Here is a 144,179-nt window from a genome sequence, read left to right as displayed (position 1 = left end):
GTGACGAACCCAGCAACTCTCCCTGCAATTATAATCACACAAAATAAGCACATAACCGTTATTCCTATGGTAAATTAATCACAAACAAAAAGGTGCTTTTCAATCTATACATCAGTTTATGCTTGAGCCATTAAACCAATATAGCACAATACAATTATACCACAGTAACTTTTGATTAGCCAGCCTGAATATTAGAAACAGTTTAGCCTTACGTACGGGCACCTCAGAACCGGCCCACGCATCTCTTCTTTGCAGACAGCTTTGCTTAGCTCCATTGTCCACTGGAGTGGACTGGTTTTGTTCCCAATCTGCCTGGTTTTCAAGGCAGGCAGTTGAGCTGACATTACACTGCAGCTAATGCTGGAGTCATTATGTGGACACATCCACTGCAAGACTCCTTTCCTTCTGAAACTCAGAGTTCAGGTCCCTACTCCACTTCAAAAGCAGTAATTCATATGAATGAGAAGAAAACCTGTTCACTCTCGTTTGAAAAATGGGGGTCTCATTTGCAGAACTCCAGCCAGTAGTGAACGTCACATCTTATTAGTAAACAAATTTTCATGCTTCAGCAAGGAGACACTTGTTTTCAGCACTATTTAGAAATGAAGAATAGCAAGTGCTACTCGTTGATCAAGTCCTATCCCATTTATATTCAAAGCAATATCACTGAAAGTCCAAGAAATGCCATAGCAACTTTTGTACAAGATTACTGAGCTTCACTGTTCCAAGATTTCTATAGCCCCTCCAGCTTCCTTCAAGAAAAACAAAGCTGAATGTAAATTAATCTAACAACCAAGGGAAAATGGGCTTGATCAGTTCCTTGATATCGTCAGGTAAGCAGAGCCACAGTTAACAAAACTAAAGGACCCTAAACAATGTCCATGGAGGAAAAATCCCACGTTCTTATTGTTATAAAATAGATGTTTTCCTTCCTGGAATATTGTGACTGTGTAGAAAACCTCAATTGTGTCAAGTTTACAAATTGGCTGGTGACACTGCATCCTCAAACACCACCTCCCCAGTCACAAATGAACTCTGACACTTGTCTCTTATTTCCAGCTCAGCATCGTTCTTTACCTCCCAGCTGAAATGCCGTAACAGCTGGCTGTGAACTTCCCACACAGAAACAGGTATTTGCTTGTAGAGAACAAAAAATACAACTAAATAGCATGCTGAAAGGTGAAATTGTACAAAAGCACAAGATAGCTCAGCAGCTCAAAGAATTTAATTGCATTAAACATTCTGAGTGTGGACAGGTATCTCGCTACAAGGGCATTATACTTAATTCAGTAATTCAGCAGTGACTCTTCCTTAAGAAAGACAAACAAAAAACACACTTCCCCCCCAAAAAAAAAATCAGCCTAATTTATATTAGAGTATTGCTTTGAAGCAGAATGGGTCTGAATGCTAAATTCTGTAAAAGCACTAAGTCCTTCCAAACCTGAGTAACATAACATGGTTTTTGAGGAAAATAAGTATTTCATAAGGGCAGTTCTCAAAAAAAAAGCATTCTACATGTATTTTGGTGTCTCTAGAATGGTAATTTTTTTTTTTTTTTAATCAGTAGAAAGCATCTTCAGTGCATGCAAGCATTACATTTTCAGCATAGCAGCAAGGACATTACACAGTCATTATTCTATTCAAAGTATCACATGCTGCAGTTTTGCTAGACACATCTCTAATGAAGGGAACTACAACAGCCAACACACAGAACAAGCTACAGTGAACAAAACTGCTGCAGAAGCCTGTTCCCTCACTTAACATTTAACAGTTTCCAACCACTAAATACTTTTCAGTGAGCAGGTAACATTTCTGCTTGGAAAAACTTAAAAGCTCTTCTGCCAGCAAACCAAATCTCTTTCAGGGAGCTGAAGGGACTGCTGCTAGGAAACAGCTTTTTTGCTCACATGATCTACGTGCCTTCTTTCAGTTTGTATGGGGATAAAAGACTGCTTCAACTGAGGATTAATGTCCCCCTAAAAAGTAAAAAGACAAAACAGGTCCATGCTAGTTGTCACCAGTTTTCTTGTCTTATTTAGCAGGTGGGAAAATTTTCCTTAATCTTCTCACCAACACACTTTTAGAAGCCCTTATTATGATTATTCACACCCCTTGCCAAATTTTGCTCCAACTGTGCCTTAGCTTCCCTGACTGCATCCCTACACATCTGGGCGGCATCCCTATATTTTTCCGAGGATACACGTCCCCAGTTCCACTGCCTGTGCATTTCATTCTTTCACTTTGATTTGACCAGGAGGTCCTTACTCAGCCATGCTGGTCTCCTGCCTTCCTTGCTTGCTTATTTACACACAGGAATCAAGAGCTCTTGCACTTTTAAGAAAAACATCCTTAAAAAACTGCCAGCTCTGTTCTGCTCCTTTATCCCCGAGGGCAGTTTCCAAGGGGGTCCCATCCACTAATTCCTTAAAAAACTGAAAGTTTGCTCTCCTAAAATTCATGGTCATGACTCTAGACTTCACCTGGCCCATATCCCTCAAGATCACGATTTCCACCAGGCCATGATCACTGCAGCCCAGGCTGCCACCAATCTCGACATCTCACAGGAACATTTCCCAGTCTGTTTCCAAAGGCCTTGTGAGCAGTGGTACAATCAGAGCAGCTCTGGAGATGGCAGCAGGGGCAACACTCTTGGTTAAGCAAAAAAACAAGGGATGCAATTCTCTTTTCAGAGAAAACAGTAAATCAAGGGCTGCTTCAGAAAGGCACTCAGCCTACTGGCTGTTTCCAGCAGTCTCCTAAGTACTCACACCTCCTTGAAGGCTGAGGAGGTGCATCCACTTTAGATTCTTTTTCTTCTAAAGCTGATCCTCAAGACAATACTGTCATGCAAGCAACATAAAAATATCAGAATCTTTACAGAACCACATAGGTTTGGGTTCCAAAGAGATGTTTTAATATGGCTGTTTATCTTCCCCTTTCTAGTTTGCTTTCCAAGACGCATGAAATGCTGAGCAGTTACATCAGCGTGCCTAGTCCCTTAATCCTGAACTCTGAACATCTGCCATTTGGACAGAGCTTTCAAACAACTCTGTCAAGAGTGTTTCCAGCACTCATCAAACACCGTGTCCGCTGCTCCCTGGTGTCTCTCTGTTGTCTGGTGCAAGCTTGGCAACACCTTCCATGTAACGCAGGACTTCTAAAGGTATGCTGGGGGCCTGGCCCACGTCTATCAAGCCACTGTCCAGTGCCCTCAAAGGGACAAGAAGGTCTCCTGCTCTGAGGCCACACAAACAGGTCCTGAGACTAAACCAGAGAGCTAACCCTCAACCGCAGTACTTGCTCCTGTAGTCAAGTGCAAACAGTGGAAGCAGAGGTCAACTCAGTAACAAGAGAAGTAGCTCTTCTTGAGAGGGGGAGAGAGGAAGAATCAGAAGAGACAGCCTATTCTGCAGCAGGACAGGACAGGAAAGACAGAAATCGTAAAAAAGGCAAAAAAAACCATTTGGTCCCTATCCACGACCAAGCTTCAAGACAGGCAAAACAATTTCACCCATCAGCCAGATGAGTAAATTTCTACCTGGATGCTCTAATGTTGGGAACATGAGTGAACTATTTACAGTTCACTGGTCCCATATAACATCAAGACATCCAGGGAGAGAGATGCAACACATATTTGGGCTGGAGATCAAAGGGTGGACCTCACCACTGAAGCCATTGCACAGGTTATTCACAAATTTGAAATATACACCATAACCAAGCAAGCCACATGAGTAAAGCCTCTCTGGTATAAAGGACGGCGGTTGCAGTATCAGTAAGGGGAGACCTCGCAGATGGTTATATCACAGCACCACAAACCTACCAAGGCAAACACCATCTGCTTACCATGGTAGAAGTAACCACCGGACAGTTGGAAACACACCCTGTAACCCAAACCACTTCCTGAAACCCCATCCTGGGCCTTGAAAAGCGAATTCTGTGGCAATAGGGCACCCAAAGAGAATTGAGTCAGACAAGGGGACTCATTTCCAAAACAACCTCATCAGCACCTGGGCCAAGTAACATGGTGCTGGTGTACCACACTCCCTGGCACACAGCAGCTGCGAGAAAGATTGAAAGATATAATGGACTGTAAAGCACCATACTGAAAGGGATGGGATCTGGGGCATATAAGCAGCAGGATGCAAATTTAGCAGTAGCCACTTGGCTAGTGAATACCAGAGGATTACACTATCATATTCAGAATACCACTGACCTGGCCCTGCCCAAACAAAACCCCTGCATATTGTAAAAGGAGATAAGGCATGTGGGAACCTGGCTAGGAAAGACAGCGTGGCTTGCTTCTCCCTTGGGAAAAGGCAAATCTATTCATGAGATTGTTTTTGCTCAAGGACCCAGTACACTTGGTGGGTAATGCAGGAGGATGGGGAAATCTGATGTGTACCTCAAAAAGATTTAACCTCGGGGGAAAATATACCATGATTTGAATTGAATGTTTCAGGAAGAACCACAGCAGGCGGTTCTAAAGCACCTAAAGCAACAGAGAAAGAGCCTTGCAAGAGCTGAAAGAGTGCAGCAGTGACCTAATCTGAGCAGATTTTGATGTCCAGTAGCACAACACAACATGCCCCTCCTGTTCAGAGTGACCACCGTAACAGTGATAACTCAAGTCATGGACTAAATGAACGCAGTGGACACGTTATAGACATCTTGCAGGGAGGATCCACAGATTAAAGGAATGAAATCTGTGTTTAAATCAAAGGACAGGAAAGGGTCTGGTGGTTAATGAGGATATATTGGATATCGCAGCTCTCGAGCAGGACATAAATGGTTTAGAATAAGGGGTGGGGATTGTACTGAGCCTGGCTGGGATAGAGTTAATTTTCTTCATAGCAGCTCATACAGTGCTGTTTTAGAATTTTGACCAAAACAGTACTGAGAGCACACTAATGCCCTAGCTTTTGCTGACCAGCATTTGCACAACATCAAGGCCACCTTCTCTGTTCCTCACTCTGCCTCTAAGTGAACAGACTGGTGGGTGTGCAATAGGCTGGGCGGGGACACAGCTGGGTAGCCGATTTAAACTAACCATACCATAAAACATCATGTCCAGCAATAAAAGGGAAAAGAAGGAGTTTTAGGGGGGTTAGCCATCTTTTTGCTTGGCAACTTGTCACAGCACTATCAAAACTATCAAGCTGCAACAAGGCTTTTACCACCCCATTCCAGGTTAACTTCAACAAGTAGTTCCCACGCCTTGCCCCAGCACAGCCACCAACACCCCACAAAGTTTCACAAGTTCATCTACTGTTCCTGCTGTTTCTTCATCCTCTTCAGGCCAGTCCACCCTGCCTCTTACCTCTGCTGCATCCTTCTCCTTGTCCCTCCTACCTCCAGGGCACTCTCCTCCCTCCACTTCTTGCAGGTCTCTCTTCATCCAGGGACCCTCTTCCATACCCCTTAGAGCTATTTAACCACTTAGCAAGAACCAGCCACAGCTGCACCTTATCCACATCAGCCAGCCCACCGACCCTGAAGCCAGCCCACAGCTGTATATTGTTAATTAACCCAGCTGCATTCCTCTACAGGAACTAGCTGGGCATTAGTCTACCCAGGGGAAGTGGTAGGTGATTGCCTCTGCATCACTTGGTGTGGTTTGATCTCTTTCTTTCTGCTCACCATTCACTTTTTAAAGAATATGATTTTTTTTATTTGTTTTATCTTGACTCCCAAGTTTTCTTGCTTTTATTCTTCTTTTCCCCTTTTCCTGATGCACTGGGGTGCAAGGGAGAAGTGAGTGAACAGCTATGCGGTGCTTAGCTGCCTACCAGGGCTAACCCACAACACATCATGATAGCTTTAACATAAATTTTCCTTTCTGGTTCAAAGCAGTATCTGAATTCAGATTAGAATTTTTTTTAGAAATGGTTTCTAACTTTTCAAAAATACATATATATCTACAAGACACCTTATATTTTAAGTAAAACAACTGAAAAATGGAAGAAAAGAAAAAAACCAAAACAAAACAAACAAGTACGAGTCTGAAGTTAAGAGGATTAATGTGTGACAATTCCTGCCAGCTGCACAATTATCACCTAGGTGAGAACACAATTGGCCAGACAACATACTAGGGAACACCATGGCCTACAGATGTGTACCTTCCACCAGACCACGCGCAAACCTGTCAAGTGACATCAGTTGACTACCGGTACCATGAATCATTACATATCTACCCCTTACAGTCAAACAAATCAAGCTTATGTCTCTGTAAGTGAAACTTTAAAACTTCTTACTTATGGCTCAAGTTTCAAACTTTTTGTCAAGTTGGTCAGCTAGTGAAAGCCCTTCAGACAGCGTGTTCCTGAGGCACATATTCAAACACATCATATGCTTTTGTTCACTATACTTACCAGTATTTAAAATTTTACATCTAAAATTGTATAGAACGTGTGAAGGGAAGCAGGAAGTACTCCAAAATTCAGACCCAAACGATCAGACTATCTTTTGATTTCTAGTAAATACTTCTCAATACTGAAAACCACAGACACACGATCTCCTCTGCTGCCTCAGCCGCTTCTTCTCTATTAAAATGAGGTATTTCTCTACCCCATTCAGATTATTTCACAGTATGTCAAGGCAAAGGCAAAACCAGAGTAAGATTGCATTTTTTTTTCTTTCCCATCAACTTTGCTTCTCCCTTCAGCCTCATTAAGAAAACGACTCACATTTTCTACCGCGTACCCTCCTTCAAAACCCAAGCATTATGGTGATGAGAGCCCTGAGAAGGTGGTGACACCATCTGAAGGTGCATTCCCACTACTTCTTGTCAGGTTAGATTTCAAAGAAAACTTCTACATGCTTAGAAAGTAGGCTGCCTTTATAGTCAGTACAGGCACTGGAATAATGGTGGGGCACGATGTATGTGATATCTTTTAAGACACCTTTCTCACGTTTCCACTGACTAGGAAGGGAGTGCAGGACAACTAGTACATTGGACAGATGAATCCCACATTTCTTCTGTGTAACAAAACAAAAAGCATCACAAAAACAGCAAGCTACTCAAGAATTACAGTCAAACATGCCACTGTTAGTGATGGAGAAACATACAACCAGTATGCTATCCTTGTACCTGCCGAAGAGCAACTCCTTCCCAAAAGCATTACCATCAGAGTCACCATTGGTTTCAACAATGTTCACTCCAGTCAGCCCGAGGGCAAATGGTCTCGGTGGACGCAGGTAGTCACTAGCATCAGTTACCTGTCGAGGCAATTCTGCTTTCTCCTAAACACATCAATCGCTTTGTTTATTCACCTTGTAGTTTGCAATGAATACTGGCTCACTTGTCATCACTTTTCTCAGAATGTTCCAACTCCACGCTAAAACCATTATTCCACCACTGCTCCCAAAAGCTCAGCTGACTTCAATCCAGTCCTCCACCACCTGGGGAGGAGCCAGGCCCTAGCCCTGCGCTGCTCTTAGAGCTAGCCACTCACAGCTCCCTCCTTGTATCATCTCAGCACCTCACAGCTTTTCTTTTCATCTAGATGAAGCAAGGTGACTCACCAGAGGAGATAAACGTGACTCTAATTCAGATCAGTACTACACAGCTGTGCCTCCAGACCGCTATTCAAACCAGGCACCTGTGAACACAGTTATTTTTCTGACCATCAGACAAAATTTCACAGGGAGAGAAGTAACAGAAGAGCCCTCCTGATTCATTCCAGCTTACATCTACAAACTGCTTTGGATTCCATTTTTAAGAGGATGTTAAAGGATATTAAAGTGTCATCTGCTGAGTGGAAGCTGTTATTAGATTCCATTTAGTCCAAAGTAGCACAAGCCTTTTATAACACCACAGCATCATCTCTTAAAGTGGAAACTGGGGAGAGAAATATCTGATGATATCCAGCTGTGAAACAGAAATCACGGGTCAGCCAGGCTTACACTTTGAGAAACACCCACTGCAACATGTGTGCAGAGTGAGAAATAAATAAAATACAAAAAAAATCATGTGCTTCTAAACTGAACTTTCCATCATAATTTCCATACCCCTACTTACTTAATTTTTATAAGCACACCAGAATGTAGATTTTTTTCTGATTATTTATGGAAAATGGGTTTTATATAAACGGGTAAAATTCCTGTAATTACAAAATCCATTTCCTTTGGGAAGAGAGTGGCAGTTGTTTTCTGTTCTAAGCAGAACACAAATAATGGGAGTCAAAAATTAGGCAACAAATTACAGATCTCAAAATACAGATCAAGTCAACTACTGGACTAGTTAACAAACAAGTGATTTATGCAGTTTTGAATAATATTTTTTACTATTTCAATCTGTACAGGGACAGTTCACAAACGAGACCAACGCTGATGAAAAATTAACCACAGAATCAGAGGAACAGTAATAACATTAGAAAATAATTTAAGGTATGGTATAAAGATAGGGGAAGAACCTCACATAGAAAAGTCCTGCTTAACTACTATTCAAGTCCATGATTATGTACTTTATTGTGTTTTAACACGACTTTGACATTATAGCCTGTACACGATTAAATGTGAATTTTTTCCTTTCTTTACATCTTCGCCTCTTACTCATGGATGTAAAGACACCTACCCTCTCCTTAAGTAACTTCTTGTGCTTTGTGGCTTCCCAAGTCTGTTCTGACATCCCACACAGACAACAGAAGTAAAAGGTGGACCCAAAGGGCTCTACTCTTCCTCCACAACTGTTTATGAAAGGCTTGGGTGTTGTAACACTCCCTGGCGATGCTTAAGGAGAAGCCAGCAGGCTCATAAGCAGGTGCAAAAAAGACTCTGCCATGAGCCTTAGGGCAATGTTCAGTAAGACTGGCTGCAGATCAGAACCAGGGGACCCAGCATCTTGAGAGTGTCACCTGAGAGACACAGCCGGTTCTCAGTTCCTGGCTCTGCTGAGTTTACTCAACTTCTTCTTGGGTCCTGCTAAGCTGTGCTTTAATTTCAGAAAGAATAGTGTAATATGGCACATCACCTGTGAAAGATTACAAACCCTTGCCGTAAGGAAGTTATTATGAGGTCTGTTAATGTTTTAAGTACTGTGACTAGCCAAGTAGTGGGTTTACTTTCTGAGCTTTTATCTAATTCCTCTTTGGATGATGAAAACTGTGACTTATTTTCATACCGATGTTAAAAAAGAAGTATTTTTTCCCTTGCATGGCAATAGTCAGAAGCAGAAACAACCTTACATCTTTATAGCTATTTTTTTGTAAGTAGTAACACTAATACCTTACACCCTGTATACTACATGTAAGCCTAGATATGTATTAGGTATATATACACTCCCCAGTAACATGATGCAAAAATCCACGACAGATTACAGCGCATCGTGATAAATTATACATAATATAGACCATCTTAAAATCATCCTGCTTTTTAAGCTACCTTCCTGCAGATAAAAATCAGACTCAGGGCCTCAGTGATAACTCCCAGTTCCACAGGCTTCATCATGGAGGCAGACACACAACCAGGTTCCAGATGCCAGAATGCTCATTTAAACATTTCTATGTCTATGATATAATCTAATACTCACCTTAAGATGAAATTGTACATTTTAGCAGTCAGTGAAATGTATGAAGAGCATTTGTATACCCAAGAGAAATGTCAAACATCAGTTTCTTGAAAGCTGAAAAGAAAGATACCCTTAATTGTTCACCTATGCACTATACCTTGGCAACCTTTGTTCTTTCCATGCCTTATACACTCAGCTCTGGTCACAGAGAAAATCTTCAACTTTAGAAAGCTGCTGTACCTCTACTGTTTTTCTTAACTGCTACAGTCACTTCATACATTGCCATCAAGTTTGTCAATGCAGCCAGCAACATATATGTCTGCCCTTTGCAAATTACACAAAAGGCTGAGGAAGGTGACTAACCTCCTTAAGAGTGCAGAACACTGCATGTCTTGTCTTGGAACTGCTTGGAAATGACTTTCCAACATTGAATTATATATTGTTTTGCAAAGATAAATAGAAGTGCCAGAGCCTTGTCAATTAGCCATGTAAAATACTGTTTTTCAAAGTTCATTATATAATAAATTTCTGTAATTGGAAGAAAACCCTGAATACAGAACAAATGGGTAGTATTAATTGATACCTTGTTGTGCTGTCAACAGTTAACGACATGACTTATACCACATGTAGCTTAAAGTAAGAAAATCTATTATTTTGTCTCTGTTGAGTTAATCTGGGTTAATAAATGTTTGTGGTTGATCTGTTTAGAAAACAAGAGTGTAGAAACTGTCTTGTAAACCAGAAGAACCACAAAAGTTTGTACTAAGTATTCATTTTCATAACACATTGATCTTCTTTTTCACTGCCTCTAAAAATATACTGGCTGTGATACGTGCATTGCATAATTGACATCAGTCTATCAGTTATGCCATGTTATTTTGCCACCAGGTAACTTTAGATAGAAATCTTATACATCGCTTATTTTGAAATACAACCTTTAATAATAAGCTCTATGAAAATTGTTTCCTGTTACTGATCCTGGCACAGTAAAATTCAAAGAGGGCATAAAAGGTGTTGAAAAGGCCTATCAGCAGTCATGAGATCTAACAGCAGAGTGCTTTCTAACATCACCTCTAAATTGCCTACATTATTTTTTGCCAGTGACTTTACTCAGTAGGAATATTGTCTATTTATATCTTGAACTATTTTTTCATTGACTTGGTAAAGTAAGCACTGACACACCAACCACACCTTGTGAGTGCACGCTACCAGTCATTAGTCCAATGCATCTACTGCAGTACACATCGATTTGACTCACACCACACTTGCTAAAATGTTGTAACTGGTGTCTTCTGGTGACCTGAACTTCACCAGTGTTGAAAACTCTTCCAGAAGAAATTATCAATATTTACATTGGTGACCTTTTGGCAAATGCCAGATTTCACTCTCTTTTTGAAAACAATGATTCATGACAAGTAAATGTAACAGATGTCAAAACTCGTTGAAAAAAGCACTTGTAAAACTGAAATCCAATATTGAAGAGTTTTCAGCTATTAGCAACAAAAAGGTCGTTCTTTTTCCCTACTTCGCAGCAGGCTCAGAAGATCCTTCACTTTTCTCACACTGACAACTTTAACAAAGATTTGCAAAATTCTTTGTAAATTGAAGAACAAGATTTGTTCTTAAGAGTCTTGTAGAGATGGAGAATGGGCTGCAAAAGCACACTATTTTGGCATGATAAATAACTCTCATTTTCAAAAAGGAAGACTCAGGGAACTACAGGCAAGTCAGTTTCACCCCCATGCCTGGCGAGATCATGGAGTAGACCCTCCCGGAAACTATGTTAAGGCACATGGAAAACAAGAGGTGACTGGTGACAGCCAATATGGCTTCGCAGAGGGCAAATGGTGCCTGACAAATGTGTTGGGCTTTTACAACAGGGTTACAGCACTGGTGGGTAAGTGAAGAGCAACTGATGTCATGTATCTAGATCACGCAAAGCATTTGTCTGTCCCACAAGACATCCTTGTCTTTAAGATGGAGAGGCATGGATCTGATGCGTGGACCCCTCAGTCCTCGGATAAGGAACTGGCAGGATGGTTGCACTCAAAGAGTTACAGCCAACAGCTCCACATCCAAGGAGAGACCAGTGACAAGTGACATTCCTCAGGGATCAGTATTGGGACTGCCACTGTTTAACATCTTTATTGGAGAAATGGACACTGTGATTGAGCACACCCTCAGCAAGTCTGCTGACGACACCAAGCTGTGTGGTGCAGTCAACATGCTGGAGGGCAGGGATGCCATCCAGAGGGACCCTGGCAGGCTTGAGAGGTGGGCCTGTATGAACCCCATTAAGTTCAACAAGGCCAAGTGCAAGGTCCTGCACATGGTTCCAGTCAATCCCAAGCACAAGTACAGGCTGGACAGCGAATGGACTGAGAGCAGCCTGAGGAGAAAGGCTCGGGGTTGTTGGTGGACAAGAAGCTCAACGTGACCTGGCAATGTGCGTTTGCAGCCAGAAAGCCAACCGTATCTTGGGCTGCATCAAAAGAAGATGGCCAGCAGGTCAAAGGAGGTGATTCTCTCCCTCTGCTCTCCTGAGACTCCACTTGCAGTGCTGCATTCCGGTCTGGGGCTCCAACATAAGAAGGACATGGACCTGTCGGAGCAAGTCCAGAGGAGGCCACAAAGATGATCAGAGGGCTGGAGCACCTCTGTTATGAAGACAGGCTGAGACTTGGGGTAGTTCAGCCTGGAGAAGAGAAGGCTCTGGGAAGACATAGCAGCCTGCCAGTACCTAAAGGGGGCCTACAAGAAAGCTGGAGACTTTTTATAAGGGCAGGTAGCAATAGGACAAGGGGGACTGGATTTAAACTGAAAGAGAGGAGATTTAGATTAGATATAAGGAAGAAATTCTTTCCTTTGAGGGTGGCGAGGCACTGGCACAGGCTGCCCAGAGCAGCTGTGGGTGCCCCATCCCTGGCAGTGCCCAAGGCCAGGCTGGACGGGGCTGGGAGCAGCCTGGGCTGGTGGGAGGTGTCCCTGCCCCGGGCAGGGGGGGGCAGGAACTAGATGATCTTCAAGGTCCCTTCCAACCCAAACCACTTTATGCTTCTATGTTGATATGATATAGTCATCATATTTTTCTCAATGGCAGACCCAGAGTCTCCAGTGGTTTAATAGGAATGAAACATTTATCCTTGATGAAGAACGAACTCCAATCATTTTCTCCACATTCCTCAGCCCTGGTACCCCTGAGTGCACACTTTTGTAGACTGTGATTACAAAATGGATAAATAACAAATAAGATTGTTTTAGTCCACCAAATCTGAGCTCTTGAAAATTTGTGCATTTAATTCAGCGGCCTCCCAAAGGATTGGCAAATTTCTTCTTATCCTGTTCATTGAATCCATTTACTGGTTTCAAGGAAGCTCTTCAAAACAAGGTTTTCTTTGCAAAACCCAAGGTTTTTCAATGTCTAAAACAAAGCCCCAAGAAATCTCATCAGATGTAAAGCTGATAAGGCTTTGCTAGTTTGTAGGGTAGCTATTTCTATACCATGCTGCAGAACAGTGATGGGTTTGCATTTAGAAGCAAAACGGTCTGCAGGTCTTCATAGAATTCATAAATGCCAGTGTCCTTAATACATCATTAACATTCAGAAGTCATACTTAAGAATAACTCATTACAAAATTTATGTTCATGAATGTTTTTCACCGCCTTTCTGCATCATGTCAGGTGGCCACAGGACACACCGATTTAGCATTGCATCGCTGAAACTTTGCACAAAAGACAGAAAAATTATTAGAAACTAGTGTCCAAAGGCTTATAGCCTCATTTGGAACTATCAAATATAGATTTCATTTTCACAGGCATGAATTGCATAAAATGTCTTTCCCTCACCTATGTAGTAAAGAAGATAAATTAGAACTGTGTGAAGTAACCGTATTTCAGCCTCTGCATCTATCAGGATGAAAGCAATTATGCAGTAATGGAGTATTCTTGCTTCGTATGAAATCCTGGTCTCTGAATTCAAGCTAACCACTTAATTCACACCCATCAGGACATACTCTTATCTACAAAATATAAAACAAAGCCAATATATTTCATATGAAAGTAATGGAGATTCACCCGAAATGCAGCTCCTCTTGAAGATATTCTAATACAGCCTCATTCAGGAACAAGCTGTGTCTTTGCATTAACTTCCCAGCAACTTTGTGGCTCAGACGGTTGATCCCAAACAGCAGGTGAATGTACACATTTTCAGCACAGCCCTCCCTGTGGCAATCTGGTGAGACTTTATAAACCGTAGGGTTCTTTTCTTTCCAATTTTTTAAATAATAAATGGCAAACATTATTATTTCTGCAAGAAAAAGCTGTGATTGTCAGCTACCAGCATGATGGCAACAAAACTGCTCAAATATGACATTCTTTTCCATTGTTGTACTTGCCTGCACCTAACCGATTTGTAAGCTGCTTTGCTTTGCTTTTCAAAAGGCAGGCATGAGTCACAGAAGGAAAATAATATGTTCTTGGGGGTAATTATCACCAGCCTGGTTTTGCCACTGCTGCCATGACCTCCAGAAGTTTTTAGAAGGACTTTTTAATATAAAATTACTGTAATTTTTTATATGAAAAGAGGTGAAAGCAATACATGGGTAGAAAGGACTGCATTTCACTGCAAGTTTAAAAAAAAGCAGCAACTGTATCTGTATGGGAAGTCCAAAGGAAGACCATCCTATCGAAGAAGAAAATGCTACCACCAACCACAGCCATCCTTGTTCTTCTATACCCCACCAAACACTTCATGGTAAATAACGTTTCTTCAACATTCCTTCACAGAGACACTAAACTGACAAGGAATATTTTCTTCTACAAAATCTGGACTGACAAAACTGGGAGGAGTTACAGCTGGGTAAATAAGGAATTTTGGTTCCCTTCCCCAGTAAATCTTTGAGGAAAAAAAAAGGAATTACTCTTCAGAGGCACAAAGAATGTTAGGCGAAAGTACTGCAGAAAATAAGCTGGAGAAGACCAGGCAACAATACAGTGAGCTTTTGTTGTGCAAGCACATTTGTGATTTGCAGCATTTTACCATGACTTTGACTAAGGTACAGCATAACCAATGTCCCAGTCTATCTACTGGGATATAAATCCTAACACAAATACAGACACACACACTCCAATGTGGCACAACTGAGGAAGAGTGGAATTGCCTTTCATCACTACTATTCTGGATCTAAAATCCCACATGTGCTGGCCACTCAAAGGTCCAGCTCCAGGCAGCCCCAGTTACTGTTTCGTGTGAGAAAACCCCATGCAAAAATCCAGAATTTAAGCTTTTCTGATAAAGTTTAAAAGAATGAACCAAAGGTATCTGCTTTCTAATTGTGAGGTGCATTACTGTGGGAACAAATTAGCTCACGCAAATCAGCACCTCACCTCAGGTACAAAACAAACCCAGTGGTCTGTCTGAGGTTTTCACAGTACATTCCTCATCTACAGATGTTTTGACATTAGCAGCTGGATGCAATCAGCATCTAGATCAGACTTCCTGCAGCAGTCAATGGGGAAGATGAAAAAAACTTATACAACTGACCAAGAAAATGACTCAATTTGGAGGGCTCTTACATACACGCTCCGCCAGCAGAGGTTATTAGCTCCAGGCTTGAAGAACTGGATTATTTGAATAATTTCATCTTGGATTGCACACATTTCTTCCAGTTTGCTCTCCCATTGATCTTAATGTCATCTGGCTTTCTTTTATATTTTACTATGTTTCTTTGAAAACTAGGCGTTTTTATTATTAGTTTAGTTTAGCTGGGCCAAGCTGTAACAGGCAAAACCTCCATTGAATTTAAAATTGAGCAACAGCTTTAGGATTACTTTTCCAGAAGATTAGATCAATTTTGGCTCTAGTCATACACATCTTTTTTTCCTTAATTCCTTTTTCAAATCTTCAACATCTGTGCAGAACATGGGTGGACTCCTGAGTCATCTTCAATGGGACTGAAGGCTATTGCTTCTGTTTATAGAATTTGTTTTTGATATAAAGAGTTCTAGGAAATCTACACTGAGGCTGTACAGAAATCGAAATGGTTGTTCAGCATGGGGACAGATCTTGGACCACACTCACAGCAGTCGAGGGAATTCCACCAGCTACACACCTACTTGCAGTGGAACAGCTTCAGACATAAAGTTAAAATAAAAATTTTGTCCTGTCCTATTCTGCTAAGGTCTGAAATTTACAACTTTGAAAAAAAAACCAGAATTTTAACAACCTCCAGGTGCCACAGAGCAGTGCCACACAGCTGCTGCCTCACAGCACATTAGGGGCTCTCTGAACCATGAAGACAGGCTTGATGAGGTAGAAAGAAATGTAGGGACTGCAGGAAGAAGCCTGTTGCAATCAATTCTTTTTAAAAGCCAGATCTTAACGCGCGTTACATGCTACTTAGCTAGAGCTCTCTTCCAAAACACAAATTGCTATTTCACCCTCAACCTCTCGATTCACAGCTATTCCTTGGCTGGCAAGCTCTGAATGATCATCTGGGAGCTCCCAGGGTAGCAGGGATGCGAATGGTGAGATGGCAGCTACAACTGCAGTATTGGCTTGAAATAACAGAATGCCTTGCACTGAAATGGATGACGCTTGAGTAGGTCAAAGATAGCAATCAAATCCTACATTCCAGTCCAATAGCAAACAAATGTCACTGAGGCTGGTCTGTCCCCCCAGGAAACGTTTAGAGGACTGGAAACACTGGAAAATAGATATCAAAGCACTACCTTTCAGATATTAAGTTATCAACTGTTACTTCATGTATTGATTCAGCTAAAGAAAAGCACTCTGTAGTTTGCTTTGGATCAGTGAGAAATTAGCTTGGGGATGCACTTTAGACAACTCCAAGCTGGCATGCCTGGAAGAGACTCAGGTTGAGAGAGGACTGTCGGAGTGACAAGATGCCTAGGGATACAACTGAATACGTGTGCAGCAAAAGTCATGTACAAAACACATAAGCATCCATTTCCCTTTGGTTAAATGAAGATATCTGAAGGAAGATCACCTTCTGGGCTCATTTGCGATGACTGTCCCTAACGACTTCAGAGGGGCTGATCAGCTCTACTCAGAGACAGAAGGATGCTCTCTTCACTGTATCTTTCCCTGTCCCTGTTCATGCAGCATCCCACCCTTGTTTTGATTTCCTGATACACTTGCCTGAGTGATGGCAGTAGTGTCAGGTTCTTTAGCAGCATCTCCTGCTCAGTGCCCCAGACACAGTGTGCATCTTCTACCTGAAACAGGTTCCTTTCTGACAGCTGAGAAAATTAAACATCAACCCGTAACATCTGTATCAAAAAGGAGGTAGTCTATGACTAAGTATCTATGTAATAGTCATCTTCCCTCTTCCATTACAGACTCCTTCATTATTACTCTGCATTCTTACTGCCCAAGAGTTTTTATTGCAGAAAAATTGCAAGCCCAAATCAGTGATAAGAGGCCCACATACTCCTAAACAGAGGGGGTGCTTGGTGGTATGTTCAACAAAGAGTATCAGAGAGCAGTGCCACTAGCCCCATTGCTACCACTGAAAAGACATCAATGTTAGACATAATGATGTAATAAAATCAGGAAAGGTAATCGACTTGTGCTACAGTACGGTTTAAAAAAAAAAGTCCAAATTAAGTGCTGGCTTTGAATGGAATTACTGGATGCCCTTGTGAAAAAAAGTATTATAAACGTCTATAAGGAATGCAACACAGGATTAACCGATAGCAAAGACTGAAGCTAATCTCACAAGACTTGATATCATATGCCAAGTAAAACTTTCGAATTAATCAAAGCTCTTTACATATGTCTCTTTTTTTGGTATACTGGGTACTAAAGCTTGTTGCATCAACATGCCATATAAATATGTATTTCTTACTTCGACAGCGTTTGCTCTCACAGCAGCTAATCAACCAGAAATGCATATATGGAGTCCAAAACACATTCTTATGGATTTTTCAAATTAGTCTTTTGGGGCTTCTGTGTCCCTATGCTTCCTTATAATCACTGTATTTCATTCATTCTTGTTTGAAGACTGAATGTTCTATCAAACTTTGTTTAAAACATTTTTGATGGAAAAAAAACCACATTAAAAATGAATGGTAGCCCTTGAATTGAAAATAAATGGAACTTGAAAAGTAACGATAAAGTATTTGCCATAAATGGAGGGCAGTTGCTAAAGTTTTGGCCCAATATCTCCATCAACCAAGTGAAGCAAACAAATAATTTTTGCTTAAATATGCAAATAGCATAGTAAATGGTGAAGAAGGAGTAGAAGATGTAGATGTAGTTACACAGACTGACTTGGATGACTTACAAATATGGACTTCTCTACATCATATGCATTTTAACAGTGGTGAATGCAAGAAGATAGGTCCATAAAAAAAATAATGTACATCACACTTAAAAGTCCTTCTCAGTATGACTTGAAGTCCTGTACAACTTGTAGAGCATGTCCTCCTGGAATGACTAGATGGCTAGGAAGGTTAATGCAATAAACAAATATTTTGGCAGAAGAAAAATGTTGAATACCCAGCAGGATTAGAGGAAAAAATAGGGCGTCTATACATAATACTGTGCCAACTTGCCAACTACTGCTGTGTGAAATATCCAATTCTAGACTGGAATCCACTCTCCAAAACAAAAGCTGCCACAGCTTGCAAAGGGTTCAAAAAATGTGAAATACACACGTTGGCGTGATAGGCCGTAAAACTTTGATCTTAATGAATAAAAAAAAAAGTGATTGAGAGGTGACCTGTTTGTATTTAATTGGGAAAAAAGGATTTCTGACAACAGAAAGAATTTTACTTTATCAGGGAAATATGTAAGAAGGTATAAGCACCAGGAAGTGGAGTCAGGCAAACTGATAAGAAATAAGACACATTTTCCTCTGACTGTGAACAGTGAGCCCTTTGGAATAATCTGTCTATAAATGTGATGGATCAATACTAATTTCATATCTTTTAAATGAAGAGTTGATGCCTTCCCATGAGATACTCGCTCACTCTTACAGGGTCTAAAATAGCGACTGCTGGGCAGATTGCGTGGCCTTTATCATTCAGCAGTGCAGCCCAGATGGCCATAGCCATCCCTTTACTTCCTAGCCTTTCAGTAATTCTGAGGCCACTCTCAGAAATGTTTGGGAAATGGGGACACAGAAGAGAGAGGATACCAGTGCTTGAGAGCAGGCCAAAAGCTTAATGAGCTGCTGAGAACTGGCATTCGCTTATTTCAGTCCCCTATTTCCATAGGGGTTAGGGCTGGGAGAGACATGAAGATTTGTTTAGAGACTGTTTGTTCTAGCTAAATTGTTTCTAGGATCTAGTTAGAAGTATTTAGAAAACCCTTTCATTAGCCAAGAATAGAAAGTAAGCTACGCAACTACAATAAGCAGCATTTTTTCAGGTTCATGTAAGACAGCTCTGGGTACTCCCATCTTCATCTGGCTGCTGGCTTCAGGAATTAGTCATACCTGGCCTCTCAACTATGGTCCCATTGTAACCAGACCAGGATTTATCGCCTAGAGCACAGTGAAAAAAATCTAGCCGTTAATAATGGGCTTAAGTTTGTGGACAGTAGCAGATTTTACATATTTAGCCGCAGTTGCTAAATACTAATAATATACAGAAATAATAATTATTAATAATACCAAAATATAATACAGATGCTGTTATATATTATAGACAATACAGAAACATATATCATATACACTATTATAAGTATATATAAAATCACAGAAATCTTACACAATAAAAATAAAAAGCTTTCTGTAATTTCCAGTCTTCTGGCAAACAAAAGGTCTATTTGCTTTTGTTAACTCCCCATCGCTTCCACCCACACTTCAGCCTCTGCTTGTTCACATGCCAGGTACCGTAATTTCCTGCCATTTAAACCACCAAGTTGCATTTCCATCTTCAGGGCTCCCTCTGAATAGCCTAAAAGCATCAGCAAAACTGTGACCAGCAGATCCCCTCCTCTTCTGTCAGTTAATGTCTCCAGTTGTTTTTTGAAAGTTTTACCTTTCTTGTAAGGTGTTTCTGGTTGTCCTTTATATTCCAGTGTCCAAGCCAGAATCACTGAAACCCATCACATCTCAATGACTTAAAATATTTTTAAATCCCACTTCGATCCTTCATCATATTTAAGCTTTCAACTACCTTTGGACAGTATGAGCCATGGTGTCTGTATCCTAATTTCTGCATGAATTCTCACACAAAAATGCAAAAACTAATAGGGAAACTTTCTCCTGACAGTGCTTCTGTAAAACTTCACCTGAATTTTTACAGTTTATATCTGATTACATTTCCAGAAAGATCACTATCAGTCACGGAGGCTAAAGCTCTTACATTGGTTTCCAGTACCAGGTCCCAGGCGAGAGCCTCTTCTGTTTAAGATGTTTTTTAAAGAATATGAGTTTTTTAAGAATAAAGTTAAGAAGTAATGGAGCCATCAGAAAATCTTACAGTAGAATTAAGTTACAGTAAATTGAAGTCACTGAGACCTCTCCCGTGACTGTTCTGCCAAACAGTGAAGCAATGCAGGTAATTGCTATTTACAGTCCCATAACCAAGGACAGCCATTTATCCTGAAGAGCTAGAGCTCCTCCATAAAACAGAATTTACAAAAGAAGCAGATTTCCATAACCATTACATTTTGATATAAGATACACAGCCAAATTTTGCAAGGTCATTGTAAGTGAAAAGCACCATGCAGAAATCACTCTGAAGAAACGGCTTCCTTTAACTCCACGTTAACTCCCTCTCCGATCCTGCCTCACAGGAGGTGACACAAAAAAGGAGACAAGACCAATGATCGTATGAGACAAGAACATGTCTGGGGCTAAACGAGACAGTACCAGGCATGACGACAGCTAGCTTGTGGCTACCCTGCCTCAGGAGCACCCCCAAAATCGCACCACTTTCAAACCCAGGAAGATGCTGTGCTCCAGACAGGCTGGTACCACACCAGCCAGCACTAATTCACTTGAGCCTTGTTTTCTGAAGAGCTGAACACCTGCAGTTTGCTCTGATATCAGCTGGTGTAGAGGGTACTCAGCACTTCCAAAAACTAAGCATTGTACGTGAGCAGGCATGATCTGAAGAAGCAGATGCTCCACAAAGCCAAAAATGGCACCAATTACACAGGTCTATGAGTTTCCTCCAAAGCAGACTTCGAAGTGTGCAGCTTTATAGAGAGGTGTTTAAATACCTCCAGCAACTGCAGAACAGGAGTAAAGATAAGGAAAAAAATAATGCCGCCCTCACTATGGTCATTCTTGCCATGTTTTAGCCATCCAAACAAAATAAGGGGTGCTCACGCTCTCCACGCTATTTGGCAGGCAAGGAAACAAACTGCAGCAGGTCCAACAGAACAAGTCATTTTACATTTGGACCAAACTATTTCATACGCAAGGTGCATCTTTGAAACAGCATGTGCAGAAATGTTCCTGTTGTCTTACTGAAAAAAGGAAATCAGAGGAGGGAACTGCATTGCTGCCAACACAGAGAACAAAATACTGTGACTCTAAAAGCATAGTGGTTTCACAGGAAAAAAAAAATTGCCTTAAGTAACAGTTGCCTAAGATGCACAGAAATACAGATTAGATATAAACACAACTGCCTGAGGTAAAAGCAATAGCAGCTAGTATTGATTAGCCCACTGGTTAGTTTTCATTAGTGGTCTATTTTGTGCACTCTTCAAATTAAGAGCTGGTGTCTCTGTGCACATGTGGCTGCATTGCAGGGACCAAAGAGCTACAACTTAGCCCTTTGCAACAGGGAATCAAATACAGGAGGATTTCAATTTAGCTGGAACGCAAACATTTCACATGCACGAGATATATATTAGGGATGTAGGTATTACAGTTTTCTTGGTATTTGAGGTGATCCTTTTTTTAAAAGGACAAACAGCTTTAGAGGTGAGAACTATCAAAACCAAAACTAACTCTTACATGATAAATTCTGTCAGGTTGCACCATTTTTTAGAGTCCACTTTCTTCATCATCTCTTCAAATGATTTTCCACAGGCAGGTAACTTTTCTAACATGAGCGATTCATTGCAGAGATGAGTCTGTTGACGTGCACCTAGGTAAAATCAGAAAGCACCTTAAATTTCCAACATTGAAATAGAAGAAGCATGAACACATCACTCACAAACTCCTTCACATAACTCTGCTTGCCGCTTAGATTGTTGTAAACCTAACACACAACTTTCTCAACAATTTTAGAAAACAAGTAAAATATACCTTTACATAATTTTTTTAAAAATATAACAGTATAAAATATTGCAGGTTACCATACACAGTATTATCTTTTAGACCTAGCACAGAGGAATCTACCTAGTCACTTTTCTAACGTTACTTAGGTTCTACTCACACTAACTTACTGACCGTATACCTCTGTCTAGAAAGTACCTCTCAAGCTCACACAGACACATCCTGTTCATCCCTCCACGCAACTATACCACTATAAATCCTCCTCAGCATCAAAAACATTTCTATATCTTAGCAGCTACAGGGCTTGAATTCCCACAGTCACAATTAAGCTTTTTCCTTAGCATATCCACTAAAGGAATTATTTACCGTTATCAGATGTTGGTGTTGCAGCATACAGCTACTTGCAAAGCAAGAGTTAACCTTGACTTGAGCAAGTCTGTATCTTTTGCAACTTGTAATGGCAACTCAAAAATCTTTAGTCAAAGGTTTTTTTCATGCAGCTCAAGCGTGCATTGGAATACAAAGATAGTATTTTGCTATTTCTATAATTATTTCAGAATTTTAATTTTATTATTCAGACTAAAGTATTTGATTTTAATAAGGCTGAAACATTTTGTTTTGATTAAGTAGTTAAATGTCTTGCTTTACTTTTATAAATGCTGCTATTTTGATTGTTCTTCCGTATAACAAATGCATACATTTTGTAGAACATTAAAAATTACCTGTAAGTATATGTATGTCAACATACTTAACAGAAATGCCAAAATTAGTCAAAAAAAAAAAACCCCACCAGTGCGATTTCTTCTCTTTACAGCAGCACAAATCTGAGAAAAGGATTTACCTGAAAAAACTGCAACTCTAACAAACCCATGTGTCAGGCAACCCTCCTGAGAATTCTGGAGGAACAACTTCTATTAAGCACAAAGCCATGAAGAACATACCACTTTGTCGTTCTTTAACCATAAAAAAAAATAAATCTAAGTACAACCAGGTTTTGCACCTTTTTCATCCAAATTACGTTTTCACTGAGACCCTATTTATATCAGGGAGATTAGGTATTTCTTTCTCTTCTATTAATTACTTTGAAAGCAGGATCCCATCATCACTGAAAAAAGTTCTAATTTTCTGTGGGGACAACCAGACACGCTGCCAGGCAGAGCGAGGTCAAAGGTGTGCGAGCTTTGCTCTGTGAGAAGTCAGGCACAGCCCTCACTCCCAGCAGGGCACTGTTCTTCACTATCTAGTCCAAAAAAAAACTAAGGCAAGATGAGCGTTTTCAGGCTTCACATCACGACACAGCCATCAGTCAGAAACCTCTCTCCAAATGGAGTGTGTGACAGGAGGACAGGCCACAGCGCACGTGAAGTGCCTTGCTCGGAAGGTGGCTCCCCCAGAGCCTGGGCAGCCGGGCCTTACGATTTAGGTCCAGCCATCGCAGCTAACTGCTTAGGGGGAGGTCACCCACTCAGTGATGCCACCTGCCAAACAAGAGATGGTCATCACAGCTGATGGAAGAAATACTTTGCTTTCACCTGCTTCCCAAGAGCAGCAGGCCTACAACTGGACAGCCTACAAGGCCCTAACATTACCATTTCACACAGACCCTGAACATCTCCAGGCTCACTGGGACCGGACTCTTCCTCCTCCATCATGTCTGACTGACAGAGCTCTTCAAGCTGATGCTAAGCCTTCACTCATGTCAGAAAAAAAAAAAAAAAAATCAGAACTACAATTAATCACCAGTGATATAAATGGTGAAAGTTATGAAGTGGGAGCAGCGTAATTTTGCCCTTGGGAAGTTAATACGACCGTGTGGACCCTGCCTATTTAAGAGCTCCCACCAATTCATCTGGCAGCCATAGCAGCTGTAAGTTACACTTTCCACAGCCAGATCTGCAGATGAATGCTAAAACTCCACAGAATTAAAAACCAGATATGAAAACTGCATAGCTGGCAACTTAAATCCTGCGCGGATGCTTTCACAAAAGTTAAGCAAAGCTGCCTTCCCTGGCAGGGTAGTCTAAACAGCCAGCTATCACTTGATTTACTACCCTATAAATCCAACAGAATACAAGTTTCTCCTCCATTACGTCATGTGTACTGACAATTTACTCCAGCCCCTTCCCAGCAGTGTGTTTAAATGGATTTTCCATGGCCTTGGTGGTTTTGGTTGCCTCTCTTTAGAACTTTAGTATTTTGCAGTTATAGAAAGAGCTCTGATAGAGTCATACGACAGGAACAATCTGATGACACAAGAGTTTCTGTCTAAATCCCTGGCCAAAGGGGTTCAAAATTATAAATAATTTTACAATTTTACCACCACTATTGAGACTGACCTTTACAAAACACTACAACACTCTCCGTTCATGCATGCCAATGGACAAGACCAGTTGTAAAAAATATGTGACAGTTGACTAATTGCAATGAGATAGGGTGGAAGCCCTTCTCAAATGACTGCCATTAACAAAACAGAAAAAGAAGTCTGAATTGTAGAAGTAAAGCTCACCTGTGAATCCAAGCGTCATTAGACCATTAACTAGCAGGAGGGGAAAAAAAGAGAGAGATGAGTTAGATAACTCCATACTATTATATAAAAGAATTAGCGCAGATACAAGCAAACTTGAACATAATTTAGGTTTCAACAGAATACTCAAAATGTTCAATTGAACATTAGTTTCAGTTTTAAAAGAGTGTGTCTGAACGGAAAAACCAACATTTAGAGAACATTATGTTTTCAAATCCTTTTTTATCTATCCTTTAAATGGCTGAGTCATACAGAGTTGTTATGGGTCTGTCCACACCACTCTTTCCTGTAGCTCACAACATTAAGGATTAGGGACAGGGAAATTTTTACTTTATGCTTCCTGAGAGTTAAAAAGTTGGAGAAAATAACCCATTTGCTCAAAATGTAGGTGAACTGAACATTCTAAAGTGCAGAGGGGAAAAAAAAAAATAATCCTTTTGCTATTAAAATGAAGTGAGCACAAAATTATAAGTGTGTACTCCATTAATTTAGAAATGTAATGCTGTATTTAGTGGTCTTCGCCTTTTACACAGTGAAGTCATGCATTTTGAAAAACATCACGTTCAAAACCTTCTCATGTGGATGTTACGCTGACACAGGTGTGCCACAAGAGCATCCAAACGGAAACAGAGACTATGCCAACAAAAGGACTCTTCTGATCAGCTATCTGCAGTACATCCAGATGGCTTCAATTAACAGAAGACCACTGTGTTCACACAGCTCCAGCCACACTTAGGATTTTGCAAATACAGCTAAGATGGATGTGGCTTCAATTATTTCTGGTGTCCCACTGAAAAAAAATTTAAAAATGCTGACAAATCTTTATAGTGTTACGCTTGCATCAGAAATGAAATGAGTAATTTCACACAGATGGGTGCCCCCTACCCCTTGTTTATACCCTACACATCAATCCAGTAAAATGAATCGTGATACACGTAGCAGAATGTCAGTCTCAATCATATTGATCTAGACTGTGCCGTCATTGAGATACACCAAGCTCTCAACTGAGTTAAGTGCAAATTGTTGCATACACACAACTAAGAATTCAGACCCTCCTAAGGCACGTATTTTTCATCCAGACAAGTATTAATGTCTGTCTCAGTTACTAACGAGCCAGAGCGTACTGAAACATGTATCAGAAAATTGTGTGGCATCCAAACACACAGAGCTGAAATTCCATTATACACTCCGATTGCTGCAATCTCTTTCACAAATAGAACGCTTTTCTTTCCAGGCTATTAGCTGTTATACTAGTAAATACACTTGAATCACTGGGTAGGTTTTTCTTTAACCCTCACTTGAAAATGTGTCTTATCAACTGCAGAAAACTGAAGATCAAATTAAAAGCACATCCTATATGAGGAAGCCAAATCCACCCATTCTGAGGAAACAGTCTAGACGCACAGATGCTCGCCCTGAGGACCACAGACTGCACCTCCAGTTCTTATTCTATCAATTCCTATTGCCGATCTCTAGAGCCTTCATAGTTATTGCTGCAGTAATCCTCATGAGACCACGGTGAGGCAAATAAAACAGGATTTACAACCAGACAGAAGCAGTAAGAGAAAATGATGCATCCATGTTTTATAGACAAGAGGTTTTGTGACCCCAGCGCCAAGCAGGGCAGCTGTGATAAACCAGGTACCAAATGAAGGCTCACAGGTGCATGCTCACAAATTCCCCTGCTCACAGGAAAATGTACTTTTTGCATTTTCTGATCTGCTCATAACAAAATAACACGGGATATTTTGTACCTTTCCTCAACGAAAAGACTCCCAATACCTTTAGAGAAGGGTAAAACAACAGAGACCACTACGTGCTATCATACCCACCTTCTCCTTGTTTTCTTTACTCCTAGATATTCAACTCATAACAAAGATTTAATTAGGAGACTAGAGCCTGTTGGCTGTGCTAGTTTACACAAAAAGTATGTCCCTTCCAGCAGCAATTTTAAGAAGGGGTAACCTCATCTTATTTCTTGAAAGGCTGATGCCATCACATCTCATTAGAAGAGACACAGGGGAAGCAAAGCGGGTCACAGTGTTGGAACATGTTGTCATGATCCCTAAATAAACACTTGCCATACACTCCTACCTGCACCAAAATTTAAGGGAGGGAAAATGAGGTTCAGTTTAACTGTACCAGTTGCCTGCAGGTTAAATCATGTTAATACTGGACCACAGCAATGGCCTTTAACTTTTATTTTCTCCATAAACTGTAGCAGCATGTATGATTGCCCCTAGCATTACTGCAATCAGATGCGAAGGGCCCAACCAGCTTGCAGCCAGAGCAAGAGGTGAAGGAAAGCACCATCAAATGAAAGATGGAGAAAAATAGCTTTGAAAAGCCTTTGGAAAGAAGAAGAAAATATGAACACAATAGAATAAAGTAATAGAAATAAGAAAACCAAGAAAAAAACATTTTTTTATTAACAACCTACTTCAAAATCATGTCTATGAAAAAAAAAAAAATCTGATCCTGAACCTTCACTGCAGTCTTTTATTATCTACTTTCTATTCTCCTTTTGTAAACAAGACATTCTTCTGACATTAAAAAGGGAATTCATAATGGGATTTACAGCAATAAGTGTCCTATAATTTGTATACACTTCTGTTTTTCTGTGAAATGGATAAATATTTCTCAGTGTTTATTCTTCTGCTATATTATTCACTGGTAGTTTTTTCCAGAAGCTAAAAAGTAGCACTGCAAGTCTTTGCATCACAACTACTTCATAAACCTGAAGCAGCATATGAATTGCTGTGTGTTCTTCCTACTGCACGTTCCTCCAAAGGAGGAATAAGAATAATTCTGAAAACCTTGTGTGGGTATATAAGAGGGAAATGCTAGATTATTATTTTCCCTTGCCTGAACATTTCTTCAGGATACTGCAGTTCCTGACAGGATAGCAAGACTTTTAAGCAGCTCCAATACTTTCTCAGAATACAGGCATCAAATAATTCTTGTTTTACCTGACCACTGCATGCAGTTTTTCACCAGCCATTACAGCACTGTAATCCTATGTATATTCTTCAAAATTTCTGAAGCCTGATTCAAAACCATATTTTTATCAATCATAATTTTCATAAGAAAAAAAAACATATAATGACCTCAGATTTAACCTGCTCAGATTAAACCTCAAGACCCTGCTTCTACACATCTTTTTCAAGAAAATCCTGCCAATTACCATCATGTAATCTTTAACTATATGTCAGGACATCAGATCTATATTGGAAATTATGCACTAAACACCTGTGTCTCTGCAGAATCTTAAGCTTTATTGACAGTGGCACGTAACTGTGCAAGAACTGCTCTGCCATACAGTTCATGAAAGCAATTAAAACCAAAGTTTGACATGGCAACTGCTGCTCCAGAGTCACCAATGATTTATTGGAAACACAGGAGAGAGATTAATACTCCATTAACGTCATTTTGCCATACCGACCAAATCTCCTTACCCACATTTCTTTTATAAATCTGATCTTAAATACTGAACAAATCGATCTTACTGAAGTGTACACCAACATTTCTCCAGGTATTTAAATGTTACATCAAGGTACCCGTTGCGTAGGTGGTATTAAAGATCGTTATATTCACCAATCTTATGTAAAACCCAAGTTATACCATTACAGGTTTTCTGGCAGGAATGCACAGACACTTCAGGGTATCTAATGCATAAGCAGCTCCCATGGAAATCCCCCATGCTCTGACACAATGCCAAGAGGCATCCTACTGCAACAGCACAACACTGGTTACAACTGGGGAAGGGTTTCTTTACGTGTCTTCCTGGCCATTTACGAGCACAAGAGCCTCATTTTACTAAGGCCTGTATGAATACAAAAGGAAAAGATGAACCGACACAAGCATCACGTGGCTGCCTTCCAAAGACTCCTCTACAAGCCCTCTATGGGGGGCAGGTCAAACGTATGTGTCTATGACACCTCAGACTCTGAAAAGGCTGAGCAATCCTGCAACTTGATGGAAAAGCCCACAAAGGTCCCCACGAAGGTTTGGGCTTTCCTGTTCTGAATAATAGGACTGTAAGACAAAAAAGTTTCTTCAAATCTATTTCATCAAACCCCCTTTTTTCCCTGCACAATCTCTATACTCAGCTTCAGCCAAATACTGCTCGTAAGCATTTCTCAAAGGCACACAAAGCACTTCTCTCTGTTCCAGTTTTGCATCCCATTGGGGCACACAGTTTGGTATCACCCACTTGACCACTCTACTGGCAGAAGGGCCACGGGCGGATCCAGTAAGGATATGGCCAGGGAGCTGGGAGTGCAGAAACTGCCCCCAAACGTAAGAGAAACAGATCAAAGAACTTGCCATTTCTGGCCGTGCAGCTAAAAGCCAAGGTTTGCTACACCAGCCGTTTGGAGCAAAGGGGCTGATCCCTTAGCTAGCACAGAAGGGCACCCATTGGGTTTTGAGCATCTCAGCCCGCTGAGGAGCTGACAGACATATGTTGACTTACCAGACATGATAACTGAGTTACTAGAACAGATTTACCACCTGCAGTGCCACGGCCTCACATGTGGACAGGTAGTTAACTCAGGAGACAAGTCTTAACACAGATCACTTCTTACAGGGCTCTAGAAGCTTGAAGCAACGTATTTCTCAACAGCACACAAGACACCTTCATCAAGTGCCATAGGGAGCTGGCTGGTCCTTCCTCTGCTGCATCCTCTGCTTAAGGATCCAAGCCTTTATGCTTACTGTCCTTGCAGGCCAAACTCGTAGCCCTACAACTGCAGCTCCAGGTTATTCCTTAAATGAGAAATTACTTCTCTGAGCCCAATTCTTATTCCAGCTAATTACACCAGGTAGTTAAACCCTCAAGAGAGATAATAAAGTGATAATATAACATGAAAATGCTCTATAGATAGCAGAAGTTTATATTTTGCCTATGAAAATGTCTGAAACGCACTCGGGGGGGAAAAGTAAATTTGGTGATGAGCTGGGGCGACCCCAGCACTGTAACCCAAGGCAGGCAGGGCCATGGGTGGGAAACAGGCTTTACCGCTGGCTCCAGCGTGGCAGGGGATGAATCGGGGAGGGCAGGCAGCAGCAGCAGGAGATGGGACCAGAGATGGGATGGGAGACGTGTTGGCCCAGTTGGTAGGTCCAGAGCACATACAGGGAAACAGCCAGCAAGCCAGGACAGCTTACGGTGTGGCTCGGGGCACAATGGGAACCCAGGCAGGGGGGCACTCAGTGGGGCTGGGCTGTTCAGGGTGCTCTTAATGCACTGAGGGTCCTGACAGTAGGTCAGCAAGCGGCAGCCAAAGCACAGCCCTCCACCTGTGCTTAACAAAACAGATTCAAAAACTAGTCCAGATGGAGACCCCTACCTGCTACACCACGAAATGTATATTTACAGGGAAAATTAAACACTTTTCTGAGATGGCCCACCATCACAGAGCAAGCTAACAGGAATGATTGTATCGCTTCAAGTCTGCAGGCTGTTATAAAAGCACAGAAAGGAAAAATCATGCTTTTGGTACAAAAACTAAAGTCCCACCTGCCAGTCCTTAAATATCCCTTTCTACAATACATAAGGCTCAGAAGGTCATCTTTTGTTCTCAGCTACTAACACAGTCCCTTTGACACTTTTCTTTTTAAGAGGAGTGGGATGGGGAGGGGGGACAGGGGCAGGACGCAAGAACATCACCACATAGTGTGAAAGCAGCTGAGGAAATGAAGTAACTGAAGTTCACGGAGCCGGGCAATGACAGGAACTCAACACAAAGGAAGGATGCCAGGAATAAACAGAAGCTTGCAATAAATATAGTACTTGAAAGAAGTGTTACACTTGCATCCAAAATTGACCCAGAAAAAACATACCTCAGCATGTGAATGGGCAGGAGCAAGGTAAACCTGTTGGCAGGGTGGATTGATCTGTCCCTGTGTTCAAGAAGTTATGTAGAGAGCTAGCGTAATGTGGAAGTCAGCATCCCATTATCCCCTGCTTCGATGCTGAATCCTTTTTAACACCTTTGTTTTTTTCCCCCCATTGTGTCCACGGTATGGAAAACATCTATTAGCCATGGAAATGTAATATTCAAAACTAAAAGTGCAGTTCAGTGCTGTACTTTATCACAGTTTGAAACATTACATTATTGCTCTGGAATTGGTAAGGTAATTTCAGACAGTTAACAATTTTGGGCATTAGAGTCTTCTTCCTGCAGAACAAGAAAAGCATGAAAAGAAGCAATTTAAGCTTTTTCATTTTGTCAGTGCAAATCAACAGGGAGCATTACTGAGGGCATCAACTGTTCAGTCTCATGTTGGTTCAGAGTTCCCCAGCTTTCTAGTGACTGCAAAGAAATGTGACAATTATTCTGAACTCATACTTCAACTGGGAATTTTTCAGAGCAGGAATACAAATTATTGTCCTTTACATTCCTTTGTGAAGGATTCTTAAATCCCTGCTGGCAGCACATAAATAATGCTTCACAACTTCTGAACAACCTATGTCTACTTCCAGAGGTGTTGAATGGATTTTCTGCTACTTTGAAACCAGTATGTTTTATTTAAATAAATATATGACCAGTATTTGTAATTGTTTTTTAATTATTTATTAATTAAATATTTAAATAAACCATACCAGTTAAATGACAGACTTAAGGAGGGGATTACTTGGCAATCAACCAAATGTTAAGATCTGTATTGGAATGGAAGTTTTGTAATTCAACCTGTAATGTTATGTAATGTTCTCTTCATCTCTTTTCTGTCCCATTATGTTTTTCATGAAGCATAGTGTAACTGAAATAAAAAAAAAATTTTTTTACAGACACTGACTTTCAGATAGACAACAAACCAAATATTCCAGCAACAGAATCAATTGTTTGAAGCAAACTCTCTTCAAACCCTTCTAAGAGGGTGGCATAGACAAACGCGATCCTTGACAGAAATCCCAACTCAAGATCCATGCTTCCAGAGAGTGAAACTGAAGAATAAGAGGAGTCCATTTGCTTCTAGAGTAGAACGAGATTTGTGGCATTAGGAACTGATTCAAGATGACATTCAGCAACAATACAGGGACCACGATCTGATTGACAGTGGCTGGAGGAACATTCCAGAGGACTACACTGCCCAGGTGGTGCTAAAGCCTACAGCCAGAAGAAATGAGCAGAACAACTTTCCTAACAAACAAAAATTCACTGAATTCACTTCTGTACATGTTCTCCAGGACATTAGGAAAAAGATTGTTATTCAGGATGTATCTACAGGCCTTCCAAAGTCTTCGTGATCCTCATTTCCACCTGTGAGACCTGGCCTTCTGGGTCTTGGGATACAGCAGTTGTCACACAGACGTATAACCTCTAAACCAACCAGATCATAGCTCTTAATAATTTAGGATTACAGATAAATACGCTTCTAGCAAGGGGAAGTAAAAATCTTTTTTCATCCCCTAAACAACCTACACTTCTTCAGGTTCATTACAGCCTGGTGAGGTACTGCTGCTGTGGTCTCCATTTCACATCATCTGCAGAAATAATGACAGAACCAGCAAGGAATTTGTCTAAGGTCACCAGCAGGACCCAGCATCATGCTGACTGCACGGTGACCCAGCAGTCTGACGCCAGGACCGCTGTCTCACTGCTACCACCTTCTCTCAGAAAATGTTCACCAAACCAACTGAAAAACATGATGAACCCTCTGCCTAAAAGATAATGATGAAATGCATCCACTGTGCAGTTTATGGGAAAGGTGCAGCAATAAATGAGGCAGCACAGTTCAGATTTATTCCTCCCAAAAGGCCAGACAGCTGGCAGTTACTGTGACACACACACACACCCCCCCCAATCCACAGAAGAACTGTGACAGCCCCCGAAGATGTCACCCACATCCAGGACCTCAGTGTGACACCACCACCTGATCACCTGGAAGCACATATCTGAGCTAATGGGCGCTTATTATCGTAACCCAGCTGCCTGTCACTAGTCAAAAAGGCAGGAAAGCAGAAGAGAAAATGTGATGTGACATAAGGTTTCCCTATAATCAGGAAACGTCAGGTCAGCACAATACTGACTTTACTCTATACCTATCTACCTGTGAATGACTGTCAAACACCAGTCCCCTGAGGCAAATAAGGACTATAATCTGCTCCTGTGGAGAAGCCTGAAAGAGACGTGATTTTTTTTTTTTTTAATAAACTTGGCAAAGGGAAATGACCCATGAAGGTTTCACAGACGAGGGTCACAGCACACTCCCTCCTGAGGAAGTGTTTAAACCCATGGGATACTTGAAGACATTAAAAGTTTCTTCTTCCTTTTGACAGGCAGAGCATTTAAATCAAGATACTGCCATCACAGACGGCCTGGGAAAATGGTATTTTCCTTTTCTGACCAGACAACAGTCCCCACCCTGCACATCCACCTTCTCTCGATGCTGCCTGTACTCCTCTCACAGACTCCTAATGCTGTTACATACTATGTTGAGGCATTGCATCAGCGTAATTTCAGTGTAGTCATGTTTTCAGTGATTTCTATGCCTACCATGAAACAGTAAGTTGCCCTGACCCTTCACATATGGGTTGTTTTTCTTCTGTAGCCCAGCTTGCCTACCAGTGCTCCGTAGCTCTGGATATTCAACTACATGATCACATAATATTTCAAATGACACACTGCCATGACAAACTCACAAGAGCAATCAAAAGCTAACAAAACCTCAGAGCCTCACTTGCTTACTTACACTACTATATAAGTACCTGCTCGTCATAAGTGTGCATTGCTCTTCACAACAGCATCCTTGGTCCAAGGAATAAACACAGAAAACAGAACCTTGCCAGCTGTTGCATGGCAGCATGATCCCTGCACACCGTGACTTTCCCTGGATGGATATCCACATAGGAAACTGCACAGCATCAGACTCTGGTATAGGAAATTACTTAGGCTGATCCTAGAGTAAATCCTGACTCTCAGTGGATCTGAGGAACAGAACTGAACCTCAGAGGAGCGCAAACGTCTTGTTACTTTAAGTTTTCTTTACCACCGTTAATAATCTCTACCCTGTTTTTCTTTCATGTCAGTATTTGATTAAGGAAATTTAAGAAGAGGGTAGTATGTCTGACCTTGCTTTTTCAACCAGCCCAAGACCAAAAGACATTTCAGTAACCGCACATCAGCAGCGCTCACATTTACATAGGAAAACAAAGACTATGCTTGAACTATGCCAGTTCACAAGTATGGAAAACCAAAAAAAGTAAACATTGTACAGAAAAACTCTATTTCTTCCCAGATTATGAGAATTGCTAGGGTGTGAAGAAGAAATCATTCATGCCTATTTGTGGAGCTAGGTTGAAACAGTGAACATGACCAGCCCTGAAGAAAAGGCTCCTGAGATCTTCGGATTTGCACATTTCTGAGCTCTGGGATGGCTGATCCATACCCTGGGGTCCCCAGCTGCACAGCCACCCTATTGTGGTCATTATCCAAACCTTCATCACAGAGGCTTTTTCTCAATATTTCACCCTATAAATAATAAAGAAAGCCTTCAATAATTTGAGAATAAAGCTAAAGCTCCTTCTGGGTGTTACACAAATTAACACCTGCATAAAGCCAGTTGCAAAAAAAATTTATGTCCCACAATTAAAAAAAGCATCAGCACTAACTGTATTATTGTGTGACTGACTCCTCAGCCACCACTTCTCTTTCGTAAATGGAGGTGGAGGGTTGACCTTGGCTGGACAACAGGTGCCCACCCAGCTGCTCTATTATTCCCCCTCCTCCGCTGGGCAGGGCAGAGAAAATCTAATGGAGGCTCACAGGTCAAGATAAGAACAGGGAGATCACTCACCAACTACTATCATGGGCAAAACAGACGTGACTTGGGGAAATTAATCTAATTTATGGCCAATTAAAATAAGATTAGGATAATGAGAAATAAAACCAAATCTTAGAACACCTTTCCCCCACCCCTCCCTTCTTCCCAGGCTTAGCTTCACTCCTGATTTCTCCACCTCCTCCCCACAGAGTGGGTAGGGGGATGGGGAACGGGGGTTACGGCCAGTCCATCACACATCGTTGTCCCTCCCATGGGAGACAGTTCTCCATGAATTCCTCCAACATAAGTCCTTCCCGTGGGCTGCAGCTGTTCACACACTGCCCCAGCCCAGGCTCTTCTCTTCAGGGGGTCAACAAGCCCTGCCAGAAAACCTGCCCCAGCAGGCTACCCGCTGGTCACAGCCCCCCTGGGGCACCCTCTGCCCTGGGCTGCGGGGAGGACCTGCTCCCCCCGGCCTCCTCCTGCCCCTGGGGCTGCCGGGCTGCGCCTCTCGCACCTCCTCACTCCTCTCTCCAGCTGCAGTTGTGCAGGTTTGGGGGGATTTTCCCCCCTTAAATCCGCTGCCCCCGCGGCTGGTGGGCTCAGCCCTGGGTCCCCCCCGGGGCCGGCGGGCACGGGCTCCATCGGGCACGGGGGCAGCTTCCAGCAGCTTCTCACAGCAGCCACCCCAGTAGCCCACCACCACCACCACCTTCCCAGGCAAACCCAATACACCGGGACTCGAGTTAGTGCCATTAGAGCTGGCTGTTTGGTTTTGCATAAAATCACGCCCCCTGCATTGCTACGGGAGCTTTTCAGCAACCCTGCCCTGCGGAGCAGGCGAACTGCTTCAACTCACCCTTGCCGAGAGAAGACAGCACTCCACACACCGCCAGCCACGCCACTGCATACCCAGACCTTTCAGCCCAAAAACCAGGAACTAAAATACAACTGTAGACATAATCTGAACACTGGTTATTCAGCATCGATCTATAGAACATATGGTTTTGTTCAGTTCAAACACCATCAGTGAAGCCGCAAAAAAGTTTCCCAAAATCTGCCTGCTTTCACCATCTCGGAGACATTCTTCTGGGGCTTAAGTTTTCCATGATTTTGTGCCATATGAACCGTTTTTCCCCCTAAAGACTGAGGAAAAGCCGCCTTGGGATTTTGGAGTCACACAAGAAATCGGCAGAAAGAGGAGTAGGGAAGAATGAGGACTTCCCTCCCTCCCACTTTGCCAATGTGTCAACAGTTCCTTTCTTCACAAACTTACACAGCTTTATTTTAAAACCCTGTGGAGTAATACACTCTAAGGCCAGAAGGAATCTCTCGGATCATTCTGCTCTACCCCTTTTGTAATACAAGGTAAAGAAAGTCTTCCAATAATTTCTGTATCAAGCCAGTAACATCTACTCAAATGACAGAATATTCTCGATAAATATTTCCAGGGTAGATACTAAGATCGCAAGTGATGGAGAATCTCCCACTCCCTACAGAAGGCATTTATTTTTGACTGTTTCTGCCAACAATTTCTACTTCTTTGACAAGATTTTTTGTAATTCACTGCATGATAAAGTATGAAGTAGCTGGGAGGAAAAGAAAACCCAAATACGTCTAAGGCATACTCAGCATACAACAGCAGCCAAAATCCTCACCAGACCAGTACAGGATCAAACATCCTCGTGGTGTTGCAATGCATATTCTACCTGTTCTCTACTGCCCCACCAGAAAAAACACTTCAATTAAAACTCACTGAAAATACTGGGCTTAAAATGTTATGTTACCCCACAGAGGGTGATTCCCACCCCATTATCAATAATATTTAATCAAATGCAAGAAAAAAGTATTAACATTTCTTTCCAACACCTTAAAATGCAGAAAGACAGGAAAACACAAATATTTTGAGGAGCTTAATTTTCCTTTGACCTTTCCTCACATTGCTCTGACCTTGCTGGTGTTTCTGGTTTACGCTAGAGCTAGTTAAATAGAAACCGAACCAATGGTTATTCCAGCAGCACTGCCTCTACTTCATTGTGCATCACCAAGTACCTTACAGTAGAACACTTCCTACACCAAACGTACCCCTGGAAGCATATTCAGCAACAACGTTAGCTAACAGTGAAGTGCCACTTCCCTGAATGCAAATCCAGTCTAGGTCCACTGGTTGAAAATAAGTAAGGAGATTCCCATGATTTTTTAATATGATACATTGGGGGAAGGGGGGCAGGGAGGGGGGGGATAGGGTTATAGGGGGGGTGGTGTGATATGTTAAGACTTTGAGTTATCCTGAAGTATGCATTTTGCTTATTAAAAAACTACATACTGACCTGCTTTTCTAAAAATTGAATAGGAATAGAAGAGATTTCACACATACTGTATGACAATCAATGACTTCATGGAAATACTGGCTTTGAGCATCTCCTCATTGAAAGCCCAAACAAATTCGTTTTTCCTATTTCACTTGAACATGTAGGCTTAATGCTGTATCATAGGAAGTGTACATCACACATTGCTAAATACATTTAAAGAAACCTAATATTAAATTGGACAAGTTACGTTCTTGATACCTGGAGATCCTTGAGGAGTAAAGCTGGAACAGCTCATGAACTCCAGAGAAGTGGTAAGGCAGCATAATGCTTTCAGCCACTTGCCAAAAACAAACATGAAGAGAAAAACCGTTCCCCAGCCCCACGTGGCTACCAAGAGGCAAAGCCCTGATGCCAAAGCTGAGATATCCTTTGAGAAAAGGCCCCACTCCACTCCAAAGCTGCAGAACATCTCTGGGTACCTCAGAGACAGCAGAGTCCCTTCAGATGTTGACACTAACTGCAAGCACCTGTGGCCTTTACACCACCCTACCAGGAGGACGCTTTCCTCACAGCCCTGCAGGTGTGCTCCAGTGCACAAGAGAGAGAGCAAGCGAGGGGACTACAGGCCAAAGCTAAAGTCCAAGAGCTTTAAAGTCCGAGTCTTGGAAGAAACCTGGAATTTGTGTCTTATTGATGAGCACTTGAATGACCTCAACAAGATGCTATTTCTGTCCCAGTATCTCCCTCATCTCTTCGCAATACCCTAAGGCAATACCTTCTTTTCGTTTCTGCAGAAGGCAGGAGGGCACAGAGACCAAGAGCTGCACACCCTATCAAATCTCAAACTGTGTATTTTGTGACAACAACAATGCAAGAATATTTTTTTAAAGATCAGAGTCTCTAGCATCAATCTCTGAGCAGAAAGGAATGCAAAAGAAATCTGTCACTTCCAACACTTGGAAACAACACTCTGAATTCCCCTAAGAAGTGACAGTCATTACTGGCCAACGGGAATTAGAATATTTCTTCTCAGACAGCCCACAGAGTTTTTCCCCAGATCGCACTGTCCAAAATAAGGGAAAATTAGTCACATTTATTAGGGTGTGAAAAGAATAAGACAGATGCTTTATTGCAGGGTGCGGTGCTTCTGCATAGTCCTTTGCTGAGTATCAGCTTAATCTGCTTCGAGGCAAGCAAGATGTGCTTTCGTCATTCCGGTGCTGTGCTAGGGCCCCAGCAGTGCCCATTACATCATCCTCTTCCGATCGAGTCTCCTGGTCTCAGAGCAGAGGCACAGCGAGTGGCATCCCATCTGCAGAAGGCCATCAGGCTGGCTTCACAGGCCATCAGGCTGGCTTCATGCAGACAAAATCCCGTATGCCAGGGGGCAATGTGAGGCCACCAGCTGGTATGCAGGCATGCCCCTTGTTCAAGCCAATACCGTAGGTCACACCAAGCTGCTCTCAAGGTGAAGGCTGGCACCCTCTGTAGCCTTCGGACCATTTCTAACAGTGCCATCGCATTTTCTTTTAAAACCTTTAGAGAGGAACAAAGCTGCCTCCTTTTTTCAGACTGGTTTCAGGGAAGCAAGCATATGAACAGAGATCAAACCTAAAAACTTCTGGAAAAGAAGGCTTCCTCCTGTTCAGCTTTCCTACTCCTTTCTTTCCTCACTCACACACATCTTCCTCCCAAATGACCCTTCTCCAGGCAGCTCTTAGGCTGGTGTACATATACACTTACATTAAAATAATGTCATTTTTTTCATTTATAATTTTCCAGCTTATCTCAATGCAAGCCTGGCTGTGAAGAGACTCTTATTTTAGAAAAAAAGCACAGGCTGTTTTCATAAAAAACAAAATACTACACTTCTATTCTAAAATGAGATGGTTCATGTGACAGCTTCCACTAAAATCAAGAGGTGTGAATTAAAACAGGCTTCATTATGTTTGTGAAAATTAATCTCCTTACGAGCCCTAAATGAGAACAGTTTGCTTTCTTCATACCTCTCTGTCAAGCACTAATTTCAATAGTAAAGACGCAGGTGGTAGCAAATGGTGCTTTGTTAAGGACCCCCTCACCACATTTCTGTCCTTGGTAAGAAAAAAAGGAATTTGTTTCATTTGCCTCCAATTGAAGCCACTAATCATCTCTGTTGCCAGCAAAGAGGTGGGAGAAACTGAAACAACAAATGGTGCAAAAACCGCTGGTGCAGCAACGTTCACACAAACTGAATTGGCAAAACCTCCCCCAGTTCCCCTTGAGCCAGCCCAGCGGTGCCCAAGACCCTTTTCTTCAAATCTCGTGGTCTATGCATATATGCACCTATAGCTACAGGTGCACATAAAGCACCTATAGAACTTGCCGGGCTCAATATAGACATCCAGCTTCACTTCACCGCCTCCGACAGTTTGCCTCACAGGTCTGAGTAAAACAAATGAAAAAGCTGAGCCCTCAGACCTCCAAGGTGTTTAAAACTCTACTGTTCAGGTGGGGACATCTTAGTAACTGAAGAGCAAGAGTTTACTACCTGAATGGTTTCCAGTGATGCCAAAACGGCACGGAGTAACTGCCCAGAGACTAATTTTGTCTTTAAGCAGCAAAGGTATTTATTTCATGCAACACTGGGGAGCTAGCCGATTCCCACCAGACAAACTAGCTCCAAAGTTTTCAGTGATGTCAGGTATACAGTTTTCCTGAGAGGTTACAACATCTTTACATACATATTCATTTGATTTTGACACCCAATCATTCTATTCATAATAGGTGGGATCTAGGTGGAGTAAACCTTTCAACTCTTTGTTCAACGATTTCCTGACTCAAGGTCTCCTTATCTCCTTCAGGTGCCCACCCTATCTTTTCTAATTATTCACAGTACATTCCTTACTTTAACATCGTCAGTGGAACCTTTTCTTATTCAGAGTACTTCTCTAACTATTCAGAGCACATTCCTTTAACGTCTCAGTGGAACCTTTTCTAATTATTCAGAGTACATTCCTTTCTCAGCACAAACAGAGCATCACCCAGAGCATTGTACCAAACTCGTCCTGACTAATCTTTTTAAGACCTTGCTTTGTTCCACCAGGATTGGACCTCATCGGTGTAAATCAGGTTCAGAAAGGCCATTTTCCTCCTTCCCACCTCCAGTCCGGAGTCACCTCGGGCCAGCGCGTGCCATCCCCGCGGGTCGCGGGGACCGGGGACGCTGCGGTGGCATCTGCTGCTCGGTGCTGCCCCCTGCAGTCCGCTGGCTGCCACCACAGGCGGTCGGGCTGGGACAGCAACGCCGTCACCGCCCTGCCAAGGGCACTTACCACCGACCCCTCCCGTGGTACCTGCACACCTCGGGAAAAGGGCAACACCTTCCCGAACAAGGACTCGGGAGACACAGACCAGGTGAGGGATGGTAGGGAGGATGCCTGGGTCCGACAGCAGGTTGAACCAGAGGTTGCATTTACACTGACACTTTGCTTTCAGGATAGGTATCCATGGGGTCTGCTGCCTGCCTTTCCGTTCACCTAGCGTTGGAAATCATGTCTTTAGAAAGCAAAACACTGTTTTAATAGAGCAGGGTTTTTTGTCAAAACTCTTCGGTCCGTCTCAGAAGTCTGATGTTCTGCTTTTCGCAAAGCTTTATTTGTTTTGCACGCACACCCGCCTGGGTCTATTAAATTCAGAACTCCTACAACCGTTTTCCTTTTCTTCCTTCCACCCTTTGCAGCTGCAGAACAGCATGATATATTCATAAGCAAATAACGGGAAAAAACTTGATTTGGTCTGCAAACTTTAACCCAATAAAATTGTTTCCTTTTGGGGCTTTTTTTCCCCCCTCATTAGAAACCAAACTCTCCAGGAGTTAGAGATGCCATGTTCCACGCAAGGGGGGCACAGGACCTGGCAGAATTCAGGCTTTAATACACAGCTTTTTCATTATTTGCAGGGTGAGGTATGGTCTTTAAAATAGAAAGTAAGAACGCAAGCCTGGAGCCAGGCTCTGTTCCCAGCTTTCCAAGTGTCCAGTCGTTCACCTCTGGCCAAAATGCTAAGCTTCCCTAACGCTGTTTCGCAGCCGTTATGAAATGCAACCAGCTCTAGACAGTCTTTGAAACCTACATAGGAAAACTGCTCCACATATGAATCACATCATCTCTCTGTATGTGCATACATACATATACTGAGAAAGATTCCTCCAGAATTCAAAAAAATACCCAGCTTGTCTCTGGTAGCATCTTCCAACTCATATACAAATAGCATCATTGAAATGCAGGCGTTATACAAAGAATAAAGGAGCAAACGTTTGGACAGGGATGCCAAAACCACAACTTGTATAGAAAACCTACTTAGTCTGTTAAAAGTCTTGATTTATGCCTTAAGTTTCTCCTTGCCTCAGTTTCCATACATAGAAGTGAAATAAAAGCATGCGGTATTACAGTAAATATATCATTATCTCTGAGGCACTTAGATCCTGCAGTAAGTGGGCATCTTCTAAGTACCTACAGCTCTGCTAAGCAAAGAACTGAGGATTTCACCTGACAGCTGGCATTTCCAGCTCTCCATCTCACCCCATTCTGGATGTTATCAGCACTTCATAAGGTAAACAGTACGGGTGACATGCCCCTGTACCAGGTACCTCAGTTCACACATTCTTTCACTTCCAATGCACACACACACCCCCCTACAGCACATCGAACTTCTCCTATAACCACTGAGCTTCCAGAGAGCAAACACGCTGCCTTTTTTGCCATCCTGGCTAAAAAGGGAGAACACACAGCAGATGGTTCTACATAGTGAGAACGTGTCAAGAGCCCTCAGCAGAAAGATACACAGCAAGCAGCAGCCTGAGGTTACAGAAGTACTGTCCCGCTCCCCACCCAGGCAGGCTTCCCACTGGATTCAGTGGGAACTAACACTGAGGGATCCTGGCCAGAGTTTTAATTTAATGAGAGAGGTCACAGGTCTCTGGTTAATCAAAAGACGCCATTAGGGAAAAGGGAAGAAAGTACACTCAAGTCAAGTAAAAATCCTTCCAAAATAACTGACATGAAAAGCATGCTTGTATTACTTCAAGAACTTTGGTTTTCCACCACTTAAGGCTTTCCCTAATAAAAACCTCGATTTCGTTTTCAGGGCTTTTCTACTAGGAAATTAGTCTAATTTCATTAGTTCTTGATTATATCTTTCCTTTCCAATTCCAAGCAAAAGTAACCCATTATCAATTAACAGATATCCTTAACGTCTTTTTTTTTTTTTTTTTTTGGGGGGGGGGGGGGGGGTGGGGTGTCTCCAGGAAGCAATTTTGCTTCGTAAAAGTCCCAGTAACATCAGGCCACCTCACCACCCAAAAGGATCTCTGCCTGCTTCTCTACGTTCAAGAACGCACAAATCCTTTATGTGGCAAGACAGGTGTTGGCCATTTATTTTAATCCTTTGCAGCTGGAAAATAACAAAAAATCTGAGCAATTAAGGTAAGATTTCAGCAGTCCTCAAGCCACAGAGAATCAGAAAATTGATGCCTTTGGCATGTCACTCTTGACAGACCAGGTAAAGGTGATGCTACTAAGCACCATCGCCAAAACTATCCCTTTATTTTTGGGTCTTTTCATAGAAAGATGTCCAGTGTTTACCAGTTTTGCACAAAGATAGCAAACAAAGTTATAAAGTCCTCAGATAAACCTTCTAAACCTACGAGGTCTGATCTTCTTCTCCACTATCTGGGACCATGGAGGATTAACTACACCGCTGCATTCCCTGGGGAATGAAGGAGATGCGAGCTGACCTCTCCCAGCAACTTCTGCCTAGACTGCAGCACGTAAACTCCAGCCGCCCTAAGGCAAGCTACCTGACGGGGTGGGGGTGTGGGGGGAAGGGGTAAAAAAAGGGGAGTTCTAGCAGCAGAGTTACTCTTATATTAAAAGCTGAGGGATACCTGCACTTCTACAACTCGCCGGATTCTAACCCAACCGCTCCACCGGGAAGCGGCCGCTGCCCTGCAGCCGAAACCCTTCCCGGGAGCCGAAGCTTGCCGCCCGGGGCGGGTTTGGGGGGCCTCGCTGGCGTCGGCACTCGGTGCGAGCGTTGTTGCCGGGGGGCTGCGCGCCCTGTGCCGTGCCTCGGGGTCCCCCCCGGCGGGGGGAGGCTGGCGGTGGGGATGCTGCGCCGAACGGAGAGCCCGGGGGGGGGAAGGGGGGGGGGGGGGGAAGAGGCACACAGAGACACAGCAATCCCCCCGCAGCCCCCGAGCCCTGCCCTGCCCGCCCGCTCCCCAGAAGGACCCCCGAAGCAAACCTCCCTCCGCAAGGGATGCTCTTGCCAAGTGGGGGGATGCGGAGGGCCAGCTGCCGCCTCGCCCCGAGTTCGCCCCCACGCCCCGGCAGAAGCCGCTGCCCGCTGGGGCCACGCACACGCCGCGGGGATGCTCGGCCGGTCCCGCCGCCTCGGACGAGGCAGCCGCCAGGACCCCCCGCCACTTACCCCACAGCAGCAGGACGGGGAGCTGCCGCCGGCGGCAGCCCGGCGCCTCCATCCCGGCGCGGAGGGGCCGCGGGGGTCGCAGCCCGCATGGGGCGGCCGCTCCGCAGCCGCGCAAGGCCCGAGCCCGCCTCAGCCCCCGCCCCCGCGGAGGCTCCTCTTCATGCCGCGGCGGCCGGGCCGGCCCCGGGCGGTGGCGGGGGCGGTGGCGGGGGCGGGCGCGGGGGGAGCGGCGCTCCCGCCCCCGGGTGCTCCCGGCGCTGGGGCGGGCTGCGCCGGGCGGGGGCGGGGGGGCTGCGCCCGGCGGGGGGGCTGTGCCCCGAGCGAGGGTCTGCCGCGGGGGAGGGGGGGGCTGCGACGGGCGGGGGCGGGAGGGGGCTGTGCCCCGGGCGGGGGGCGCTGCCGCGGGGGGTGAGCCCCGGGCGGGGAGCTGCCGCGGCGTGAGGGGGGATGCTGCGCCGGGCGGGGGCGATGCCGCGGGTGAGCCCTGGGCGGGGGGCTGCCGCGGAGCGGGGGGGGGGGGCTGCGGCGGGGGGAGGCCCGGGCGCGGGCTGCCGCGAAGTCGGGGGGCTGCGCCGGGCAGGGGGGATGCCCCGGGCGAGGGGGCTGGGGGGTGCGTGGGTTACGCGTGGGAAGCGGATGCACGTTTGCGTGTGAGTGAGTGTGCGCGTGCACGTGTGTCCCTGCCAGGGCAGCCATGGCTCCCGGCCCTCCGCAAGCCACATCGAGGGGGATGTCTGTCCAACCCACGGGCCGTGGGGGCCTTGGGCTGTCCCCCACCCACGGGGAAGGTTCCGGTCCCAGGGAGGCTCGGGGACTTGGGAGACAGCGCAGCCTTTGTCACTTCTGCCACAGCCTGTCGGGGTGGGGGGCACCTGTGTAGCCCACCCACAGCCGTGGGGCACCCCAGTTCTGCAGACACAATGTGTTTTTATGTTGCCTTTCCACCTCCGCGTGGCTCTGTGCAGAGGATGGTACGGCTCCTGATTTTCATCGGTATTTAGAAGCTGTGTTCCTGGAGCAATTGCTCTAGGAAATCAGCGTCTCCAGCATGATACACCAGACTGAGAAGCTGCTAAAGAAGCCTTTCCTTCGCTAAAAATAATTGTACTGCTCAGTAGTAAAGAGCCAGAAAGTTTCTAGGCACATGGACACTCAACCTAAGTAACTGCCTTTCGGTAGCACATTAAATCACCACCATCGTTAAAGGTCAAAGGCACCACAAAACTTGAAACTCCAAAAAGATTCTCATGCCCCACACAAGAACAACAGGTACTTTCATTGATCTGTCAGGTTGTTCTCACTGACTTCACACACTTGCATGGCATGGTGCTTTGCTGAGTGTGAGACCACAGCACCACACGTGGCGCGTGCCTCTGAAGGCGAACCCTCAGCACACAAACTCCATCGGATTTCTGCTGTTATCTGGGCTGAAGGAAAACTTGGGAAATGACAGAACGGGCTGGGAATCTGCAGTGTTGAAATAGCTCTGCAGATGTTTAAGCGTGTCAGTTAGAATGAACCTCCTGACATTGGTGTGCCGCTTTTTCCTCTTAGCTGAAAGCAAATCCTGTAAAATACCATAAATCATAAATAAACCATTGCTCAAGGAGATCACCCTTCAGCGAAGGGGCTGCCGCTTCTGCTTTGCAAGGAGCATTTGCAAGCTGCCCCTGCCAGGAGGAACCACAGGGAAGTGACAAGTGTGAAGGCGCATACGCCGCAGACTTGCTGCAGCATCCTTCCCAACAGCAAGATCTTGACTTCCCTCATAAAATCTATTCCTGGCAATATCTGAGGCTACAATTAGTATTTCTGACAATTTGGACTAACCTTCAGGAGGGTTAGGACATATTGTGCTTTATATGCAATATTATACATTAAACAATATACAGTATATTATACAATATGCAGTATACAGGCCACATTTTTTTGTCACATAGTATGTGGAGATAATTGTGACAGTTTTCCTGTACATCTTTCTTACTTGTTTTCTTCACCTCTTTCAGATGAGAAACATCTTAAAATGTTGTAAGATTTTAAAAATTAGTGTGACTGCTTCCAACTATCAAGATTCAGCAAGCGCTTCCCAGCTCATGCTTGCAGCAGGCGGTGTAAGAGTGCAAACAGGATCTCAGAGGTAGAACAATAGCTACAATGTATAGGTAAATGCAGTCATTTAGAGTGTTGTGTGGAATCACAAGCCAGCTATGCGAGGTCATATCTTCAGCAATGACCTAAAATGATTCACAGGTGTAGCAGAACAAAACTGTCACAGCGTTAGAACCATCAGCAAGAGGCAACTTTGGCTGTTTGAAGGTTTTCATCAAGGCTGCCTCTCCCCGTGTTGCAATAATGCCAATAAATTTACCTCAGAAAGGCTGTGAACATTTTTATTCTGCAAATCTGCCTTAGTAGCATCATGTCTCTGTACCAGCAGTAGAAATATGATTCACCTTCAAATAAGAAATGCTGTTAAGTGGCCTTTGCTGTGCCACTGAATCCCAGCCCCAACAACGTGCAGTAACAATAACCTCAAAACCACAGTCTGGTGTAATTTCCAAACATACAGCCTCCAGAGACCGCGCAAACAACCACACAAACCCCTTTCCAGGTACCCTGCGGACAGTGCTGCAATCACAGTACTTCAGGCAGTGTTTTAGAATCCTTAAATCTGCTGATAAGCCACTGACTAAAAATAAATAAATAAATAAATAAATTATAGCAATAGACAGGTAGGTAGTTGTTTCAGTATGGGAAGCTCCCAAGGAGTCTGAGATGGGAAGGGATGGAAGGAGTCAAGCCAACCAGGACAGGTATTGTCATGAGCACTAGATTGTTGAGAGCGGTGCAAGATAAGATAATAAACTCTCCTGCTCCAGCAGTTAAACAGATCCAACAGAAACTAAAATTAATAAAATCAATTAATAAAAAGCTGAAGACTTTACACTCTGAGAAGCAACATTGCCTTTCCTTGTCATCTCAAGTATCGGCCTGGATAGAGCAGCCACTTGCCTGCACAGAGAGGCCTTGCCCAGTGTTGGCTGATGAGTTTTCTTCTCCTTTTCCTAGCACGGCAATTTTGGATAAGATTTTAAAACCATGTTTCAATGGGATTGCTTGCTGGAGTGAAGTTTGGAAAAGTAGTTTCAGTTCATCTGTGGTTTTAAACTGAACTAGGTCATCTTTCCCATTCAGTGCTCCTAGAAGCATGCCTTTCCTGCTCCAGAAATTTAAAAATCTAAAAGGCATCTGCAGGTCATTAAAATAATTTCCTCTTTTATATTCTGCTTGCATAATTGCACACAAATCTTTTCTCCTGTCTTTTTACCGTCAATATAGGAAATGTATAAACCTGCTAAAAAAATCATAGTTAAAAAAAGGGCTACTTCCTGTGATTCAGAGGTCACACTGTGATACATTGACTGCACTTAAAAGCCAAATTGGTTTTAAGTCAGTCAAATTTGATGAGCTGAAACTCTTTATGCCTATATTACCTGAACCAAAGGGTGAAGGAAAAAGGACACTTTTATATGTAAAGATCTTTTTTTGTTTTTACGTAAGAGATACATACATGGATTAGTGAAGCGCACGAGTATTTTGCCAGTCTTTTAAAACTTTGGTTATTAAGCTGTGTCTGGATGTGCTCTGTGATTTAAGCAGGGTTCTTGTGTCCAGAGCAAATATCTAAGTTTCAAACTGCACGGTTTCAGAGGTGCTGAGCTGTGAGTGTGCAGCACCTCTAAGACCATTTCATTTTGCATACCTAGCTGTGACCCAACAGCCTTCCCATGGGCACAGCATGCAGGCTATGTCTGAAGCAGCCAGAACACTCACTTTGTTTCCATACTAGCTTCTAGTCCAGTAAATGGTCCTGATGCAAAAGAAATTCAAGCTACTTCTGTATCCTGCACCACCAACACCAATACCTACAACTAATAGAAAAGGTTCCGCAAGTGGTGCGATGGAGGCCAAAAGGAAAGCAGACAGGGCTCACGGGAGAATGGCAAACGCCATCTCCCCTCTCTGCTGGAGGGATGCTCCCCAGGCAGGGGCCCTCCACCAAGACACCCACCCCTTATTTTTACAGCTGGCAGTACAAAAGGCTCTCATCAAAGGACCCAAGGACCAATCTGTAAGAGCTGGGATGTCTTGCTGATTCCCAGCTGGTTTTCTTGGGATTCCCAAGGCTGCTGGTGACAGGATGTCATACACGTCGTGGTCTTCTCTTCCTGTTGTGTGTGGCTGTTCTTCTTTTTCCACACCAGGCAGAAGCTTTAGGGCAGCAGAAAGCCTTTGTCATTTGACTCAGGCATGGGAAAAAAATCATGCCCTCATTTTTAATGTAAATATTAACAAAATGCACACAACGCTTTATTCCTTCTAGACTAAATAAAGTCATAAATCATGTATGGGTTTTTAAACACTTCACTGTCAGTTATGTTCTAAAGACCCTGAATTTTTGCTCAGAAAATGCATTTATTTTGTTTATGATAGGCTGTCTGAGTAGTCTGGGAAATGCCAGCAAGGGAATATGTAGATGTCTCCATACATAGCTGTGTCTCTGAGAAATAGCTCAGCTTGGAAAATCGAGGAGAAAGGTGCAAGAAGAGAGATGAAAACACACGCCTGTATTTTTTCTTCCTAGAAATAGTAACACTGTCCAAATTTCTCTTCATACAAAATCTTACAGAGCTGAAGGCTGAAATCTTACAGCACCGAGTTGCCGATACTCTTGCAGCCCTCTGAAGGGATATTCAACAATCATTTCATAACCTTTGAAGTTCAGCTGACCCCACAAGCCTGGGGAGGGAGCACATGGTGCCGACACACACCTACCTGCGGCAGATCAGCAGAGCCTGATAGTGTTTGGGCTGAGCCCGGGATTTCTGATTCCACGTGTGGGCTCCGATCAGTGCGATTATGAACCACCCAGCACCTCCTTAGCATGAAATTGCCATTCTTAGGTGCATGAAAGACTGGCTTTAGGGCTGAGCAAGACAGATGCTAGGACACTTCTTGGAAGGGAAATTCCATAAGTTTCCATTCCATGGAAAAATGTGGCACTACATAAAATGGAAAATATTGCCACAATAAATAAAAGGTTATTTGGAGGCACAAAATGAGTGCAGTGCATTACAGTTTCCCCAATTCCCACAATAGTTCTCCTTCTAAAGTAAAATAGGAAATTGTAAAAAATATGTTTTAATTAAGATTGAGATCAACCTGCTATTAGATTCAGTTAGATTTCTACCATAATAAATCATCCTCTTTTAATCTTGTCATCCTCACAGCCCCAAGGCAACCCCAGTTCATGCACAGATCACTTACACCTCTTCCCATGGACACATCTCACAGCGTTTGCTACAAATTGTAAAAAATGTGAACCCAGGCACAAAAATTGCCTGGGGGTGTTGTACTTGGCCAATTTCCTTTGCAGCGTGATGGGGCAGGGCTCCAGCTCCCATTACTTGAGGAGAAGACCCGGAGAGCTTCCCCAGCATCACACATTCGCTTTATTAGTGCCAGTGCCCTCCCCCTGACCGACAAGTGATGCACAGTGAATACTTTTACTCCTTCATGGGAAATTTGGAGAAAATTCGTTGGCAGTGTGCCTAAAGCACATCACTGAGCATCACTGCTACTGGAAAAGGGGAAGGGAGGAAAGAAAGGTGATGTGTCAGAGACACATCATTGCTTGTGTTTTCCGTCACTGCCGTAGATCTTTCCAGGGATCTCAATGAATCGATTCAGGAGGTTTTTTTCACCCTTTCAGCACTTACTTCATAATCCTTGCAATACCCTCCAAATGACTTAGTAAAGGAGACCAATCATTTCCCCTACATAGCAATGAAACTACTGTTTGCATTTACAATTAAAGGTTTAACTGAATTGATTGCACTTACAGAAAAGATGGCATCTGCTCACATTCTGCTGACCCCAACTGACAGAGAGTAGCTCCGTGTGCCAAGTGACTGTAGCTCTCATTTGAGAAAATGACGCATCTCAAACATCTGGAGCGGCATAAAAATAAGAACAGGACATGGGTGGGAACAGGGAGTTAAAGATTTATCTTGGTAGCACTTGCCATCTTCGCCCTACATCAAATAGCAGCATATGCTGCTGAGACGGGTGTGCCTCTGATTCACTGAGAATTAACCTACATTTTAAGGAAATTCCAGATATTATTAAGAAAAGTGTGTGTTTATAGATTAGTTACATGAAATCATATCCATCCTCAAATAAAAGTATAAAGAATACAAGATTCTCTTCATATGTTCACTGTTTAAGAAAAGTTTTATTCTCCATAAAGTTACCTTTAACAAAATACCTGGCCCTTCATATTAAATTGATTTGCTGTAAAAATCTCCCACTGTTTTTAATGCTAGTAGCACAATGTTCTGCATCTCGTGGAAGTCTCAATGAAATTTTACACAGGGTCTCTTCTTACTATTGCTCCTTTTTGTTTTCGGCTTGGAAGAAACAACAAAATGAGATAGCAATAGTCCCTATAACAAGTGAAATTTACCAGACACTAAATTGTTCCATGGAAAGGAGAACAACTAATACAGATGAGCACAAATACTTTAAATAACTTAGGTTAACTGAGATAGGCAGCTATTTTGTTGGTAGGTACAAATGTAAAATATTCCAAAGGCAAGCTATCTTTACCATTGTCTCCTGAGATTTCTAAATCAGGGGAAGGATGTGAGTAAGTGGATGACAGCACAGCAGGTGGTGTACCACCGGCACGCATGCACATTCACCATCTCCATCTACTATATCAGCTGGTTGATTAATTAGTTGCAGCTCAATGATTTCAGGTGAAATTTACTGCTTGATGTTCGTGAGGATAACAGGAATATTTGATGCAAAGCCCAGTGTAAAAAGTACAGTGCTGCACTAGGGGAAGCAAGAGGTATCAGAAAATATGAAATCTCTCAAGATTTAAAGTTCACAGTAAAGCGAAACAGTGTTAAACAAGTGCAAGGTGTTTTTTGCACTGCTGTTGCATGTCATTTGCCTCAATCATCCATCAGAGCTTTAAATAAATGGGAGTTTCCAAACAGAATAACCTGAAACAAAAATATAATTATATACCCTTAAAAGTGTTCAAAGCGTGTATTGGGGTGTGTATGTAGAAAAAGGCATAAATATTTAACCAAAAACATATACCTGTGCACAACATCAATTAGACATCTACTTTTAAAAGACAGTATTACCTTCAAATATTTTCAGCTTGCTCTGTCTTATGCATGTCCCCTAACTGTTCCTCTATTGGAATAAAATTCATTTTTTGCCTAGTCTTCAGAATATTGCTATTCTAATTCTGAACAAAATAAATGCCTACAATTGAGTTTATGAGGAAAGCTGTGTTCATGGGCTGAGACAGGAATTTCATTTCTTAAAGGAATTCATTTTCTTTAACAGATACAACATTTCTTCCTTTTCTGGAAGAAATTAAAAAAAAAAAAAAAAGAGAGATAAAAAAGATCATACTTTGCTGAACAACTTTTCTTTCATTTATCTGTTTCACTGAGTAGGAAATCAGCATTTTGGGTAGCTTTGTGACGTGGGCTCAGAAAGTCTGAGCATGACTGTTCCTTAGGTGAACATTTCCATGGATTTACATTAAATTGGTCTGCGTAAGGGGTGGGCACAGAGGTTTCCAGCAGTAATAACATACAGATTTACTTCTCTCAATTAATTTGTTCTGGAACCTCGCAAATACTGATTGATAGAAGGGCTTCCATTAAAGTAAACTTCAAAAGATGCTGATCTTCCTTAATGAACTATAGAAAAAAGTGCTGTCATAAAATCATGGAATGGTTCAGCTTAGAAGGGACCTGAAAGACCATCAAGCTCCCACCCCCCTGCCCGGGGCAGGGACACCTCCCACCAGCCCAGGCTGCTCCCAGCCCCGTCCAGCCTGGCCTTGGGCACTGCCAGGGATGGGGCATCCACAGCTGCTCTGGGCAGCCTGTGCCCGCGCCTCACTGCCCTCACAGGAAAGAATTTCTTCCTTATATCTAATCTAAATCTCCTCTCTTTCAGTTTAAAGCCATTCCCCCTTGTCCTGTCACTACATGCCCTTGTAAAAAAAGTCCCTCTCCAGCTTTCTTGTAGGTCCCCTTTAAGTACTGGCAGGTGCTCTAAGGTCTCCCCGCAGCCTACTTTCCAAATAGTAACTGAGAAGACTCAATCAAAGAAGCATTAGTATTATATAGAGATCATATTAATGGATTTATTTAATCAAAGAAATTCTTTGAAGGTAATTATCTTGACGAAATAACAGAAAGTCGTTATGGACCCAGAGATGATAATGGGTGGTAATGGATAGGATGCCGAACTCTACCAGTGAGAGACACCCTGTGGTAACAGTCTGAAGTGTCACCCTTACAGTCAGCAAAGAAACAGCAGAGTGAATGAATGATTTATGATGATCAGATAACAGGTAATAAAGCTATATCTTTTAATCATACGTGTAAAACCAGCACATATTTGATGCAGGAGTAGAAATTTCTGTTTCCAAAAAGCTGCTCACAAGTTTAAGCTCATCTTCAAGCTCACAAATCAAAGTGTGGATCTTTTTCGTGCCTTCTTCTCCCTCTGCCTGAGGTGTGACTGTCCAGGAACCTAGAGCTCTTGTGCTATCACGTCCCCTATTAATACAGTGCACAGTAACCACTTTTGACATCAGTTCATGCGCTCCCACCAGCTCATCACGTTGAGAAAATTGTACTGCTTAAACATGGTTTTTTCAAACTTCTTATCTACATTTAGAAGATCCTTCAAAGCCCTCCCCTCTGCCTTTTGTCGACACCTTTGTACACTTACATTCCCTCTTAGAGCTCTCTAATGCCCAAACAAATAAAGGATATGAAAGACAATGAGGCTCCCCGTCAGTAAAAGCCACAAGGACTCACACCCACAGAGGTCACCGTGGCTTCAGCCAGATGTGGTATCATGTTGTGCCCAAGCCGCGTAATGAGGTCTCCTCACCTCCTCTGCTCTCTGCTCTGCTCTGCTGCTCCCACCCCAGCCCCAACTAAGAAAGCAGATGAGCCCCAGCCGAATTTCTGGAAAGAAGTTCTGAGCTCAGCAGAGCAGAGCCACCGAGACTCCATGCTCCTCTGCACCTGTTCAGAGATGGCTCCAAACCAGCAGGATCAGGTAGGGCTGCTGCCAGGTAGGTCATTTTTCTAACACTGTCAAAGAACAGTGAAGAAAATGGGGCATTTTGGTCTTTGGAGGGTTTCCTGATCATTCATGTTTGTCTTGGAAACACAGACCGATGCAGGGACTTGTCGTTAGAGCAGGCATGGTGCTTGTATAATAATATTACACGGGTTATATATTATAATCTGTATAATAGATAACAGAGGTTTATATTTTCTTCCAGATCAGCTAAACATGCAGCCTCTCCCTTGCCCAGTTTTATCAAAATGGGCTTAGCATACATAGTTTAAAGTTGCAGTTTGAGTTAAGAGGGACAACAAATACTGCAATAACCCATATCAATTAGCTGTCAACAGCTCACCTCTCACAGTGTCTGTTACGGGTTGCAGGTTCTCCCGCTTGTCTCAGCTATGTTGGGCACCAGTTGTTGTAGTCAGAGTCCAACTCAGTCAGCCTCACACGGGGCAGCAATTGTTGCAGCCTACTAGCTTGTTTGTGCTGCAGCAGTTTAATCTTACGAAGGTGGAAGAACGAGATGTTAACCTGGATCATTTTCACAGAAACAGGCTCAGGGGCAAGCACATGGGCTTTTCACTGGCCGCTCTGAGGGACTGAATCTGGCTGGACTGAAACCAGTTTGACAACAACTAAAATACACAAAGAAAAAAAACCGCCATGCTGGAAGGATTATTTAATTCTTAATGCATAAAAAAGTAACTGAAAAATTTCTCATATACATATGTAACTCATTTAAATTATTTCATTAAATGAGTACTTCTGAACATAAACAGCATGAAGGTAAGCTGCAGTTTAATAAAATGAACTGCAAAACATATGGTTGAGCAGCGTGTTGCCTTTACTCTGCTGTCTTATGTTTCGCACAGTAATGCTCCCAGGTAAGACTATTAACACCAGTGACTTAAAGTGCTCTGACTCATTTCACTTAATAGCTTGGAAAAAATGTCTGTCATCTTCCTGAACTGCAATGCTAAAACCTCATGCATTATTCCACCTACAATTCTCATCTTTACAGGCAAAACCACACTGAATGTATTTTTTAAACTTTCAGCTCCCTCTACTGTGCAAACATTAAAAAAAAAAAAAAAAAAAAAAAAGATTTAGACCAAAAAAATGTAAGTAAATACTCAAAAGTTATTTTCCCTGTGCTGAGCAGCTAAGTTCTGAGCTTGTCCTGAGCTGATATCCAGGAATCAGGCATCATGAACTTAATCTTGAATTACCCTAAAGCATGACATCTCAATAGAGGAGGTGGCCAAGCTGCATTACAACCTTTGTAAAAAACTTCAAATTCCGTCAGATGCACTGGACATGAATACCTTAACTTCATGCCAAAGTCACACTACGATGGGGCCACATCAAGGTGCTTCAATATACGTGTTGCATCTGTGAAAAGCTGCCTCTATATGCATCATCACAAAATCCCAAACCCCTGCAGGAAACACCTCTCAAAACACTATTAAGGACACAAATCATGAAAGTTACAAGTGGAAACAGGATTTCATTTTATTTTAAGTTATTTTATGTTATTTTTCAGAGCCGATGCTCACAAGCAACATGTGTAGCCAGGAGCAGGCTGGTGCATCCCTCAGTTCAGCTGGAAAACCCATCCCTTGCAGCCTGGCATGGGAAAGGCGCAGAGCCACAGAGAGGAGCAGCAGGGACACAGGCCAAGCAGTGCCTGCTTGCTGAAGAGTGAGAGCTTCATGAATGAGCCCCAGGACCGACCATGCACAAAAGAATAATAATAATAGCTGAGGTGCCATGGGGTATTTCCCAAAGTATGGCCTGTACTGATGACAAGCACACTTTTTTCCTTTGGAAACATGCTCCACCACTGTTCTTCTTGGCCAGGGATGCATGGAAAGCGCTCTCATGCCTGCCCTGCACTTGCCTTGCACATGGGGAGAGCTGGAAAGTGGCAGCTCCTGATGGGGCAGCGAGCCTGGAGCCCGGCCAAGCGGAGGCTGTTTGACACCAGGCAGAAGCCCAGGGGAAAGAGAGCCGAGGGCAGAGCAGAGCTGGCTCCTGCCAAGGCTTGCGATGGGCAAGAGAGCCAGAGCGCCAGGGCACGGGGGTGCCTCGGGGGTGCGAGGGCAGCGGGCAAGAACCTGGCCGAAAGGGCCCCGAGGAGCCCTGGCCAGGGGCTGTGCTCAGCGCTACCGAGGAAAAGCAGCAACCCGCGGGGGCCACGCTGGGGGCCCCCTGGGAGCCTCGAAAGCTTCCTCCCCCCGCATGCGGGGCACGAGGCCACCTTCGTGGGGCACCAGCAGCAGGCACCTGGCCAGAATGGCCCAAAGGAGCCCTGGCCAGGGGCCCTGCGCGGTGCTGCAGAGGCAGGCAAAAAACCCCGGGCAGGGACACTTGCTCGCCCACCGCGGGGGAAAAAAAGCCTTCCTCCCCCCAGCTGCGGGGCACGAGAGGCCACCTTCGTGGGGCACCAGCAGCAGGCGGTGACCTGGCCCGAGGGACCGCAGGAGCCCTGACAAGTGGTCGCGCTCAGTGCTGCAGAGGAAGGCAAAAAACCCCCGGGGGCCAGTGCCAATGTGCCCCGGGGGAAAATTCCTTCCTGACCCCAGGCAGCGCTGGCGATCGGCTGTTCCCTGAGCACGTGAGCGGGACCGGCCTCCTCGTCCCACGGGCCGGGCACGCCTCCCGGGAGATGCCCCAGCCCTCTTCTCCCTCAGCCCGGAGCCACCTCAGGGGCTTCCAAGAGTGACCAAACACCCCTGGCCTGATCGACCTGGGGGGACAAGAATCCTTCCTGTGCCTGGCAGGGCACCAGTGGGTGCTCCAAAGCTCTGGGACCCCTGGCAATATCTCTGCATCCCATAACTCACGGCCACCGCCCCTGGCTCCACAGGGATGAAGTCGGTGAGCTCTGCAGCGCTCCTCAAGAAGGCATTCCCTTGGTGGTGCCATGGCTGTCCAGCTGAAAAAGCCCAATAGCCTTGAGCACCTCCAGGTGCTGGTGGTTCTTCTCATCCCCTGAGGGGCTTGTGTCTGCTCCCTGAAGGCTCAAGCGAGATTTCCATCCATCAGATGAACTTGGAACATAGCCTTGTCACAGCTGCCCTTGAAGCGGAGAAGCTCCAGCAACTTCATATCCAGTGTCCCCCAGCCTTCCTCCCTCAGCCCCCGGGGAATCCCACCGGCCCCTCCAGGCCTTCCTCTCGGGTGTCTTCAGGCCGGTGCCAGGCCAGCTCTGGACAGGGGACACAGGACGAGGCCCCTTTTGTACTCCCCCGGGGCACTGTGACTGCTGCGTTGCCAGGTGATGGCACTGTGACACGGGGGTGACCAGGGGGGACGCAGCCCCCCAGGCGCAGGATTTTCTCACCACTCCTACCGATGCACCAAGGGACATTTGTTCCTGCCCTGCTTGTGGGGAGGTCATTCTCTTGGGAAAACGTACAAAACTTGTTTTGTTCCTTGATCACACTTCAAATGGTCAATCCCTGGGACAGGCTTCCTGGCGAGCACTGCTCCCTCAGAGCAGACGTCCGTGGCCTAGCGGTCTTGTCTCCAAAGTGGCCAACCATAAACATTATGACAAGGAGAGCCTTCTGTTCCCGGCATTCACCACCGGTTGAAAAACGACAATGAGATGGTTTTGCAGAGCTGGCTCCTGCCAAGGCTTGCGATGGGCAAGAGAGCCAGAGCGCCAGGGCACGGGGGTGCCTCGGGGGTGCGAGGGCAGCGGGCAAGAACCTGGCCGAAAGGGCCCCGAGGAGCCCTGGCCAGGGGCTGTGCTCAGCGCTACCGAGGAAAAGCAGCAACCCGCGGGGGCCACGCTGGGGGCCCCCTGGGAGCCTCGAAAGCTTCCTCCCCCCGCATGCGGGGCACGAGGCCACCTTCGTGGGGCACCAGCAGCAGGCACCTGGCCAGAATGGCCCAAAGGAGCCCTGGCCAGGGGCCCTGCGCGGTGCTGCAGAGGCAGGCAAAAAACCCCGGGCAGGGACACTTGCTCGCCCACCGCGGGGGAAAAAAAGCCTTCCTCCCCCCAGCTGCGGGGCACGAGGCCACCTTCGTGGGGCACCAGCAGCAGGCACCTGGCCAGAATGGCCCAAAGGAGCCCTGGCCAGGGGCCCTGCTGGGTGCTGCAGAGGCAGGCAAAAAACCCCGGGCAGGGACACTTGCTCGCCCACCGCGGGGGAAAAAAAGCCTTCCTCCCCCCAGCTGCGGGGCACGAGAGGCCACCTTCGTGGGGCACCAGCAGCAGGCGGTGACCTGGCCCGAGGGAACGCAGGAGCCCTGACAAGCGGTCGCGCTCAGTGCTGCAGAGGAAGGCAAAAAACCCCCGGGGGCCAGTGCCAATGTGCCCCGGGGGAAAATTCCTTCCTGACCCCAGGCAGCGCTGGCGATCGGCTGTTCCCTGAGCACGTGAGCGGGACCGGCCTCCTCGTCCCACGGGCCGGGCACGCCTCCCGGGAGATGCCCCAGCCCTCTTCTCCCTCAGCCCGGAGCCACCTCAGGGGCTTCCAAGAGTGACCAAACACCCCTGGCCTGATCGACCTGGGGGACAAGAATCCTTCCTGTGCCTGGCAGGGCACCAGTGGGTGCTCCAAAGCTCTGGGACCCCTGGCAATATCTCTGCATCCCATAACTCACGGCCACCGCCCCTGGCTCCACAGGGATGAAGTCGGTGAGCTCTGCAGCGCTCCTCAAGAAGGCATTCCCTTGGTGGTGCCATGGCTGTCCAGCTGAAAAAGCCCAATAGCCTTGAGCACCTCCAGGTGCTGGTGGTTCTTCTCATCCCCTGAGGGGCTTGTGTCTGCTCCCTGAAGGCTCAAGCGAGATTTCCATCCATCAGATGAACTTGGAACATAGCCTTGTCACAGCTGCCCTTGAAGCGGAGAAGCTCCAGCAACTTCATATCCAGTGTCCCCCAGCCTTCCTCCCTCAGCCCCCGGGGAATCCCACCGGCCCCTCCAGGCCTTCCTCTCGGGTGTCTTCAGGCCGGTGCCAGGCCAGCTCTGGACAGGGGACACAGGACGAGGCCCCTTTTGTACTCCCCCGGGGCACTGTGACTGCTGCGTTGCCAGGTGATGGCACTGTGACACGGGGGTGACCAGGGGGGACGCAGCCCCCCAGGCGCAGGATTTTCTCACCACTCCTTACCGATGCACCAAGGGACATTTGTTCCTGCCCTGCTTGTGGGGAGGTCATTCTCTTGGGAAAACGTACAAAACTTGTTTTGTTCCTTGATCACACTTCAAATGGTCAATCCCTGGGACAGGCTTCCTGGCAAGCACTGCTCCCTCAGAGCAGACGTCCGTGGCCTAGCGGTCTTGTCTCCAAAGTGGCCAACCATAAACATTATGACAAGGAGAGCCTTCTGTTCCCGGCATTCACCACCGGTTGAAAAACGACAATGAGATGGTTTTGCAGAGCTGGCTCCTGCCAAGGCTTGCGATGGGCAAGAGAGCCAGAGCGCCAGGGCACGGGGGTGCCTCGGGGGTGCGAGGGCAGCGGGCAAGAACCTGGCCGAAAGGGCCCCGAGGAGCCCTGGCGAGGGGCTGTGCTCAGTGCTACCGAGGAAAAGCAGCAACCCGCGGGGGCCACGCTGGGGGCCCCCTGGGAGCCTCGAAAGCTTCCTCCCCCCGCATGCGGGGCACGAGGCCACCTTCGTGGGGCACCAGCAGCAGGCACCTGGCCAGAATGGCCCAAAGGAGCCCTGGCCAGGGGCCCTGCGCGGTGCTGCAGAGGCAGGCAAAAAACCCCGGGCAGGGACACTTGCTCGCCCACCGCGGGGGAAAAAAAGCCTTCCTCCCCCCAGCTGCGGGGCACGAGAGGCCACCTTCGTGGGGCACCAGCAGCAGGCGGTGACCTGGCCCGAGGGAACGCAGGAGCCCTGACAAGCGGTCGCGCTCAGTGCTGCAGAGGAAGGCAAAAAACCCCCGGGGGCCAGTGCCAATGTGCCCCGGGGGAAAATTCCTTCCTGACCCCAGGCAGCGCTGGCGATCGGCTGTTCCCTGAGCACGTGAGCGGGACCGGCCTCCTCGTCCCACGGGCCGGGCACACCTCCCGGGAGATGCCCCAGCCCTCTTCTCCCTCAGCCCGGAGCCACCTCAGGGGCTTCCAAGAGTGACCAAACACCCCTGGCCTGATCGACCTGGGGGGACAAGAATCCTTCCTGTGCCTGGCAGGGCACCAGTGGGTGCTCCAAAGCTCTGGGACCCCTGGCAATATCTCTGCATCCCATAACTCAAGGCCACCGCCCCTGGCTCCACAGGGATGAAGTCGGTGAGCTCTGCAGCGCTCCTCAAGAAGGCATTCCCTTGGTGGTGCCATGGCTGTCCAGCTGAAAAAGCCCAATAGCCTTGAGCACCTCCAGGTGCTGGTGGTTCTTCTCATCCCCTGAGGGGCTTGTGTCTGCTCCCTGAAGGCTCAAGCGAGATTTCCATCCATCAGATGAACTTGGAACATAGCCTTGTCACAGCTGCCCTTGAAGCGGAGAAGCTCCAGCAACTTCATATCCAGTGTCCCCCAGCCTTCCTCCCTCAGCCCCCGGGGAATCCCACCGGCCCCTCCAGGCCTTCCTCTCGGGTGTCTTCAGGCCGGTGCCAGGCCAGCTCTGGACAGGGGACACAGGACGAGGCCCCTTTTGTACTCCCCCGGGGCACTGTGACTGCTGCGTTGCCAGGTGATGGCACTGTGACACGGGGGTGACACAGCCCCCCAGGTGCCACCTCATCCCCCGCCCAGCACCCCTGGGAGGAAGGGCTTTGGGGCACCGGCCCCGGGGCAGCCTCTGTGCCCAGGAGGCCCTGGGCGCTGTCCCTGCCCTTGGTGGCCATGCACGGGGCACAGCTGCTGGGAGTCCCTCTCCATCCATCTGGACAGCCAGACTGTGCAAAGGGCATTTATGCCAGTCACGTTCCTTTGGATGGGGGATGTGAGAGGGGATAGACGGGCTTGTGGTTCCCTCTGCATGGACTCTGCAGAGATGCAGAGAGCACACGCAGGATTTCCTCACCCTTACCAATGCACCAGGGGACATTTGCTCCTGCCCTACATGTGGTGGGGTTGTCCTCTTTGGAAGAAGTCCTGGGGTTGTTTTTTTGTGTTCTTGACCATCTTTTTCCTTGCACTTCAGTAGCTCTTCTCCTTTGGACTTCACTCTTGATACCTTTCTTGAAAGTGATGGCAGCCCTCTCAGCCCCTGTCTTGCCCCTTCTAGTTTTCTTCTGTAGTCCCTCCATGTCCCTAATCAAGTCTTCAGTCTTTCCTTGCCTTGATCACAGATGGAATTAATCCTTCTTGACCCTGAGGAGTGAGAAGGGTCCCTAGTGGTGCAGGCGAGTTCTCACCAGGACTTTGCACAGTGCTTGCCTTCCCCATGGCCAGGCCTGTAGCACTTCAGAAACCTCTTCTGCGTTTGTTACAGAGGGTGTTCAGAAATTTGCTGGTGTCTATTAATGTTAGTAAGTATCTAGTCTGGGGGTTTACCTGTTGTATTACTACTTTTGATCTTGAATGCAACACTTCACAGATTGCGGCCTAAGTTCACCTTGTTGACAGATCAATCAAGCGCTTGGATTTCAATTTGCTTTAAGGCATGTGGACTGAGCAGGTTTTCCCTGCAACACTCAGGAAAAACTGACTCAGTTGCATAGACCAGCTTAAAAAACCTCAGCTAAGTATCACCAAAGGAAAGGGTACTTTATAGAGGGTAGAGATTGGGAGACTGACAACAAATCACCCCAGCAATCTTGTACAAATCCTTGAAATGTAGGAGGACTGTTGGTCTCTCTCCCATAAGGCTTATTTCTTGAGTTGTCCATCAAGGGAAAAGGGAAAGCCACCAAGCTGTTATTGGGGATGTTGCTGTAGGCTGCACAAGACGGCCCCAGCTGGGTTCCTATCTGAAACGAGGAAATGTTTGTGTCTGTCTGAACAAACCGCTCTTTCAGGCAAAACACCATTATTCACATCGAAAACAATATTAGCAAATACTTCTGCCTCTGCCCACTCCTGGCACAGAATGAGCAGAATTGCCTTTTAGAAGCAACCGGGAAAAAATAACACACAGGCACGCACAAAGGCACACAAGTATCTGTGTCTGTGTCCATATTTATACCTACCTCCTGGGTAGTGCAAACCAACCCAGCAGTGCTGGTGAGGCTCACAGAGGGCACATGCTGACAACACCAGCTGGAAACAGCAGAGCTGCAGCCAGAGCAAAGGGAGACGAGCTTGAGGGCATTGCAGCAGCAACACTCTTGCAAGACTTGTTCATCGGCAAAGGCAGGGAACAGGAGAAGCAATGGAGGGGCAGCTAGTTGCCAATTCCCATGATGTCCTGAGCTGGTACCAAAAGGAAAGGGTGGGCTCTAGAAGTAAAGCAACAAGAAACAGTGACCTCCCTAGCCAGGAGAAGGACCTTTGGCACTGGCTGGCATGTCCATTCATGGGCCTCGATGTCGGCCCCCTACCAACGGTCTCTTTACAGAAAGAGCAGTCGACACAGCCTGTAACACCCCAGCAGCTGCTAGAGCTCCGGTCACTGTCCTGGTCACCCATGCACTCACACCACAGACATCAAAAGCAGGGACTTGCACAAGTTTCTGTGGCATAGGCTACATTTCAGAGAGCTTTTCAGGTATCATCTGCTTTCCCGACCATGCAAACCACCCCTCTTTTCACCATTCCTGCCAGCCTCTGTGTTACACTGATGCCATGCACTGGTATATGAAGATAATACGTTAAAATTACTACAAATCATCCCCTTTGTCATTTTTGTAACGCTCTTTTTTTAACCTGTCAAGCTGGTGAGAAGTTGGTATAGAAATATTTCCTCTACCTATATTCTTCCACCAAAAAACTCCACAGCAAGACTTAAACCATAAACTTTAAGTGTTATAAACTCTGAAGTACCACAGCACCGAAGGAAAGTCACAAGCTTGTCAGCACCCAAGTATCTTATGAGCAATCTCCTACGATGCTCCCCGCTAGAAACCTTCCTGCTTGGAGGAATTCTGTGAACAGTGGCTAAACCCAGTACTGGTCAGGGAGAAACTAACTCTCCTACAAGAGCATGTGTGCTGTGAAGCATCTAAAAGGGATCAAATCAAGGAAAGTGAGCCTTGGGAGGTCTGAAGTTTCAGCCTCAGCAAGCATGCAGGAAGGACAAACTCATGTGAAATCTGCTGAGAGTGAGACGCTGAGCTGTGACTTGCAGGAGCAGCGTGCCTCTCTGAGATTTCTCTTCCTTGTTCTCCTCCCCTCAGGTAGGAATATTGTGAGAAACAATTTCACAAGTTAAGCCCAAAAAGCAGTGTTCCAGTATGAAAAATGTTCATGCAAACGATCACTTTGCTTCAATATACATTGTGTCTGTGAACAGCTGCCTTTACATACATCACAAAATATCAAACCACTGCAGAAAACAAACTAAAGGAATAAATCTTTTACTAAGCCTCAATGTAACATCACTGTAACATAAAAAGCAGGTTAGCTGATACTCAAAAAAAAAAAATAGAGAGAGAGAGAAGCACAACCAAGGTTGTGTTTCAGTCTGTAAAAATTCCTACAAAGAAAATGTTCTAACAAGTTACACCAATTCAGAGTCTGGGATCTCAGGCCCAAGAGAAACCTTCAGCCCAGTGAAGACGATGATGGAAAATGAACAGGCAGTGGCTCAGTGAGTGATTTGCCACAGTACACAGCAGAGGCATTAGCAGAAAGAGACCATTTATGATCAATCTAGAATCTAGATTTTAATCTAGAAATTATTGAGAAGAAAAAAACAACCAACCAAAAAAACCCCAACAACCACCATCTTCTTTTCATTATGAATTCATTCCCAAAGCAGATATGTGCCTTTAGATGTGTGAACATTTATTCTCACTTCTGCAATTTGAAATACCTTAAAGTTGGGAAGAAGGGGGAGATTTGCCCACCTTCCATCCAAAGAGACCTAATTTGTCTTTCCTCTGGATGGGCAATGGTGCTCCACTTACAGTCTTGTGATGCATGGAGTCTCCACATCCTACCTTGAGATTAGAACTATTTTTAGGATTATTTTGTAAACATTCTTCAGATAAAGTTAAGCAGTATCAACACAGTTGTACCTTAACAAACTATCTTTAACCTCAGGACCTGGAAGAATGATGGAGAAGATCATGCTGGTGTTATTGAAAGACTTTTAAAGAACAATGTGATCATCAGGCACAGTCAACACGGGTTCACAAAGGGAAATTCCTGTCTTAACTGATTTTATATCCTTGTACAATAAGGTCAGCCCCTGGTGTGTGAAGGAATGGTTGTGGGCAGAGTTTTTTCTGGGTTTTAGTAAGGCTTTCAGCACTGTCCCTCACAGCATCCTTCAGGACAAGTTATCCAACTGTGAGATAGTGTGCTGGGTGAAGATCTGGCTGAAGGACAGGGCGCCAAGCCTTGCAGTGAATGGGGCTACATCTGGCTGGTGACCAGTCCCCAGGAACAGGGATCCTGTTCCTCAGGGTTCAATTCTAGGGCCAGCTCCATGCAATCTTTCTGTCAGCGATCTGGATGCATGAGTTGAATGCATGGTTGGCAAGTTTGCTGATGATGCTAAACTGGGAAGTGCTGCTGACTCTCTCGAGGGACAAGAGGCCTTGCAGAGGTCTCTGGATAGATTGGAGCATCGGGCAGTCATCAACGGCATGGAAATGAACAAGACCAAATGCTGGATTCTGCACCAGGGACGGAGTAATGCTGGGCACCAGTCTAAACTGGGAGAGGAGTGGCTGGAGAGCAGCCCTGCAGGAAGGGGTCTGGGGGTGCTGGCTGACAGTAGTCCTCCTGCAACAAATTACATTACCAAATAGAGACCCTCCCACAGAGAAACAATGTTTGCTAATGAACATTAATTACATCATTGCTTTAGAAGTGAAAAACCAAAACATCTGTGTTCGAGTGGTCAATTCATTAAAATGCAATGACTGTGCAGAGAGCATTTAAAGGCTGGGAAAGCTAACCAATTTCCTAGTAAAGAAATCAAGAGTTTCATGAAAATCCCTCTCTTCAGTTTCTTAAAGTTAAATGTGTCCAACCTATGATGAAATCACAGAGAGAAATATGGCAACATGGAGATACCAAAACAGACAGCAGTTGAAAATTCCCATCTGTAACCCGCACAAAAATGGAAGAAACAGGCAGAGTTACAGAAACAGGCAGACTTACAGATCTAAGACATGGTAAGTCATTAGCAATTACAGGAACAACACTAATGATGAAACATTTTTGAATAGCCAAACACATATCCCAGAGCCTCCAATTATTTTTTCTCCTTATCCCTGGTCCAGCTGTGGTAGAGTCCATGAGGCACTCTTTAAAAAAAAAAAAAATAAAAATAAAAAAAAATGAGCTAAGTAGAGAGGGTTAGTGAAGAAAAATCCAGAACTGTAAGCTGACCTAACATAAACTTCCTCCCGGTCCCTTCAACATGTCTATTTCCCTAGTCCTGCAGCACTCCCACATCTCCCAGCAAATAACCTGCTCCCTCCTGCCCTGCCCCTTGTTTGTTATTGCCCCTCAAACTCCAGAGAGGTTCACCAGGCTCTCCAGGCTGTCGGGTCCATCCATCCAAAGACATTTATCACACCCAGCTCAGCCCCCTAACACTGTCCCAACTTCTACCTTTCTAATTCACTTCCAGGGTTAGACAGGAGCATTCCTGGTGTTTCAGGAACATCAAAGCACACTGCCTGATTTAAGCTTCCCTGTTTCGTATGCTTTCCTAATAGAGACATAGGTTTCAAAGCCGCCTGCTCTTCGAAGCAACAACTACCACAAAGTTCAGAGTCTTCATCCACTGCAGCAGAACTTGGCAATGGAAGGGGGCTCGTGGCTTATGTGTCCCACCTGTCCTGAAGTTCTCTGAAGTTTCTGAAAGAAAAATCCCCAAATCTCTCTCTTTTTTCAGCTGTGTCATCCCTTAGATTGGATGCAGATATCTCCACTTGTACAAAGTGGGGACTTATCCAAGAGAAGGGTGCACAAATCCCTGGAGAGAATCACCTCTTAGGCTGCTCCACAGGCACATCCCAAAACAGCTGCTGGCAAGGTGTCTTTCAAGGTGAGTACCGCCAGGTTCATAAATTCTGGAGATAAAGAAGAGAGAGGAAACTGCATGTGAGGTGGGAACCTGCTGGAGCTTGTTCTCCCTCCTGGGGTCTTGGTCCTCCACAGAAATGGATCAGTATCTTACTCTGCACTTCCATGTTTCCTTGCAGATTGTGAAAGATCTCAAAAGGCAGGGCAGGCACTATTTTTTTGTTCCCATTGTCGGAACTGTTAATTTAATTTGATGATCAGTTACTATGACCTTGCAATCCAGTCTTCTCCACAGAGACTGGCAGGACCACTAAGTAAAATGTGTTCATCTTCAGCACCATGCAAATAAAGGCATTGGAACAATTCAGTTGCAGTGGAAGAGAACTGTTCAAATCCATCATAATTAACAAAGACAAAGCTTTAAACAAGAGGCCAGAGAAAAGACTAATACTAGTAACAAAAACAGACCACAGAGATTAAAAAAAAATTGAGTAGTAAGAGGCAGACATGAAATGATGGCTATAGGGTAAAGGTCAAGAAAGAATATTTTTAAACTCATTGGAAAAGAAGGGGATTCTTGCAGGTCTTACAAATTTAGAAGTACAATATGCAAATAGCATTAATGAGAAAAAATGGTTGAACGTGAAGATAGGTTAGGGAGCTATCAAGCTACTATATAATTTTCTAATAAAGATAACTATCACTTTTGTGTCCTTTGATATTTAAAAATAGACAAAGTATTAAAAAATACCAAGTACGGAACAATGCCAGAATAATCTGGGGAAACTGGACTGGGAGACCTCCATTTTTCTTTTATGATATGCACTTTAACAAAAGCCATAATGACTCTCAGAACAAAGGAAGAATATAAAAGATGATGAAGGTAAAAGCCAAGACGTTCAGAGTGTGAATAAAGGCTCTGCTTAGATTAATGCGGGGAGGAGGAAATCATGCAACCTGTAGAAGAAAGAACAGGTACAAGAAGAGGAGCAAGGTGAAAGTTATTACATGTGGTTTATAAATCAATACAACAGAAACAAGAGATTCCCTATAAAATGTTTTCAAAACTGACTAAACCAAGGCTAGTCCAATGAGAATAAACTAAACGAAAAATTATGAAAACTAAAGAAATCAAGAAAACCAAAATAATTTTGGAATAAACATCTCTGGAAGTTGTGGGGTTTTAGTCCCTGACTCAAATCGATCTGTCAGTACCTTTTGTTTTTTAATGGAGGTTTGATTTCAGTGGAAACAGTTCTTCCAACAGGGAGTGCTGCACACAGAGAAAAAATAAGGATAATTAACTGATGACATGAATTCGGAGCAACAAAATCATGTAGCTCACAAAGTGCAAAGAGGCAAAAGTGCTTCTGTTCATGTACGGGTCACTCCATGTGTGGTCTGCTTCCTTCATCTGCCAAACAGTAAGGCTCATTCAGCACATAGTTCTGTTTAAGTGGTGTTCACAGGATTGGTGCCTAGGCAGTGGCGCAGGTGGCTGAGAAAAGGATGCAGGTAAGAGAACTGAAAAGATGACAGTGAAAGTAGGACTTAGGGCAGGGAGGGAAAGAGAGCAAAACAACTATCACACAAAAACAAAGTGACAGCAAAAAGTTTGAAATAATTCAGAAAGCTGAAAAGTAAGCATAACCTATTAACACATCTAACAGAAACAAACAAACGAACCAGAGTTGCAAAGAGATTTAAGCAGCAGGAAACTCATTTAGACTGCATGACAGAAAAAGAAATAATTGTATCACGGAAAAGAAATATCACTGCTCCCGGTGACCAGCCTGGAGCTCCAGCTGATCCTTCATTACGCTAACCAAAGAATAGCTGTCAAGGTGACGAACGCCAGAACCGTTCAGTACCACTCAGTGACTAAACCAGAAAGGTACTCAATTTCTTTCAGATCTGTTTCAGACCCTTAAAGAATGCTAGAAAGCAATGAAGTAATCAGTCTGTAAAGCATCAGAGAACAAAACATCAAGGATTCAGTCTCTGAACCCTGTACCCTGGGGTACAGGGGTCCCCATACCCTGAAATAGTACGTTCATCTATGACCAGAAAGCTTAAGATCTAAAAATCTGATGGAACTCCAGGTCTGAAAAGAATATGTTCAGAGGAGAATAAAAAGCAAATTAAATTGAGGCATGGATACAATATATTTAAGTTTTCCATTCTAAAAATTCCTGTTACAGTCAGGGATATAAATCCTTGAAAAAAAGGCAGAAAAAAAAGAAGAAGAAATAAAGGAAAAAGAAAACAGTTCTATAATCTAAAGATACAGAAGAAATCTTGCAAGTGTTTTATGATGGATCATTTATATGTAGATTCCAGTGCTTCAAAAGACTTTAAATATAACAACTGAACTTCAAATTAATATTATAGTCATACAATTTAGTATTACATTCACTTTGCTGGCAGATAAACTAACCAGAAAGTCACACAACTAGCCTTGAGTCATGCAGCAAACATTTACAAGTGAAGAGACAAAAAGCCTTCCTTCTAAGCCTCTTCAGAATCTCAGAGAAGGGTTCCCAGAGTAATCTCTACTCTTAGTGCAAAACCATCATCAGCGCAAGGCCAATGGCAACTGAGTTTTTGACTCAATGTGGCCATCTTAGGGCCTGCCTCAGTACACTCTTCCCTGTCTCCTGTGGTTAAAAATAAAACAATGCATTTTCTTTTTGTTTCACTTGGGAACCAAGAGATTTTATGTCCCTGTGGGATACTGATGTTCTGAAAAATTCACTTGTCTGGTATTTGAATTACCACAAAGTTGTCTAAGTTATGGCTTCCTGTTGGCCCAGCATCAGTCTTACTCAACTTTTGCCATCTTATCCAACTGCTGTGGATAAGCCCTCTCCAGACCCAAGCGTCACTTTTGCATTGGTGATGATAGTGATGATGGGAGAAGTGGATAATGAAACGCATGGCTCAATGGAACTAGGAATATTTTCTGATAAACACGAGGGAAAGACTTAAAGTCGAGACTATTAGCAGTATAAACCTAATATACACACCCAATAAACATTTGTGACACCCAAGCTTGGTACGGAAAAGGTGCTGTAGGGCAACATCCCAGGACCCCTTTTCCTATTAATGGAAAATCCTTGCTGCTATAGTTCTGAAGACATGGGTTAAAACAGAGTCTGGCTGAAGAGCTGCTTCGCTGTTACAAAGCTGGGCTTCAGTCTATGCCATGAACTTTATTAAGAACCAAATAAGCAAGCCCAGGAGGAACAAAGCATAATGCTTAACAGAGGGATTTCTAGGCTTTCCCTACAGGAAGGACAGGGCAGCAGCACTTCAGTAACTCACTGAAGGTTTGCAGTAGAAACATGAGTGCAGTTTTACCTGTTCATTCTAAATGAGCAAGATTGGTTCACTTATTACAAACAAACAGATAAAAAAGTGCCCTGAGATCTTTCCATGATTCCAAACAGAAAACGATGTGCTTACTGACATGAGTAAGTAATTATGAGATTCACTCGTAGGGTCTGATTCAAACAGCTTTACCATCACAGTTTACAAAGAGGGAACTCACCCTCCCCTTCTTCCTCTGCTTTACCCTCACCATAGATATCAAATACATTTAAAAACATATCGTGTAAAGTAAACCTTGGTGTAAGAGAAATCAAAGAAAGTAGTCATTATTTTGCCCTTCACAACGATCAGTTCCCCCTTGTGGTGGCAGAAAAGCAGGTGGAGTGTATCCATTCTGGGGAGAATTCCGACCTCCCCCTTGAGGCAAGAACAGCTGCAGAATTTTGTTATGACACAGGTAGGTCCAGGGAAAAACCCAGAGGAAGAACCCAGCTCTGATCAGCTGAAAAAGGCTGCTGCATCCCAAAGAAGTCGTCACACTGACCTTTTCAAACATTGTTTTAAAATGCTCACGTGGACCGGTATGACAGTCTCACCTCCTACACCTTTCTAACCCATTCCTTGAAAATTACTTGCTTGACCAGAGTCTGGCCGACAGGGTGGACAGGACAGGTTACCAGGCTCATATGCACCACTCGTAGTATCAACCCATTTCTCATGAACTCTTGTCTTGTCTCCTCCCTTCTTCCCTCTGCAAACTACTGTAACTGCTTAATAAGAAAGGGGGACAAAAAAAACAAACAAACAAACAAACAAAAAAACCCACAACCAACCCACAAGACAGACATTTTCTTACTAAAATACAGTAAAATCACAGTGCTGGAATCCAGAGGTGGTCCAGTTCTCTCTGGTACCCAAAGGCAGGAACCACAACATTTATAGCACATTTGTAAAAGACTCCCAACAATGAAGACTTCAAAACTTTCTCCATCTCTTTCAATACTTCAGCGTCTTTATCACAAAAGCTATTTTCTTGCAAATCTAACCTGAGTTTCCTTTTGTTGCAATCTATGTTCATCACTTCCTATGCTGTCCATTGCTGATAAGGGGAGCAGGCTGGAAAACAGAAGCTGTAGCTACATCTACATCTAGTGCTAATAGTCTGTTAAAAGAGCTCACCGGTGTTTTACAGAAAGCTAAATGCTAGTAAGTCAATATGTCAGTTCTGAAAGCTATTATCTGCTATTGAGGTGATATATATTGGACATAATAGCAGTGTCAGATGTTTTGGGGTACTGATCATGAACAACTTTTCAAGAGATGGAGGAGATAATACCTTAAAGTATGGGAAGAAGCTGATAAATAAGACAACAGCAGCAGAAGAAAGCCTTAGCTATAATACATGGGTTTATACAGTACTTTTTTTTGTAGAAATGGAGCTGCATGCTTAAGTCAGGGTTGGAAGCTAAAACTTATAAAAACTCAGAAGAAATTGGTTCCAGGTCCTGTTTTTGTGGGAAGTTTGATCCAATATGTAGATCTCCACACAGGGAAAGCCTATGCAGTCTCTTGCAGCCAGACATGAGTTTGCTCTGCCCATGTTCCCAGGCAATCAAGAAGCTGCTTGGCTACAGTAAGGGTGGCACTTAGCCCGTATCTGCATAAAACCACAATGTATATAAACACAAAATCAAGGGCAGCAAACTGGCTTAGGGAATCTGCAGCCCCTTGGCTTCCTTTTCTAAAAACAGCCTCAGAACACAAAACATATGGGGTCAAGCATGACAGAAGAGTTGGCTGAGAAAGTACTGTAGTAACTGGGAAAAATTGTGATGAGAATGCAGAAATTACATAGCCTGGAAATTTTGCAGTAAAGAATAAGCTTGCCTTGAGACATAAAAATACATGTAAACACAAAAAGAACCTAGGAAAGTATAATAGAAAACTGAGATGCAATTGCTAGCTACTAGCATAATCATTGTTTTCTCTATTATTTATGGGTTTAATAGCAAAGCAGCATGATGACATCCATCTGCACGCCATTAGCTGTGGTAAAGGATGGGTTTATTACAACAAGATAAGTAATAAAATACTTTAAACAAGAAAAAAAAAATGTTTGGCTTGGAATTGTTACAGTGCAGCACAAGTTATTAGGTGTGAGTCAGGCAACCTTACCAACAGATGGCACTGATCTGTGAATTGAGTGGCTAAACATAGTATATTATTATTATACCTATGAAAAATCATAAGGAATTATTTTCAAAACAAGTGCACACCAGATTCTGTATATGAACAGTATATCCAAGGTGTAGACTCATAGGCATGTGCATATCTATGAATATATATGTAGAGTTTATATAAACCAGATTTTTACCAGAATAGTAGGCTGGAAAGGGGCGTTAAAAGGAAGTTAAAGAGGGGAGTTAAAAGGGAAAAAAAAAAACAAACCAAAAAACACAAACAAAAAAAAAAAACCCCAAACCAACAAGGCAACACATATCTCTGACAGAGCAATCATTTTGGATGGAAAAATGTATTAAACACTGCAGTCCCTTCAGGCACCTGCCCCATATGGAAGCCCACTAAATGTTCTGCCCCGTTGGCTGGAAGGCGCTCTGCTTTCGCAGTCTCCTCAATATGCCTGTAGACCTCGTGCTTCTCCCTCCTGCCACAGTTTCGCATCTCTGCTGGCATCTCCTCAGCCCTGACCACATATTATTTTACCCTTGTGGTTTTCTCCTTCCCCCTTTTCTTACACAAATTCTGGTCATCATTCTCTTTCAAACTCCTGCATGTTAACCTTATTTTCACTAGAAAACAGACTCTACATGCAACAAAAGGTGCAAGTTTTTGCTATTATGTCTAGGAGATGTTCCTAAAGCCACTCAGCTTTTTGTCACCCCTCTTCTTCAGTGCCAGAAGGTGATGCTCTTGCTGCTCAAGGAGGTTTTCAGTTAGTTTTACTGTGGCTTTGATATCACTGAGGAAAACCGCATTGCTCTGGACTTGGTCTACTAATGCCATAAAGTATCCATTGTGCTTCTGTATTTACTTGCATTCGTAGGTGAATGCACAGCAATGCAATTTTCAATAAAAAGCTTCAGAGAATCTGTTTCCTGAAACTCAGCCAGATTTTATTATTCCTGATTGAATCTTATAAGAGTAAGTAATGTGTACCTGTTTACTGTCAAGAGGGACAAAATTTAGATTATTAAATCTTTTGAGAGTGCCTGACAAAAGACTGAAATGTTACTGCAAAAATATGTTGCTGAAAATATTAGTGGTAAGAAACAGGTGGGTAGAGGAAGATAAAGTCACATTAGCTGAGACTGTAGGCATTTTCCATGGAATCCATCACCATTCCTACCTCTTGGCACACTGTGGATTAAAACTGTTCATAAAATGTTTCCTGATACAAATATAGCACAAACATTTCCTGTGGGAAAAGGGAATGCAAGGCAATTTGCTGTAATCTCTTACCACCACAGACGGGTGGAAAGGGCGTTAGAACAGCGCAGAGCTTCCAGTGATTTTTCAGCTGATGCCTGTAAAAAGTTGTTCCTACCTTGAAAAGGCCCTTAAAATCAAAGAAAGGTGTTTAGTTTTCTGAAGGAATGGTGAAATCTCTTTGTCTGGACACCGGGTTTTCTAGATTTAAAAATTATGCTTATTAAACTGAACAGTAGGAAACAAATAATATTAATCCAGGTCCTTCAGTGTTTCCCTAAAGTTCAGAGATGTGGATGTGCAGAGATAACCACCTCCTGTATTTTACACAGCTAAAAGAAACATTTTTCATAAAACAAAGAGGTGCTGGCAGCCCCAGATCAGCATGTGTCCCAACAAGAATGAAAGCACGTGCCAAACAAGTGTTTTGTCATCTCCTGTCATGGCTATTACTGTGTGCAGGTCTGGGTCACGGGAGGAGGTCAAGAAAAGAGCAGTAAAGAGAAGAAAGAAGGAAAAAAAGAGACAAAGGCTTACTAAGGGCATTTGGCTCTGAAAATAAGCTTTGAAAGAGGGTTTTTTGACATAACTGATTATCAGTGGGAACAAGGAACCAAAAGACTTGACTTCTATCCTGGGGTTCAGGACTTGGCACATTCCTTTTAAAAGCCATGGTTGCATTATAAATTTTCAAACCGAAACATTCAGATTTTATCCTCAACTCCTCATTTACTTAAAAGACCACACAATTTTGTCCAACCCCTTCATGTCAAAAGGGATAACTCTTTCTAGTTACGCTTGATGGATAAAACTAGATATTCCTTATATTTTAGAGCAACAGGCTATGAATGTAATTGTCAAACAGCACGATACTTTAAATGTCTCCAACTTTAGATGGATAAATGGTGTCATCTAAATCAAACAGTGCCCTGAGCTACTTTGTCTGTTTATATACAGCACTGAAATGCTCAGAGAAATGTGTTATACCTCAGCAGGAAAAGTGTTTCCAAATGTCCACCCATACACTCCTTGTTTTAACACACAGAAGTCACTCATGGTTTCTAACTTGGGTTTTAGCATTAACTGGATGTGCAGAGTGAGCTCAGAATAGGCTGGCAAACTGATATCATCTATTCAACTGCATGATTCTTAATGATTAGACTAATATGCTCCTAATCAAAATTATATCTGATCACTCGGTATATATATTCAGTTAGGACTCTGACCGGCATTAGGTTTATACATACGTCTAGTTCAGGTAGCATAACCTTACACGTTTGAGTCACTGTGCACCCTAGAAAAAAAAAAGTAAAATACCAACAGTAAATGGCTCAGTAATATTTTTAGTTCGGCTGATGTGTCTGCAGTTATTCTCCTGTAATGAAGAACAGAGCTACAGCAGTAGCTCACCACAAGCCCAAAAGAGTACAAGCATTCAGATTTCAGTTGGGATGCTGGCTGCAAAAAGCCCCCTCATTGACACACAGTCCCCTTTGGCACTCATGGGCAGACTTTTGGAGGCCAAGGAGGCATATGGCCTTTCTCATGACTTTTGCCTTAGATTTGGCTGGGGGAAGTTAATAACATGGGGTGAAAATAAACACGCTGTGGCCCACACGAGAAAAAATGGTCTCCTCTCTCCTCGCCCCGTCCAGAAACCCAACAAAGAAAAATAAATTATTTGTATTGAAGTATGAACAGACTTAAATGCAAGGATAACCAAACTCAATACACATATATATGCATCTCCAAGGTCACCATTTTTAACCTTTTTAAAATAATTGTTTCTTAAGGATAGTGCAGTGTACACCCAGCAAATTATTCTAACTGGGCAGGAACCGATCAATGGCTAGTAAGCCTGAAGTTTTAATACTATCCTTAAAAGGAGCTAGAAAAATACTATCTAGGAAGAGCACAGAAGCCTTGGTGTTATCTCTGCCCACACCTGAGTCCAATGGCACTTTTAAAAAATAAGCCAGTAAGGCAGACTCTGCACAGAATAACAAGCAGCGAGGGGAGCCCACCCCTCCGCCGGGCTCCTGCTTCCTCAGGGCAGTGGGCAGAGCACCCTCAGCCCGACGGTGCTCATGAGCTTCTGGCTTCATTTCAAACATGTCACACCAGCAGAGGACTGGCATCACAGAGCTGTCTTCTGGTGTTTCACCCACGTCAGCGTTCAGGTGAATGGAGGCATCAAAGGATCCTGAGCAAGCCCACAGGTGATGACAATGTAGTATTACCCTTGTGATCCACGTTCAAAAACAGGTCCAGCTCCAAATCTTGATCAGTTACAACATGTTTCCTCCTTCAATTGCATTACAAATAAACACTTATTTTCTTCTGCTTAAAAGCAGATGGATCAAGTGCTCCGGTTCTAACTCCAACCCCATCAACACATGTGACAATGGGGTAGGATTCTGTATACCTGAGGAGCAGGCTCCTGAGAAATTTCTGAATTATTTTCACTGGCATTTGAGTATCTCAAGCAGAGAAGTTGTGCTACCAACAGCAGGGAGGAAAGGCTTTCTGGCACATAAAAGCAGCACACCCGGGAGAAAAAAGCCTCCCCAGTCATCTCCACGAGGACACCAGAAGGTGATTTCAGACACTGAATCGGTGTCTAGTTCTCACCATTAAAAAAAATTGGCTCACGCTGACCGAGATGATGGAAAAAGTGAATATAATAACAATAGCAATTCTCAGTACTAGGAGAAAATAAACCTTTCAATAGCTGATGGTTGTCTAAAACTAATTTTGTATTCTTTCATATGTTTCTCCTCTTATTTTATTTCTGGTATTTGCTATATCTAAGCATGTTTATGGACAGCTTTTTCTGCCTGTCCTGACTCCAAGGCTTGACAAAAATAATAAAAACATACTTAAAAAAGTAATAAGATCACTATTTAAAAAATCTTCAAACCAAACTAGAGGAGAGCTAAAGGTATACAGGACAAGAAAACACAGCAATGGAAAATGTATTAACTATATTCCTCATGGCTGTGTTCATCGTCTTCTACGTTGTTTCTTACATGGAGCAGTCAGCCAATATTCAGAACCATTCACGTGAAAACAAGTGAGTTTTAAATGCTAGCATTGTTGTGGTTGACAACAAATGTAAAGTGCTGCTTATCCAAACACATAAAGCAAGCAGATTACTTAGGAACTCTAAAGTTTACCACTTAACGCAAGCTCTCTGCCCCAACCCCCCCAAGTGAACAGACCCATATGATCTATGAACAAGTTTGGTTTATTCTTCCTCCTCTCCCACTAGACACCACCAGCCCCACAAACAAACTCTGCCAGCTGGGCTGTTTATGTACCCCCTCCTGAAATGAAGACTGCCTTCCCAAGCAGCATGGCCTGATGGCTGAAACAGTTGGTGATAATGTCCTGGTCCCCACACTAGAACACATTTCAGGAGTTCTACTCAGTGCTAGCCTGATCCTATGGATCAAATGCTGACTAGCATCCCTAGTTCATGAGGTACGCACTGGGACCACATCTTCCAGCTGTGGTTCTTCCCAGCACAATCCAACACACATGCTTTGAGATGGCTCTACAAGGGGAACCAAGGTGCAGTAAGGGGACACTGCCAGGAGGTTCACTTATAAAAGTGTCTGAGCTCTACATTTGGGCTAAAACACCCGCGATAGCAAACTCTTCCTACTTCATCCATTTAAGTTAACCATAACTTCTTCAGGAGGTGCAGGCTCAGCCAGGACAGAATGCTCTTCAAAACCTTCCATCCTCCATTCTTAGATTTTACTCAGCCTCTTCCATACGCTTTGGTATCTCTGAGAACCAGTACCTCAGGCCATCTGCCTGTCCAGCCGAGGAATGCCTTCATGCCAGACAGAAGCAGGAAGGTGTCTTGTAGCTCTATTTACAAAAGATATTTTTTTCCCACTGGCAATTAATAATGAAGCATGCGTGCGCGCTATGGAATCAGTATTTTAATAAATATGCATTCTTAAAATGTAATACTACAGTATTGGCTTATTATGGGAGGTTATATCTGTTTCACAGAAATCCAACACAAACAGAAGTAATTTCATAAATTTCTTTGTTTTTAAAAGAGTTCCAGTGACCTGAAAGGAAAACAATAATGAAAAATATGTTCCACATTATTTGAAAAACAAATAAATACCACTTAGACTTTGCAACAACTTCTATTTGCTTTTGTAATGCAAAGCGCAGAGAGGACATACATGTAATTTCCTGCTCTTTCGTAGAAGTAAATATTCTGTAATTCATGATCTTCAACATGTAAAAGCACAAATACAAAAGGGAGTTATAATTTACAGCAATTTCCTTAATTCAGGTTTGGAGTATTTTTATTTTTTTTTTTTACAATCCTGAAAAATAATTACATTTTAAACAAAACCAGCAAAATGTGGCATTTTGTTTATGCCATTTTCATAGCAATTTTAGAGGGGAAAACTAGAACTGTAGGACACTGCAGTTCTACAGGTATTTCTTTACAATAGAAGTGCTTTTAAGCTAATATCTTACTAAGACACTCATTTCAGTGGAGAAGTGGTGCAAATTTAAATCACTGGGATAATTCTTACAATGGTTTAATGCTACTTAGAATTATAGGAGAAACTGTTCTGAAAATGATGAAAACATTGAAGACATGAATGAAACTTAGCCAGACAAAAAAGGAGAACAAAGCACTGGAAGCAAAGAAATAAAAAGTGATGGTATCAATACTTTGATTTTTTTTTTAAAATTTAAAGTATCTGAAAACACAAAAGCACAGAACAGGAGCTTCTTTGAGTGGAAAGACAACCGGAGCTGGTTTATCAAGGTAACAGTAAAAAGATTCATATTGGATTTGGTGAAATTTCCATCTCCAGAATAAAATATAGCAGTGTAAATAGCTTGAAAAGCACAGTATCTTCTGGCAGCATCAGCTGCAGATGCCCCATTGCCTTTCTTTTAGTCCTAAGAAGCAAGTTTTTTCCTCCTAAGGCCCACTTGGTATCAGGATGAACCTGATGCTAGTTCTACCTGCTCCGTAGGAGGGAAGATACTTTCTTGTTCACGCCATAGTTTCCTTTGCTTAAGAAGTGCTTGGAGAGACAAGAGACAACCTTTTTGGTTACAGCTAAATCAGCACTTCCCATTCTTTCAAGAGTAAATCCGTGCCAGCACCTTCCACCATCCCCAAGCAGAAATGCAATTACGTTTTTAGTCCTGTCAAGTTGGAAAATCCTGGTTTCAGAATATAGATCCTTAATGTTTCTGCATTTTTTACATGGAAATAAAGAAAATATTTTGACTTTTGTAAAGCACTGTGAATCACAGAGGAAGGTGCTAAATAATATAATTATTAAATAATTGATTTCAGCACAGCCATTGCATTCTTACTGAATAGGTCTCCCTATATGAGTGTTTGTAAACTTAATGCGATGTTTACTTGCAAGAACAACAAAAGGCTCTTGTAAAGAACCTACTTGAAAAGTCATAAAAAGCTTCTTCTAAAGTTGGAGTTAAGTGAATCCTACAAGTGATTAGATAATGGGCTTTATGAATGAAATACAAATTAATGTCAAGTCCTATTCCTGTTCTGACGAGCAAGATTAAACTAAATTATCTAGAACATATTTTTAATTTAAACCAGTTTTAAGAGTCAGTCTCATGGCTATGAGTATCTCATACATAGCTGAAATTTACTGTTTTCGTCACTTTAATAATAACATTCCTTGTATAGAGAAAACCAACTGTTGCAAAATTATGAAAATAAAAGTGTTTTATTACTGTATAGCATAACACACAGACACACACACAGAGATGGTATGTTCTTAGGAAAAACAGTGGAATACTGCACCCAGATGAGAAACATTATCAGCTTGCAAGGAGAGCAGCGTTTAGAAAGGTCTGAGACCCCTACGACTCTGAAACAAGGAAATAAATCACTGCACATAAAAAAATTGCTTTACCATCCTTTAAATAAATGGAACATGCTCATTTCCTTTGCCCAGGAAGCTTCACTGGCTGGCTAAGCAAGGAAAACCTCCCACACTGACCCTTGCTAGCTCAAGTCGCAACTGGCTCAGAGGAGCAAAACTCATACCTTAGGCACAGCACACTGTGGCCTGGCAAAGTCCTCCCCAACACGGAGTAAAGAAGAGGGTATCCAAAACCTTACACCATGAAGGAAACACGAAAAGCCTGAGTCTTTTGCTTCAAAGTGTTACAGATATAAAATACACCATGCAGACCGTTTGCAAAGTCCAGATTAAATAACATTCCACTTTCCCAAGACTCAGACCTGTACATAATCAATAAAATGATGACTTAAGGAAAAAAAAACCCAACATATATAAATAAGCACAACCCTTCAGAAGCCATTCCTCATGCCTGAAGGCAATTACGGAAGGACCAGCTGTTTTGTCAATTATAGTTTGTTGAAAAGTACCATCTAGTGGTGATTTTATATTACATGCTGCAACTTTCTTTGGCCTGGTAATGTCAGAGCACAGATTCACCAAAACCGAGTTTCTCACTGTGATGCCACCCTATACAACACTTTCCTTAAAAGAGTGCATCATCCTTTGCTCTTAGCTTTGTTCACATACCAGCTTGTGAACCGCTGGAAAGGCATGATATTCCTGAAGAGAAATGAAAGATCTGCCACCTTGCTGCTGAGTTTAGCTCATTTTTGGGATTGTAGTAGTAAAGACTTGTGGAAAGAACATTATAATAATTACTGAAATTGGTTTTTTGCTCTATTAGCAAAAACCTCAGGTGGCGTTTTCTATCAAATGAACTAAGAGAGCAACCCAGGAAAAAAAAAAAGCACCTTGGCATTTTTCATGTTGCCAATCCTTGGTGTAAGCAGGGACATGTTTGTTGTAAATAAAAATATAAAAGGTTTTATTGGAATTTTTGCTATTGATTATCTACATTTGTGTAATCCACATCAACTCTGATATCAAAGCACAGGCTACGCTGTTCAACATGTTTGATCATAAATATGCCTGCAGACCACATTAATAAGTCCCAAGTTCTCCTGAAAACAGCAAGACCCAAAGAACAAAAATAAAATAAGAAATAAGTGCTGCTATGTTTTTTTACAGTCTTTAGGGTAACAAAACAGTAGGTGATAACCAGAAGTAGGTGTGTTTGTTGTAGCTCCTGGTTACTGCAAGCCTGCAAAAGGACAGAATATCGGGCATTGTGGGTATCTACACCATCGAGGATTCTGCCCAAATGCTCAGTCTCACATGCCAGGACCCGTATCAGCTTACGGAAAGAATAAAAGCCAGGTCCAACAGAGCTAAGGGTAACAGATAAAGAATATTATTTAAACTTCCACTTAAGCCCATGATGTCAAGGTTATAAACTTCAAGTAAAGGATTCCCAGACAGACTGCAAACGGCAGTGGTTCGCACAGCAGCAGGGGATCTACTCTTGGTGGGTGATCTGTGGGGGTAGGAAGGCAAGCATGCACAACTGATTAAACAGTTTGCCTTCCACTGTCCTTGTAATTTCTGTTGCTATCCAGACGATGAACCGTCACATTGGCCTCTGTTTTCCTAGCCCAACTCTCTACATTCCTGGCCTTGCAGATGCAAATCTCATCTTAACTTTTTTCCCAAAACTCCTCCCAGAGGAAGACACTCAACATTCATTTTGCTGCTCCAAATCCCACTCACATGAGTATGTAAATCCTATGGCAAGAATTCCCCTTCTGTGTGCACACGATCTTTCAGAGTGGTTTTGACTTCCAAATAGCTCAACCACTAAATGCAAAAATCAGTTTAATTGCTAGACTGTAAAATATGCTGCCTCATGGAATGGTGTGTCACGCATTACATAGGTCCTCCTCATACAGATGATCTAAACGCACATTCTTTTCCTAAAAGAAAAAACAAACAAACCCCAAAACCAAAACATTAATTTTTCTCTCTGCTGGTTCCTGCTCCCCTTACATTATCCAATTAATCCTTCAAGCCCTCCTAATAGTTTCTGGTATGACAACCATCACAATATGCTCCACCCAGTCCAGTTTATCTTTCTTCTACCATGTCGTAGTTTCATTTCACTGGTTTAACTATTCAGCTGTTGAAAACAGCTCTAGCAGAAAATCTTTATTATTCCAACTGCTTGACAAATTCATTTCAAAGAGAGCTTGTCAGTGCTTTTAAATACAGTCAGCCTAACAATTCTGAGTTTATTTCAGTTTCACAGTAGCGGGTCAAATACAATTACTTCCGCTATATGTTGTAGAGATATTTTTGAAACCTAAAGCATGTATACTTTCTCAGGTGGTCCTTTTGGAGGCCAAGTTATAATCACATGGTGTCAAACTGGATAGAATCATTCCTTATTGGTTTACATGTAAATTACTTCCAATTATTTCTTGTTAAGCATATTATGCTTGCATGAACTAGAACTGTACTGAGTATTTTAAAAGGACAAATATTCAACCCTAGTAAATATTAAAAAATAACCCATGCAAGATAGTAAAAGTAGAGGATAAACCATTTTCTTAAAACATTTGTGTCATTTCAACTGCTTCAGATGGCTAAAGTAGGGAACTGAAAGCCAGAAATTTGAATTATAAAAATACCCAAGAGTGAGATCCACTTTACAAAGGTTGATTGTAAACATTACATTAAACATATCTATTTCAATAGAACAATCAAAAATAATCTGACTTACTTGCTTTGGTATGATATGAAGCACATCTACATTTTCTAGCCTCAATATTTTCTAGCTTAAATGTTATATATTACTTCTCTGTTACAGATTTGCATTGTTAATATGCAAATTATACTGCAGAGTTCCAAACCCTAGAGAAAAGGGTGATAAACTTTACAAAACCTATAAATGGAAAACTATGTGTACATGTGCACACAAATGGAGCTCTACATACTTCTCCCTTGTCTCCTCTGTGCTGATATTGTGCTGCACCCCACATTTGGGTAATATGTTCTTGCCCGAGACAGTAATAGCTTGACACAGTGGGTGTTCTGGAATTTAAAAGCAACAAAGGCTCAAAATGTCAGTCAAGTCCACGCTGGGTCTTATTCATATGGGGCATGGCACAGCCTGAAGGTTTTTAATGACAATACTGCCTCAGATTATTGACTGTTCCTGGTTTATCCACCAAATCCTGCCAGATAAGCTGGATGAGGTGAGGCTGGTGCTCCCCAACAGATGGATGCAGGCAGGATTTTGAGGAAAGAACTGGGTTTAACTGTAGTCAGAGGGTTAGAAGGCAAAAAGAAAAGAGGCTGCACCTCAGGACACCTTCCTTTTCAAAGTGTAAACACCCATGACTTCCAAGCCTACATGTAACAGCACTTTAGAGATGCTCTTAATTCTTGCTCACCTACCACAGTTCATCTGAAAATATATTAACTGCAAATTGGTAGCAGTTGGCACCCACTGAATGATGTTACAGAGTAATATGTTCTCTTACAGGAGAATTTCTAGGCATAAAAATGGTTTCACCACCTGGTTCACATACAGGCAGACTGTGGATGAAATCTGTAGAACTGCAGAGGGTCACCCTTACAGTACTGCACTGGCAAGAAGCTCTGAAACTGGAGAAGTGGAAATCACCAGAGCAACACTCACAAAAACAGTGTACGACTATACAGGCTTTCAGAGGAAAATTCAGACTTGCCTGTACTTCCAGTGGCTTTAACCTGCATGGCAGTGAGGCTGGGTCAGGACAAATTGCAGAAGCCAAGCCATCACACTGGTGGCTTCTCAACAGCTTTGTCACTGCTGGTCCCCAAAGCGGTGAGCTTGGGTACACCCACACAGGCTAGAACAGAAGCTCTGGATTGCAGAAAGGATATTCTCACAGCAATAATGTGACTTTTAGTTCAGTAAAGTGTACATGTATGAGAAAAATGGATGTAATTATTTAAGAATTTGAGATTTCCGCACAACTAATGTTGCGGCACTCTCAAAACTAACAAGCTGCAACAAGACTTTTACCATCCCATACCAGGTTAACTTCAATAAGTAGTTCCCATGCCTTGCCCCGGCACAGCCACCAATCCCTCATGAGGTTTCAACAGTTCATCTACTGTTCCTTCATCCTCTCAGGCCAGTCCACCCTGCTTCTTGCCTCTGCTGCATCCTTCTTGTCTCTCCTCCCTCTGCTTCTTCCAGGTCTCTCTTCATCCAGGGACCCTCTTCCATACCCCTTAGACCTATTTAACCACTTAGCAGGAACCAGCCACCACTGCACATTATCCACTTCAGCCAACCCACCACCCCTGAAGCCAGCCCACAGCTGTATATTGTTAATTAACCCAGCTGCATTCCTCTACAAACTTACACTTCTTTTTGTTTGAAAGCAGAAGACAGAAGAAGCACCTCTTAGTGTTTTTACTTCTACAAAAGCTAGAAGCATGACAGGAATGACACAGCTTTCAAGCATATAACGTACAACAAACAACAAACCTGTGTTTGGAAATATCAATAGGAGAAAAATATATTAGCTGAGCCTTTAAAACATAAGAAAACAAGAGCATCTTGGAAAAAATACAGTGCTAGTTAGAAAAAAATATGTCAGTTCAAAGAGTCTGGTTCTGAATTTCTATAAATAGATGGGATTTTTGATCTATAGTAGTGCATGTTTTGTTATTCAGCTTTGGTCAGTGGTAGAAGAGAGAATTAATCATCCTTTGTAACTCTTTTGAAAGGTTGGCCATGGAGAAAGTACTAGACATCTAAGCAAACCTCAGAAGGCTGTGTCCTATCTACAGTTCTAAAAAAATTATGTTTCAGTAAGAGCCACGAGTTCATCCTGACATGTTTTTCTTTCTGGAAAACACTGCTTCTTAAAGCTCCTGTCTGATAAGAACCAAATCATGGGCCAAAGTAATTCCAAAGGATTATTAGCTACAAATACTTGGCTAGCTGCCCCCCAAAAGGCAAGCAGAGATGAAGGTGACTTATTCAGACAGAAATTCTTAGGCCTGTGACCTAAGGATGTGCAGCAGAAACATCTGTCCTTGACTTGTGGTTGATAGTCACAGGATTGCTACGGCTCTTCAACTGTGACAGGCTCAGTATGTCATGACAGTACCTATTGAATGGAAGAGTTAAAGAGGGCCTCTAACCCAAAAGTGCAAGACAAAACAGTGGTAATCAGAATCTTGAGACCATGGGGCAATCACGTCAGGGACTGGTAATTCATCTTATGGACTAGGTTAAGATCTGCGCTCACTTTGAGCGTCTCTGAGACAGTGGTGTGTTCCACAGTTTCAGTCTGTTGGGTTTTTCTTCAAAACATCCCTGACTGATAAAAGCAAAATTTGTTGAAAGACTTTTTAGCTCTCTTTTTTGTTACTAACCATTCCCTAAATTGTGTAACTACTTTTACAAAAATTCTCGATCTGCAGCGTTTCTCTACACCTTTCCAAAATTCTCTTATTCTGGACATTGAGGTACGTTCACCTTTTATTTGATCCATTTTTAAATTAGTAGCTTCAATTCCCATTTCAGACACGGGATTTAATCCATGCAGTACCAAACCCAGTTTGATCTTTGCAATTCATAATTGAGATCACAGTTTTACTTCAAAACAATCAGCATTTTCTTAGTTTATACATTGTTCTAGATTTTTATTTCTTGATAAAGACAGCCCAACAACAGCTTCATAGAGTCAACCAATACCTAATATTAGTTGGTATAAACTAACACTTTTGTTCTGTATTCTCACACTATTAGCTAGTTGAGCACTGACAGACACTTCAGCCCTGGGGTTCGACCAGCTTTAGCCAAAAGATCAACGTTTGCATTACACAGAGGCAATCTCTGCTTGACTCACAAGCCAAACAAAACCCATTAGCTAATTAGAAAAAGGACCTTTAGCAGTTCAGCCAGACTGCTCTTGCACACTTGTGGTGGCAGGTTATCCACTAACCTAGCCAAAGCCAGCAGACTGCCCAGCACTCCTAAAAGGCAGACCTGCTTGGGCTACAGGTGCCTGTAGCAGGCTGAAGGAGGTTTTGCAGTGCAGCAGGAGATGCTGTCAGCAATGACAAGCCCTGGCACAGCCCAGAGGGCAACCGCAGCCTATAAAGATACAAGAAGACGAAGGTTAGTATGAACTTTCGATCAGGTGCTGCAGCCCAAGATAAGATTTTGGTCAGATAAAAAATAATCAGTCCTTACTGACAACAGTTGCTAGGCTTGCTTTCTTAAATTGGCAGAAAGCTATGGAGAAAGACTTTCATTTTTATTTCATATACTCACCAAGTTTAAGCTCTGAATCAATAGTCCGTAACACAAATAGCAAAGAAAAACCAAAATACCAAATTTTGTGATAAACACAGCAAAAATATCTCTCAGGTAGATTAATCTTCTCCAATGTAGGCAGCTTTCATAAGAAAATGCTGCAAAGCTTGTAGTTCACATGGTTTTGATAATTAATTCATAAACACTGACTTTTCTGAAGTTGGCCTTGTATTTACAACTTTTTCAGAGGACAGTTTGGCATTTTAGCAGAAAATCCAGTTTGCTGTCATGTCACAGCAATTTTAATACACTGTGTTCTGAATTAATACTCACACTTGGTTTATGATTTACGGAAATGAAAATCTAATTCTTTCCATTACTTGGTTTCTATTTTTAGAACTGTCACTATATCAACACATAGGTCATTTTAAGACTATGTAAAAAATAAATTTTCTGGAGGATCTGGAATTAAAACAAATAAATTGCTTCCAGGTAATGTTTTTTGAAAGTTGTTTTATTTTCCCTTTTAAAAAGAAATTACTGTAATAATTCCTGTGGATGATTTTAGAAACTATGTGAAAAGGACTCAAGTGACAGCATGTGGCAAAGGAACAGCTGAACTGCTGAGTATGTTACACTGTACCTTAGCCAAGACACTCAGGCCAAGGGTAAGGCAGCAAAATGCCTTTAAGAACAAACACAGGTTTAAGCCAAAACACCCTCCAGCGCCATGCTGCTTTTTGCATTTCAACAACCCAGCTGGTTTTGGGGCACTGTTACACATGCAAGTCTTCACCCAGGCCCCCATCCCCGGCCTTTGACCCTACAAAAGCAAATATCAACTAACACCAGCACCTAATATGTCATTTTGTCTGCATTGTCTTCTGTGGGAAGGGAAGATGAACTCAACACTTGCTCCCGCAACACCAAGTGTGATCCCTGCCTCCCACCCCTGGCCTCATGCCATGGCAGTGACCGCTGGGGACCAAGTGGTGTGACACAGTTTCAGCCACCTTCAGAGAGCACAGAAAAGGAGGTTATTGAAGAAGCCACTAGAGGCAGGTAGCACATGAGCAAGAAGGGCTTTGGGTGTGCAAGAAGGCACTGTGCAAGGAGGAAGGCATTTGGGAAGCTTCTGCTATTGTGGAGCAGGCAGCTGAAGAACCAAGCAGCACAACAAGAGTTGTGAGCAAACATGACAATGTCCAGCTACAAGAAAGTTAAGCATCCTGACAATTTCTTGGGAAAAAAAATATGGTGGCTTCTTTTTTCCTAAGAGGGACTGTGCTGTTTATGTTACCAAAGTGGGATAACCCCACAAGCATTCAATACCATTTTCAAATTAAACATGAAAAATAATTTAGCAATAATCAAGACAAGCAGAAGAAAGAAGGTAGCACATGAAAAGATAGTGTTCTGACACATTTAGAAACAAACTAAAATTAAAAGAGACATTACAGAAATAAATTATTGGATTACAACAACACACCCCTGCATTTACAGATGGTAATTCCAGGGAAAAAGGGCCAGCATTTCCTCAGAAGTGCTGGATGTTTACTTAATTGTGATGACTTAACATTGTCCTGAACAGAAAAGTGCCAGTTTCTGTAAGAACTGGTGAACAGCAGGCACAAGAAAAAATTATTAGAGACTCACAAGTAGTGAGAAAAGAGAGGAGCTTTACTAGTTTTATACTTGATGAAAGCACAAATTTAAATGACACCTCATACATGGCTCTTCTTTCAAGACCTGATCTTCTGGAAAGAATCCAAGAGGAAATGCATTGCCTTAAACAGAGAGGATAGATTAAATGGAAGAACTCTGCTAACATTTTGAAGAGGGTAGGCAAAAAATGTTTTGTACTATAACTTGATGGTATTGCTGTTAGGCAAAGAGGAAGACTTCAATGCTTATTACACTCACACATGTCACTATCTGACCCACCAAAAGATAATTTAAGTACTGAATTCTCAACCTAATGAAGAAAACTGGTAATTTACTCACTTTGAAAGTCAAGAAAGACTCAGGCAATTTAAACCTGTGATGAATCAGTAAGAATGTTTAGAGAAAGCATTTCATAGAATCACAGTCATATAATGGTTTGGGTTGGAAGGGACCTGAAAGACCATGAAGCTCCCACCCCTGCCCGGGGCAGGGACACCTCCCACCAGCCCAGGCTGCTCCCAGCCCCGTCCAGCCTGGCCTTGGGCACTGCCAGGGATGGGGCATCCACAGCTGCTCTGGGCAGCCTGTGCCAGCGCCTCGCCGCCCTCAGAGTGAAGAATTTCTTCTCAATATTTAATTTAAATCTCCTCTCTTTCAGTTTAAAGCCATTCCCCCTTGTCCTGTCACTACCCTCCCTTGTAAAAAGCCCCTCTCCAGGTTTCTTGTCAGCTCCTTTAGGTACTGGCAGGCTGCTATAAGGTCTCCCTGGAGCCTTCTCTTCTCCAGGCTGAACCATCCCAACTCTCAGTCTGTCTCCATATCAGAGGTGCTCCAGCCCTCTGATCATCTTCACAGCCTCCTCTGGACTCATGTCAACAGGTCTATGTCCTTCTTACATTGGGCTCCCCAGAGCTGAATACAGTGCTGCAGGGGGGTCTCACCAGAGCAGAGGGGGAGAATCACCTCCCTCACCCTGCTGGACATGCTGCTTTTGATGCAGCCCAGGGCATGGTTGGCTTTCTGGGCTTCAAGCACACATTGCCAGGTCATGTTGAGCTTCTCAGCAACCAGTGCCCCCAAGTCTTTCCCCTCAGGGCTGGTTTCAATCCCTTCTCTGTCCAGCCTGTACTTGTGCTTTGGGTCACCCCAAACCATGTATAGGGCCTTGCACCTAGCCTTGTTGAACTTCATGAGGTTTGTACAGGCCCACCTCTCAAGCCTGTCAAGATCCCACTGGATGGCATTCCTGCTCTCTGGTGTGTCAACCACACCACAAAGCTGATGTGGTCAGCAAACTTGCTGAGGGTGCACTCAATCCCACTGTCCATGTCACTGAAAAAGATGTTAAGTAGCTCTGGTTCCAGTATTAACCCCTGAGGAACGTCTCTTGTCACTGGTCTCCACTTGGACATCAGTCTGTTTCTTTCCCTACTGACAGCTAAGCCACAGCAAAAATTTTGGACTGATAGGCAAACTGCCTCAATGCAATCACACAGGCTTTGCATAAAAAAACCAGACAGCATTATGCTTAACCCAATCGTGAAAAGTAGGTGGGCAGGCTCACAGTGATTACTGACATGCTAGTTATAAATACTGGGACAGCCATGACATCTGGAAGGAGTATGTTTCAAAACTGATGGATTCCATAGGGTCTAGTTCCTGTTTGTGGCCATAATAATTTGGTCCTCTGCAGTGCTGCTTAATACCATACCTCCACCACTGCTGCAGGCATTGCTCCTGCCTTTGTTGTCTGCCAAAAGCAGTGATGTTCTACTTGACACTCTAACAAGCCTTGCCAAGAACTTCCATTGCAGAAATATTTGTCTGTGGCTACAGGGGTCCAAACAACCAACCAGTGTAATGTGGTTCTAATAATATCATCATTATCCACTGTATGAATTTTCTAATCTCCAACCAGAAGCTCTGCTATCACAACCCCAGCTGGGCTGCTGAGGCTTCTACCAGGGTACAGGGGAAGCTTTTACACAGAGCACAATGTCAGCTTCCCCCTTCCTCAGAGGTGGTCTGGCTCCCACTAAAAGCAAACCTGTTTTCCACCTTAACCCACCCAGAGCCAGCTGCTGGTACTGCTGTTGTAAGCAGATTTCTCTGGGATTCTTGGCAGTGACCCAGCTCAAAACTAAACACCAGGAGCACAGAAAGCTGATGGGAAATCTTCAGCAGGCCCCTTCCTACACAACAGGGCAGCATGCATCTTGCTGCAATTTCTTTGAACTTCCCTAGCTTTTGTTCATTTTTTCCTCAGGATTCCCAGGAAGAAAAATTCAGGCTTCCTAACTGCATCCCACCTTTCACAGTCCTTCCAACATGTCCTCCCAGATCCCTAACACTTCTCTTCATTCTGGATTTCTAATCATAAAAAAATCCATATTTGCATTAGAAGTATTTTTCTTGCTGCAAAACAGGGGTGCTTGCAGCCTGTATTTCATGTACTTGCTGTAATAATCCACTCCAAAGACAGAAATAGGGGCATATAGCTGAACTGAAGGGGAGCTTCAGACCAAAAACATCTTTTTTTGCTGTGTACTTGTTACAGAAGATAGTGACAGTAAATGAAAGAGAATTATGCAAACAAAAATTAATAAATGGAGATTGAAGTAAGAGCTCTAAAATCTCAATGATTTTAAAGGCATTTAATACCAATTTTGTTCAACAGACTGACAGTCTTGTATGTTACAAGACCTTACCAGACACCAGGAATAGTTTCAACAGACCGTAATATCATTTACCATTGCTTCAAATCTGCACAGTGTTCTGGCAAATCCCAAAAATGCTGACACAACTGTGTTTTAAATAACCACATATTCAGCAGCTGGAAAACATCCTCCTAAAAACAGCAACAGGAATAGCCTCATGTTTGTAGCCTCTGTAAGACTGCACAAGCTGTAAGCTCCTCAGAAATAAAACTACTATGATTAATTTGTTAGGGGCTGTCAGAATGACATGATATGCAAATGAAAACAAAGTTGCTAAGCATTTTCATATTTCTCTTTCCAAACAACCAGGCACAAATGAACTACAAACAAGAAGAAACACATTTCAAGTTAATATTTTGTTACTATAGCACCTGAAATTATTTTCTCTCTTTCTCTTGATGACAGCACGAGTATCACAAACGTTAAAGAACTAATACTGACAAAAGTAATAGCAAGTATTTTGTCACATTAAAGAGAGCTGGTCTACATTGCTACTTGGCACTCTTAGTAACAATGCCAATAATTTTTAAGTAGTTCATCATGCCATAGGTGATTACAGTGGCTTTGGCACCGTATCTGACTTTCTAAAAGACAAATCCAGTTCTGTGATACGGTTTTGTTGGGCTATTAAGGCATAAATGGAATAAAGCCTGAGCAATATATTACATTTTTAAGCAGGAAGCCTTCCACAGTGAACCTTTAAAAGTTAACAAAGGTTATGAAATGGTCATGAAATCTGTTACCCTCATCAAAAATAGTAACCCAGGATATGCTCAGTGTTTTAAATTCCCCCCCCCCCAAGTTTAAATACAGCACCCAAAAAATTGCTACTGCATGCAGAAGACTGACACTTCAGCTGTAAAGAAGTGTCTTAAGAGGACTTCTTAAGAGTTCATTGAATTTCTAAGGGATTTAAACAGGCTATGCTCTTCTAGCAGAGGAATGCTGGGATTCCAGATGTCTATGCCTTTCTTACAAACTTATCAAGCATTTTCGTGACCAGAAATGGAGAAACATGACTAAAAGCAATGTATCTCTATGCTTGTTAGTTATATCACCTGGTTTTGTAGAAAGCTGAAGCATCAAAATCAAATTATGATTTTGACAAATTACTTCAACTTGTTCCCATTTACAAAGTCTGCTCTGAAGAGTATGGTGAAGTTGACTTGAGCTCTTTGTCTAGCACTGGAGAACTGACTTCCAAGATCCTTTTCCAAGACCTCAACAACCTGCCCTTTAGTTGACTCTTCAACAAACCTCATGAAGAAGAGATGAACTTCATCAGATTAGCTGCTAGTCAGAACTTGGTGGCTTTGAGGGTGGAGCCCTTTCTTAGAGCTCAGAAAGAACAAAGTATTGATTTTTTAAAAAATCTTCTCAAAATTGTCATAATCTTGTATTGTGGATATTGTCACAGAATATTGACTTCTCTGTTTTTACTTAGGACTGTGACCAGTCACACGCCTGAGCGAATGCTGTATTAAAAAATATTAATAGCTCTGAAATACTTAATAAATTAACTTTTTTCCCCTCGCTTCTGAAATCCCTGCAGCATTGATACAATATAATATTTGCATCCCCTGTTTGGCTATTTAGATTAGGCACCTGGCCACAGCATTATCTTTAGGCACAGGCAAAGTACCCTGCAGTTGAGGGAATGCTTTGGAGGTACAAAACGACAGCGTTCTGCAGCACAGAAACGCTGATTGAGTCAGACAGCTTAGAACAAGAACAACCTTCTACAGACACAATGTGTTTTATACTGACACACACACACAGCCCAAGCTGCATTTCACATGACTCACTCTTCCCTTCTCTGATCCTCCATGCTCTCACACTACATTTGATAGAAGTGACATGGAAAGCTGTGTGTGCAGGCTGACCCTGCAGCAGCCACCGAGTCCTCTGCCAGCAGACAGATATTCAGGTTCCTGACAGTAACCATTTTATTTGCTTGAAGAGCCTTCTCCTCTCTCAATTTCCATATCAGACAATGGAAAGGTGTATTTTTTCTTTAAATATTTTCAAAATCAGGAAGTACAGCTGTATGCAAAAGTGTTTCTCCTTTTTACAAGTGCAACCATTCAAATCTTGTCTCCAGTATCATCGAAGGTGTTATTACTGATATTAAATAACCAACTGAACTACAGAACAATTAATAAAAGAAAAAGCTTGTCAATCTGTTTTCCATGGTGGGGTAAGTAACTTGGCAAGGGTTATATACTACAGGAGAGTTGTCCATTCATATCAGCCTTCCAGAACAAAAACACAGAGTGAAAGAAATGCTAATGTATCTCCCCCTCCTCAGATGTGGCTTATCTGATTATGATGCTACAGCAAAGAGCATCTCATGGCCTCAGAAAAGTAAGCAAGGCCTGGATTTTAGTCAGGCATCACATCCTTAAACAAAAGGTTTGGATCCAAATTTAAAAAAATATATCCTTAAGCATATATTGTAGAGTAATACATTGGAAAAACCCTACAGACCAGCTAGCTATTGATGCCAAAACTAAACAAACTACTCGGCATCTTATTCAAATAAGGAACTTCATTTATGAAGACAGCAATAGCAAGCTACTTCACAGTAAGCACTTATCCTGATATTGTCAAATAATAAAAGTGCAGGGAATCTTGTACATGGACCACAGAACATAAAATAGAGTTGAATTTCAGCACTGAATTTCAGTATGACAGAGCAATTAACAATTCTAAAGAGACAAGCAACTCCTTCACCCTATCATAAAACTCCAACCAGTCTAATAAAGCTATTTTTACTGCTAAGGAAACTTTTTTTTTTCACCCTCAAGTACTGTGCAGTGTTTCTTTAGTCCCCAGAATGCTTCCAGGTGACATTAGGAAACATCACCATGACCTCAAGAATGTCATGTCTGACAAACTATCATCAAACATTTTTGATTAAATAATGTCCTAGGGAGACAAAGGGCAAGAAAAGACAAGTACTCACAAGAGCAAAACAGAAAGCAACACAAGCCATGGGATATTCATTTCTAGCTACAGTTTGTCCAGAATTTCCAAAAGAATGCTTTAGCTTCACCCCCGCTTTTAGCTGGTGGGGAACAGCCGCTGTGCATTTATTTTTATAGTGGCACATCAGTTGCCTCTGCTGGCCTCCCTGCTCCCTCTGAAAGCAGCTTCAGCTACAGACCTCTCCCACTAGTCACTGGTGCCCCACAGCCTCTGTGGTCATCCCACCAGGTCTTCATCGCAGCTCCAGGCAAGCTGATGCAAGTCAAGTTTTGACAGAAATTTGACTAGTGCTATAAAACTCAGCCAGCCTTATCACAGCCTCCCACCCAGAAGCAAAGGGAGGTTTTGGCTGGCTGAGGTACAGGCTGCAGGGGCTGGGTTGCCCCAAAAAGAATTTTTGACTTCTCCCCTCACTCCATTTTGCCAGCAGAAGGATCATGAGGCAAACCCCCAGCATCATCACCTGAGCTATGGGAGACTCTGGCTACAGCACTGTTATTTGTGTAACGGAAAAAAAAACAAGGACTTACATACATAAAATCATCTGAAAAGTCAGCTCCCTTTGCCTGCAGGCCTTCAGGACATGGTGGAGCTCCTGCATTGCTACCTGCCCTGCCCATGAACAAGGAGTCCCATCACAGCAGGGTCACTGGGGAACCCGTGGCCTCCTTCCTCACACTGCCCAGCCTGTCCCATACTACGTGCCCAAAAGATGTCTCCTTCGCATCCTCCTCTTCCCCAGTCACTGCGGGTCCCTCACCTGCTATCTAGATGCTGCACACAGCTAGCACTGCTCTCTCTTTGTAAGACAGCAAGTGACTTGTTGCAGCACTCTCAAAACCATCAAGCTGCAACAAGGCTTTTACCACCCCATACCAGGTTAACTTCAATAAGTAGTTCCCACACCTTGCCCTGGCACAACCACCAATCCCTCACAAGGTTTCAACAGTTCATCTACTGATCCTTCATCCTAGGCCACCTGCTTCTTGCCTCTGCTGCATCCATCTCCTTGCCTCTCCTCCCTCTGCTTTTTCCAGGTCTCTCTTCATCCAGGGACCCTCTTCCCTACCCCTTAGAGCTATTTAACTACTTAGCAGGAACCAGCCACAGCTGCACCTTATCCACATCAGCCAACCCACCGCCCCTGAAGCCAGCCCACAGCTGTATATTATCAATGTTAATTAACCTGCCTTCGATTCCTCTACAATGACTCTTGCTTTTTCCTTTGCCCCTTGAGGTGACCCCATCTCCTCAGGTGGTTCATCTTCTGGCCCCTGACTTTAGCTCACAGCTTTGGCCAAAAATTGGATAAACCCCTGGGGCTCCAGCTGAATGAGCTTCTCCACTCCACTGCCGGGAACCCCGGGAGAAAGAAGTTCCAATGGCAGGGAAGGAAAGAATTGCACAGAAGTGTCCTCTTTACTGTGACAGTCACTGGGGCTGCAAGGGCAAACCACACACTTTCTAGTCACCAGTCCATAAAAAACACAACAGTCAAGCAACTACTTACCAGGATGGGTACTTTGAGCTCTGGTGCCTTGTAGGCAATTTTCCGAGGGACAGCAAGAACCCTCTGGGGCCATCACAAGGGAGTTCAGAGAAGTAAGGGGATACCTGGGGACATGACAAATGCGCTTCTCCATAGCAATTCTCCATAAGGGAGAGAAAACTTTCTGATCCAGTCAGATAAATCTGGTGGGCTAAGATTTGTGGTGCATTTCAAGAGCAACCGGCACAGCCACATGACACCTACAGATACAGACACGTGAGGACATTACAACAGATACCAAACTTCCACATTTTTTCCCACTATAGTAGCCAAAAAGAGGTGACAGCAGAGTGTACTAACAGGTTTTCACGTGGCATCTGCACTGCTTCTGCAACTTATCAATGAAAAAGCAGCATGATCCATGAAATAAGTTGATAGAAGCGTTACACACTTCTGCCTTTGATACAGTGTCTCCTATGAGTGGACCACAGAATAGCTGCACAAGTATGTACCAAGCACTTTCTCTGAATTTCAAAATTACACATTCAGGAAGGGTCCTTTTCAAGTGTGCTGGGAGCTCAGCACAACTTCTGTACACCCGTGAAACCCCAGGTGAGTGTAACACTGTTGAAGATGCAGAGCTCTCCCCAGTAGAAACGCTTGGGTCCTCTAAAACCATTTTCAAGTTACTGGATTTCTGGGAAGGGATGAGATTTGAGAGAAAATGGCTGCACAGGATTTGTGAGCAGCATGTTGCCCAGGCCTTCTCAAAGGTAGCACATCAGCACTGACTGTATCTATGCCTACCTGATAACCAGCTGATACTTTACAAATCTGTGTACATGAATCCTATTTAGAGGCTGAAGAGGAATTGCCTTGACAAGACGGGCATATGCTTCCGGCTGTCCCAAATACAGGCAATGTATTACACAGGATATTGGGCTCCTGGTTACAGTTTGTAGCTGAAGGGGAGTGTAAGTGCTAAGTGAGTTGATGTTGATCCCACTGTCTACAGGGGCTAGCTCAGGCAGAGCCGTAATGGAAGCCATACAGTGGATTAAAGACAGTGAAGATACTGCTTGGGTGGTCAAAGACTAATTGCAAGGGCAGAGACTAGAACACCTCTCCAGTGCAAAAGCTGAGGGATTTCTTAGCAAGAAAAGATAGAGCACAGGTTGCTGAGCTGTGCACAGTACCAGGAGTCTCGCTTGGTTTTCATTTGCTGCAGCAAAGCAAACGGCTGAGCTGTGCGCAGGGGTACAACACCAAGTCTAGCACTGGCTCATTTCCAACAAGGACGGCCACATCAGTTGCCAGGGCATGGTTTTGTCACAAGGCGATACATCTATTAATCCATGGTTTTGTCAGAAGGCGATACATCTATTAATCAACATACTCATCAGACCTCTGTTAGTCTCAGACTCTAAATGGGCAGCTGTGACCGAGACTACCACGTTCCTCTGTTTCACAGGTCGAATAGGGCTTGTTAACAGTATGCATGTGTGACTCAGGGCTTTCACCCAGATTATTCTGCTCTCCTTCTCCCATGCCTTCAATGATGTGGATGCATTGATATTTTCTCCAGCAGCAAGACTAGCTTGAGGTTCCAACCCTCTTCCATTTAGTGAAGTTTATTCCCACTGCAATACCACAGTTTATGTTCTCCTCAGATATGCCACGTCAACAGGTTTGTTAAGGTGCTTGATAAAGTGGACCTTTAAAATAATTCAGGTTAAAATCAAAGCAGGGGTTTTGGGGGGGTTGGTTTGTTTGTTTATTGTTGTTTTTTTATCAAAAGGGATACAGGAACATGGAAGAATACAGACACAGAGACATGAAGTTCTCCGGCTTATCCTATCACACAAATTCAGTGTAGAAAAAGCTCTCTGAGCCCAGTAAATTTTAAGATGCATTACTATGTGTCTGCATGGACTAATGTCCACACTCTCTTTGGTTGTCTCCCCAAAAAGAAGCCCAGTGAAGCAGACACAGCAGACATTTTAGCAGGAAGAAATAAAGTTTCTAATTGCCTCACAGGAAAGTGCTTTGATTTTCAGAATTTTTCTGCCACCACAAATCTCTGCCACTTCATAGCATGTGATCATACTTACAAGCCATGTGTTTCAGGACTTCAGATAATGAACAACACATAGCCTCATCATGTCTTGGGAAGCTAATGTTCTCAAAATCTACTACTGTCAGACACATCAATCATTACTTCGCATGCATGAGCCACAATAATTTGAGTGTCTTCATATTACCTGCTGCTGATGCTGAAAAACTGATTAGTGGCCATTTTCAGTATGGGGTAATCTACTTTCAGATGAAAAATCTGTTTTAATACAGCCTTCTGGAAACAGAAATTATGTGGAACCTTGGCCGGATGCCAGATATTCACCCAACTACTTTCTCACTCCCCACTCCTCCAGGGAGAGAAAATAAGATTAAAATGCTGGTGGGTCAAAATAAACACAAGGAGATCGTGTACCAATTACCATCACAGGCAAAACAGCCCAGACTTGGACAAATTAATTTAATTTATTGCCAGCTAAAATAGGGTTGGAGAGTGAGAAATAAACACAAAACCTTAAACATCTTCCTCCTACACTCCTTTTTTCTCCAGGCTCCACTTCATTATCAATTCCTTTACCAACGGCCACAGGGTGGGGACCGGGTGCTTCAGTCCAACACTCCTTCTTCCTCACACTCTTCCCCTGCTCCAGCACAGGTCCTCCGCACAGGCTGCAGTCCTTCAGGACTAAATCTGCTCCACTGTGGTTCTCCATGGGCTGCAATGTGGATACCTGTTCCACCATGGTGCTCTCCACAGGAGAAAGGGAAACACTTGATCTGCTGTGGTCCTCTCCCGGGGCTGCAAGGGAATCTCTGCAGGCATGCCTGGAGCCCTTCCTCCCTCACCTTCTGCTCTCTGCCCTGCTGCCAGCACCTTGCCACGAACTCCCCATACATACAAGTAGCTAATGCTAGCATTAACTGCAGTTGGGAAAAGTTGTCTTTGCATGTCACTGTAACACAGAAAAAAGCACCTAGATCGTGTATTACCAAATCAGTGCTTGCACACTATATGCGGATTGTGAAGATGTAAATATTCTTTTTAAAATGCCAAACACTTGTGTGAAATTCTTCTACAGCACCAGTGACGAGCACGGGTATAACTGTGGAAAACACTTGCCACCACACAGCTTGCCATGGCAAGCAGGCAGAGAGATGCAGTAAGCACCCAAATTCACAGCACTGTTAGGAAGTAGCTGACATACCACCTGCGCCCGCGAGGTTAAACGCGGTGCTTCTGCTGCAAAGGGCATGTCAACCACATGCGAGTGACATGAAACCTTACGCTGTTAGAGGTCTGTTAAAGATCTCTTAAATGCTATGCCATGTGCCGGGTAATGTTGGAAGATGTACTGGTTTTTAATAAACATCCTGCATGTTTGTGTGTCCAAGACACACAACTCTAAGAAGGAAGGTGGCAGTTACACTGTTTATCCTTTCTCATGCATCTGTCACTTAAACTACTTAGAGCCGATACAGCACTATATGTACAAGAACTGGGATTGGGAGTGGAATAACTTGACAGGTTATAATGGAAGCATTGTGAGCATGGGTCCCCCATGGGCTTATAGGGCTCACAAGATTCCTTTCCCTTGCCTCTCATGCAGCACACTCTGGGATGGAAAAGCTGTGTTATCTTGTGCCGAGTACACATACTAGTTCTCTTTAGGAAATTTTTCACTGATGTAATCTGCAACAGACTGTACCAAGCAAGTTCAGGCTGAATCCCCTTGAATTAACCTCCTGGATAAAAAAAAGGGCCCTTTACAGGTGACAAACTGGAAGCCCTGTGCTTTCATGTGTCAGCCAAAAGCCGTATGCAAGATGCTCGCCTTTGACTTCGGAGTGCTGTACCACCCAGGATAGCTGCTCAAAGGGCGACAGCCTCCCCCTCCGGCCACAATCTGTTCCTGCTCCTACTCCTGTCGGCTTCCTGCTCTTGCCTTGCCTCAGATTTCTGCTGGGTCGGATGCACAAACCAAACCAAAAGCACCCTGAAAAGAGCTGGAAAAACTCCTGCCAGGCACTGTGGCATCAATGCCCAACAAGCCCAACAATACCGCACAAGTTTCCAATGCCAGGGGCTGATGCAGCCACTGTTCCTTGCAGCATTCACAGAATGAGGAACGGGGAGATCTCCACTGTGTTCAACTTCCCACTCCCAACTTCACTCTGACACTGACATCTTGTGATCAGCTGTGCATATGGCAACACTCCTGTGCTGATGGGGATGGGACCCTGATTTCAAGGGGATGCTCATTCCATGTTATATCTCCTTTCTTTTCCTGTGGGATCAGTGGATCTCCTCATAGGCTAGATGGATCAGAGTCAGAGCTAAATGAAGATTAGAGACAAATCCATGCAGGTGATGAGGTGTAAACAGACGATGCTGGGAAATCTGAATTTCCATCAGCATCACTAGCCCTAAACACAATCCCAAAATGAAGTCAGCGCTTCCAGCAACTGCGCAGCACCATTAGCAAAACCACTTCTCCACATGGGTCCCTCACCAGCACCTTTGCTGAGAACACCACTCCTCATCCTGCCTGCTGCTTATTTAAGGTGCATTCTTCCATACTTGCCTCTTCCATACTTGCCTCTCAAAGCCCTTTCTTCTCCCTGTTTGGGCAGGGACATTTGTGGCAGGTCTCAGTGGAAACAAGAGAATTTTCTCTGGCTGCAAAGAAGTGTTTCAACTTTCCAGGCTACACTCAGGCCAGGTGAAACCATCTAGGAATCTTTTTGCTTTTTACATAAAATTATTTCACCCTCCCTTGCTTCTTCAGATGGAAAGATGTGCCCAAACACTGTGGCACCTTTGACCTTTGGAAAAGTTACAACCACCTCTGCAAGGTAATTACCATTTTTTTCAATTGTCCAACATAAAACAACTATCCTCATCTTGTTAGGTCAACCATTATCAAGAAACTACTATACAGTTCTGTACCTTCACAGTACTGTTCTTTTAAACCTCCATTGTGCTATATGCATATATCTAATGCACAGATAAATCTGCTAATTTTTTTTTTCTAGTGAAATCCCCATATGCCAAAAAGCATTAGAGCCAGCGATGCACTGAACTTCACAAACTTTAACTGTCCCTTACGGGAGGCAGGGCAAACATTTAGCCATCTGTACAAAAAGGTGGAAAACAATTTGTGAAAAAGTAAGAAATTCTAGCAGTAGTCACCATGAAAGTTCCGTTATATCCATTCTGTTACATCCAAGCTGTCAACACATTGTAGTCTTGAATACTGGTAAGACTGCTTTTGCATGTTGAAAGCACTAGAATGTGACCTTGTTGAAAGGTTCCAATGTTTATTCCATATGAAGTTACCATTAAATCCATGAAAGTGATCTATATGTATATGTTTCAGCTGGAAAAAAAAATATGTTATAAATTACAGTTTAGATATAAATTACATTTACAAAGTTGGTTTGGATTCATAGCCATCCAAATTTAGAAACCTTGTAAGTTCACAGACACCTGAAGTAATCAATCCCTTCTGATCCATACGTCCAATATAGAACTCTGAAGAAAAATAATGTGAGGTACAGCATTTAGGCCACATATCTCAGTGAGTACATATTTTCACACATTCTCTGCTATTCTTGGCACCAGTTGACAAACCCCTGAAATGCCAAGTCTATACCGGTAAATTAGACACGCCTGGGATACTCCTAGGCACTCGGGCCAACCAACATGACGTGCTTGCTTTTATGCTAATAAATTCCCTCATTCTCCAAGCAGGCTGGCTGCACACAAACAGCTCCCAGGAACACATCAGCTCCAGAAGAATGCCCAGAAGTCCTTGGAAGTGCTGCTCTACCTGGCACAGGCCAGCATTGTGTCAGCAAACAACTATCAGTTTACTGGAGTAGGTAATCACATTCCCTTTCCCCGGGCGCTTGTTTAACTACTACAAACGTTGCCAAACCCTTCTGGCAGGCAGTGTCCAAACACACTTGACACATGTAATACAAAACACTTGTCCAAACACAGTTGATACACTTGAGGGAGGGGATGCCACCCAGAGGAACCTGGGCAGGCTGGAGGAACAAGACCAGCTCCAAGGTCCTGCACCTGAGTCCGGGGAATCCCCAGCATCACTACAGGCTGCAGGATAAAGGGATTGAGAGCAGCCCTTCAGAGAAGGACTTGGGGGTGCTGGTAGATGAAAAGGTGGATATGAGCCAGCAATGTGTGCTTAATAGTCCAGAAGACAACTGGCTGCATCAAAAAGAAACGTGGCCAGCAGGTCGAGGGAGGTGATTTTGCCCCTCTACTCTGCTCTCTGAGACCCCACCTGGAGCACTGCATCCAGCTCTGGGGCCCCCAGCAGAAGACAGACATGGACCTGTCAGAGTGGGTCCAGAGGAGGCCATGAAAATGGTCAGAGGGATGGGACACCTCTCCTGTGAAGACAGACAGAGAGAGCTGGGGTTGTTCAGCCTGGAGAAGGCTCTGAGGAGACCTTATTGCAGCCTTGCAATATATGGAGGGGGCTTATATGAACGATGGAGAGAGACTTTCTTCCAAGGCCTGTAGTAACAGGCCAAAGGGCTACAGTTTTAAACTGGACGAGGGTAGATTTAGATTGGACATAAGGAAGACATTCTTTACTGTGAGAGTGTTGAGACACTGAACCAGGCTGCCAAGAGAAACTGTAGATGCCCCATCCCCAGAAGCGTTCAGAGTTGGGTTGGAGAAGGCTCTGAGCAAGCTGATCTAGTGAAAGACATCCCTGCCCGTGGCAGGGGGGTGAACTATATGATCTTTTAAAAGTCCGTTCCAACCCAAATCACGCTATGGTTCTATAATTCTATATGTCTGACACTGCAATCCATACTAGATGAGATCAGCTACAAGAATCTTAAAATTTTCAAATGTTTTTTAAGCCCTAGACCCAAATTTTTAATGACATCAGTATAACTGAAATTAGACAGTTTTCTTATGCTAATTTTAGCAGTATTTGTATCATTTGCTTCTGAAATGAGGTCTGAATATTATCTACCAATACTGATGTTCACAGGAAAGCTACCAGAAAAATCATTCAAAACACCTGTGTGATACTGTGCCAGTTTAAAACTGGCAGATCACATAAAAGAGAGGTTTTGTAACTGAATGTCTCTTCTTAGAAAACAAATTTTGAGAGCATTCCCCCAAAACTATTCAGAACTGTGCACATTCTGCAAAGTTAAGTGTGTATTAGCAGCATTTCATCCACGTTTTAGACTGCCAGTGGGTGGCATCAGAAGCACCATCAGCTCATGCTGTACAGAACTCTACTCAAAAAAAATCAAAGAAAAAAAGTGGCCTGTTACACAATCCTACTGACAATGCTGTGCATCACAGTCCAACACCTTAGTTCACTGGCATGGCTCTGTGGCTGCATACATCCCATTAAAATGCATTTCCAATCCTTTAAGCACAATCAGCAACTTACTATAGCACACAGACACAACATTCATATTTAAAAATAGTAAATTAATTTATTGCACCTCTATTCAGACAATACCAGTCAGCATCACTCTGTGATATTAAGGATTACAATAAATTAAAGCAGCTACCACACACGTGAGACCATTATAATTGCTCAGTACTGTTACTGAGCTGGTTCAAATCTACTTTTGAGACTGTGATATCATTTAATAGCAGAAATTAGACTAATGTAGCTTAGTCTGGCATACCTTGCAATTTTCATTACTTCACTGGCTTTTACTTTTTTGACACTTACGGCTGAATTTGCCTTTTCTCAAATCAACAACTGTACCCCATAGTATTTGCAGAATGATGGACAGATGACACTAGTCAACTTCTAGGACACCATTTGAAGCAGAAAATCACAGTATGCTACAAAGAGCTATTTTCACAGTCCATCACTTAATGATGCTGGAAAACACAGGTGCAACCTGTGAGGACTTTAAGGTAGCCATTGACCACTTAAACCAACAGGAAAGACACATACCAAATGTTCCTGAGGAAAAGCGTATGTAAGGATTATGATCATCTGCTTGTTCCTGAGGATACAAGTCTGCCAACTGTGATGCTAACAGCTTATAAGGGTATCAAAACACAACATGTGCAAAACATAATCCATTTTCAAATAACCAGTGTGCCAGCACCTGGATTTTTCTGCAGCATAGCAGATGTTAGCAGACAGAAATGCCTTTTACCCAGGAACTGCTCCATCAATGCTCTTGAGGTCTCATATTTCCAGTGCTTGTTTGCTTTCTTGTAAGTCTGAGCCAGAAGTAACTTGTAAGTATGGCCAGTTTCTCACAGCACACATGCTGCAACGGACCTGTGCCATTCACTTTTCCATGCATCTAACCTACAGACGGTCCTATACTTAGTTATCTGTTCCAGGCTCAGTTTTACTTACCTTCTACCTAGAGACTCTCCTGGTAAAGAGGAGAGTTTTCCTGTTACTAACTCATGTAAAGAATGAGTACCTGGCAAAAGGCACAGTGCTCTTACCAGTTCAGAGGTTCATTCTTAGTTCAGGGGATTTTCAGCTTCATATGGTCACCCCCACAGGTAAGGAAGCCTTTAGAGAGCAGGAAGGAATCTCTTGGAAAAGCTGCACAGCTCTTCCCAGTGCTCCGTGTATTTCACAATCGCATCAAGCTTGCGCCCTAGCTGGTCCATCATGAATTGCACTTCTGTTTGGTGTGCTATTTATTACTCGCTATGCTATTTTCCGTTACTCCAAACTAGGAAGACAGGCACAGCCCCGCTGGTTTGACGACAGGCCAGACTACGGTCCTTTGCCCTGTTTGGCTAGTGGGATGTGCCTAAGATCTGGGCTACCAATACTGGAACTACCCACACAATGAATCCACAATTCAGCAAATCTCTCGAATGATCAGGTTATCCTTGGCTGAACAGGGATTACAGGGACTCTGTCTTGCAGGCTTTCCTCCTGCAGTTCAAACAAATATAAAGGAAACCCTGTATTTGTAGTATTTGCACTGCCTTTTCACTGTCTAGCTCAGGGGTCCTCAAACTACAGCCCATGGGACAGATAAGGCCCTCCAGGGTCCTCAATCAGGCCCCCGGTGTTTACAGAACCCACCTGACCCCCGCCACACACACACCCCCACACACACACCCTGCTGGGGTTTGGGGGGGAAACCAAGCAGCCGCAGATGCCTGCCTGCCACTTCATCCGCGCACCGGCCTTCTGTTTAAAAATTTTGAGGACCCCTGGTGTAGCTGGATGTTGGTGCTTGACACCTTTGAGTCAAGATCAACACCTGATATCAATTTTCAATTTGGTTAACTTGTATAGGCATAAAACACAGCAACCATAAAACTTAGCCATCACAAAAGTACTTAATCCTGTATTTCACATTCTAACAGATGAAAGCAATACTCACACCACCTCCTCATTTTACATACCTGTTTTTTCTGCAAGCTTTTTTAACCAGTTTTCCAATGGCCTCGACAATGTCAGTCATGAAGTACTGGGCCTGACAGAACTCCTCTACTTTCACAGGTCACTGTCAGGTGGATAATCTCCAACCTAATGCAGAATAAAATGCATTACAATAGTTGCTATTTCTCTTACAAACTCTAATGACAAAGGCAGTAAATGTTTCACACACTGACATAGTATTCAAATCGAAGGCTGTGTTAACCAGTGAAGAGACTCTAAATAAAAGCCTTCCTTACTACTAATTTTTTGCATTCAGAACACTAATTGTCCAATCTGATTATGTGTTATCTTCAAATTACTGAATGTGTTAATCAAACTTATCCTCAAAACAAGTTCTGGGTTTTCTTATACTGATACCAAAACCAGACAGGATCAGGATCAAGATCCTGGCAGGATCAAGACAGCTCTAACCTGGTTCAGATCAGGTCTCACTGGATTGCAGCAGCAGGCAGATAAGTTGAAAAATTGCTAGTGTATCAGCCACTGTATTTTAAAAATAACTTGTTTGGCAACTGAACTGAAGGAAGACAGCCTCCCATTCTATAAGTTCACAATGTAGAACAAGGCATCGTTTTAATGCCTTTTTCCAACCTCTTTGCTACAGACCACAGACAAATGCTGAATGGAAACCCAGATACATCAGCAGTCTTTCAGAGCAGTACAATGTCTTCTCAGTCCCCTAAAATAGTGGGTTTCTTATGTTAAGCTTGCACTTCAAGGTCTTGAAAGTATTTGCTTATCAGAAGCTGCTGCTACCACCTTACCGTGTGGTTGCTCTGCACTGAATTTAACAACAGTGCTTCTTTGCTTACAAACTATTCAAGAGTCATGAATTTTGTTAATTGTTTCACGAACCTACAAACAGCTGTGTTTTGTCCAAGTATGTGGCCAAACCGGCAATGCGAGCACCAAAAGCCCAGTTTTTAGTACTGTCTTGTTAGATCTTAGATGTTCACCACACAAGTATTTGAACAGTCATCGCTAGAAATTATGCTGATCTCTCTCTCCAGTCCCAATCAGTACGCAAAAGGGAGAAATACAGTTATTAGGGGGAAAAAAAAGGAAGAAAAAAAGAAGTGCCATGGCTATGTCGGGAAGGGGAAAGGGGAAGAATCAACTATCCCAAGGCCCACTTATGCCTGTAGGTTTGTTGATGAGGAAGCAGCCAATACACTTGGAAAAACCTGACTCAGCAAATACCCGCTCTCCAGTAAACCAGCGAAACGACCTCAATTTCACCACAGCTTTTCAGAAACACAAAAAGGTAAGCATAAGCTATTGAGGCAGGCAGCTGCACACCCTAATCCTCTGCCCAAGGCCCGGAACACTTTCGCTTGCATTGCTGATGGCAGTGTTACAGTCCGACTTGCTGCACCCCACCATCCTCAGCCCCACCAGGCATTTTGAAGCAAAAAATCACAGTATTTTCTGTGCTTCTAGGACACTAAAATTTTCTGTGATTTTCTGTGAAACACGGGCCACCAGGCTCTACGGCACTGCCACACACTGCAGGTAAACGGTGGTAAGTCACCGTGTTGGGTTTGCCTAGTGGGGGGGGGGGGTGGGTCGGCTACGGGGGTGGCTGCTGTGAGAAGCTGCTGGAAGCTGCCCCCGTGCCCGCCGGCCCCGGGGGGAACCCAGGGCTGAGCCCACCAGCCGCGGGGGCAGCGGATTTAAGGGGATAAACACCACCACCACCCCCCCAAACCTGCACAACTGCAGCTGGAGAGAGGAGTGAGGAGGTGCGAGAGGCGCAGCCCGGCAGCCCCCCGGGGCTGGGCCGCAGGGGGCCGGGGGGGAGGTCCCGGCACCGCCGCAGAGGCTCCCCCTGTGATAGATAGTAAACTGTTTGTTCATCAATTTCAGTTAAAAGACAAAGGAGAAGGAGGTTGCCACATAAACCATGTAAGACTAACTGCAAGGCTAACTATATTGCTACATTGTGTGAGACTAACTGCAAGCGCTCAACTAACCAAATATAGTAGAGCAAGACAACATTGTGTGAGGGTCAAGGAAGCAAGGGAAAAGGGAGTACAGAAGTACGAGGCGAGGAATTCGTGACGTGAGGAAGACAAGGAGCCTTCATCCCCACGACCACCAGGAGGCTGAAGAAGACAATGAACGACCCCCTAGCAACGAGCCGCGCAGACGCAGAGTACACCGCTAAAGGAGACACATATACAGGAAAACGAAGGGTATAAAACCGGTGACTCTCGGGAACTGGGCGCGCGCCGTTGGTGGAGCAAGAGACTCCCCGGCTGCCCAGCACTGTTTTGCTTGTTGCCGCTTGCTTTAATAAACTAATTCGGTTCAATTGGCTCTGGCCTTGACCAGTTATTATCGCCAACTTATATAACACCCCCAGCCCGGGGAGCCCCCGGCCGGGCAGCTCCCCCCCCGCACCGGGGGCAGGGGGTGCCCCAGGGGTCCGTGACCAGCCCGCGCTGGGGCAGCTGCCGGCAGGGCCGGGGCCCCGCGGGGAGAGGGGCCGGGCCGGGGACCCCACATTGGGCCCGGCTGTGCCCGGGGGGCCGCACCCGCGGGGCCCCACGCTGGGGCCGGGAGGGTGTGAAGGGGAAGGGGCGGCAGAAGCCCCGAGGGACGGACCGGCCGTAACCCCCATGGCCCGGCCCCCGCCCGCTCGGGGGAGGGAGAGAAACCAGGAATTGGTGGAGCCCGGGAAGAAGGGAGGGGCGGGGGGAGGGTGTGTTTTCTGATTTGAATCGCGATAAATCACAGTAATTTCCCCAACTCGAGTCTGGTTTGCCTGTGACGGCAATTGCTGAGCCACCCCCCAGCCCTCCCCCCGACTCATGAGCCTCCCGTGGGGTTCCCCCTCCCCTGCCCGGCGGAGGCGGGGTCAGTGACAGAGGCGCTGCCAGGCGCCTGGGGTTCAGCCAGGGGCAAAAGGTTGCCTCAACTCCCTAATTACCAAACTCTGATCTAATTAAACAAGAATGTGCACAGGGTTTGGGTCGGGCTGGCCCACCCTCTCAAGCCTGTAATGCTTATGTACGCACCGTCGCAAGTCACCGAAACTGATGGCTGAGAGGACTTCACAGAGGCAGCCAGCCCCGGGCAGGAACAGCGGTAAGGCCACCGCCATATCAATTATGCAGAAAGCAGTCTGCAAGTGAAGAAGTGGCTGCAAGAGGAGACAAGCTGATAAGGGGTTGCTATCACTGATTTGCACTAGAAGCGAGAAACTTGTAAGCAATCTTGCGCATGAATGAATATATAATGTACTATGAATATGCAAGTACTGTACTATATGTAACACGTACCCCCAAGTACGGTGGTGTGCATGTTACCAGGAGAGATCCCCCACGCACCCAGCGCTGCAATAAATCAATGTCGTCTTTCTGTACTGTCATTTGCTTTGGAGATTTTTCCTGGTTACGATTTATCGGTAACAAAACCACCCCAGTTACTTAGATAATACAAACTTCGGGGCCTGCGCCACCAGGAGCCTCGAGCCCACGCCCCATGAACTAGAACGCGACCACCCCCGCCAGATTCCTGACGAGGAGAGCCCCTCCCGCCGACCCAGCAGCCCCCGCCGACCCAGCAGCCCCCGCCCCGCCCTTCATACGCGGCGCGCCCTCACTGGCTGCAGTCGCCCGCTGGCCCCACCTCTCCCCCTCTCCCCGCCCTCCGCCCGCCCCCAGCGTCCGCCGCCGCCAATCCCGAAGGGCGATGTGGCTGCTCGCCCTTGGGGCGGGGGCGGCAGCCCCGCCTCCCCCACTCCCCCGCCCCGCTGCCAGGGCGGCTGCGCCTGAGGTGCGTGGCGGCCGGCGGTTGGCGGCCCGCCGCCAGCCAATGGGCGTGAGGCACCTCAGAGCCGGCGCCCGATGTTATGGGGGGGAGGCGGGCGCTCGCCCCTGGCTTTGGCCGCTCACCGCGGCGCCGCTTCGGAGGGACGCGCCAGGCGATTGGCGGCCGTGCCGCCCGCGTCGCGGGGAGGCAGCCAATGGGCGGGCGCGGCGTGCTGTGAGGGGCGCGGCGGGCCGGGCAGGGCCGGAGCGGAGCTGTGCCGTGCCGTGCCGTGCGGTGTTGCGCTGCGCTGAGGAGCGGCGGGATGAGGCCGAGCGGGCTGTGGGTGCTTATGCTGCTCTTGGGCCTTGCCCAGGTCGCCCTACTGGCGAGGGGTGCAGCGGCCGGCGAGGAGGAAGAGGGTGACGGAGGTGAGAGCGGGGGAGCGGGGGCTGCCTGCGGATGAGGGCTGGCGGGCCGTTCCGCGTGCCTCCGGGCCGAGTCGGCGGGGCGAGGCGTTCCCCCCCTCCCGTGCGGGCGCTGGTGGCTCGGAGAGCTGCTTGCTCCTCGTAACGGGCTAGCTGCCGCTTGGCTGCGCGGCGCCTTCGCCTCGCCTCCTCGGGGCTGAAAGCTGGCGATTAGCCATGTTGGCGAGTGCTGGCTTTGAAATTACCGGTGAATTTGCCATTTCGTTATTCGACGGAGCCCCCTTTTCCTGACCCCCTTAGCTCAGGGAATCTGTGCACCCTGTGTGTCTCAAACCGAGTGCCTGGGCTTCTCCCCAGAAGGAAAGCCGCCTGTTGCTAGTTTCTTGGTGGTTCTTCCCATTGTCTTTGAATTTCACTGATGCGTGTCTTCTCCTTTCCAAAATTAGCTGAGACAAAGCTGCTCGGACTTAAGTTTAGCAACTGTACGTAGGAGGCAGGCCTTTGAAAGTGCTGGGTTTTTTGTTTTAAGCGTCTTTCACGTGGATTTTGAGAAATCCTACACCTTTCATATTTCCTGCATTAACGCTGCTGTATGTTAAGTATTGGAGGGCGTTCAAGGAGGCTGGATTATGGATGACCTCCTGAACTCCTGTCCTGCAAATTCTTGCTTAGTGAACAGGCACTGGAACTTGAAGAAATGCATTTATGTCAAGGTACGTTATCTGTGTCACCAACTGCATAATGTGTAGGATACGGATTAAGAGATTTTTTTAATAGGATATCGTATCTGCAATAAGGAGATACATATATTTCACCGTAGAATTAAAAAGAAATAGCTTCATGGGAAGATTTTGCATTATGTCTCTTTCTCTGCTTTTGTTTAGAACATTTGATTATTATCACTTTGTAGCCTGTGATGAAGCCTGGTCCTTATTTCCCCCGCTACCATCAGATGATGAAGTAACACCTGTGGTGTAACAGTGCAGCCTGAGTCCTTTGGCAGACAGCAGTAGCTCAGTTTCTCACAGCCAGGCTCTCATCAATATTTCCCATGTGTGCTGTGTTTCTCATCGTGTGAGTTCTTGGTATCAAAGATGCATAGTGATGGAAGTATTTCCTCCTGTGTGCGAGCTGAACACTAATCCTTTGCACAACTTGAATCGTTTTCCTATGTCTGTTGTGTATCTCAAATTTGTATATATAAATCGTGAACCAGGCTTTACCAAGCCTTTGCTTTAAAAATACATGTAGTTAGGCATTTCCATTTTTGTCCTTGAAATGCAGACCTGTAATAAATTTACTTAGTAACAAAGAAGTAACCTTATGTAAATTGATTGTTCAGGGGATGAAGCCTGGTTTTGTCTGGATTTTTCTTGCACTGTATGGCTTTGGAAAAGAAATTTGACTAGGGCAGTGTGGCAAATACACTTGCAGCAGCAAAGATGCTTCAGTTTGGGTGCAGCTATTTTATTTTCATGAGCTGTGTTATGCAAATATTTATTAGCTACTTCTGCCTCTTCAGGTGTTACAGTTAAGCTCATTCTGTATCTGTTATTTTCAAACTGTAACTCAGGAACGCAGAGGAAAGTTTGTTGCTCTTTCATTAGAAAAAAGTGCGGATTCCTTCTCCCGTACTTGGTCAGGTCCTTGAAACAGGCCTTTCAGTCCCAACACTAAAGGGGATGTTAGAGGTAGCTAGGATAACCTTAGGTACTGGTGAAGCTGGAGACTGCAGAGGGCGAGTTTGTACTGTTAAGGACCAATCTATAGGTGTGGTTACCTTTTTTGTTTGGAAATGCATGCCCTCCTTAAGCCAGTTGGCAAAAGCTGGAGTCCTGCTGTTCCATGCTACTGTCCTGCCTCCACCTCCAAGGAGGAGGAAGTGGGTGTGTATAATATCCATGACAATGCGTCACTGTCAAGGAAGTCTTATGTTGGCAGGCTGTACAGACACTTGCAGGGAAAGATAAAAAAATATTTTGGTGATGGACGTTAGATCTAGTGGTAACATTTTCTATCTATGCAGGCTGTTTTTGGAGGTGGTGCTTTGTTCTCGGCTTCTTAAACCGTGAGCCTGTGCCACAGTAGCTGCAGTGGTCTTTTGTCTGTTGGGGGTGGGTAGTTAGCAATAGTAAGCCTGAATGAGAGCTGCAACCTGGTAGTGAGTTTCAGAGATGCGTGAGCAGAATTGGCTGGCTAGTTTTGTTCAAATTCCTTTGTGTCAGGAAAAATCAAGTCTGAAGTGATTTGCTTGGAAAAGCAATAGGCATTGCACAACTTGCGAGGAATTCAGGCACAGACCAACCATGAACACTTTGTGGTGAAACATAGCCCTCAAAACTGCTGGGTACAGCTTTGTAGTTACTTCTGTGAGCAGAAGTTTTGACTGCTGAAACCCCCTGAAAACTAGGCTTTTTCACCAGGACATTCATTCCTGTAGGTACGTGACTGCTGTAGATTCACTTCAAGGGTGTTCTGACAGTTCAGCCCTTTCACTGCAAGTGCTCAGAGGTAGCAACACAAGAGGCATTGTCCACTTGCAAACAGTGCTTTTAGCTGCTTCGTAGATCAGAAGAAATGGTAGTAGTTCTTGGAAGAAACTTAATCCAGGTGACTACTGTTGTGTGATAAATGACCTCCTGTGATCTCTTCCCCTCATCAGAAGCTTTAGTATTTTGGTGGTGTGTATAGTTGTGTTCTAATTAAGATAAATACATTTTCTCCAGGAGCACATATTGTTTTCTGAGAGCATATAAACTTATGTTTTTTAATACCTTCTTCTAACAGAAAAATAGGTATTGCAATTTAACAGCATAGTTTTGTCTATGGTGAGCTTATTCCTGTGGCTGCCTTTGGTCTTAAAATAGCAGGGTTTGGTTTTTTCATACCTGTATATTACATATTTATCATTATCAACTTTCACATTTTAGGTGATATCAGAGTAGTTTCAGAATTCTTGTCCTGAATAAATAACTTACATGTATGTGATTTACTGTCCTACTGCAGCAACTCCGATCAGCTTAGTCACAATTGAACAACAAACCTTAATTTTCTTATTTTTCTTTTCCCTAATCCTGGGACTCAGTGGTTGAAAGAGCCTTAGGTTCACAGTTTTCATTTGGGATGAGGTATTTTCATTACTTGCTCTGTGGCTTACCATTCCTTTAAAGTCATTCAAGAAGGTCTGCTTGCCTCCAATGACAGCAGTTTAAAAAAATGAAAGTTTAAAGGAACATGTGAGAGATCAAATATTAAAGAACCCATCTCAAATTCCAAGCCAACAAAGACTGAACCAGTTGAAATATCTTGGCTTCAGATTTCATGTGCGAACTTTGCTTCAGTAATTTAGCAAATGTCCTTTCTCCTTGAATGGCCTGTTCTGGACCAGTGGATTGGGCCTCCTTAAATAGAAGGCTTCCCGAAAAAATTCTTTGAAAGAAGTTCTCACTCCATTAATTTTTAGGAGAGTACTTGGTATCCACCAGGTGCACAGGAATGGATTTTCACAGGACTCCTGTGACAGTCACTTGTTTGCTTTTACACTCACTGTGCAGCCTCCTGCTGATCCAGAGCAGTGATGCTTCTGTGAGTGGAAAGCCTATCCAATGAATTGCAGGCCTGAAACGTTGCTGTAACTGAATGCAAGATATATTGAGGTGGTAGGGGTGGGATCGAGCAGTCAGGAACAGAAGCATAATTTTGAAGCACTGCCTCTAAACCATCTTGGTAGTAGTGAAATGATGGCATTTGAGTGAGTTTGTTTGATTAGACCTTCAAACAGGCAGAGCAGAGCATATCAGTTGTGGTGTTACAACTGTAATGAGTAAGGGTACAAGGGAAGCATTGGGGACAGATAACATCTACTTATTTGGTATGAGACACCTGATATTTTTCCAACCACAAGTTGCTGCACTTGAAGGACAGCTGTTTTGCTGCATGACGGAAGGCTTCTTTTTGAATTCAGGTATCATCCGTGTGCCCCTCTTGCCCGACAACACATGTCTCGCTTCCAACATTTCAACAAGATACCCAATGTACTTTGGTAACGGCCATGACATAGGTCTGTGTGCGTTAATTCTTGTTGTGTCCATTTTACTAGTTTGCCCTGAAGCGCAAAATACGTTTTGACGCTTCACTGAAATACTTATGCTGTTAGCTGGTGTAGAGTGGACAAAAATTAAATGGTCAAGCATCTGAGTCCAAGCTCTTTGCAAACTGAAGTAGCTGTCATTTTATATGGAGCAGGAACTGAATTGTGTTGATACTTTTTTAACCACAGAATATACTTACTAAATCTTTAACCTGCTAGTGTTATTTTAATGTTAAACTTGACACAGTCTAATCCCTATTGCATTTTTACTTTTCCAGAATCTGTTACAGAAGAAGCTGATGATGGCGGTGATGATGATGATGATGAAGATGATGATGATGATGATTCTGTAGTTAAAGAAGAAAATGGTGTATTAGTCTTGAATGATGCAAACTTTGACACCTTTACTGCAGACAAGGACACTGTGCTGCTGGAGTTCTATGCACCATGGTGGGTTTGCAGCCTGTGGTACCTCCTTAGGTGCAGGATGTCAAGGCTGTCAGGGGCTTCTCTGACAGGACATGCTCCTAAAAAGTGAGCTTGGGTTAGGAGTAGCTGGCATGCAGGAGAAGCACTGGACTCTGCGGAGTCCAAGGTAGGAGACAGTTCTGGTGGTGTGGAGGTCCCCATTTCCCTGCCCCTGTACAGACAGACAACAGCGAGCTCTTTCTCCACAGATGTGGGTAATGCTGAGGGATCCCATGCCAAGAGAAGGACAGCCCAGGTTCAGTCCCTGCTCTGTGCCTCTTGGGGAGGGGAAATGGTCCCAGTGAGCTCCAGAGAAGTAATGCAGTGTGATCTGGCAGCCTGCTATTGTGTCCTTGTGCTGGCCCACTGATAACTTGCGCGTTTGCTCACCTAGATGGACGAAACTTCCCTAGTAGGGGAACTGCGAGAAGGTCTCCCTTGTCCAAGTTCAAATCTCTGTCCTTGCTGGAAGGGTGTGGTGTGAGTAGGGATATATAGCTCATTAGTATGAACAGTTTAAACAGTGCATTGTACATCTAACCAATTATGATAATTCTGCTGGCATATCAGTGTACACAGTAGCACTGGTGCATTTAGGGGAGCTACAATGGATTTACCTGCATATAACAGACAAAGGATCTAGGCCAGAATGTATCTTCTCTTGCATTCTTATGGACGAAAGTAATAGGGATGGTTATTGGGGGAAAACAAGAGTAGGATACATTTGCAGTCAAGTTGGTGAGTTAGTGTTGCAGCCAAAACCTTTTTGCTTTGTGGCTTAGTGATATAAAGCTGACTTGTTTCTCGTCTTTTAGTCTTTAAATAGAAGGGGGAATATGATCTTGCTTGAGGTGGAGTTGCATTTTAACTAGTACCACTCTTTTACAAAGAATCCCATCCCTGCTTGGCTGTAGATACTATTTCTGCAGCTGTAGTTTGCCTGTGTGAAAACTGAACAAGAAGCTGGATTTATTTGAACAGAAGGATGCGTGGTCATCACAGGCTAAACACCACTGTTGTTTTTTTTTTCTTTTTCCTACTCCCCTTCCTGCCGGTTGAGAGGCTAAGGAGCACAGACTATCTGCTACATGCTACTTTCCCCCTCTTTTTTTTTTTTTTTTTCTGGTTTCGTCTTCAGCTTCATAAATTGTCATAGAGTGGTTTGGGTTGGAAGGGACCTTCAAGATCACCTAGTTCAAATCCCCCCTGCCCTGGGCAGGGACACCTCCCACCAGCCCAGGCTGCTCCCAGCCCCGTCCAGCCTGGCCTTGGGCACTGCCAGGGATGGGGCACCCACAGCTGCTCTGGGCAGCCTGTGCCAGTGCCTCGCCACCCTCATTTCTTCCTAATACCTGATCTAAATCCACCATCTTCCAGTTTAAAGCCATTCCCCCTTGTCCTGTCACTACACTCCCTTGTAAAAAGCCCCTCTCCAGGTTTCTTGTCAGCCCCTTTAGGTACTGGCAGGCTGCTATAAGGTCTCCCTGGAGCCTTCTCTTCCCCAGGCTGAACAACCCCAACTCTTAGCCTGTCTTCCCGGGAGAGGTGCTCCAGCCCTCTGGTCATCGTTGTGGCCTCCTCTGGACTTGGTCCATGTCCTTGCCACGCTATATTCAGCTGTGTTTTATGCTGGTGTCCTCTGTTGTGGCAGCTTTTGCAGCTAGAGCCTGTGTTCTTCCCAAAGAGGTTTGGTGTGGCCAAAGAGAGAGCAGGTGGTGTTCTGCCCTGGTGGGTGTGATATTTCATTAGGCAACTTAAATACAGGTTCATTTTTCTCTTTAGTTCAATTTAGGGTGCTAGGTAGAGAAGATGAACCTAGAGTAGGGAGAAATTGAAGTCTGAGATTTTATTTGGAGGGTCAGGGAGGAAGAAGCATGGTACAAGGTTTGAGATTTTGTTGTAAAAGCAGCTGTTAATTACATTTTACAATGGCTTTATAAAACATATATGGAAATGTCTGTCAAATGAAAAAATTACAAACCAAAAGTTGGTGTGGTGGTTTTGCATGGCAAAGTTTTGGTAGCAGGGAGGCTACCAGGGTGGGTGGCTCCAAGATGGATCTGCTTCTGGCCAAACAGTGGTAGTGCCTCTGTGATATTAAGGAGGAGGGAAAAATAAAAATCTGCCAGCAGGAGAGAGGAGTGAGACTACATGAGAGCAAAAGCCCTGCAGACACCAAGGTCAGTGAAGAAGGGGGAGGAGGTGTTCCAGGTGCTGGAGCAGAGATCCCACAGCAGCCCACCGTGAGGCAGGCTGTCCCCATCAGCCACTGGAGGTTAACGGTGGAGCAGGTACTTACTTGCAGCCTGTGGCGGTGGGTGCCCAAAGGAGTCTGTGGCCCATGGGAAGCCAGCACTGAAGCAGGTTTGCTGGCAGGACTTGTGACCCTCTGGCAGACCCACGCTGGAGCAGTCTGTTCCTGAAGGACTGCACCCCATGGAAGGGACTCGAGCAGTGTGTGAAGAACTGCAGCCCGTGGGAAGGACTCATGTTGGGGAAGTTCACAGAGGACTGTCTCCCAGTGGAGGGACCCTATGCTGGAGCAGGGGCAGAGTGTGAGGAGGAAGGGATGGCAGAAACAACATGTGATGAACTGACCATAACCCCCATTCCCTGTCCCCTTGTGCCCCCTTGGTGGGAGGAGGAATCGGGAATTATATTGAGCCTGGGAAGAAGAGCGGGGCGGTGAGAAGGTGTTTATTCTGATTTGAATGGTGATAAGTTACACTAATTTCCCCTAGTTGAGTCTGTTTTGCCCCTGACAGTAATTGCTGAGCCACCCCCCGCCCTTCCCTCAACCCATGAGCCTCCCATGGTGTTCCCCTTCCCCTGCCCAGCCGAGGCAGGGAGTGACGGAGTGGTTTTGCTGGGCACCTGGTGTTCAGCCAGGGGCAGACTACCACAGCTGGGTTTTGAACAAACAGCACATTAACTACAGTTACTCTCTATCCATGATCTGAAAACATAGCAAGACAAACATTTTTATATTGATTTTGTGAACATCTGCCAGAAGACATCCTGGAAATGCAGAGCAGCAAAACATTCCTGTGGATCTGTTTTTCATTTATGTATCTACTTTTGTCTTCCTCTGGCAGGTGTGGGCATTGCAAGCAGTTTGCTCCTGAATATGAAAAGATAGCCAAAACTCTGAAGGACAATGACCCTCCTATTCCAGTTGCCAAAGTAGATGCTACTGCAGCCACCTCACTAGCAAGTCGTTTTGACGTCAGTGGCTACCCGACCATCAAAATCCTGAAAAAAGGCCAACCTGTTGACTATGATGGTTCTCGGACAGAAGACGGTAAGCACCAGTCCTTTGCAATTCTCTGTAAAAAGAAAAAAAAAAAAAAAAAACCCACCGAAGAGGTATATGGTCTTGCTTCTTTGTGTGACTGTTTTGAAGGACTTTGATCTGAATTACTTTATCTTAAGCAGAATAACACTGAAGACTGAAATTCTCAGTTGGCTGTGTGCTAGAAGAGAATCTTGTAGGTAGTGGGTAGTGCCGTTACTGATGGAAGGTTTCTAGAAATATGACTTGAAGAGGAGGTGGTCTCATGTTTGCTGAAGGATCAGCTAATAAACATCTGTTCTGTATACTGACTGTTTATAAAACCACTTGGTTTTTGCTTAATGAATATGTCCAACTTCAGTCAGAGCCGGGGGGAAAACTACCTCATCTGTCTGTTGAGATGGAATTCATGTGCTGTGGTGCTGCAAAGTACAGATCTGTGCTCTGCATAAGTAAGATGCTGTGTGGCATGGAAAGGAGACCTTGGCAATACCAACAATGAAGTAAAGCGTAAAGGAGCTTGATTAAGAAAGTGTTCTTGTGTAAGCTCAACATGTAAGCTTTGGTCCAAGACCATGCTTGTCACTCTTGAGTTTTAAATTCTTGATACAGACTCTTGCATTTGATATGCTACTGGTATGATAATGCAGACTTGCTGATTGGGCTGTTGAACTGTCTTTCAGCAATTGTGGCCAAAGTCAAGGAGGTATCTGACCCCAATTGGACCCCTCCACCAGAAGCTACCCTCGTATTGACCCAGGATAATTTTGATGACATTGTGAATGGTGCTGACATAATCCTGGTGGAATTCTATGCTCCATGGTAAGCAAGAAGACAGTCCCCTGTACTTCCTCAGCACAGCTGGCCTGAACATGCTTGGTGAACCTGTTTTATGTTGTTATGCCTCTTCTAAAGAGGCTTGCCTTGGTAGGTGTGTATAGCTCTGGTGTCCCTTGGTTCTAATCTGGGTCTAGGATTGCATTGAAGACTAGGCTGGATCTGTGTCTCAGCAAGGGGTGGTCTCCAAAATTTCATTGAAGATTCTCCTTGTTTATCTACTAATTTAGGAACATGTTGAGAGATCTGAAAACCAAAGGGATTTGGTCCTTAGTTTAAAAATGGCCTCTGAAATTCAAACTACTGATAGTAATGTGGGGCCAGCCATAGAGGCTAGCATCAGGTTGGAGAGACAAGTCTTCTAGACCGAAGACTTCTTCCCTAGTGAATAACCTCATTTTTACTTTCTCCATTCTGGAAGGTTAACCTTCTACTTCAGAGGTGGAAGGTACCTAGCAGGACTTATGGCTTGTAAAAACTGCCCTCCCCTCTCCTTCCCTAGGTGTGGACACTGCAAAAGGCTTGCTCCAGAATATGAGAAGGCTGCCCAGGAGCTCAGCAAGCGCACACCTCCTATTCCCCTAGCTAAAGTCGATGCCACTGCTGAAACTGAGCTTGCAAAGAAGTTTGATGTTACTGGCTACCCAACTCTGAAAATATTCCGCAAAGGCAAACCTTATGACTACAGTGGTCCACGGGAAAAATACGGTACTGCAACTTCTGTTTTTTTCTTATTTCCTGAGGGTTTGATCACATATGTACCTATAGGACTTGCAGACTCATTAATATCCTAGCAATGTTAGTTGGGAAAACCTGAAAGCCTGCTCTCCTGCCTATGTAGGGCAGCATTAAATTTGTCTCTGATCTTTGTAATGTCTTCTGGTGGTACTGTAAGCTCCTTTTTAATATAAGATAAATACACATGATGAAGCAGTGGCAGTACAACTAAATGGGCGGCATTTAATTGCTTTGGAATGTGCTCTAAGGGCTGGTAAAGTGCTCAATATTACATATCAATAAGAGGGAAGACTTGAGACTTCCAAGTCCAAGTAGAACTTCGGCTCATAGGGTCAGGAGACGGTGAAGGGTCTGGAATTTCCTTGAGGGTTTCTTGAAAAATCAGCTGATATCCATGGAACTAGTGCTTGGCCACCTCTTCTGAAATCAACCTGAAAGAAAGTATCCAGAACTGTAGCTTTAAAAGCTTGGACTGAGTTCTTGCTGACTTGGTCTTTAAGTTACTGCAGGAGGGCTGCACAGAAAGAAAGATGCTCATGGGAAATGTGGTATTAAGCAGTGTTGCAGAGGGAATGCCTGAACCTTTCAGTTCAGTAAATGTTCTGAGCAACTTTTTGGGGCTGGGTTTCTCTCACAGGTATTGTCGACTACATGATTGAACAGGCTGGTCCTCCATCCAAACAGATTCAGGCTACCAAGCAAGTACAGGAATTTCTGAGAGATGGGGATGATGTCATTATCATTGGTGTCTTTAGTGGAGAGAATGACAAAGCCTATCAGCTCTATCAGGAAGCAGGTAAAGAATGTTTTAAAATCATTAATGAAATTAATGTTTTGTTGAGATCCTGCCCAGGACTTTGGGCATGGTGAGATCCTTTGTTTCTGCTCTTTGTTCAGGGGGGAAGCTGGAGAGGAATAAGACTGAAGGGTGTTCTTCCACTTGTACTCAAGAAAAAAACCTCACACTAGATTTTGAGGCTATAATTAAAGTATCAGGCAGTTACAGGAGATACCTGTTGGTATCATGTCCCTAAAAACATGTAGATTAAAGAGGAGGGAAAACTCCTGGCTGAGGAATAAATCACAACTTCTTGGTTTAAAGCCTTGGTGGCTTTGTCTGCCATTGCTTGTTTTGTATGACAGTTCCAGAGGCTCAGCTTTGCCAAACTTGTTGGGGGGGGGGGGGGCGGGGGGCCTGGAAAAAGAATAATCATCCACCTCTGTATCAGTTTAGTTAGACCATTCCTGGCAACATTTGTTCTTAAAAACTGTTTTGACATTGTGCATTGACCATCCTGTTAATGATATTTACTACCACACGGAAGAGGTATAACAGTTAAGTGCTCAGCCCGTGTCTCACATGATCAAACCACTCACAGCAGCTCTTGGTTTCTGCCAGAGCCTTGAGAGCAGTGTGGGCAGTTCTTCTCCCCTGGCTCTGCCTGCTTCTGGGACTGCTGTCCTTTATAGTTGAATCAGGAGCTGATTTGGTTGTTCCACTATGGCAAGATACAGAACTGTTTCCCAGGCTGCCCCAGAGCCAATAGACTGACCAGATGACCTTGTGAGTTTCTTTCCAGCTCTACTTTCTGTTATTTGGGGAGAAGCCAGCAGTAGGAGACTGATAAACAAGTAGCTGTTTCACCACATGTTTGACAAGCTGTTAAAGATGGTGGTTGAACAGCATTCAAATAGTGCTGCTTGAATTGTATGTATTTTAATGTGCTTCTCAGCCCTGGATGAGAGCTGTTCCACAAGACTATGCGTTGTTCTGTGTCTCATTGGGAATGGGAAGAGTTTCCTTGCAGTGCAGTCTTGAGATTTCAGTTGGAAACTGTTGGTTTGCTTCTTGATGACTTGCCTTCTCCCTAACCTTAATTTTTCAGCTAATGGTTTAAGAGAAGATTACAAGTTCCATCACACCTTCAGCAGTGAAATAGCAAAACTATTGAAAGCACCTTCAGGAAGACTAGTTGTTATGCAGCCAGAAAAATTTCAGTCAAAGCACGAGCCCAAGATGCATGTGTTGGATCTTAAAGTGAGTAGCTGATCCAAAGCTAGGAAGTTTGTGCATGGATTGAAGGTTCTCTTTCTTTGTACATATGAAGAGTTGGCATCGTCCTGTTGGAAGTACTCCACTAGATATTTGAGGCAACCTGTTTGTCCCCTGAAACTGTATGGCTTTGTTTAAGAACGCTTTATGAAATTAACCCAGAGGTTACATATTCAAATAATAATTGACCATTACAATACTCAGTTTAAGGGTAGAATAGTAAATTCTTTAATGCTCAAGGATGTGAAGACTATGGTGACAGCATTGTTTATAATATGCCCCTCTTATTTGTGCATGCATCAAGATCAATTTTCAGTACTGTGTAACAAAAATGCCACTTAAATCCATTTGTCTGAACTTTTTCCCTGATTTTGTTACACAGGACTCTACAGATGGCTTGGAGATTAAAGAGCACGTGCTAAAACATGCTTTGCCTCTAGTGGGTCATCGCAAGCCTTCCAATGATGCTAAAAGATACACCAAGCGTCCTCTAGTGGTTGTTTATTATTCTGTAGACTTCAGTTTTGACTATCGTGTTGGTAAGTTTGCCAAGACTGCTGTTGCTCTGCTTTGGAAGGAAGCAAGCAGTAATTAACTAGAAATTACTAATCCCGTTGTGTTCTTGTTTTTCAGCTACCCAGTACTGGAGAGGCAAAGTCCTAGAAGTGGCCAAAGACTTCCCTGAGTACGTGTTTGCTGTTTCTGATGAGGAAGATTATTCTTCTGAAATAAAAGATTTGGGCCTGCTTGAAAGTGGAGAGGATGTCAATGTTGCCATTCTGGATGAAGGTGGCAAGAAATACGCCATGGAGCCAGAAGAGTTTGACTCTGATGTACTCAGGCAATTTGTGCTGGCATTCAAAAAAGGTACAGTTTCTAAAATAGGGTTGTCTAAGCAGTTTGCTTTGTTTTTCCCCTTCCAAGAGCTTTTCCTGAGGCAATGGCTGCAAAAAAGTCTTACATGCAACCTTACAGTGTTCTGTGGGTTAAAGCTTTTGAACGTTGTTTGCTTTTTTATTTTCAATCTCGGTTCATTAAGTTTGCTTGGACTGTGCTGTGGCATCTAGCTGTATTCTAAAACTGAGCGTGTTTGGCAGGCCTAAAATGTTCTTGCAGCTTTGAAGAGTGAGCTGAACACTCACATTTGGGACTAATAATAAATCACTGTGTAATACGTTGTGGTTGAACAGCTATAAAAAGAGGGAGAAAGGTTCTAGGGGTTTGTGAAACAAATTGTTGCCTATATTTCATGAGGTCATTGTGCTAAAAGGTCACCAGCAAACTAGTCTTTCATGCGGAGGTAAGTTAATTTACCGACATAATGCTTTTCCCTGGTGGGAGGATGTACTTCTGGCCTTTCTTGGAGGGGGGAGATCATAAGGACTGCTCTTACTGTATTTTAATGGTGGTGTGTGTTTTACTTCCTTCTAGGAAAACTGAAGCCTATTGTGAAGTCCCAGCCGGTGCCAAAAAATAACAAAGGGCCTGTGAAAGTGGTAGTGGGTAAAACTTTTGATACCATAGTAATGGATCCAAAGAATGATGTTCTCATAGAGTTTTATGCCCCATGGTGTGGACACTGCAAGAAACTCGAACCAGTGTATACAGAGCTAGGCAAAAAATACAAGAATGAGAAAAATCTAATCATAGCCAAGATGGATGCTACTGCCAATGACGTGACGAGTGACCGCTACAAAGTGGAGGGATTCCCCACTATCTACTTTGCTCCAAGGGACAAGAAGAACAACCCTATTAAATTTGAAGGCGGGGACAGAGATTTAGAGCATTTGAGCAAATTTATAGAGGAGCATGCAACAAAACTCTCCAGAACAAAAGAAGAGCTTTAGATAAGATGGGGGTGGTGAAGAAAAATTGTTTTATGCTGTAGTTAAAAGCAAGTTACTGACAAAACTTCAAGAGAGAAGAATTAAGCAGTTTGAGCAAGGAAATCATTGAGCAGTAAAGCAATTGCAGTATCTTTTTTTTATATGGCAGAAGAGTTTTTTTCTGGACAATGAACTTCTAATATGAATGTCTTACGTTAGCTATGGTTTTGATCTTTGGAGAAAAATACATCCTTTATTTTTTGTGACTATCTTGAGCTTGGTTATTTGACTCCTGTGTTTAAGATAAAAGATCTTACCAAAAAGAGAGAACCAGATCCCTCGGCCAAACAGATTTCTCTGTCTTGTTTGTCGATATGATTACTGGAGGGAGCAGTGTTTCGAGCCACTCTCTTCTGATATGTTTCTGTATACATATTCATGTAACTATTTCACTATATTCATCACTGAGGGTAAGAATGGAGGTTTTCTAAAGTGTGGACAAATTATTCAGTCCTATTGAGATAAGACACAGTGACTTGCTTACTAAATGTGCTCTAGACCTGTCTGCTTTTGCTTTGTGCCCCTCTGTACAGAGGGTGATGCTAAAATACCAAGTTTTCCTAATTTACCTCTCTTTACTAGTCCATATTGGCCCATTTACGTCTTAGTCTTCCCAAGTGTGTTTTGGAGTAATTGGAGTGTGCCAAAAAGAGCATCTGGTGGGTGGTAATGCTTGGATTCCAGTATCGAAGCTGTGTATTACAGTCTCTTTCCCTTTTGCAGAGAGGAAGGTTTGGTAGTTGCTCTGCTTCAGGGAAGCAGAATGAGCAGTCTGATGGACTTCAGTCCTGTGGCAGTTACTGCAGGTAGAAAGGATGATTGAGTCTACTCTGTGCTCCACTTGGGAGTATGTGCATTTAAAAGTGGATTTTGATCTTGAATGTCCCGGTTTAGAGATGTCCATAAATTTATGGGCCATGATGAGGTGGTAGCCTTATATAGACCAGAAGCGCTGTCTGCCTTTTCTCAGAGCTGTGATGCTGTGGTGTGTGTGACTTGACTCTCACTGAGGTGGCTTTGAAACATACATACTTTTATGGGTAATGCTTCTCTCCTAGCAGCACTATTTTGTGTCTTGCAAAAGACCAGTGTCATCAGTGTATCTTCAGTATTTCCTTATTGTATTAGTTTTCAACTTTGTGGTGGGTGTGCAAATCTAAAACTACCGCCCAGTCTTTTTTTTCTTCTGGGGAGATGCTGTCTTCTGTATAGTAAGGATAAACATATCTGGGAGGTAGCTGTTAAGGTATAGTCCAAGTACCCAAAGGGGCCTGCAAGGACGTATGTAATCTTTATCCTTTCCTACTACATTTTGCACCCTGGTTGAAGGGATGTGCCTTCAAACAGGACTGTTCCTCACTTACTGTTACAACCTACGCAGCAAAGCATGGCTAGTGACTTACTTCTGCAGAGGTGTATGAGACTGCATGAAGGTTTTCTCTTAATTAACAATTTAGCTGAAGCTAGTGAACAAAGCTCACCAGCAGATTAGGAATGAAGGGGACAGCATCACATCTCCACAGGAGTGGCGGGGTGTGCTGGATAGCATTCAGCTCCTGTTGTTTATTGGCAAAAGCTGGGAAGTGCTAAGCAGCTATTCAGGATTAGATCTCAATTGCTGCTTTGTGTTACAGCGTAGGCATTCACTGTAGGCACTGGCATTGTCATTCTCCTCTTGTCGTATTAGAGGGCTTTTTCTCTGCTGTCCCTAAATGCACAGCTACCTGTTAAGCTTAGGCACTATTTCACCTGCAAGGCTTAGCAAGTACATTATCTTCCTGTCACTTGCTATTTCTGTTTGCAGCCTTTCTGTAGAGCCTTCAAAGGCCATATCTGTGATAAATGTCTTGCACAGCCAACGGGACTGAGATCAGACTTCGCTGAGCACCAGCTTATGTTAGAGGTGACTTTTTTAGCTTTAGAAAGTATACATAAGCCAAGTAGCAAGTGCTGTCCTGTCTGCTAGCAGAGATCAACGCAGTTCTGCAAAGTAGGCAGACTCATAAAATCTGTTCTTAAACATAGTTCAGTTTCTATCCCTAAGTAAATATCAGGCTTAGTATACTGCAGGGAATTAAACAGCTCCTGCTTGTTAGTTTAGTTTTGCGGGTTTATAGGGATTTGTTCCAAAACAGATGTTGTCTAACCAGCAGGAGGATACTTTCACCAAAATTGGGAATAAAAAAAACCCCCAACTCCTTAACACCTTTATTGCAGTGCTGGATACACAGGGGTGGATCATTCCACCTAATGGGCATGCTGTGTGTTACATTTATATAGACCATACATAGGTTTATGCATTACATTTCTTGGAAGAGTTATACATGTTCATTCATTTACCAAGAATAGGTGGTGCTATGTTAATTAAGCATTGTGTATGCTCCTTACAAGTATTTAAGAAAACTTCTGGGGGTCTCAAACAGTAGTTGACCCTCTAGTTACAGTTGACAGAGAATTGAACCTCAGTCACCTTTCCCTATATACACTTGTCTTGACCACAGTTCAGCTTCTTTTGGCAAGTTTGATTTCAGATCTGGCTTTGCAAGATCTTTTGTTTTAGTTCCTTCTTGAAATTAAGGGAAGGTTAATCAATAATGATACAATTATGCACAACTACTCTGATGGCAATTATCCATTATACTGAAATGAACAGTACACAGTGACAATATGGATAAGTATGGAACACGTAGAAGGCAGGGTGAAAAGTTCTTTATTGGTGGTGAGGACTACAGAATGGTCTGAAGCTCTGTTCTTCTTAAGACAAACAGGGTTAGAGTTGAGCATAAATGTTTCTCACCTCTCTTCTTGCAGGTGGTAATGTCAGTGTTGGCAACGACTATGTTAGCTACTGTTTCTGTAGATCTCTTCCATCAGGAGCTGACATCATTCTGGGTGATAGACTACCTCTCCAGCCTGCTGGGAGCCCTGGTGGCCATGAAAGGCAGAAGGCCCAGGGTGTGACTGCATGGTGGTCTTGCTGTCTTCCTTGCCTCCACTGGTGGAGACAGCCGGTACACAGTTACTTCAGGGCTGTGCTCAAAGACCTGAATTTTCTTCTGGAGAAGCAGTGCTTAAGGCAGAGCTGAATGAGGAAGAGGAATATACTAGCTGTAGCATAAATAACTTAGTTTCTTGACAACAGCAAGCTGCAAAAACACAGTGTTACCCCAGTAACTTATACCCAGTAGGCTATGGGTTTAGGTTACGAGCAGTAGAGGGAATGAGGATTTGATCCATCCTTACGCTAGTGTCTTCTGGTCACGTTTCCTGTGAGTCCTTGGCTGTGCAACACACCTTGGCTTCTGCACCTCATAATTTATCTGTTTATCTTGATCACTTCCCAGCAAGATGAGGGTACTGTTGCCTGTCAACTTTGGGCAAAGTCCTACTGGAAAGCAAATTGCTTTCCTTAGCTGCACTATCCTGTCTTCTGCCGTGTGCACTACTAATATCACATCGGCGTTCTGTGAAACTCGCTGGGATGGCTACCTCACTAGGCCTGTTATCTCTTCTGAGATAAAGCTCTCTACCTGAAAAGTGATATTAAGGCAATTGATGTCTTTTAAGGGAACAGGTCATACCATCTTTTTGGAATTTGCTTAAGGCATTATGCATGTCTGCTTTTCCATTCCCAGTGCATTATTAAGATGCTTTCCTAAGCATTCTAAACTTCATTAAAGTATTGTCTAAGTGCTGCTGCTTGTAAGAAGGGGACATCTAGGCTAAAAGAAAAAAATGCATGCAGTGCAGAACAAGGGTGCTCCCTTTTAGCCACAGCTGTGTGAGCATATGGTGTCATTTCTTATTACAGTTCCAGGTGGAGGAACACCTGCAGTTTATGCTTCAGCACAGGGCTGATTAGTCATTGTAGTAATAACACATCCTGGGTAGGCTCCAAGGAGACTGGCCTGGTGTATCTCCCACATATACATCCACTAGAAACCAAAAATTTTTCTGTAAATGGTAGTACATCATTAAGTAGTTGTACTTGAGACTTCAGGGTCAGTACCTTTTCCTGCAGGGGCAAGGACTGAGACAAGAGGGAACTCCAGCACAGCTGATACTCCCTGAAGAGTATGTCACTACTGTGTGGTGGGGACATTCAAGGTGATTCTAAATACTGGTCTGGGATCTTGATACTGCATTAAGTGCTGGCCTCTGATACTGGAAGAGATGGTTAACAACAGAGGGTCCAGCCTCTGCTCCTGCAGGAAAGGTGCCCTGCAGGAGTTCTGCAGCTGGCCCTCACCTTCCCTTGGCAGCCATGGACCTGCTGCAGCAGGGCTTGTGCTACCTTTTTTCTCAGCTAAGGGAACAGTCCTCGCATGTTCTTGCCTCTGCTGAACACCCTTGGCCACAAACCTGAATGTCAGGCCTCTACTCCCACGGGGAAGGTGCCAGGCAGGAGTTCTGCTGCTGGCCCTCGCCAGCCCTTGGCTGCCACAGACCTGCCGCAGCTGAACTTGGACTACCTGCTTTCTGCACCACGGCAATGGCTGCAGCATGTTCTCACCTCTACTGGGCCCTTGGCCACCGAAGTGAACGTCCAACCTTTACTCCTGTAGGGAAGGCACCAGGCAGGAGTTCTGCTGCTGTCCCTCACTGGCCTGTGGCCACCACGGACTTGACGCAACAGCATTTGGGCTACCTGCTTTCTGTGCCAAGGGAATGGCCCTAGAGCATTCTCAGATCTACCACAGGCCCTTAGCCACAAATACGTATGTCCAGCCTCTATTCCTGTGTGGAAGGCGCCAGGCAGGAATTCTGCTGCTGGCCCTCACCGGCCCATGGCCACCATGGACCTGTTGTGACAGAGCTTTGGCTATCTGCTCTCTGAGCTGAGGGAACAGGGAACAGTCTCTGTGTTTTCTCAGCTCTGCTGGAGAACCCTAGCCACAAATGTGAATGTCTTTTCTGCACTGGAGGATTTTACTTGGTTTCTTCTCTATAAACCATCTTTTTACTTTAAAAATGTTAATTATGGTAATACCTAGATATGGTCCAGGATTAGGCTGGGAGCAAGCAATCATGGCACTGTGGAGCTGGAGACTAGTCCACAAAGTTTCCTTCCTCTTGTGCATGAGGCTAAGCGTGGGGGAAGCAGTACTGAAAAGTAGAACATGAATAAGAATATACGATACAGGTAAAAGACTTCTCAGTAAGTAGCATTGACTGTAGTGGTCAGACTTGTGTCCTTTCTTTCATGGTACGCAAGAGAAGCTGCTGCAAACTGTCCATGTTCTAAAAGGCTTTTTGCTCACAGCCTGCGTTGGACATGGACTGGGATCTGAGGACTGAGTACTGCAGTCTGTATGCTCAGCCATTGGAGTGGGGTAATGAGTTCATCAAGCCCTGTGCGAACAAGTATCTAATCCACTTAAACTGGTATAGACCCTTGTATTTCTTAAGCACAAGCAAGCCAAAGACAAATTGCTTAAGTTGTAAAACCCCCTTTCTCAGTGCAGAGCAGGTATCTGAGCGACCCTGGCTGAAGGCACTGAAATGCTGTAGCGTCTTGCCTCAGGTTGCAGGCGTTTCTAGGACTTCAGCTAGTAGTGCCTCACAGCTTAAGTATGGAGGTGTCGCAGGAATCGCTGCGCATCACTGCAGTGCATTTGGCAGGGGAGGGTTCCCCTCCTGTTCCTGCCTGGACCTGTGGGACCCGTGGTAGGTCACATGAAGCCATGCAGCCATGGGCAGGAGAAACATTTTCCTGGCATGTGTGACCTGTCTTGGTATCTGTGCCCAGAATCCCACAGAGACCACAAGTCAGCTTGTTTTCTTTCAGCTGCTTTGGACGTTGCTCTGTACTGAGGCTGGTTCCTTGAGACTCAGCTGTGAACGTTCTCGGAGGCTGCAGGCTGAGGTCACATAAACGTTGGTGCTGGGTTTTCTGTCTCATGAACAGCTGGTTTCACATGAAGCTGCTGTGCTGTTATCTGATCTTTCGCAGCACAGCTTTCTGCACCATTTCTGAAGGTCTGGACAAACTCTACACACCATGAAATCTAAATTATTGTGTCTTTGCAGAGGCTGGGTGACACCACCTGGATCTAGAAGGACATGACCATTCTCCAGTTTCATTTCTGCGTGTAGCAAGGAAGAGATCTCTTTGAATTACCATGAATCCTCATATTAGAAAGGTGGAACCTTCAGTTCCAGAAATGCTGTTTGTTCCTATCCCAAGCTGTGTGTGGCTTGATTAACAAAAAGGTAGAGGAGGTAAAGCTATATTTAATAGAATCATGCAAAGAAAACCCTTATCATAATCAGTAACCTGGCCCTCTGACGGATTTCCATGTGCTGGGATTTTGAGCAGCCAGTTTTTTTCTTCGTGGTGAAAGCTGATGCTTGTCACCCCTCCTTTGATTAACGCCCTCCTACTTGCTCTGCCTAAGTTACAGTAGCCTTCCTGAAATCCAGTATGTTTTGCCTTACAACAAGGGAGAATTGTTCTTCAATACAGCCCAGTAAATTGCTGTCCAGCATGATAGAAGCAAAGAAAATACAGAAGAAGGTGTGTGTGTGTGTGTATATATATATATATAACAGAAGAAAATACTGCTCAGAAAAAAAATTAATAACTCTAATTTCCATAGTCAGAGAAATCAAGGCTAGACAGGACCATTTACTCACCTACTCCAATTGCTTTACATATCAGGCCACAAGTTTTCAGCTGTTTGTTTTTTATATAGAGCCTAATAAGTTGCATTTAATCTATGTACCTGTTTAAAAAAACAAAAAACAAAAAAAACCAAAAAAAAACCAAAAACCCCAACAACAACAAATCAGTGTGCAACACAACTAAAGCTCCTCTTCTGTGCTAAGTGTCGATGCTATGCCAATACTGATTTCTGAACCACAGAATGCATTCAGGAGGTGGAACGTACCTCTGGAAAGTGGTACTGCCTTGAGTCACGAAGGCAGCTTTGCATTCACCTGCTATGAGAAACATTTTGTATGTTATTTTTTGCTAATGCCTTTGGTCAGTGGATTTTAGTCATGTATTTTAATGTGGGGTTTGGCTCTTCTGCACTTTGAATTGGGTTTGGTCATTCACAGTCTCAAGATGTTATAAAAACTCTACAAGCTTAATTAAGCCATAGCTCTCCCCAACCAGCAGGTCTTCATCCAGCAGGTCTTCATAGAGGGCCTAGTGTCAGGTGGGTTGAGCTTTGTTCAAGATCCTTTCAACAAGCCTCAAGGAGCAGTAATAGAGCACAAAACTACAGCAGATGCACATCAAGAAGTGTTTATTGGTGTACTAACCAGTCAATTGGAATGTAAGTGGCCTTACTACTCCGCCTGCCTCCTCATTTTTCTGAGAGATCACCCTTAATGTTCAATTTGGGTAAACCAGCCAATCTTTAAATAGAAAAGTCACATTCTAAATAAAAAGGAAAAGTCACAGAGGGGTTTGTTTTTAATTTTTTCACTTCCAAGATGCATCACAATAAGACCTTTGAAGCATGCTGTTTTCTGTAGTGACACGGCAGTGGGAGTAAGGGCAGCAATTCCTCATACCAGAAGCAGTCCAAAAGGATGGGTATGGATCAAAAAGTCCTTCTTTGATCACGGTGATGTAGCAACAGCTTCAGTGGTAGGAGCAAATCAGTGTTTGGGTTTTTTTCCTAACAATGCAGCCCGTTTTGCCAAGAATTGTAGCCTGAGGGGATCCTGTTGAACTATGGATACATAGGGAACAAGTCATCCTTTTGGCTGTAAACCACTGCACTTTGAAAGATGAGACCGAACATGCTAATGGAAAACATATTGCTTGGAAAGGAAAGAGGAAATTAGGATAACATGTGAAAATCACTACACATAGGGAACCATGAATTGGCAGTACTAGCTTAATTATTCACATATGCCACTAGCATATACGTATCGATAACTATGTGAGTGCAAGGAGATGTGGGAAAACAGTCTGAGAAATGCATCAGCTCAGACACAGAAAAAGTAGAACTATGAAGATGTTCTAGTGGGAATTGTGGATCTTGCATTAGTGTTTGGGGGGAAAAAAACCCACAAGACTCGTTTGCTTTGAAACCTTCCTCGTTTTCATCGTATCACTAGCTGAAATCTGTAATCAATTTAGACAATACCTTTTTAATGATGGTAAAAGAATGAATGAGCATTGCCTGACTCAAGAGCAGCACTTCCCTAATAGGCAAATAAACTATCAGCTAAATCTAACTGATTCAGAGACTTTGACTTCAGAGAGTCCATCAAATGCATTCAAAATTATACTGCTGGGCTCTTTTGGATGCCACCAGAAAGAAGTGGTTAATATGTGGTTCTCTGCTACAACGTTTCCTTTCTCCTAGGTCAAATTTTCTTTCTTCTCTTTTATTAAATTGAGTCCTGTCTTAAGCTTTCAGAATAAGAAAGATACAGCCAGCATTATGGTAGCAACAAAGTTTTCCTCATCCCATCACAATTTATTAAATCCAGTAAAAGACTCAGTGCCTAAAAATTAGGTGACTGGTCCCTGCGCTGGTGTGTAAAGTCTGAAGTTCCATATCTGGGATGCACCTACAGGGTAAAAATCCTCCCGCATGGGGTGGATTAAGCATCTCAGACAAGATCCAAACTAAACAAGGTGGTGAGTAAGGAGCAATCAAGCTCCACCCAGCAGGAAACAGCGAAGAAAGGGCCTGAAAGTCACCTCTTGTGCAGGCTTAGGCAGATTTCTTGAGGTCACAGGAATATGCTTGCAGTCAGTTGTGATCCTTAGCATAAAAATCCCTCTGGAAAGCAGTGACTGACAATCTCCATCAAAGAATTTCTCTTTAAGCAGGAGGTGTGACCGTCCATGTTTTTCTAACAGTGGTTATAGCACCTGCCCAAGGTCAAGAAGACACCTTCCCTTTCCTAAAAATGCTCAGATGTGCATCTCTTGAGACAACGCTGTAACTCTCTATCTGTCAGACAGCTAAGCTGTCCCTTCTGCCACATCTGCTGGGAGAAATAAAAATTGGTTGGGTTAGAGAAAGAAAACAAAACTTCACTGCATAGCTGGTGGAGGGGACCAGCTTACTGATCTTGTTCATGGTGCAGGCAGGTCCTTCTCACCCAGTACTTAGGTGTAACCTGTGTTACATTGGCACACAGCTGCCCAGGAGAGCATGGCCAGAGGCAATGACTTGGCTGCTAGGCCTGGTGCATGGGGTTGCTCCCAGCCCAGCCAGTCTGCACAGCTTGGCGGGAAGCTGGAGGACGCATCTCCCCAATCCCTATACGTGCAGAAAAGCAGGTGGGAGAAAGGGTGATCTGAGATTTACCTCTCTGTGCTACTTGCTTTGGAAGAAAGACTCTGAAGGTAAAGGGCATTAAGGGAAAGAGCTGGGGATGAGGCAAGGAAGTATAATGCTGAGGGCAAGAAAAAGAAAAGAAAGATGGAAGAGAACGGAGCACCAGTAAGAAGGGGGACATAAGGAAAGATGAGGAAGAAACCAAGAGGTAGGAAAACCAAAGATGGTGAGAATGTTGCAATACAATACCTAGTCAGCTGTCTTTTCTTACTTTAATTTCTAAAGACAAGTTTCCCCCCCCCAAAAAAAAATGAAGTGTCTTTTTCTGTTTTGTTTTGATTCTCCTCTACAAATCTGCATTATTTCTTTATCTGTGTTAAAACATGGCTTCATTCATTATGTTGTAATATTGAACTCCATTGGCACATCCTTCTCTTCTCCTTATATGCCAAAATTATTGATACCTTTAATTTCTAGGCCCCACCTTTAATGATTTGAGATACATGAACAGATGAAATGTACCTTTAGAAGTGCTCCAATGTGCTCTGAAACTCCCTTTATCTGACCAGGTACACTTTCAAAAGTGAGGTTCTTATACTGCTTCACAAAAATACTTAGCAGTACTTTTAATTGGGCTGACTAAATGGTATGTATTTATAAATGTGTTTGTATTCATAAAGAAGTAGGAGTTAGTTTTCAAGAACAAGTTAACTACAGATATTTCAATTTTCCTCAGAAATCCTTTGGTTTTTTCTGAGAAGAGCAGACGGCGCTCTTCCCATTACTTAAAAATATTAAAAGAACCCCAAAAGTTACATCTCTAGTTCTCTGTGCTGTGCAGCATTTCTCCAAACCACCCTTACCTTAGAAATGCCCTGGATTCCTCAGGCTTTGGCTCTCCTGAGGCGCTCACGTTTCCCACGCCCAGATTTTGGATCATGCACCAACCCTCCCTTCCCACAAAACCTCATAATTTCTCGTAACAAACAAACCTGATATGCTTTTCGTTTTCCCCTGGAACTCTAAAACCCCACAATTTCTGATGCGTTAGACCCCTTCCTTGCAGCAGGGCCAGACGCGGCACCGGCCCTGTGCTGCCCATTTGCTTCTTGCCCGTTTCCCCATCACAGCCCTGGGTGACGGGTGCAAGGGCCCGTGGGGGTTTTGGTTCCTCCATGCGGCTAAAGGCAGGGCAGCAGCTGCGCAAGAAGCGTGTGGGGCCTTAGTGGCTGAGCACCACGGCCATCCTCTCTGTCACCCTGGTCCCCAGACAGGTGGGAGCAATGCTAGCCACTGGGCATGGCACTCAGCTATCCCAATGCAGTTAGGAGGCGTAAGATGCAATTCAGCTTTACGCAGTGAGCTCTGTCTCAGAGGGTCATCCCTGTTAGAAGCAACACTGCTGTGCTTTTTGCATACCGCCAAACTCATCTAAATGAGCAGATTGTGCTCTGTGCTTTGAAGGCTGCAGGCAGCAGCAGGCAAACCGGACCACCAAGAAAGTGACTGGAAGTATGGATATCGAGAAGAACAGGTACTGGATTCTTAGAAGTTGGCTTTCTACTTTTTGGGGTGCTTTCCTTTGCACCTTTTCACTGAAACTGTGATGGGGAGCGGTGGCTGCAAAATGCAGTGGCGTCTGCTGGAGGGGCAAAAGACCAGTCAAGTGCAGTAGTGGGAAGGGGGGAAAGAGAGAACGAGGAGATCAATCTGTAACTGACTGTGAACAATCAATTGAGATAACCCACTACCTTCGGACCAGCCGAAGCACTCACTTCCCCTCAAAGCTATTTATACCTCAGGATTTGGTTGCCTTTCCAGGTCTGGCTACCAGAGGAGCGATGCCCCTGCTTTTTTCTAGCGATGTGTCCACCTCTTTCATCCAGACACGGTGAAAGCGAGATGAAAAACGCTTTAAATCCAGCAGCAAATTACCCTCGCTGCCCAGGGCGTGGCCGCGCTGCATGCTGGGATGGCAGTATGCAAATCACGGGGAGCCGCCTCTGCGGGCCGGCCCACTTTCCTTGTACTCCGGCTGCCGGCTCCGCAGCGCACGGCTGCAACGCTCCTCATCTCTTTTCTTTTCTCCTTGTTAAGGCCAGCAAATGTTTTCAGGAGCCTCGTAACAACTGGCGGTTCCCCCCCCCCCCCTCCCCCTCCCCCCATCTCTTTACTGTCTTTTCTTAAGAAAACTAAGCATCTAGTATACGCACGCAACTGTCATGCTCGTGTCTGCACGCAATTGTTGCTTGTTTGCGTCTCCTTCCATCACATTGTTGTCCTGGCTTTGGTAGGTGGAATTGCAAAAAATAACTCCGCGCCGACCAGCTAAGAGAAAAAGGCTGGCTGGGGGGAAGGAGATGCTAGGCAAAAAATGGTGTTTAAAAAAAAGGTCTGTGCATGTGCTGCCATTGCGGGAAGGGCTCCCTTCATCATGAGCAACCCGCCGAGCACAAGGAGCAGCCCAGGTAACAGCAGGAGCAGACGGGCAGGACCAGTCGGGCTTGGGACCTCTACCAACTGCCAGAAGCAAGCTGCTGGATCGGCTCAGCTGCAGAAAGGAACTGCATGTCTGAGAGCCTCCCTCCAGCAGATTTTTCAGCTTCTTCTGCACGTAATGAAGACAGATATCAATAAGCACTGATTTATGTGATTTATTTTCCTCAAGCTTCTCTCTCCTCTCCCTCAAGGGCCACTTTTGCTGTGGGAATATAGCCCACCTCTTCTGCCTCGCGAGCCCTGGGACAGACAGAGCTGCGCTCTCTCCTTCCATAAGTGGAAGCAACTGGTAGTTAATCTCTCTAATTGCTACTTTTGTCCTTCCCCAAAGGCCTGGGATTATCGAAGGAAGATGGGTTTTCCTGGATTTGGAGGTCTTCTCTTGGATTTTTCTCTGAAGGCCTGCGGGTACTTGTCTCCCTTGGCCATTAGGTCTGGTGAAATTCTTCATCAGAAGTGTTTCCATAAACGACTTCACCAAATGCTTCCAAGCTCAGTCTCTCTTGAGAGTTTCCTTGGTGCCAGTGTATGTTCTGGGGAAAATCTTTCCCAGTTAAAGGCTGGGCAGGAGAACATCTAGTTTGGTCCTACGCTGGTGAATGTATAGTAAGAGGTAACGTGCCCAAGCTGTGTGAATTCAGCACTTACTGCGGAAAAACCACAAGTATTTGGTTCTTTAAGCTCCCAATACATATGCAGAAGTCTGTCTGTCTCTCACCCACTGCTATGTGTTCGTAATATCTCCTCCTTGACTCTTCCCAGAATCCCAGCAACAGGTGCCCTTTTCCTTCTGTGGCCTTGCTAATTGCCACTGCAACCGCTATTGCATGACTCGCTGAGCCCCAACGAGCACATGAAAGTCTAATGAAGTAGACTGTTAAAAAATCCTTGGGTCTGGAGTGACCCATAGAATCATTTCGGGTGGAAAAGACCTTTAAGATTATCAAGTCCAACTCTTAACCCAGAATGATTATGGACAGAAACATGAGGTAGGTAAAACTGACTAACAGGCAAGGAAGCTCATTACTGTCAAAAAGCTTTCAGAAGGGCTGTGTGTTACATAAATCGACTAGATGAACTCACTCAGCAGTGGCAGAACCTGAAACACAGAATATGGTAAAGCAGAGAGAAATCCTTCAGAGGCTACGCTTGCTGTACTTGGTTTGGAATCATATGATAAATGTTCCCTGTGTTGTCCTCTGAATGTTCATTTTTTGTAATGCTGAAGATAGCTGTCCGCAGAGAAGAGATATAGTAAAAGGGTAGGGATTAGCGAAAAATAGGTGCCTAAATGTTTGGGTGGATTGCTGGTAGCAATGTTTTCGGTTTTTGTTTTGGAGCAAGAACTGTAGCATTATTAGCTATCCAAAACTAAAACCTTCACATCCAGTCTCTATCTTGCATCTTGAGTGTGGGCTGCAATTAAATACAGTCACATCTAACTACTGAGATGCTAAGCTCCTGCACTTCAATATCAACATTCTCTTTATTCTTTTCTTCTAGGAAAGTTGTATTATATGTCATTACTACAAATTGAGTAAGTTCTGGTCTGTTTGATTTAGTCTGGGTTTCTTTTTACTTGCTTCCTAGAAGATCACAGACTCAGATCTTTATCTGACCAGCTTTCTCTTCTGAAGAACTACAGGAACACAAACCAGGTGCAACTTCTTGCTTAGTCCTCCTGCTTACAATGAGAACTCTGCAACAGCAGGAGGTATTGGAAGCTATTTGGTGTCCATGGTGCCATTCATTGTGGCTACATAAATTTTCATTAAAAAATAACTGTTTGCAAAATGGTTTATTTTATCCATACTGTTTGGCTCCTCTGACACTTGGGTTTTTGCCAAGGGAATGTTTCTCTGTACTGTAGCTGCTTTTTTTTCCCCAGCTAACATGCACGATAGGTTTCCATTTCATTTTGTTTTCATACTTGCTGATAATTAGGTTCATACCTTCAGTCAGTGTAAACCGGTATTGCTTTATTAACATCAATTACTGTTGGCTATTATTTACATTGGAAAAGCACCAATATGTCTCAACAAAACCAGCACCCCCCTCTGACAGACAACAGGGCAAACAAGAGGCAAGGGACACTTGCCTGCAAGCTCCTTAAGGCAGAGATTTAATGCATTCCAACATACATCAGCTATGGTCCTTGGAGTATTCACGGGGCTAGGACAGTGACAGGGAATGGCACACACTTGTTGCAGCACATTCTTAAAGCATATCTCCTTTAGATGTATAACTTGCCATTGTTTTAAGTTGGTGGGGACAACTTGTTAAATTATAGATCCATATTTTCAAGGCAACAGAGGAAATTATTTCATGTGACACTGTTAGCAGTGCTTCCTTCTGAGGCCAAGTAAGACTTGGTTTACCTGTACTCAGGGTTTCAGTCCTAAGAGAGATAACCCGTATCACTGTGAAAACATTTAGTGTTTTCTGGGGTGGAAACAAACTGTGAAGTAGCTGGAATTACACAACATGTCTATTTTTTTTCTTGCATAGCTTCCATACAATTTAGAGTTTGGGAAGACTCTCTCCCTGTTGGGAATTAATTAAAATTACTTCATTTAATCTCTGCAGACTATAGGTATTTGTATATTCAGAGACTTCTAACGCCTTTCCCTAGGGAACGCTTGCTGAAGAAATAGCTCAGCTTTTTCAGCAGAGGTAATGATGTTGAGTGTTTGCAATTATTATTTCTTACACTAAGCATCGAAGTTAATACTTCCAGAATTCAGTTTAAATAACAAAACAAACCTCTAGTGAAAGGATAACTTTGCCTAGAGAGAAGGTACTATGTCTAAATGTACTTTGAGCTATGTTCTGTTCAAAATGGTTGTTTTGCTTTAATGAATTTCATAATCCATTAGTCTTACACTACCTCCGTAAAATGCAGATAAAAGAAATTGAGTAAATTCTGTAAGAAACTTGTCATATCATGAGGAAGATTATTTTCATGTATTTTTGTTTACCACATTTGACTCTTGCTGGTTTATGGTATAGATGTTGTGGCCAAAATGATTGTGATTAGTGTCTAAAGACCGATGCGGAGGCTAGGAAGGCAATGGTTTTCCTTTTGCAGCTTATTTTGAGGCCAATCCTCTTCCCTCCTGCACAGGTGTAGATAACCCTTTGGCAGAAAAATAGCAATATTTCTGTGGCACGAAGACAGACTGTCATGCAGAAGCAAAAGGTGTTCCGCCTGGTGGTACAGGCACCGCACCTGCGTAGAGGGGCAGGGATGCACTGGAAGCATCAGCTGTAAGCCCGAGGAATACACCCACAGCTACACAAGGGGCTCCCCCGGGGAGTTGCTCTGCTGGTAGGTAGTGGAAGCTCTCCCTGGTGGAAATTTCAGTGGTTTCTATTAAGTTACCTTAACCTTTTTTTCTCAGTCTGCTGAGCTCCATGGGTTTGAGATGGAGAAAACCAGTGGCTCCCTAAATAAGCTACTCTGATCCTAAAGAGGCCTATGAGCCTGGGAAAAGTGATCAAAATTGCCTAATGAAATTTCTACTTGGGTGATCAAATTAAGAGCACATGATTGTGTGTGCCCACACCTCTTTCACTATCACTGACCTTTATATCGCATTCATTTGCGTGAGACTCAGCTGTTGCAGTTTATATCACATAGTAATAAGAAGATCACTAGCTTTTGCTTTACAATATTCTAGTGATTAATATTCTAATAATCGATACTCTGAATGATTAATCAAATCAGTCTATAAAATTTCATTTGACATCTACAGCTGGAGACAAGTTTCACAGGTTCAAAATGTTATGAAAAGAAGGCATTTTATAGAAAAATAGTCATCACGCAAATATAAAAGATACTTTGTGGCATTATTACCCCCAAACATAAGGTGCAGTGTAAAGACTTGCTGTCCAAAATATATGTTGAGCTGACAGTTGTATTTAGCAGGAATATATTTACTGATCTAGTGACAGCAAAGCCAGCTGTGAGATGTAATCAGGACTCCCAAATACTTAAAAGTCAGAAAGTCTGAATATTTAAAAATTAAAAGTTTAAATTTTAAATCCACCCTCAATTCACAACAGCTTATTTTCTGAAGAAAACACTTTGAGGCTGACCTTTTGCTACATTTCTTCTAACAACATTCATGCAGCCTTTTCTGTTTACAGTGGTTGCCACTTCCTCCGCTCAAAACTTGTGACCTCCAGGATATTTTTCGGAAACAATGAGGCAAACTCTAAATTCAGGGCACATGTACTGCCCCAAGATTTGTACAGACCTGCCAGATGGGGATGAAACTTAGTTATTGCTTGTGTTTGAAGGGAAGGTGGGTTGTTGAGGCTTTTTAAAACAACGTTGACAGGGTTATATCTTCGGAGGCTTGTTGAAGTGGGTCACAGCAGGGACGGGTGCTGCGCCAACAGGGTTAGCAGGATATTTAACTTTAACCCCTCAGTGTGTCTGAATTTTAAAAAAGACCTCACAGCAGAGGGATGTTTTTTAAGCCGCTTGCACTCGATAGGAAACGATATTAGAAATTGCAGTCGCATAGCATTAAGTCTTCAGAAATGCGACCGTTTATTGCCTTCACAGCCAAATCCCTGTGCAGCTGAGTGTATCAGCAATTAAAGTGGATGAAAGGACTATGACAAAATGACAATAACCTATATACTATATATACTTAGAGATTGTGATTCAACACAGTGGCCAGCGCGGGTGCAGTGGGACGAGTCTCCAGTGCTAGAGGGGATGGCCGGGATGTACAGCGTGCTGGAAGAGGGAAGGAGATTGATCCTGCACACCGCTGCTGCGGAGGGCCTAGGGCGGGCTCTGCTGGGTCTCACTTATCTCAATGGCTTTCTTTAGAAACAAGTGTGCTTGACTAGAGGACGTGGCTTTTCTAGAGGAGGGAGAAGTGGTTAGAAAATAGACTCAAGATTGGGTTTCCAAAGCAGGGAAAAAAAACTCCCTGCAAAAGCAGAGCAGACTAGAATCATATACTGTAAAATGATTTTAAAAATATTAATTCCTTTGAATGCAGCGTTGAATAATGCAAGTGCCTTTCCTCACATGCCAGATACTGCCTAGGTCTTATTAAATACCTCTGCGGTAACACAGACATTACACAGTGCTGTGCAGTAAAGTGGGCCAGGTCAGCCACGGCCTCTCACCGCAGACATGACAGTGCTGATGCGGAGCCAAAGCTGCAGCACTGCCCCGGGCACTGAGGGGGTGAGCCCCGGGGGGGGCAGGCAGTGCCCCGGCATGGGCCAGGCCTCAGCCGGGTCCAAGGAGATGTCTGAAAGCTGGGATGAGGAGGCTGAAAGCTGGGATGAGGCAAAGAAGAGAAAATGGCAGTGAGCCCTGGCCAGCAAAAAGCAACTGTGGGCCATTGGCAACATGGGTGGGCTGCTAGCACAAGTGGGGGGGGCATGGTGGTAAAAAAAGCCAACGTCAAAAAAGAGGGGAAGGCTTCCCACACCTCACAGAGGTGCCCTGCTTCCCACCGGCTGCCAACCGCCACCCTGCCCCTCGCAGTACCGTACTGCGCCTGGGCCTGGCCATGGAGGCATGGCTGCCTACAGCATCAGGTCAGGCTAAGCCAGTGGGGGGCCTGCCACGAGAGGAAGAAAGGGGTTTCCCCAAGGTGTTTGCAACCCTTCCGCCCCCCCACCCCCACCCCAGAAAAGGCACAATGTTGAGTTTGGAACCTGCTCCATAATTTGTGCTCGCTTGGCAAAGCATCCGCTGAGATGGCTGTTGCATAAGGGTGGGCACTGCTGCACTGGGGGAACAGGGAGCCCCTCTGCTGGGGTCCTGGTGGCGGTGGCTGGCTGGGCAGCAGCTCAGCGCGGGTATGCCTCACATATTGACCCTGGTATTTGACACCAGGCTCTCAGCGTGATCCCTGAAACACATATCCCTTGGGAGCTGGAAGGGTCTCTGTTTGTAGAGGAGAGGGCCTGTGGCTGGGGAAGTGTTCAGGGCCCTGTGATGGAGGCAGAGCTGAGTGTTTGCAACCACCCACACCTGCTGCTGCGTCAGGAAAAGGAGCCAAATTATTATCACATTGATTAACAGTGCTAAATTAAACATTAACATGTGGCAAAGGAGAGTTACTGGAAGGATAACTCAGGCTTTTGTTAACAGAAAGCTTCCGCACACTAGAGGAAGGGATGTTGTGGAATACTTGTAGGGGGGAAATCAGGAAATGGTAAGAAACACCTGAAGGGGGAAGAAAATATACATTGGATTTAAACCTATGACAGCAAGCAGGTTTCTACCAGTACATTCATGTGATTTGGTTTTATGGAGAGATTTGTCGTTCTTGATTTCCAGAGCTGTGCCTGAGGAGCTTGCGGTGCAGTTGCACAGCGTGAGCACAGCTGAGCCCTCATCGCTTTGGCACGCTCAGCCTGCGGGCATGGTGGGAGGGGGCTGGGGGGCGAGAGGGGTGTGCAGTGCCACTGGGCTCTGCAGCTCACAAAAGGAGCCTTTTGTTTGCGTGCTGCATCTGTGGGGCTGCAAGGCATTTGTAAGGTACGCAGGTGAAAGGCAGGCAGTGGAAAAAACACAAGAGGGGAATGGAAAAGAAGGGTTGCTATGTGTTTGTGGGGCTGTAGGCAGTTGTAAGGCAGACACAGTGAAAGGAAGGCAGTGAGGAAAAAAACCAAGGGGGAATGGAAAAGAAAAGTAAACAGAAACAATAGCAGTTTAGCCAGCAGGCTTTAAAAATTGAACAATAAATGCAAATTTCACATAGAGGAAAAATGCTGATACAAAGAACCTACAGGAAAATGAATCTGTAGTAGCTGAGGCTATATTCCTTTCAGCACAATTAACATCTCACAGTTCCAAGACATAAACCCCTCAGTCTAGAAAGAGGAGTCTGAGATGGCTCACGGCTACAAACTTTGAGCTGCCACCTGTGGGAAGCAGTCATCAAAGAAAATATTTGAGCTTCATGATGACCAAAATAAATACATTTCTGCATAAAACAAGGGCCTTCCACCTTGCTCAGTTGCCGTATTCTCTGATAAATCAAACGGCAACTTTCTTGAAGCACGTAGAGCAGAATTCTTATGTCTCGTATTTGAAAGTTTAGCAGTCATCACGTAATTTGTTGCTAATTTATCTTTTTGACTATTCGTGTCATTTACCTGTGAAAAGCATGCTTGAAGTTGTAAGCATGAGGTATTAGAAATGAAAACCATTAATTAAAGGCAGAATCTCAGGTAATGACTCTTCTTTCCTCCTGTGCACCCAGCAGTGAGTAACGCTTTTCAATTCCCTCTGAAGCACAGTGCCTGTAGTGTGTTAACAATGGTAAAACCCAAGTAGTAGCAGGCACTGGCTTCTCAAAGAGACTGGAGGAGAAAATATATTCCATGAGGGACTAAGATTAAAAAATATGTTCTTGACTCGATGCTCCTTTATTCCAGAAATCAGAGGCTAATAAAAAGACTGTCAGCTTGCAAATTAAAGGGAATAGACCTAAAAAAAGGGGAAGAAGTCACTAAAGCACTTGAAACAGCAGAATCCAGGATGAGGAAGGTTGAATTAAGTGTATAGTGTTGGAAATATTTCTGAGCCCAGGAAGCTGCATCCCTGCTTTGTCTGAGCTCTATACAAACATAATTTCTATAATGTTCTATTGCAAGTGATATTAGAAATATGTGGAAGTTCCATAGCAAAAGACTAGTCAAGTGCAGCAGTGGGAGTGGAGAGAAAGAACAAAGAATCTGTAACTGACTGTGATCAATTAATTATAAGAACCACTGCCATCGGACCAGCCAGTATACCGTACCTGCAGCAAAATTATTTATATCTCTGAAAACGGCATACCATTTCTGTTATGATGGCACCACTGGCACCCAGGTTTTGCAAAATTACATTACTGTAGTTTTCTCTTTTAAAAACAATGCAGCTGCATCTCTTTTAAAACCCAAAGTGGAATATATTTCGTATGGACCTTTTCCTCTAAGCAACAACAGACAATGTTGCATCATGGGTAAGTGATATGCAAATAAGCAGCCTCGAGCCATAAATTGAAAACGGCTGAAGAAGGATGCTGTTGTCTGAATCTTTTCAAGCAGCAAAGCAGGCATTACATGTGATCTTTGATAGGAGAAACAAAACCCACGTTTTCAGATAATCTTTACAAGTGAATTGAACAGTCCTCCACTGAGTACCGTGCGCTACACCTGCATTTCTGCCTCTGCAGCCCTCTGGAGAAGGCAGAGTCATGGGCTTATTTATACCCATATATTTGTTCGGTTACGCCTGCTGTAGCTCATAACACCACACATACCTTTCTCTGCTCGAGAGGGGCTGCCGAAGCCTTAGCACCCTGCTCCAGAGCACAGCAGTGCTGCAAGTAGTAACAAAGTGGAGAGGCCAGGAGCAATTGGGTGCACTTGGGATCTGGATCCCAAAAGCTACTAAGAAACTACTCTTGCAAAAGAGAACTTTTCCATTAGGGATAAAAGAATACCTCAAAAATGTCTTTCTCTCCTTTTTTTTTTTTTTTCTTTTTTTTTTTTTTTTCCCTTCCCTGATGATATTTAGAGCCAAAGTGCATCAAGGAAAGAACACATCCAAAAGGCAGAGTTTCAGCTCTGCTTGCAAATGAAATCAGCTAAAGAATAATCTTCCTTCTGCCCCAGACTGTCCCACAGCCACCTGCCCCTCAGCAGTGCCGGAATAACTGCTTCTGCAGCAAAACCGCACACCCCTGGGAGAAAAATGGCCTCAGTTTTGAAAACCAAAAAAGCCGTGTAATATGTGGAGGGCCCTGGGTAGTGGATCAGCTCAGCCATACAGTTTACAGTGCAGGTCTCCAAAAGAGCACAGCTGCCAGGGTAATGAACCACAGCACTGGGGCAAGAGTTCTGCCCTCCAAACTCGGCATCTCACTCGCTATTTCATTGAGTTGCAGTTCTTTTCACTGTCCCCTTTCTGGCTGTGTAGCAAAAGAGACTTCATGAGCTGTTCTGCAGCCTGTGCTGCTGCCCTAAGCCTCATCCCCTGCAGCCTCACCTTTTCCCACTGATACCCTGGTTGCATAGTCCCACCCTCTCCCTTGCATCAACACAGCTAATCCAGAAAATGGGTAACACTTCAAGTGACACCTTTTCAGCCCAACGAGTTCATGTGCAATTGCACAGGAGCAGTGAGGAAACAAGGGAAGGATGGAATTGCCCTGGAAAATCTTCAGGAGCCTGATTTTAGAATGTCTTTAAATTGCTGTGTGTGCAGTAGCCCACTGTCTTGTCTGAGGAGTAGATTAAATAATCCTAAAGAGAGAAAATATCATTCCTAGTGATTTCAGAGAGATTGGCTTGAAATATTCCAGGGGCTCAATTAAGCTTGATATCTGTGATCTATTAGGCTTCTTTGGGCTTTAAAAGGTGAAAATACAGATATTCCTTACTCTCAAACCAAGCTGGCTGCCAGAACAGAAAATGGAATTATTTTCTGAAATTTGGAATAATGTCTCAAATCCTCAAAATTTGGTCTATTTGGCCTCTGTATTTCTGATACTAGGTTGGAAGCAAAGCAAATGTTTGGTTTTACTGTAGAATACTGGTATCCTGATGGCACCACCAATTAATAAATCAGTTTCTTCAGAACAGTGCTGCACTTTCATTCCAATCCCCACGAGGAAGTGAGGAGTCATAGTTTATCCAAATTGTTCTGTCTGAAGGCACATCAGGCTGTTGTGCTTGAGACCCAGCAGGGTTTAACCTGGGTCAGAGAAAGCTTATTACGACACAAGTAGGGGCACCGAATCAGGGTCTCTTTCATGGGAAAAGTAGTGTCCAGCCAGCAATAACAGCCAGATCTCTTGTCATTAGCCTTCCTCCTTAAACTGAGGACCTTTTAGACCTTTCCTGATTGTCAGGAGTTCAAAAATGTGTTTTGTTTTTGCTTTTGCAGAGTTCTTTGGCTACATCAACCTATTGAGCAGAAAGGGAGGCAGGGGAAAAAAGAGCATGTCATTGCATAAATCAGTTAAAAATGCACTGCAGGATACACAGCTCATTTGGAATGATCCCTGAGATTATTGCTACCCTCTCATTTTTGTCAAATACCTTGATAATGTTGTAATAGTTTTGGTTAGGGATTTGTTTATGCCAACTAGTTCATTTGCACATGTTTTAAATCAGTAATATTGTATCCAGGATTTTCAAACAAGTTCCTGATCTATAACAATATCTTTTGGGCTATATTCACAGTAGGAACCTATTTCATTTGTTACTACAAAATCTGTTTTGCTGGTGACAATTTATTTCCTTCAAAAAGTTGCAAAATTGGGCACTCTCATCTGCCTCGCAGTGCGTTGGTGCCATTGAACTGGTGGGCAGGGCTCCAGCAGTGCGTAGTGCATGGCAGTAATCTCTGTTTTCAAAGGGAGTGTCTATTTTCCTTGAGTTTTCATACCCCTGTTTTCATGTGTTCACTAACAGGGCCCTGCTTACCTTCACAGATACACTCTTTTACGTACGGCAGAAGATTTTCAAGGATGATAGGCTTAGAGCTGTAAGAATAATCCCTTGTCATGGCAAAGACCCAAAGTATTTGTAAATGCTGGCAGAGACAGGAACCTGGGGCCAGCCCACAGTCAGACATCAGGATTGGGCCTGTGCTCATTACTCCTGGCTTCATCTTTGGCTTTGTTCCAGCCACATCTCCACAGGCCTCACATTCGTTATTGTTTTAAACATGCTAAAGCAGGGGATATATGTCATCTTCCACAGCACCCTTTTTCAATATATGTGTAACCATACGTGCTGGAGCCGTGCTATCTGTTCCAGAGGACCCCATCTACAGCACCCACCCACTTGGAATGTAGTAGGACAGGTTTTTTATAAAAACTCGAGAGGATTTCTTTATAGCTTGTGTTATTTGTTTGTTGTGAACTGCTGTTCTTCTGACTAGCCCTGTTAGGTTTATGCTGACTTCTCTCTCATTACCCGCTGTCTGTGTCTTTACAGACTTAAACCTGTGGTCAAAAATATTTGACACGTTAAGTGAGAGGAGTGAATGTTGCTGACCAGAAACCTTTACGATTGGTATGTCTGGTTACTTTTAATTCATTTTGACAGACTGAAAAAAGGTAACAAAGATTCTACGGTGTGCTTCAAATATAGAGTGCTACACACAGCATTTCAACATCTAATATTCGTGATGGGTGTATAGACGATCATTAAAAACAACAAATGACCTCACCTGACACTTCGACATGTACTACAAACCACATTCCCAAGAGTGTTTGAGGAATGCAAGACAACACACAACTCAATGAGCATCTCCACATCATCTATACATTTGCCAACGTAAAGAATGAGAGGTGTCTCCTTCCAATGTGTAAGAAGGGAAAAGTAACTTCTGTTACTCAAAGCATTCTCCTGAAGACAAATAACTTCTGGAGAGGTATTTGATCAATATTGCTGATTTTAGCAAACAATAGTATAGCTCATATATCAAAAAGGAATTTTGTGTTTATCAAGATAAGCATTCAAAGCACATACAAAGGAAATAAAACTTCCTTGATTTCCATACAGCCTTAATATGCCTAAAGAAAATATGGTGAGTCTGGAGCTAACAAACAAACCCTTCCAAGTGATCTAATCTGGCAATAGGGTTGCGGTGGGTGGAGATAAGGTCCAAAAGACATCTCTTTTCTCCTTAACCTTAGATCTCCTAAAAGAAACACGTAGCTTATTTTTTGTTATGTTTTCCTGAACATCCCTGGACTCAAACAGTTTTAAAAAGCATCTCGACCGTAACCAAGAAGCAGTAGTAAAACCAGTGTTTGATGATGCAAATTTCCCGCTGATGGCTGAGCTCCCAGGTTAAAATCAACCAACTAAATATGACAGTACGGCATGCATTTTCTTTGAAATAACTTTTTTTGTTCTCTGTGCCATGCTGACAAGCTCTCTAAATTGTTACAGACTTGCAAGTGTCAGCTAAAGACAAAGTGATGTCACGAATCTAACTAAATTTCTCGCTAGCATAGACTACTTCCACTTTCTTCCCAGGAGTTGTAATAAGTAAGTCCATAATAGTCCAGAATTATCAGAAGCCATGTGTAGCGGCACCACAACTGCTCTGCTGTTGTGCTTTTTGCATTTTGTCTATAAATGCCATAGTAAATGGCAGGATATTTCAGAAATGGAAGGAGTGATCAGAGACATGATGTAGTTGCAGGGGGTCTTTGTTGTTTCACCTAAGGGAAAGCCTAAAAATTGGTATTTATGTAATTAGAAATTTGGACATAAATACCTTATTTTGAGCATTTCCAGACATGGAGGTAAATGGTTTTTTAACTTCTCTCTTTCTGGTTTGAAGATACAGCACAATTTTCTATGCTGAATAAACTAAACATTACAAAGACTATTAATCAGAACAACAAGCTTTCCCACCTCTAAAGGCAAGAGATCACAACCACAATATTTAAAGACTCGCAGCGTTCATGGTTATTAGCCTACTCAAAAATAAACTGTTCAGAGACTAAAGCTAATTCTATTTGGTGCTGTTCAGACAACTTTAGAAAAAATCATCTGAAAATTGATTTCTGCCAATTTCAAACAAGAAAATCATCTTGCCATTTCTTTGGTTCTGACAGCCCTGACTATCTCCACTCAGAAAATTTTATTTCAGTTTAAATTGCCTACCAGTAAGTCTCTTGCTAGCGTCTGTACTTCATCTTTCTGATCTGACTTGTTCTTCCAAAGCTGAATTGATATTGCAATTTCCTAATTTATGTTGACATGTCATCTTATTCAGGAGCCCAAAGATGTTGAAATCTTAATACAGTAGTAATGTTATGGCCTGTATAAACTGGTATATCAATTACATTTGTCATATGGAACATCTGTGTTGAATTGCTTTTGGTAGGCCTGATCAGGGAATAAGACTTTGTTACGGTGAGAATGGGGATTTAAATATAAAAATACAAATTATGTCCATGGATGCCAATAAAAATCATGTTCAAAAATATCCCTGTTCAACAAATAAAGATTTAGGGCTGCCCCTGAGAAGTGCTTAGCACATCATGGTTTTAACTTATTGTTACAAATAATCTTCGCTATCAGTACTTAGCACTTAGCTGGCCTTCAAGTAAAAAAATAAAATAATGGATGCCTCTTTGCATAAGATTTTATTTACGCTATATGTTTTTATTAAGGTTACAACCTTTTACTACACAGTTTATGACTAAACGCAAGCAGTTAAACGGTTTACGACAAAGCACTACTTAGTGAAATCTCATTTAGTAACAGTGTGAACTGAAATCCAGATCTAGCAGAATATTTCAATATTGGCAGTACTGTAAGCATGCAGCTATTCCTTTTGATGCTGAAAATATTGTGCATGAGATTACTGCTGAATTGACGCCATATAGTGTTTCATCTCTGCTGCTGTCTAGACTCTCAGACAGAGGGTTTTTTGCTGATGTTTTTCTGCAAAGGCTATGCACACTGCATATTTGTGCTACAAGTAAAAAG

At 43.9% G+C, this 144,179-nt stretch overlaps 2 protein-coding genes and 1 long non-coding RNA gene across 5 annotated transcripts in view; 1 reads left to right on the top strand and 2 right to left on the bottom strand.

Annotated features, from left to right (window-relative positions):
* RAMP3 (receptor activity modifying protein 3) overlaps positions 1-48,783 on the bottom strand; it is a 61,493-nt gene extending 12,710 nt beyond the window's left edge. Inside the window, exons 1-3 of one of the 3 annotated variants that reach the window (XM_037385885.1) lie at positions 48,687-48,783; positions 24,215-24,244; positions 21,445-21,577 (exon numbers count right to left, since the gene is read on the bottom strand). In XM_037385885.1, the coding sequence (XP_037241782.1) occupies positions 21,445-21,577; positions 24,215-24,244; positions 48,687-48,768 (245 nt within the window). In that variant the 5' untranslated portion in view covers positions 48,769-48,783. Of the gene's footprint in view, positions 1-21,444; positions 21,578-24,214; positions 24,245-42,783; positions 42,944-48,686 lie in introns of those variants that run through there. The other 2 variants (XM_037385886.1, XM_037385887.1) reach the window with 2 other exon arrangements.
* A 13,017-nt stretch (positions 48,784-61,800) lies between these two features.
* On the bottom strand, positions 61,801-104,893 carry LOC119146429. The gene is made up of 3 exons (XR_005103736.1): positions 104,672-104,893; positions 101,351-101,474; positions 61,801-64,067 (listed from the first exon to the last, which is right to left on the bottom strand). It is a non-coding gene; the product is annotated as an uncharacterized LOC119146429 (long non-coding RNA).
* A 504-nt stretch (positions 104,894-105,397) lies between these two features.
* Positions 105,398-119,147, top strand: PDIA4 (protein disulfide isomerase family A member 4). Its single transcript, XM_037384058.1, has 10 exons — positions 105,398-105,571; positions 109,937-110,108; positions 113,222-113,427; positions 114,102-114,240; positions 114,758-114,963; positions 115,631-115,789; positions 116,880-117,031; positions 117,429-117,585; positions 117,680-117,913; positions 118,478-119,147. The coding sequence occupies exons 1-10, from the start codon at positions 105,466-105,468 to the stop codon at positions 118,891-118,893; spliced, it is 1,947 nt and encodes a 648-aa protein (XP_037239955.1). The 5' UTR covers positions 105,398-105,465; the 3' UTR covers positions 118,894-119,147.
* Positions 119,148-144,179: the final 25,032 nt, after the last annotated feature.

Source organism: Falco rusticolus, chromosome 4 (assembly GCF_015220075.1).
Source record: "Falco rusticolus isolate bFalRus1 chromosome 4, bFalRus1.pri, whole genome shotgun sequence".
Classification (NCBI taxonomy): Eukaryota; Metazoa; Chordata; class Aves; order Falconiformes; family Falconidae; genus Falco; species Falco rusticolus.
Note: the sequence above shows the minus strand (reverse complement) of the source record. Positions and strands in the feature narration are given on the sequence as shown.

What these genes read in the sequence shown, in the direction of transcription:
- PDIA4 (XM_037384058.1), top strand. Translation starts at nt 105,466, where the DNA reads ATGAGGCCGAGCGGGCTGTGGGTGCTTATGCTGCTCTTGGGCCTTGCC. An exon ending in TGCATGTGTTGGATCTTAAA is followed by an intron (nt 117,032 to 117,428) that starts GTGAGTAGCTGA and finishes TTTGTTACACAG; the next exon opens with GACTCTACAGATGGCTTGGA. An exon ending in CAGTTTTGACTATCGTGTTG is followed by an intron (nt 117,586 to 117,679) that starts GTAAGTTTGCCA and finishes CTTGTTTTTCAG; the next exon opens with CTACCCAGTACTGGAGAGGC.